The following is a 121,896-nucleotide window of genomic DNA, read 5'->3' on the forward strand; positions in this document are numbered from 1 at the left end:
CTCACTCTGACAGAACAGTGGGGCAGGCAGAGGGGTGATGCCTGCCTGATGCCACCTTAAAGAAGCCCTGCAGCTCCTAACAGAAAGGCAGCCCCTGCCGCCCGGGTTTGACTCATCTAAGAGCAAAAAGCAGCTGCTCTGGGCAGGTTTTAGTTGGGGGGAGGGGGGTCCCCACAGACCCAGGTCAGCCTTGTAGGGAGGGGGCTCCTGCCAGAGACCCCAACATCACCATCACCTCCCACCTCTGGGGACGCCCCCTCTGCCCCCTGCGAGAGAGGCTGAATCCCCAGGGCACTTCTCTGTACCTATTAGGGCACTGACTGCTTTCTGAGTTTTGCTGCAGGCCCTGCGGTCCTGTCTCTTCCTTGTGGAACCGAGGGCGGGGCCCTTATGCCTCCTGTGTCCTCTCAGCAGCTCCCACGGGGCCCCGCCTGGCGAGTGTGCGCCACGGACAGCCGTGAAGATGAAGGTGGGTTCAGGTGAGGAAGGGGATGAGCGCAGAGGAAGGTCGGAATTACCCGCTTATCCCATCGCCCCCTGCCCTGCCCGCCCACCGCCCACCCCAGGCCCCCGACATGGCCCCCCGGGGTGCCAGGCACATTTCAGGCCTGCCCCCCTCTCCCCAGGCCCCCAGGTCCCCAGGTCAGCCGGGTGTGAGCCCGAGCGCCGCCTCCCCGCCCCGGCAGGAAGCGCTGCCGCGGCTTCACCGCATCTGCTCCACTGCCATAATTGAGCCCCGCTCTCTGGAGTGATTTGGGTGTCGAAAATACGCCGAGGCTGTAAAGGAAGGCGGTAGGAAGCTCTGTCTCCTGTTTTCCTGCTCAACCAGAGGGAGACGAAATGTACTACCACGGGCTCCCCAGTCTGCAAAACCGCGTCTGATTTCAGAGGAGATTTGCAACAGGCATTAGCGCGGGCCAGTGCTGGGGGGCCGGGCTCCAGGCGCTCCCTCCCGCCCGGCCTCCTCCTCCGCAGCTGGAGCTTAACCGGCGGGGGACCTGAGGACCAGGTGCCTGACAAGCCCTGGTGTTCAATAGTAGCTGCTCCGGCTCCTCCCCAGGAGAATCTGGGGGGAATTTTCCACTGCCCAGTTCAATGGAGCTCTCACTTGCCCTGACTGGTCACAGTGAGGAGAGCAGGAAGGTGGGGAGCCCGCACGGAACCCCCCCCCCCCCATCCTACAGCATCCGTGCGCGTCCCGAGTAGGTTTTGTTTGTTTTCCCTGGGCCCCAGCCCCCCCTCACTATCCCCTGGTCCTGGAATGCCGGGGTGTGTGAAGGTGCTGTCGGTGGGAACAAGGCACCCTTTTGGGTAAGAACGAGAGGATCAAGGCCCGGGTTTCAGGGAGCAGGGACAAAAGCCAGTGCGTCGCCTCCCTCGCTAAGACACCCGGCGTGGGTGGATGCTCCCTCCCTCTCTCCCTCCCAGCCTCCCTGCCTCCCTGCCTCTGCTCCTCCCCCTCCCCGGAACCGCTCCCACCCCCAGCCCTGAGCCGCTGATGCCCTCTGGGTTCTGTTTTCATTCCAGGCTGTGGATCCGGTCGTGGGAAGCAGGTAGGAAACCATGATTCTGGAGGTTAAATGAAGAATTATATTTAGTGCTCACAGAAAGCCAAATATTGGGTTAGCAGCCAGAAATGGAGAGGGAAAAAACCCAAAGCAAACAGCAGAGGAAAGAAATTCCTACCAAACAAGGTCCCTATTCATTCTTCCAATCCCAGGTGCAGGGGCCTGCAGGGGTGAGACCCGCTGAATGTAAGCAGCCCATCCTGTGTTTGTGGCTACGGACAAACGCGTGGACCCCAGACTTTGATGAGCCCCCAGACTCTGATCCCTTACTGCCTGTCCCCATGGGACGCAGGGACTCTCAGCCCTGCCCACAAAGGTTGTCCATATCTCCACTGGCAGATATGGGTACCCCCATATCTTGGGTACCCCCAAGCTCACTGTGTTGGCCCCAGAGCCCTTTGGGAGCCGGGGGTGGGGTGAGGAGGGGGAGAGCAAAGTGAAATGTCCCTGGTTTGACCTCGAATGAGTGACTTAACCTCCCTGAGCCTCACGTATGGAATGCGGGGTTGGATTATGATTTCACAGCTCCTAACATTCTATTATTCTGTTTCTGCCTAAAATAAATAATAAGAGTAAGAGCGTGAACAAGACCGTGACAGCAGTACCTATCTGCTTCCATCAGAGCTTAGGGTGAGGCCCAGACATAACGTGCTGTGTTTCAGCCTATATTCCCCACACTCGCTGGGGAACCTAACCCTAACCCCGGGCTTCGACCCTCCGCAGAGTGAACTTCTGGGATCTGAGCTGACTCCGCTGGACTCCAGTGATGTTTCTGGAACCTGCTCTGACTGCTGTGAAGTCAGATAACAGCCTGGGCCGGGGGAGGACTGGAGCCTCAGGAAGAGGTTGAGAGTAGGTGGGAGAGAGAAGAGACAGAAGGAGGAGCCATCGCAGACCCCTCCCAGTCCCCTCCCCCCCCAAACCAGCATCGTCTGTGGGATCACGGAGAAGGCAGTTTATCCTCCTAACTCCAAGGCTCATTTGTATCCAGCCTCTGGATTTTCTAATTATCTTCCCCTCCTATGGATTTCTCCCACGGGGGAGACCTACGGTAGGAGGCTGGATCCCAGGTAATGAAGGACCTTTAAAAGCAAAGTTGCTAGTCAGGGGGCAAAGGACTGAATTCTGACCAACCAGGAAGGAAAGACTGCTCCTAGGTCTATCTGTTTGTCTCTATGTGTCTCTATTTATTTCGCAAATGCTTGACTCTCTCTGCCTCCCATACCTTAGTTTTCTCTAAGGGGCCCAAGCTTCTGGCAGAATCCAGGCAGCAGCACAACCTGTGGGCAGGAAACGCCAGCCTGAGAACTAGCATTTCCTGTACACTGATGAACGCTCACTCCAAAGAGCTCAGCCTGAGGGCATACCTGTCTACTAGCTCATCCCCCACCCATCCCCGTCTTCCCAGGTTCCAGCCCTCATCAGCAGGGACTCAGAAACAGGTGTCTGTCTGGTGAGTCAGGACCAGAACCTCGGGAGAGGACACACAGAGCCACCCACTGACAAAATGGTGAAATAAAATGAATTCCCACAAACCTGCCACTTCTTTTGCATGCCTTAAGCTCAGCAAATTACACCACCTTCCACCAGTCTCCCAGAAACTAAAAATCATCCTTGCCATCCATCCAATCCGCCACCTCCTACTTATCTCCCAAATTTATCTCTGCAATCTCACCAGCCCCACTACAATGGTATTGGGAGGATAAAGGGACAAAAGATTATCTGCATGTGGTGAGAAGGAAGGGAGAGAGCCCTAAAGCCTTATTGTCCGTGGAGGGAAGTCTATCAATAATACCTAGAGCTGAAAAATAAAGAGACAGGAATAGAAGCATATTATTTAGCGATATAGAGGTAAACGCCAAAAAAATCAGAAGAGTTGAAAAACGTTGCCTCTGGAGAAGGGGAAAGGAGAGGCAGGGAGTAGGGGTCCACTGGTTTTCATAACAAGACTTACAGAACTACTTAACTTTTTCATTTATATGTATGTATGATTTCAAGCAAAGATGAAACAACAACAACAAAAAAGATAAGAGCAGAAATTACCGAAACAAAAACCCAAAGAAACAACAGAAAGGATCAATGTAAAATGCTGGTCCTTGAAAGAAAATTATAAACCAGACAAATCTCTAGCACACCTGACCATTAAAAAAGAAAGAAAGAAAGATCCACTAAAAAACAAAATTAGGAATAAAAAAAGTACAGTCTCCACCTACACAGAAGATTTTCAAATACCGTGAATGACTTTGTGTATTTGAAAACTCAGAGGAAATGGATAATTTTCTAGAAATAAATAAATTACCAAAGTTGGTGCAAAAATAACTAGAAAGCCTAAATAAACTATTAAAAATTTTAAATTGATAATCAGAGGTCTCTCACCCTAAAAGATATCTGGCTCAGATGGTTTTAGAAACTCATTTTCTTAAACTTTAAGGCACAAGAAAATTCTTAAACAAATGTCATCCTCCCAAATCCTCGTTCTGATAAAATTTTTGCAGGACACAGGATCACCCACCTATAGGCTATGTTTCCCAGCCTCCCTTGCAACTAGGCGTGGCCATATGACTAAATTCCCACCTTTAATTATGAGCAGAAGTGGTTGGCTACTTCTCCACCACTTGCTGTATTAGTTCCCTAGGGCTGCTGTGACAAAGTACCACAAACTGGATGACTTAAGCAACAGAAATGTATTCTCTCACAGTAGAAGGAAGCTAGAAGTCCGAGATCAAGGAGTCATTGCAGTTGGTTCCTTCTGAGGGTTATGAGGGAAAATCTGTTCCAACCCTCTCTCCTAACTTCTGATAGTTTACTGGAAATCTGTGGTATTCCTTGGCCAATCTCTGTCTTCATGTTCGCGTGGCATTCTCCCTGTATCCCTTCATCTCAGCTGCAACCCCTTTATTAGTTTGCTCAATTATATCTGCAATGACACTGGTTCCAAATAAGGTCACATTCTGAAGTACTGAGGGTTAGAACTTCAACATATGAATTTCAGGAACACAATACTTGCTTAAAAGGTAATCGCTTGTCCTCCACTTTCTTATTTTCCCCTTCCCATCAGCTGGAACACAGACACAGAACTGAGCCACCTTTGACCACGTAGATGGAGACAGATACCTTAGGAGATGACAGAAACATAAAATGGAAAACCCCTGGGTCGCCACATGACTACACAGAGGAGATCTGCCCGACCAGCCTGGACCATTCATTTCCAGACTGTGAGTGAGAAAGAGACTTCCATCTTATTTAAGCACCTGTACTTGTGTGGCTTTTTTGTCATAGGCGCTTAGCTTTTACCCCAACAAATACAGCTACTCAACTTACTTTATAAGAATCTTAACTTTAATACCAAAACCCAATAAGCACAGAATAAACAGAAAAAATTTAGAAGCATATCATTTATAATCATAGATGCAGATAAAGAAATGCTAACAAATTAAATTCTAGGAAATATATATTAAAAATAAAGCATGACCTAGTTGTGTTTGTCTCAGTAATTCAAAAATGGAATGGTTCAACAGAAAATCTATTAAAGTTTGCTAATTTAACAGATTAAAAGAGAAAAAACCCACTTAATTAGCACAATAGATTCCAAAAAAATATTTACTGAAGTTCAATACTCATACAATTGGGTACACAAACAAAGAGTGCATAGTTAATAATGGGAAGGATTTCTTGTTAAATTTGTTTGGTAATAGCACTACAGTTATTTTTCTTTTTTAAAGAATTCTTATCTTTTAGGGATAGACACTAAAATGTTTACAGATAACATGGTGTAATGTCTGACATTTGTTTCAAATGACACAGAATGGGGAGAAGTTAGCAGAGTATGGATTAAACAAGATTGACCATGCGCCCGCAGTTATTGAGGCTGTGTAATGCGTAGACAGAGGTTTATTATACTAGTCTGTGTGTTTTTATATGTTTAATTTTCCTATAACGAAGAGTTAAGAACATTCAAACTCATTCATGACTTTAAAAGAAAGTAGGAACAGAAGTCAATGTCCTTAACCTGACAAAAGTCATCTATCAAACTTAGAGGAAAAATCACTTTTGTAGGGAAACTTAAAAGCATTGCCATTAAGTTCAAGAACTAGACAAAGCTGCCTGTTGTTGCTGCTTCTACCCAACTACTAGAGGTCCTAGCCTATGCAAGAAAAGAAAGAAGAGAAAGAAGATATATAAGTATTGGGGGTTGGGGGAAGAGACAAAACTATCCCTATGTACAGATAATATGATAGTATATAGAAAATCCAAAAAAACCTGACAAACTATTAAAACTAATAGTAGAGCTCAGCAAGGAAATCTAATTTTTTAAAAGCATGATATTCACAGTAACAACAAAAATGATCCAGTATCCAGGAATGTTTCTAATAAAAGATTTGTTTTCTGAAGAAAATTATAAAACATTATTAAAAACCTAAGAGGAGACTTGAATAAATGGATAGGTATATCATGTTTATGGAGAGGAGGACTCACTCTTGTAAAGATATCAATTATCCCAAACAATGTATTAATTCAATGCAATGCCAATCAAAATCCCAACCAGATTTTTCTTGTAACTTGACAATCTTATCCTAAAATCCATGTGAAAGATCAAGTGTCAAGAAAAGCTAAACAATTTTGAAAAGCAAGGTGAGAGAACATCTTCTAAATCCGTGATAGTTATTTCAATAAGATAACTGAGTAGGAATAGACAATCAGACCAATGAAATAGAATAAAGAGCTCAGAAACCCACATATCTTTGGAAATTTGATATAAGACAGAGGAGATATCCCTAAACATCAGTAGGGAAAGAATGAATTATTTGGTAAATGGTAATAGGGCACTGGTTATTCACCTGGAAAAAAAATTAGATGTCTACTTCACACCATATAGAACACATAAATTCCAGGCGTTCAAAAGACATAAATATAAAAAAGAAAAATTTTTAATTTTCGGAAGAAAATGTAAGAGGAAACAAGAAAACACAGTAGGATACCTTTATGACCTCAGTATTGAAAAGGAGTACTTAAATAGAAAATAAAAGCCTGACCCATAAAGGAAATGATTGATAAATCTGACTATAATAAGATGTAAAGCTTCATTAAAGAAGAGAAAACCTCTAAAAATTTAAAGACCAGAACTAGGAAAAGATATGTGCAGCACACACAATAAGAGTTTAGGGAATTCCCTGGTGGTCCAGTGGTTAGGACTCGCATTTTCACTGCTGAGAGCACGTGTTCAATCCCTGGCAGGGAACTGAGATCCCACAAGCTGCATAGCGTGGCCAAAAAAAAAAGAAAGAAAGAAAGAAAAAGAAAGAGTTTAATAAACTAACACAACATTGTACATTAACTATACTTCAATTTAAAAAAAAATAGTTTAATATCAGTATTTTATCCATACTTTATAAGGACCTCTTAAAGATCAGTTTAAGAGAGGTTCCATTTCCAGTGGATGGAGTAAGCATGCCCTGCCTGCCTCCGCCATTGAATGCAACCACAAATCCCACACAGATTGTGTGGGGCAGTTAGCTCTCCAAGGACACTGAAAAGTAAGTGATAATAGGCTGATGGGAGAAGGATGCCAGAATTCAAAGTTCTACCCAGTCAGTGGTGAGGGTACCTACTTTTCCCCTTTGATATCACCTGACCTGAAGGAAACCCGAAACCCAGAAGTACATACCAGATGAGGACAGAAAGAGCTCCCAGGGAAACCTTTTCCTGGTCTGTAGAAGGGGAAAAGGGTCAGAAAGGGTTCAGTATTTTTGTTGTTGCTGTTCTCTTTTTTAGCTCTCTCCCACTCCAATCGCCAGGTATTACCAAAGTGATGGCATGATACTGGCAAGTGCCAAAGCCCTGAGGGACACATAGGAGCGGTGGTCTCCAGATTGGGGGGCAAATTTCCTGTTTGTTACTCTCTGATTTGAATGACTGAAGATTTCTCATCAGATACCATAGAGGCCAGAAGCAGGAGAAACAACATTTTTCAAGTGCTAAAAGGAAAAAAAATGAACCAAGAATTCTATATCCAATTCAACACAATGCTTATCAAAGTTTCAGCTGTATTTTTTGTCAAATAGACAAGCTGACCCTAAAATTCATACAGAATTACAAGGGACCTTTAATAGCCAAATCAATTTTGAAAAAGAGGAATAGGGACTTTCCTTGTGGTCTAATGGCAAAGAATCTGCCTTACAATGCAGGGGACGCAGGTTGGATCCCTGGTCAGGGAACTAAGATCCCACGTGCCACGGGGCAACTAAGCCTGCGTGCCACAACTACTGAGCTTGGGCACCTCAGCTAGAGCCCACATGCCACAAACTACAGAACCCACGCACTCTGGAACCCACACGCTACAACTACAGAGCCCATGTTCCCTGGAGCCTGTGCACCACAACTAGAGAAGAGAAAACCCACATGCCACAACTAGAGAGAAGCCCACACACCACAACAAAGAACCTGCCCGCTGCAACAAAAGATCCCATGTGCCGCAACTGGGGCCCAACACAGCCAAAACTAAATTAAATAAATAAATAAATAAATAATAAATCTTAAAAAAAAAAAAGAAAAAGAGGAATGAAGTTGGAGGACTCATACTTCCCACTTTCAAAACTTACTACAAAGCTACAGTAATCAAAAAAGTGTAGTACTCAACAGACGAATGGAAAAAGATGTGATACACACACACATACACACACACACACACACACACACACACAATGGAATATTACTCAGCCATAAAAAAGAATGAAATAATACCATTTGCAGCAACATGGATGGACCTAGATATAATCATACTAAGTGAAGTAAGTCAGAAAGAGGAAGACAAATAGCATATGATATCACTTATATGTGGAATCAAAAAAAATGATACAAATGAACTTATTTACAAAACAGGAATAAACTCACAGACATAGAAAACAAACTTATTGAAGGGAAGGGGGGGGTGTAAATTAGGAATTTGGAATTAACAGATACATAATACTATATATAAAATAGGTAAACAGCAAGGACCTACTATATAGCACAGGGAGCTATATTCAGTATCTTGTAACAACCTATAATGGAAAAGAATCTGAAAATATATATACTCTTTATTATATATATTCTACATAATATATATTATATATTATATATACGTATACATATATATAACTGAATCACTTTGCGGTACACCTGAAACACTGTAAATCAATTATATTTCCATAAAAAAAAAGAACAGTGTAGTACTGGCATAAGGATAAACATACAGATCAAGGGAATAGAACTGAGAGTCCAGAAATAAACCCATTTATCTATAGTCAATTGATTGTTGACAAGGGTGTCAAGACTGTTGCATGGAGGAAAGAATAGTCTTCAACAAATAGTACTGGAACAACTAGATAACCAAAAATACAAAAGACTGAAATTGGGATCTTACCTCACATTATATACAAAAAATAACTCAAAATAGATCAAAGACCCAACTACAAGAGTTAAAACAATAAATCTCTCAGAATAAAATATAGATGTAGCTCTCTGTGATCTTAAATTTGGTAATAAAGTCTTAGATATGACACAAAAGGCATAAGCAACAAAATAAGAAATAGATAAATTGGACTTAATCAAAATTTTAAACTTCTTTAAATCAAAAGACACTATCAAGGAAATGAAAAGACAATCTACAGAATAGGAGAAAATATTTATATATCATATATCTAGTATCTATGATATACAAAGAACTCTTACAACTCAACAACAAAAAGACAAATAAACCAATTCAAAAATGGACAAAAGACTTGGACAGATATTTATTTAAAGAAGATATACAAATGGCCAATAAGCACATGAAAAGATACTCAACATCATTAGTTATTAGGAAAATACAAATTAAAAAACAGTGAGATACCACTTCACATCCATTGGGTTGGCTATAATAAAATAAAATAAACAGGAAATAACAAGTGTTAGTAAGGATGTGGAAAAATTGGAGCCCTCATACTTTGCTGGTGGGAATATATAATGGTGCAGCCACTGTGGAAAACATTTTGGCAGCTTCTCAAAAAGTTAAACATAGAATTATTTTATGACCTAGCAATTCTATTCCTAGATCTATATCCAAGAGAATTGAAAACAGGTGTTCACACAAAAACTTGTACACAGATGTTCATAGCAGCATTATTCATAATAGCTGAGAAGTGAAAACAACCCAAATGTCTGTCGACTGATGAATGGAAAAACAAAATGTGAAATATCCATACAATGGAACATTATCTAATCATGGGAAAGAATGAAATATTGATACAAGCTACAACGTGGATAAACCTTGAAAACATTGTGCCAAGTGAAAGAAGCCAAACATAAAAGTCACATATTGTATGACTCCATTTATATGAAATGTCCAGAATAGGTAAATCCATTAAGACAGAAAGTAGATTAGTGGGAACAGGGAGAGGGAGAAATAGGGAGAAACTGCTTAAGGAGTGGAATTTCTTTTTTGGGGTAATGAAGATGTTTTGGAGGTAGATACTGGTGATGGTTGAGCAACATTACGAATGTACTAAAAGCCACTAAATTGTGCAGTTTAAAATGGTTTAAATGGTAGATTATCTATCACATGAATTTTACCTCAGTTTTTTAAAAAGCATTCTAAATCCAGTGAAAATATTCTTCAAGAATGAGAGTGAAATAAAGAATAAATAAAAGAAAACTAAGAATAAATAAAAGAAAACTAAGATAATTTGTCATCAGCAGACTTGTTCTAAAATAAATACTAAAGGGATTTCCTTGGCAGTCCAGTGGTTAAAACGCCACACTTCCAGTGCAGGGTGCGCAGGTTCGATTCCCGGTCGGGGAACTAAGATCCCAGATGCCACACAACCAAAAATAAATAAAAATAAAATAAAGGCTAAAGAAAATTCTTCAAGCTAGGAGGAAAATGATACCTAAAAGAAACTTAGGGCATCAGGAATGAAGAAAGAGAAAAATGGTAAATAGAATAGAGTATTTGTCTCCTCTTAAGTTCTTTAAAATATGTATGACACTTGAAAGCAAAAATTATAACATGGTTCAGTGAATTTCTGGTGTACATAGATGTGATACACATGACAACTATAAGATGAAGGGAGAGGGTAAAGGAACCTATAGGGTGGTAAGATTTCTACATGTTACATGATGCGGTAAAATATTAAATATATATTATAATCCCTGGAGAAACCACTGAAAACAATTATTTAAAACTATGCAAAGAGACATAGTTAAAAGCTCAACAGATAAACTGGAATACAAAATACTAAAAATGTTGACCTAGTTTTAAACATATCAATACACATATGAAATAAAAGTTGTCTAAAAAGACAGGGATTGTCAGATTCAATTTAAAATGAAACAAACAACAAGATCCAACTATTTGCTGTCTACAATTTTGTGGTATATGTACGTTAAAAGTAAAACAATGGAAAAAGAAATACCGTGCAAACACTAATCAAAAGAAAGGTGAAGTGGCTGTATTAATGTTAGACGAAAGAGACTGCATAGCAAGGATAATTTCCAAGAATAAAGAGGAGCAATATACAATAATTAAAGAATCAATTCACCAAGAAGATGTAACAATTTTAAATGTGTATGCACTTAGCAAAAGAGCTTCAAAATACATGCAGCAAATGCTGATAGAATTGAGAGAATTAGACAAATCCACAATTATAGTTGGAGACTTCAACACTCCTCTCTCAGTAATTGATAAACAAGCCAACAGAAAATCAGCAAATATATAGAAGAACTGAACTATTCCATCTAGCAACTGATCCAATTGATATTTACAGAACACTCCACCCAACAAGAAGAGAATACATTCTTCTCAAATGCACATATATATTTGACTATGATAGATCATATCTAGAGTCATAAAACAATACATATAATAGACTTGAAATCATACAAAGTATGTTCTCTGACCATAATGGAATTAAACTAGTAATCAATAACAGAAAGATAACTGGAAAAACTCCAAACACTTGGAAATTAAACAACATAATAATCCATGGGTCAAAGAGGAAGTCTTGAGGGAAATTAAAAAATACTTTGACCTGAATGAAAACACTACATATCAGAATTTGTGGGATGCAGCTAAAGCCATGCTTAGAGGGAAATGTATACTGTTAAATGCTTCTATTAATAATTGAAATGAAGGAAGATCTCAAGGCAATATTCTAAACTCCCACATTAAGAAAGTAGAAAAAGAAGAGCAAAGTAAACCCAAAACAATTAGAATGAAGGAAAGAATAAAGACAAAAAAGAAACCAATGAAATTAAAAGCAAAAACAATAGAGAACATCAAGGATGAAACTCAAAGCTGATTCTTTGAAAATTGCAATAAAAGTGGATAAATCTCTAGCTAGAGTAACAAAAAAGGGGGTGGAGCAGAAGAGAAGACACAAATTACAGTCCTCCATTGTTATCTGGGAGGGATTTGTTTCAAGACTCACCTCAGATACCAAAGTCTATGGATGCTCAAGTCCCTTATATAAAATGGCAAAGTACAGTAAGCTCTCTGAATCCATGGGTTCCACATCCGCCAATAGGGAGGGCGGACCATACCAACTTCTGGAGTAAAAGAAAGGATCCCCCTATAGACCCCACAGAAATTAAAAGAATAATAAGAGAATACTAGGAACAATTCTACACGAATAAATTTGACAATTTAGATAGAATGAACCAATTCCTTGAAAGCCACAAATTAACAAAGTTTACCTAAGAAGAGATAGATGACCCAAATAGTCCTGTATCTATTAAAGACACTGAATTTATAGTTTAAAGTATTCTCATAGTTTCTTTTAATTTCATTGGTTTCTTTTTTTTAACATGTGTTAAAACTTAGAACTGCAAAACCCCCTCCTCGAAAAATTCAATTTTACTCTGATTTTTAAAATCAATTAAGAAAAAAGCCAAATGAATAAATATCAAAGTGGACGTAAGTAAGTAGGAAATTCACACAAGAAACAAAGAAAAACTATAAAGATGTTCAACTTCCCTAGTAATCAGAGAATGCAATTAAAATGACAGTAAGAAGTCATTTGGTACCCAGAGTTTGATCACAGCAAGTACTGGGAAGATGCAGAACCACAGGGCTGTCACTTACTTCTGGTAGGAATACAGCTGGCCAATCCCTTTGGAGAGGAATTTCACAAGATAAAGCTAAAAACGGTCCTGGCTTTCCCCGCAGCAATGCCCCTTCTAAAATTATCAATGGAGTGCAGAAAAGAACATGCCAAGAAAATGCATTGCAGCATTGTCTGTAAAAATATTTTATGCAAAATATTTCTTAAGCCAGAGATTTATACATGGCGCATTATTCATATGATGTAATACTATACGATATTTTAAATGCTATTTGATAATATGCTGTTTTAAATAAATGACCTGAGAACTATGGAATCAACATAGATAAAAATCTCAAAGATAGACTGTGGAATGCAAAAGCAAGCTGTAAAATGACACTATGTATGTAAAGTTTGAAAACATGCAAAACAATATTATATATGGGTACATGCAAATGCTTTAATAGTATAAAAATATGCCTTGGAAATGTAAACACAAATTCAGGGCAGGTATTACCTCAGGGGATAGAGAGGAATGTGTCCAGTGTAGAATACACAAGGGGACTTCAACTGCACCTATAATTGCTTTTCTTTCTTTTTTTCTTTCTTTCTTTCTTTTTTTTTTTTGACTGCGCCTCATGGCCTGCGAGATCCCAGTTCCCCAACCAGGGATTGAACCCAGGCCCTCGGCAGTGAAAGCATGGAGTCCCAACCACTGGGCCGCCAGGGAATTCCCTCTTTTCTTTTCTTTTTTTAAGAAATACTACGCAAGCAAGGCAAAATACTGGAATTCAATGGAGATGGATGATGGGATTCATGGGATTTCATTGCGTTATTCTTTGTATTTTTCTAGATATTTGAAGTATTTCCTAATGGAAATGATAATCACCACTGCACACAGCAATGCATCCTAGCGGCTAGACTCCTTAGCCATGAGCGCTGCGGCTCGGCTGCCCAGGCTCCGATGCCACCTGTACTTCTCTCTGGTTGCGGGACTTAAGAAAATTACTTAACTTCTCTGGGCCTCAGTCTCCTTAACTATAAAATAAGGATAATATTAGGACGTTCCTTACAGTATTTTTGTGAGGGTTACATGAGATAAAATGTAAGATGTTTAGCATAATGTCAGGCACATAGCAAATATAATTTGTGTTAGTTTTTTTAATTATATTTTTTCCTCAACCTTTGAAACTCAACTATCAACTCTGTGCCACCATCCCCAACACTGCCTTCATGTCAAATCCATCTATCAACCCTGGACTAAGGAGAACTGGGCACTCCATTCTGACTGTTCACCTTGCTCACCTGTGTAGCTTAGCTATTTGTTTTGCCTGTCTTCCTGACCTTTGTATCCCAAATGTCTGGCAATGGTAGGAATACGAGAATCATTACGGATGCCTAAAAGAACGAAACAAACAAATGAACGTGAATATCCCTCCTGTCTCCAAATAAACCCACTAGTGTTTTCTCTCCCTACCCCCTCCTCTTCCCAAGGGCCCTGGACCTTTACAGACCAGCTCAAATCCCTCTAATCACAGAAGAAGTACTTAAGGGTCAGTACTCCGAACACACACTCTTCTTGATCGTAAAAGAAACCCATGTGTAGAAGACAAGCTTAAAACAGAAAAAGAGTCTCTAATGGTAGAATTTCAGACCCTAAAGGGCACACACCACACACACACACACACACACACACACACACACACACACACACACACACACACACACACACCATCTATCTCTGCTCAGAGAGGAACTATCTCAAGCAGTAAGAAATATTGAAAGATAATGTGGGAACAGAACTCTCAGAAAAAAAAAAGTTGTGAATGTTATCTTGAAAAGTTGCGGTGAGTCACACTTAAAAAAACACACACACAAATCATATTCTTTGTGAATAAAAGAATGTTTTTCATTTACAGGCGAAGAGGGCTAGTTAAGTCTTCTTGTGAATTCTTTATTAAAGACTGAAGTAAGGAATTCTTTTGTTAAGTAAATATTCAGGCCCTTCCTTGCCAAAGAGCTTTTGAAATCCTTGCTGTAATTATGCTGATGTTTTCTGTGTTTATATGTTAAATGCCTAGAGCTTAATTGTTAATGGGTAAATAAGAGAAACCGCACAGTCCCTGCCAAAAGAGGCCGGATCGCTGGGGCCGGGAAGACAATGGCTCGGCAGGACTCCCCAGAGGGGCTGGAGGGCAGTTAGGACAGAGCGGTGGCCCCGGCTCTGCTCTCTGTGGATGCGGCTCACTCGGGCCAGGGAAGACACAGACCTGCAGGGAGAACAAAGGCAATGGTCAGGTCGTGGACCTGGGCCTGAACTCTAGACCGAGTTTCCTTTCTCCTCACCGCCCCCAGGTCAAGAATTCCTGCTGCCCCAAGAAACCAGCCGGAGAATTATGATGCTGTCCGAATAACCAGAAACCAGGCGGAGAGCTTGGTCACAGGCTCTTATCCCAGGGTAGGTGTCCTGGGCTGGAGACCCACACCCCGCACTCACCAGCCACGCTCGCTCTTTCATCCCTTTACAGGGTCCTCATCGGCATGATGGGGATGAGGGTACCCTTTCATAAGGGTTTTATGAAAATTAAATAAATGAATATTGTAGAAACATGCTTAGAACCGTGTCTGGCACAAAGAAAGTGCTATTTAAGTTAAAGACTTAACTGAGAGTTCAAAAAACGTTGTGTTCAGTTTCCAGGTATTGAATTCATCTGGAACAGAGGTGCAAGTAACACCCTATGCGTGGATCTTGTGGATCGTTTGCGGTGTTACAGGGAATTGCCGTACATATTTGGTTGGTCCTCCCACACATCAATGCATGTTTAATTATAGTGTAGTCTTTCTTGTCTCTGTCAACATCCTCTGGAAGATTACACACAGAAGATGGGAATTAGTGAGGAAACTTCTGTGTACCCCTACTGAAAGCCAAACAGGGCCTGTGGTAATCAACCCTGTCTTCTCTTTCTCTTAAACTCCTCCCCTTTAGGGGTTGGGGTCCTGGCAGAAGCGGGCTGGGACCTGCGGAGCCTGCTAAGATATCTCCAAGATAATCTGAGCTATTCCATGCAAAATAACCTTAAATCCAAAGTTAGAAGATCCGTTGGAAGGAAGGAGTTAACTGGAAATCTCTCTAAGAATGTTTGCTGAGAAGCCTTCCAGTAGTGTTGGAGTGGGGAGGAGAGCAGGGGACTCAGGGGGTGCAGGCTTGGTGCAGAGACTCAGTCGGCCAAGGCAAGGTAGTCCCCTCTGGGATGCAGACCTTCAGATGGGTTGAATGTGGTCAGAGATAAGGTTCTCACACAAGTAGCAGGGGGGAAAAGAAAGCTCTCAAGGCTTATTAGGCTCTTAAAATTTCAGAGTTGAAAAGGGGCATTTCAGCCCTCAGCTATCAGCAGCTAGCCAAGAGCTGAGTTGCCATGTTTCTGGGCACGAAGAGCTCCTTGGTTCTCAGCGTCACTGGACCAGCGCCTGCTTGGGCGTGAACTCCTTCGGAACACAGTCCCCGCCCGTCTGTCCTCTCTCCTGGAGAGAGGAATTCAGCAAAGCACTGTCACATAATCTCCTTGGCTCCGCACAACCACGTCTTTGGGGTAGACAGAGAGGTGCTATTAAGGCATTTGACAGCCGAGGAAGCAGATGCTCACGGTGGCTAATGACATGCCCAGGACCACGTGGTTACTTCACCAGACTTGGGTACACCCCCCTCTCGGTTTTGTTTTGTTTTTTTTAATAGTCATCTTTTTTATTTATTTATTTATTTATTTATTTATTTTTATTTTTATTTTTGGCTGTGTTGGGTCTTCGTTTCTGTGCGAGGGCTTTCTCTAGTTGCGGCAAGCGGGGGCCATTCTTCATCGCGGTGCGCGGGCCTCTTCACTATCGCGGCCTCTCTTGTTGCGGAGCACAGGCTCCAGACGCGCAGGCTCAGTAGTTGTGGCTCACGGGCCTTGTTGCTTCGCGGCAGGTGGGATCTTCCCAGACCAGGGTTCGAACCCGTGTTCCCTGCATTAGCAGGCAGATTCTCAACCACTGCGCCACCAGGGAAGCCCCCCCCCCCTCGGTTTTTGAGAGATTCCCAAGGGAAGGAGGAAAAGCCAGGGTTCTACTCCTCGTGCAGGCACCAGGACCTGTTCCCCATCTTCCGATTAGAACCACGGCCAGTGGCCACATCAGGTGAAGGCCGGTCAGCAAGGACCGCACACAGACCTCGGTGCTCACGAGCCCCTCCTTCCTCGGCACCTTCAGAAGCAGCTGGTCCTGCTCGATGCCCAGAGGTGGGCTCTCCAGAAGCCCCTCCACTTCCTTCTGCCTGGGATACTGGGAAGAGGGGGGTTTTCAGAGATGCTGGAGACCACACTCCACAGGTGCCCACACTTCCATCATGTGACAGCTCAATTCCCCTCACTCTGTGAAGGGGGCACAGATATTGGAGACCCTCCTGCCAAGACCCTGGGAGGAAACCAGGAAGAGATGCCTGGCCAGGGAAGGGGTGAGCCCCGTGGGGAAAGGGCTGCTCACAGCTGAGGAGGTTATTCAAAGAGACTTGGACTTGGAAAGGGCCCTGGAGATGGTGGGGTCCAGTCCCGGAAACTGGCTGAGGAGCACTGGAACAAGAGACCGACACCAGCCAAGTAGAGGAGGACGGGAAGGAGAGGGTTGAACAGAGATCAGAAAGACAAAGAACAGGCAGTTTGGAAGAGCCAAGAGCATAAATCGTAAATCGCTTGCAGACGCCGGTGCAACACACAACCGAGGCTCCCGCGGGGGTGCCCGTCGCTGTGGGCTCAGGCACGTCTACTCAGCACAGTGGGTGTGAGCCTGTGCATGTGAGCAAAACCCCCGATGAGTCATCCAGTGCATGTAATGGTCCTGTCAGTCCGTGAATCATGGAGTGTGTGTCAGAGCTGGGGTGTGTGTGTGTTTCAGTGCACAAGGCAGTGATGCCCAGAGTGATGCCGGGAGGAGGATGAAAGCCAGCCCTCCCGGGGTGAACTGTGTTTAAAGGGCACCACGCTTCGTTCACACCGTGCATCACGCGCCACATTTCTGAACCTGGTCCAGAGAAAGCCATCTGTCCTCCCTTCCTGATGAAACCCCCCCCCCCCCCCATGGAGCAGCAGTGTGAAATTCTTCAGGCTTGTGGGGTTGTTTTCAGAGTCAGAGAGGGCCAGGATCTTAGAATCCTAAATTTCAACCCCTGCGTTTTAAAGAGAGAGGAACGGCAGCAGGGAAAGCCAGCCCCACGGTCCCAGAGTCACAGGGAGAGCTTATAGCAAAGCCAGATGCAGACCCAGGTATCCTGGCCACCCCCATCCTGCTGTCCTTGTTCCACCTGCACGTCCGTTTCCCTTTTTGCTCAAGGATGTGATGAGATCACTCCTTTTTACTAAAATGCACCGGACCGGACCCACCCATGAAGTGAAACACTGTTGTTGCATCTTAGAGGCTGGAGTCCATGAATAACCTCACAGGCAAAGCTGGGGCGTCTCTGGCCAGGTGGCTTAGACTGAGCGTCATTTCACCTCTTCTCCCAGAGCCTCGCTCTCACCCCACCCAGGTCAGGAGGAGCCCGAGGGAGACCGCTCTTGGGTCTGTGTCCATAACTGGCAGGGCCCTCTGGCAGACGATACCGTGATTCAGAAGTTGCTTATGAGCCATCTATGAATGTCTCACTCAGGACGCCTGGCTCTTTCTCCTTTCACCTTCCTGGGGGCTGTTTCACTGCTCAATTGCTCCAGAAAAAAATGAAAAAATAAATACAGCAGAGGATTTACTTTAGCAGTTCTGAGGAAGGGTGTGCTAGGTAAAGAGCCTGAACCTATTAACTAATAAGATGGGGTTTAGGATAATCTATGAGTTTCAATTATCCATTCCATTCATTCTTCTCCGATGGCTTAGAGTTGACCCGAACTTCAAAGGGAGCACTGCAGCCCCTGGATTTATTGTTCTTATTTCATATTAATTAAGTACTTACTATACACCCAGCATGGCTGAGACCATTCAGTGGGCCCAGACTCTGCCCTGCATCCCTGGAGAGCAGAGACTGATTATCTCATCTCTCTGGACTTCAAAGCCCTTTACCTCCAATAGCCATCTTGTCACTGAATGTGGAGGTGGCTGGGATGCCGAGGGTGCAACAGGACGGAGTGAATAAAAGGAGCAGAGACGTCACGGCTCCGGGTCAGGTGTGGAGTGATGCTGATCTCACGTCTGAACCCAGGTTCTGCAGTCACAGGAAGGCGTGCCCTGCAGTCCTCAGGGCTCTGCTAAATGTACACATTGGGAAAGGAAGTTAGGAAGCCTTCTTGTGTGCTGGACCAACTAAGGGACCAAGTAAACATTGATATAGTTAAGTGTCCTTCATACACGGCACGTGGGCCAAAGGAGAATAACCAAATGCTTCCTTGAATATAAATCAGTGTATTTACAAAGGTATTTATTTCAGCAGTGTATGTAATAGCAAAAAGCTGTAAACAACCCCCAAAAATCCATTAATAGGAGATTAGTAAAATAAATCATGGTACATCCATTCAATGAAAAACAATGCAGCTGCAAAGAAGAATGAGTTACATCTACATACATTAACTGGAAAAGAGATCTATGATTATTAAGTTTTGAGAAAGCAAGTTATAGAAGATGATGTTATCTGTATTAAAAAAATTTAAAGGGTAGCCTATAAATAGATACATATGTTTATATATATTTGTACATGTTTAAAAATGTGGGGGAAATGTGGAACCTAAGTATATGGAAAAAATGTGGAAGGATACACATGAATCTGGTTACATTGTTTACTTCAGAGGGTGGAGTTGGAATGGACAAGAAAATCTATTTTTCTATACGCTGTACTGCTTGACTTTAAGTATGAATTATTTTTATAACTTCAATAAAGAACAAAATGTATTGTGAAAATAAAGAGAATAAAAATAGGTTTGTCAATGCTTCCCAGACACCCTCAACACTGGAGCTTGCCCCCATGTGAAATGCCTCGCCTGTTATGACATTTGGAGAGCTGGCAGCCATCGCTTGAGAAAACATGGCACATTTGGCCTCTGCGGCAGCGTCATGGAACAAACAGAGACGTCGGCTGTCAGCTCCAAAGAAAAATACTGATTTGCATAAACTTATGTGACCTAAACTTATTCAGTGACTTTGAGATATCTCACTCTAATAAGATAAAATTAATTAAAAGGAGCACAAGTTTCTAGCAACTGTACTCCACCTCCTCCATTATTGATCCAGGGCATTGGAAATCGGAATACATCACAGATTCTTAAATCCCAGCATGAGTCAGGGGGAGGGAAAGGGCAGGGAAAGAGGGTTTGCTGTATGTGCCGGGCCCTGGGATAGGTACCGTGCCTACACTATCCCATTGGATCCTTGTGATGATACAGCAAGGTAGGAGGAAAGGATGTGAACGTACACACACACACACACACACACACACACACACACACACACTGGAGCATGCACTAGAAACTACAGAACAAGACAGAAAGGGAGAGCCCAAGACCCAGGGAAGAAACACACCCATGGCCTGAGAGTGGGCACCAGGCAGGCTACTCATCAGGCCAGGAGAGTAGTGATTCTGGGGTCCCTCGGACACCTTGGCCAGGAGCCTGGCTATTTTGACACCGCCTGGGTCTACTTTATTCCCGCTGAGGGTCTGAAGCTCTGGGGACTGGGGCCGAAGCACGAGAGGAAGCTGTTGCAGCCAGGACTGAAATCTAACTCAAACCAGCTTTGGCAAAACATTGAGTTATTTGGCTCTCGGAACTAAAAATGTCCATGAGTAGACGGCTCACTGGAATTAGGACTCAACTAATGTCAGTCAGGGTTCATTCTGTTTCTGTATTTCTCAGCTCTGGTTTCCTCCGTGTTGTCTTCATTTTTCAGCCACGCTCTTTTGATGTGGCAGCCAAGATGGTCCCAGAAATTCCATGTTACTTGGTTCCTTTCAACTACCCATTCCCATGAAAAGCAAGCATTTTTTTCCCCAATAGTTTCAGCACGAGTGCCAGGGATGGCTCTCAGGGGACCAGCTGGGGTCATGTGCCCATTTCTTAATTAATTACCATGGCGACCTGATTGGTTTTTCCCAGCCTTTTCCAGATCACATGGATTAGGAATGAGGGATTGGTCTCTCTCTCCAAAATTGGAGGGATAGTACCAAAGGAAGAAGGGAAGGATGCTGGGCAAGCTGACCACAGATGTTCATCACAACGTCACAGAGAAACCTACCTACAAGGAAATTGTAAACTGAGAAACTGGTGGGTGTGGGTTATTTATACCTGTCATCTCTTGGCAACCATAAGACCCTTGGAAATTGGTCAACACAATGATATAAGCTCTGAATACACTACTGACCCCGGTCTCGCATTGCTTGCCCTCTACTCTTGGAGACCCAGTCCCTACCCCTCCCTACTTTGAATCTGGGAGGATGAGGGTGGACACAGAGGCATGGGCTGCAAGGGGCATGTGTGTCGTGGCATTGGGGGGGAGGGGCAGGCAGGAAGTATGAGCAAGTGAGGGGGGGGAAACATGCGTGTTCTCACTGGAGGCTGCCGCGTGCTGGGGTTCAGGAAAGCTCTCTGCTGGGCGCGGCCAGGGTAGGGCTGCCTTGCACACTTGTTCAAGCTGTGCCACAAAATACTAAATACAACCAAATTTTACTTGAGGAAGGAGCCTCCTCACCTGCACAGAGATGCCATATGGGCAAGAGAAGCCCTGCTGGTAAGTGACAGAGAGAGAACATCAGCTGTGTGACTTTGGGGATAAAAATATGATCATGGACGTTACGGCGCTTTTTGAAAAGTCATAAACACAAGGTATCATTCTAAATCACTCTCCAGTTCTCCAGCCAGCGGAGTGCTAGAGGTTATCTAATTTGTTCCCAGGCTCTAGTCATATGAGAGCACAGACTGTGGGAGAGATTGATGCCTGCGGTTCCCTTGAAAACACCACACCCACGGCAATCTCTCGCTTTTCCATTTCTATTACATATAGGACTGTATCAGGTATCTATGCCCACAACTTTTTTATTTTTGGCCACGCCACTCAGCTTGCAGGATCTTAGTTCCCCAACCAAGGACTGAACCCCGGGCCCTCGGCAGTGAAAGCACAGACTCCTAACCACTGGACCTCCAGGGAATTCTGTATCAGATATTTAGAAGTTAGTGTGCTTTACAATGTTAATAACCTTTCTTTGAGTGGATGCAGTCTATGTGTTGTTGGAGGGGGAGGTTGTCTATGTAGGGGCAGGAAATGTATGTGTCCATCCTCAGTCGGATTTTAAACTCCTAGAGAATGGCTTTGTCCTTCGTTGTATGTCCCATGTCAATTATTTTTTTCCCTTGGTCACTGTGTTAAGAGTTAAACAAATGAAAACACTTCTGATGGAGATGAAATTAAATAACTTATAAATGATGCCTAGACAGTACTTGGTCTATGAAAGATGCTTATATATATTTCTTTCCCCTCACTCCTCTTCTGATGCAGAAAGAATAAGAACATTCATTTAACCATATTAATTTGAGGCCACTTGTTAATTGTCAGGCACTGTGCTGGGCACTGGAGACACAATGATACATAAGAAATAATCTCTCAAGTTCTGTGGTCCATCTGGCCAGAAGAATACCCTTGATTGTAATCTTTCACATGTTATATGGGCTTGTAAACAAGGCGCTCTTGGATGGAGGACAGTGGAAGGATAGTTTGACGCTTTTAATGATTTTCTGGGGTTGGAAGGGCAGTAGGAGATGCCAGCTTGGAAGGTGATGTTTGAATAGGGTCTTGAAGGATGAACAGGAGTTCACGAGGCCAAAAAGCAGCAAGAGTGTTACAAGCAGAGGAAACAGAATAATAATAAAAGTTAGCTTGAAAATAACCTCCTTCTTGAACAGAACTATGATCTGTTGCAACTGCCAGGGAAAGGACCCCAAATCAAAAGCTGTTGATTGGAAGAAAGAAAAGGGCTTCAGAGCTGGGCTCCATCAATCATCTCAAACTTAGGGCTCTTCAGGGCCTGGCACTTGCCTTTACATACTTTCAGTTTAAAGATGTTTGGAGCTTTTTAAATTATGCATGCTATTATTTTCCATTATCTAGAAAGGAACTGTTTTTAAAGCTGAAGACCAAAAGTTGAAACCCCCAGGAATTTATTTTGAACTTGGGAATTTCCCAGAGGCCTGGAATTTGGTGTCTGGGTTCCAGCTTTGGGCCTAATTGTTGGGTTCCCTTCCCAGACTCTGCCTCTGTGTGTGTCTACTGCGTCCCCCGCCCCCATCTGTACCATCTGTTCAGCAGGGCACAGCTTTCCAAAGCCCTGGGTCAGCCCTCTCCTGGTAACTCTACCTGGGGAGAAAAGCAGTCCTGATGATCCACCAGATGAAAGATAAAGCCCGAAGTGTTTACAGTATCAGCTATCGCTCCCTGGAGAGAAGGACTGTATCTTTCTCTATGGCTGCAGAACCCAACTGTAGCTTTTCTGAATGACTGGCCCTGTTGGCACCTCCAGGCCCAGGATCCCAGCTGCTGCCCTAGCCCAGCCCAGGGAGGGAGGGAGGCAGGCCGCTGACAGGACGCCCCTCATGAGAACAAAGCTATCAGCCCCATCTTCGCAGGGTACCAGCCTCACCCTCACACCTGCCAGGCGGGGCCTCCTCTTTCTTGGTAAACTTCTTTGTCCCTTAGTTCAGTGATGGGCACGTGGGGGACTCAGTTAGGGCTTGTGGTTTATTAGCAGCTGGTTTTGCGACAAGACCTTAAGATCTGGAATCAGGAGACCTGGGCTGATACTCTTCTTCCACCTGTGACCAAGTGCCTGTCTGAGCCTCGGTTTCCTCATCTTTCAAACAGTGATGATAATTACGCCTCTCAAAGCTGTTCACTCATTTACAAGGGCAACATGGAGTAGAAGAAGCAGAGTGGGGTGGAGGCCAGGGCTCAGCTCCTGCATTGGTACAGTGCCGGGTTCACATACAGTCTGTTATTCCCTAGTTATGTGACCCTCAGTGTTCCTCATCTGTGAAATGGGATCATAATCGCTCCTCTTTCACGGGGTCTTTAGGAGGATTAAATGAGATATACTCATAAAGAGCTGAGTACAGTGTCTGGCACATAATGAAGTTTATCCAGGATCTACTCTGTTCTCAGTGCTGTGGAAGGTGCTCGGGTTCCAGAGGTCAAAGGCACAGAGCTCACAGTGGGGTAACTGTGAAGAGACTCAAATATCAGTAAAATAATAAATGCAAATGCAAATCACGTCTTAGCCCTCCTCACACACCTCACTTCAAAAATCTCACCCAGTGTGTGTGTGTGTGTGTGTGTCCTCACCACATGGCATGGCCCCTGCCTACCTCTCCAGTGTGTGTGTGTGTGTGTGTGTGTGTGTGTGTGTGTGTGTGTGCCCTCACCGCATGGCATGGCCCGTGCCTACCTCTACAGTGCCTTGTTCTTTGTCCTCCAGCCACACTGGACTCCTTTCTAGCCCTTGAACCCACCAAGCTCTTTCCTGCCTCAAGGCCTCCGCTGGGGTCCCTTCTGCCTTGAACAGTGGTTCCAGCACTGGAAGGGTCTCAGCATCTTCCACGAACTTGCTGGAAATGAAAATTCCCCAGCCCTGCCCCAGCCCTCCTGAATCAGAAACCCCTCCCCCCCACCCCAGGCAGGCTCAGCACCCTGTGCATTCCAATGCGCTAACATTTAAGAACATCTGGCCCTTACCCTCTTCCCTCTGCTCTGGGAGGGATTCCCCCTTATCTTCTCAGAAGAGCCCCTGCGGCCAAAAGAGGTCTGTGAGGTGGTCTGTGCTTTCGCTGTTGACCTGTCATTTAGTCTGGAAGAAATAAGAAGTCTCTTTAAGAAGCCAGTTTGGAGCCCACAGGACCAGCTCTGGATGGATGAAGTCAGCAAAGCCGCGGCCAGCACGGGGACACACGCAGACCTCCTGGCCACACGGCCGTTTCACAAAGAGAAAATGGGAGGCGCAGGGGCCTGGAGCAGGTGAACAGGCTTAAGTGGAGAGAAACTAAGTCACTTGGGGATATTTAGCACCTAATGGAAAAGCAGAAATGTTGAGGACGTAATTAACACCTATATTCTAATCTCACTAGTAGCTAAGTAGGACTTAGCCCTAAGCTTGAAAATAACAGAATAGCCCCAGGAAGACAAAAGCAAATCTAGAAAGATGTTGCTAAAAGTTAAGTTAGTGATACCTAGGAAGCTGGTTTCTTTTTTCCTTTGAACATATCGGCTCTCTGTAGTTTAGCAAAAACTCAAAGTTCCCCGAGTTAGAGCTGTTGTCTAAATATTTGTCACTGCAGGAATGAGTATACTCCTGGCATCGCTTGGGTCTGCATTACTCAGGCAGCCCTGCTACCCACACACTCACCTGACAAATAGCAGCTTCCTCACAGTCAAAACAGAGACCCTGGAAACGACCAGAAGGTGCCATTTTCGCACCGAGAGGCAACAAGGTCCTGGAGAGGGAGCAGCGCGGACCTGCGGGCACGGAGGAGGCCCGGAGGCTGACGTGCACAGCAGGCCTCCTCGTCCCGCGTGCTTCTGCAGAAATAATGCAATTGTGAGGGGCTAGGGAAGCCACAAATAGAATAAAGGAAGGAAGGGAAAAATCGATAGCTGCGGAGAGGAGGAAGGGAGGCAGACGTGCTGCCTGAGCCTTGCTGTCAAGAACAGGAAAGAGGCAGCAGCGCTGGTCGGCATCCCTCACCCACAATTCAGGCCTGGGCGTGGGCCGGGCTCCCAGATCACTTCCTGGGCAACCTCCACCCAGCCTCTCCCCGGCAGACACTAGTGTCCATCTCCCGCACGTGGGAATGGAGAGGCAGAAAGACTACATAACTTGCTCCTATTCCCAACATAAATAAAAGCACTGAGACTTGAACCCAGGGCCCCCCATCCGTCAGCCGGAACTCTTCCTCAGCCACCACAGCTGCCTGGTCCATGAGAGCACAGCTGTCTGGTCCAGGAGGGCACTCACACAATAGGAGCCCTAGCGAGTTTGGCAGGAGGGAGGACCACTTTAACTGTGTGTATGGAGTTGGCTTCCCAAGGCTGATTCACCCGGGAAACAGCCTCTGGGGAAACTTGATCCCTACCCCCCGCCCCAGCGCAACACAAACTGATGTGTATCTCTCTGAAAGCAGGCGGAGTGAGACCAGCAAGTGGCCTTCACAGGACCTCAGAAGACGCACACCTTGCTCCTTGGGATTTGCTCCTTCTTCCCCCTTCCTGGAGGGCCTGCAAAAGACAGGGGGACTCAGAGAAGCAGGACGCGGCAGGCGTGGGGCTCCCGGGGAGCAGGGGGGGAAGCGGGGTCTCCCCTTCGTTGATCCACACCCCGTGCCTCTGGGACCCAGCATCCGCCCTCTCCCTCCTCTCGTCGTTCTGCAGTGTTTTAGTTGGAAAGTAAGACCCAACTCGCTAAATCAAAGTGGTTTCCCCAGCAACACTGGGAGAAGCCCGTTTACTTACAACAGGTAAATAATGCATGAGCTCAGGCTGAGAAATACGGCAACCAAGTTCATGTTACTAACGGGTTCACTGAACCTGGAGGCTCGGCTCCTGAGCCCAAGTCCCAGGGGATAAGGTTGCAATCTCCCGCCTGCCCCGCCTCTCCTAAGGAATCCTTTCTGTATTCAGGTTGCGTGTGTGTGTGTGTGTGTGTGTGTGTGTGTTTCTCCTTTTTTTTCCTGCCCATTTCCTACTCTCTAAATCAAACTGCCTCTGCCTGCAAGAGCAAGGGCCTAGGCACCCATCCTCCGTGTGGCTTCTCCCCTCTTTAAAGACAGGGTGCTGAGAAAGGCTCTCTTTTGCAAAGTCGGGCAAAGCAGCACGGACCAGCACCAGGCTCCCTGGTCTGCCAGGAGATGGTTTGTTTCCAAATCCAGTCGGTATACCTGACAGGTCTGTCAGGTTCCCCGTGCGCCCTGGCACAGATGCACTCCGCTAAAAAGAGATGCAAACCGAACCAAATTGTGAAAGAACAACTCTTGATAAAGATCGTGTGCTTCTCCCTCCCCCTGAGAATAACTGATACTGAATCTACACCTCTCTACCCTCCAGGAAAGATGTTGGGCTTTCTCTGAGTGGCCCTCTGGAAGCAGTAAGTTTTGTTTTTAATTTTATAAAGATGAAATGATAGTAGACTAGAGAAAACGCTTTTCCAAATTACACAGCGCCTTCCCAGTTTGACATCGCCCTGCACCCCCATGCCAAAAAAATCACTCATTTAGACGATTGAAAATTCAGTACAAGGAGAAATTTTTAAATGCCAATCATAATAAACTGGCAGGTTTTATGGCGGGAGGAGGTGAAGATTTAGTTCCTGCCCAAAAAGACTGGCAAGCTTTGGGGTTCCCTTCTGAGGGTAGTTAGCCCTCCAAATCCCGTAAGATGAAGCATTTACAGACGTGTATAGCACTGACTTGTCTTGTCCGCCTGCTGTCCACCTGTGCCAGCAGATGTGGAGAGAGTAGTCGGGTCTCTGTTTACCTTGGTTCACTGTCTTGTACACAGCAGATACCATCTAGGTGAATAAGAGAAGCTGATGAAAGCATCTCACTCCATTGAAAACAAAAAAAAATTAAGAACTTGCCTCAACACAAGCAATGAGATTTAGGCAACTATGGCCACTTGTTGCGTCTGTTCAAACAGATTTGTGGTATTATAAAGTGGCCTGACTCAGAGATGGTATGGAACGTCAAGGTGTTAATGAATAACTCTCTGTGGAAATGCTCCTATCGGAAATCCCCCAGTTTCTCAGGTGGAAAGGAAGTAATTCACACTGACAATAGATACCACTCCATGACTGCAAAACGAGGCACATCTTCAGGGAGTATCATAGCAACCGAGTTGGTCTGTGAAAATTATGGCAGTTTTGCATTAAAGGCTGAAAAGTGAACAGGCAAATCTGTTAGAAAAACTACTCTTCAAAGTGGAAATTCTGACATGTGCTGCAATATGGATGAAATTCGAAGACATTACACTAAGTGAAACAAGCCAGCTACAAAAAGACAAATACTGTAAGATTCCCCTTAAGGGGGGTGCTTAGCGTAGTCAAGTTCATAGAGACAGAAAGGAGAATTGTGGTTGCCAGGGGCTGCGGGCAGAGAGGAATGGGCAGTTATTGTTTAATGGATTTAGAGGTTCAGTTTTACAAGATGAAATGGGTTCTGGAGATGGATGGTGGTGACGGTTGTATGACATTACAAATGTATTGGATACTACTGAACTGTACGCTTAAAAATGGCTCAGGTGGTAAATTTTACATTATGTGTATTTTACCGCCATAAAAAGACGGGGAAGAAAAAGACCCAGGAACGCATGTAAACAGGACGACTGAAAAATCTTCAGGTAGCTACTGAAGCAGTTTAGACAAAACCATCCAGATAAAGCAATGTCTGCCTTGTGACCAAAATAAAGTGAGGTGTTTGGTCTGGACTGAAAATTTTGTTTAGTTGATCCCAGATCATGCACTCACCACTAAACGTTATGACAGGCACCTAAGAAATGAAAACGTACTCAGGAACAACCAACCGAGGAAATGATGGAAGGCATCATTGGAGGGCATGCACCCTGTCGGTCGCAGATCACGCAGCAGGTATTTAACAATTACCCAGCAGTAGGCAGCCCGCAAGTGTGGACTGCCCCATGGATGGTGCAACACGATAGCAAATACCGAAGAATGCTTTGGAGAATCACCACCACAAAATGTACTGGGATTGAGCTGTAAGAGCACATCAACAAATCTTGTCCTGCGGAGCAAACAGTCTGTCTGTTGGAGAAAATGAATAATTACTGTAGAAGCTATTGAAAGAAGCACAAAAGTCTTAGGAGAAACATCACAAAACCTACTGAGAAAAATAAAACAATGAATGTCCCTGGCAGAACAGCTCTAGAGGAACAATGGAACCTGAGAAACTCGTGGAGGAAAACCTGCTACCCCTTTGGAAACCAGAGAGGTATCTAGACACTCACTGCCCATCTCACAGGCATCAGGATCTCACCCGCTTTGGCATCAGTTCAAAAGGCAGTACATCGAAACGATTACATATCAGTGTGACATTCTTGTCCCAACTACAGATTATGTTCACATTCTTGGCTAACACAGCAGGGACTGTTATAATAAGTTACATAAACCCACTAAGGTTATACCTTAATGCTTTGCAGTATAGGTAGTACTTCCAAAGCATGATAGGACCTCTTATCAAATGTGTACTTTTGTTTCTATTCTCCCATTTTTACTACCCCAAGAACATCGTGAGACTGGTTGAAGCAGCATTTTACAGGACAAAAAACTAAATCCAGGCTGGGCCTTCCCAGGCCTGTCTTTGTGGCCTGACCCATCACTGTAGCTACACTTGGACATTCATCCCTCGTGGACACGTCCCTACAGGTCAGGATGTATCATCCAAATGCTACCCTGTAACACTTTACATGCTTTCCCTGGGTTACCCCAATAACCGAGAGGGAAAAATAGAAGTGTTAGGGCCCCAAGCTGATGGACAATTGGCAAACCTTGGCCTCACTTAGCGCCATGTAAGCTAAGAGATCTCTACGGGTCTGAGAGAGGGCAGGCAGCCCTCCCACCCCATAGGCTGCCCTGCCACATCACCAGGACGCACATCCCTCCAGGACGACCTTGCCCTGGGCTCTGACTCACCTAATGACAGCCCTGTGCCTCTCCATGAACTACAGGGAGTAATTTAGGAGTTTGGGCCTGTAGAGTGCCAATCAACCCGGCCAGGGAGGGAAGGCCCCGCAGAATCGCTGAGGCCTCGGGTCAGGGCAGCAGTGGCTGCCGAGTAGAAGAGGAAAGGGCAGTGGCCAGCCGGGCAGAGGGCCAAACAACAATCGGGCAGTGCTCACAGAGGGCTCTGTCCTATGACACAGAGACTCCCACCCACAAGCACATCCCTGGCACAGTTAAGAACTCGGGGTAGACCTCTCTGCAGGGCAATGGGTGTGGCCTGCATCCTAAGCCTCCGATGGGTTTTGAGGGGCTCTGGGGAGTCCCCAGTTACTGTCGGAAGGAATTATCCACAGCCACAAAGACTGGGCCTCCCTCTACTGGACCAGACTTCACCCCACACACCTGCAAGCCTGGCTTCCCTCCCCCAGTTTTTCCAGAATTCTTTACTGCTCTTAAAATACCAAGAGCTCCAGTTTAACTGCCCTGACCACTGCCCTCCACCCCCTTGCTCCTCTCCCCTCGCTGCCCCTAGAGCCCCCCACCCTTGTAGGAGGGACTCTGCTCCTCTTCAAGCTTCCTTTACCTCTTTGGAAACTGGGGCACACATTATTTTCCTCCAAATCCTTGACCTACAGCAGGGCGGTGAAGGGAAATTACAGCATCATTGGGAAGGGGGGCTCTCCTTTGATCCTGCTTGTGAAGGGCATGTGGAGGCGCAGGACATCAGAAGAGCTGCCCAGAGCCAGGCCCGGGGACAGCACCAAGGGACAGCCCGCGGGAGAGCACGGCCCCTCCCACGCGGGCAGGTCCCACTGTCGGGCGGTGCACCCCGACTCCCAACCTCTGCTCTGGGACAGGCACCCTCTGCTCTGGGTTCCTTCTGAAGGAAGACTCCGCGGCACTGCTGGGCCTCTGAGACTTCAGCGGCCTAATGGGATGCAAATGGGAATTTGCTCCCTTAAAGATGTATTATGCATGGACTTTCTATTAGATTTCACATGGAAACTCATCATCCATCACCGCAGCAGGGCCTGCACAAAATCGGGCCTGTGTCAGCAGTTTCTTGTCAGCTGGGATCTGATGCCAAATTCATCTCCCTCACAGGGGGGTCTGGGGGACACCAAAGGTTTGGAACGCGGCCGGGGTGGATCGCGAAACCACTTCCGGGCGTCCTCCGAGGCGGTCTGGTCTTGGCTGGGAGGGGGCGGGGCCAAGATGGGAAGGCGGGGCCTCACCCGCCGCAGCAGGGGCTGGAGTGGCTTGACTAAAGATGCCGCGGCGCCCAGTGGACCCCGATGATGAGAGAGAGAAGCCTGGGCTGGGAGGCGAAGAGGGAGTGAAGGCTTTGTCCGAGGGCCCAGACTTCAGTCTTTTACCCAAGGGGGGAAAAAAATTCCTGAGTCATCTAATAGGATTAGTCTGGAAGACTTTTCCTCCCTTGGGTCACACACACGCCATATCCCTGTACCCCTGAACACACTCACAGCCGCCACACATGCACACATCCAACCCACCCATACCCTCACGTTCACACATACAACATTCACACACATGCTCACACTGTCACTCACACACGTGCGATATACACACATGCTCACACGCACAGCACCCCCGCTCATACATGCACATGCTCACACACACCCATATGCCCCCCGACTTACACCCATGCAAACACATGCAACACTGCAACACACACACCCGTACCCTCGCACCCACACTCACACATGCACACATGCTTATATGTGCACACTCACAATCACATCCATAAAACACACACCCTCGTATCCCACCCCCAACATGCAACACATACACCCACACCCTCACACACCCTCATTCACAGGTAGTCACACCCCGGCCACCACACACACACACACACACACAGACTCACATCCAGTATTACCTCTGAGGCCACAGAAGGCAGAGGGAGCTTCTCTTCATTCATGAAAGGCTGCGGAGGCAACCTTCCAGAGTCGCTAGGATACAGACTCTGTGGGTGTTATCCAAGCAATGGTAGCTGAGTTCCAGGCTCTGGGGAGCAGTGATTGGGGAAGTGGGAGCCATGTTCCCTTCCACTGCGTCTTCCCACCGACAGAAAGGCAGGTGGGCAATGAGGCACAAGGACCCCAACAGGAAGAATCAACTGGGCGCTGGAGGTATGATAAATTGCCGGGTGGGAAAGAGAGGTTTCAGCCCTTGAAGACTCTGAAACAATAAACTCATCGGGGACTTCCCTGGTGGCACAGTGGTTAAGAATCCGCCTGCCAATGCAGGGGACACGGGTTCGAGCCCTGGTCCGGGAAGATCCCACATGCCGCGGAGCAACTGAGCCCGTGCACCACAGCTACTGAGCCTGTGCTCTAGAGATCTCGAGCCACAACTCCGGACCCCACGTGCCACAACTCCTGAAGTCTACGTGCCTAGAGCCCGTGCTACGCAACGAGAAGCCACTGCAATGAGAAGCCTGTGCACCGCAACAAAGAGTAGCCCCCACTCGCTGCAACTAGAGAAAACCCGTGCACAACAACGAAGACCCAATGCAATTAAAAATAAATAAATAAATAAATAAATAAAAATTTAAAGATAGATAAATAAATAAACACATCAGCCACTGTTGACAGAGCATCTCCTCTGTGCCAGGGTTGAGCTGGGGGCCTTGAGACCCAGAGCCTGCTTGTCAGGAGACATCAAGCCAATTCACAAAAGATAGGCCACAGTCCAGGGCCGTACATGGGTGGTATGCCAAACAAGGGCTTTCAAACCGGAAGTGCTCGTCGGGACAGTCAGAGAGGCAAAGTCACCGTGGGCTGGAGCGATCAGGGAAGGAGGAGAGGGGAGAGCACGGCAGGTGGAGAGACAGGTGTGGGCTAACTCTTAAAGGCAGGACTATGGGAGGCATGGGGAGAGAAGCCAGCCCTGAAGAATTGGGTGATAAGGGCCTGGTCCCTAGGTTGCACTGAGGTTAGGAGCCTGGCTTTAAACTCACCTCTGCCTCATCCGAGGAAGGGGAAAGCCCTCTGTTTGTCCTTTAGCCATGCTTTTGGGCTCACCTCCTCCAGGAAGCCACCCAAGATCTCTCCCTCCTCAGAACCCAGCATATTTGTCGCTTCTTAGACTTTAATTTCTTGTGGTCCCAGATTTAGACCAATTCAGCACATAGTGAGTTTTCATGATCAGTCCCTGAAGTAAAGAGTAGAATTCCTGTCTACCAGGGACAGTCATATAAACTAAGAGCTACACTAGCAATGCCGTTTCCTTACACAGAGTAGTATAAGGGCTCAGAAGAGGAAGAGTAGATATCCAGATAGGACAATTAGAAAAGGCTCCATAGAGGCAATGGCGCTCAAGGACAGGCTAAATGTGCTTTGTCACTGTTCATCAGCTTACATCTGGTCCCCACTCTAAATTTTGTCCACTACGTCATGTACCAATCCATTCCCTATCATGCCTAGCACAAAACAAGGTATCAGTAAGTTCTTAATAAATTTATTATCTTGTTCATTCATTCAACATCTCCTTACTTCCTTTCTTGCTCACTGGTGGAGCTTCTAGAATGCTTCTTCAGGACTTCCCTGGTGGTCCAGTGGTTAAGACTCTGCGCTTCCACTTCAGGGGCACGGGTTCGATCCCTGGTCGGGGACCTAAGATCCCGCATGCCACGTGGCGCAGCCAAATAAATAAATAAGTGACTAAATAAAAATAGAATGCTTCTTCACCCTCCAAAACATGGGAGTCCACATCCAGCCTGCTCCCAGGTATGAGAGGGTGGCATGTCTAGGGAGGATGGAGCGCTCCCTGGGCAGTCTTGTGGCTGCCGCCTTTTCTCTGTAGGTCAGAGTATAGTCAGGGAGTACAACTGAGAATCTTAGAACCAGGACCTCAGAGATGTTCTGTATCTTCCTTCTACAGCCAGGGACTAGAGATAGTAAGTGGGTATGCAAAGTCCCAAAGGTGGTTTGATGAGATCAGAGGAAATCATACGTTACCAACTGTGCTTTGAGTTAACTTGACAGTGGAGAATCCTAACAAATACTACCTCAGACGGGTGGCTTCCTGGAGGAGGTGAGCCTTTTCAGCAGTGATAAGTCATGTTGATAGTATCCACTCTCAATGTGATGGACTGAAAATGGCACTTTACTTCTGTGCTCTTCCTCCCCAGTCTAATCATGAGAAAAACATCAGACAAATCCCAGTTGAGGAACCTTCAACACCATACCTGACCAATCTTCCTCCAGCAGCTAAGGTCATCCAAGACAAGGAAAGTCTGAGAAACTGTCACAGCCAAGCAAGCACGGGCTATGGAGACATGACAAAGATAATGTGGGATCCTGGATGAGAACAGAAAAAGGACTTTAAGGAAATCTGTATAAAATTGGGACTTTAGTTAATAATAATAACAACAATGTATCAACATTCGTTCATTACTTTTAACAAATGTACCATACTAATGTGAGATGTTAGTAATAGTGGAAACTAGGTCCTGGTGTATGGGAACCCTCTGTACTATCTTTGCTTTTTTCTGTAAATCTAAAACTGTTCTAGGGAATTCCCTGGCGGTCCAGTGGTTAGGACCCTGTGCCTTCACTGCTGAGGGCCCGGGTTCAATTCCTGGTCAGGGAACTAAGATCACGCAAGCCTCATGGCGCGGCCAAAACAAAAACAAAAAACTGTTCTAAAAGAAAATTTTAATTAAAAAAAAATGTTGCTTTGCAATTGTAAAAGCACGCTGCCCATCCTAGTTCTAACTAGTGTTAATAACAGACTCTCAGTCCAGTGCTTGCCCTGTCCTACCACATGGTTGTTGGAGATGTTAATGTCTCTTTAAGCTCCTCTTGCTTGTGACAGTTTCTCAGACTTTCCTTGTCTTGGATGACCTCGGTGGTCTTGAGAAGGACTGCTTGGGTATTTTGTAGAATGTCTCACAATCAGGATTTGATTGATGTTTTTTTTCTCAACTTGATTGCAAGTTCCTTAGAACCACAGCGGGGCCACCTCTTTCCCCTGGGCAGGTTAGAGAGAGAGGCACCTGCACTCCCCTCCATTATGAAGCCTGTGTGCAGCGCAGGTGAGGAGCCAGGGCAGGCAGGTAAAGCCATACCGCGGGGGATCACCTGGGCCATTCAGAAACCAGCCCTAGCATCCTTGCTCTAGAAGCACTGGGCCTGATGTATCGCTCAGCTTCGCCTCACGTGGGAGGTTCAGCCTCCATCAAGGATAGGTCCAAGAGAGAGTCTTTGCTTGGGACTGGATATTGCAGAGGACTAGCTCTGCTGGTGTCTCTCCGAGGGACAGGCTTCTTCTCCACAGCCAGCTTCAGTGTGTCCACTGGGACGGTGGGACTGAGGATACTGGGGCCTATGAGTGGTTGCCCTGGCAACCCATCCTTCCAGGTGTGGGAGAGAGAGGGAGCTGCCTGTGTGAGTTCCAAAAAGGACAGGATGCTAGCTGAGCTGCCCCTAAGGGTGTTGTCATCTTTACCTCCCCTGGGTCCCTTCATTATACAGTTTCTTAGCCTCAGTCCTCAGTTCCAGCCACTCCTCCTAGGATGCAGCCCTGATGAGGGGGAGGCAGCCACCGGGCCCTGAACTGTGTGGGTTTGACCGAGCTGGCAGGCAAACTCAGCGAGCTAAATCCAGTGGACCATTCGAGATGTCTAGACAGGAAGCCAGGCTGGGAGAAAAGCAATTCCACTCCCTCAGGGTAGAGCCCGGAGGCTGCCACTGCTTCAGGAGCCCAGAGGATACGTCCCCAGGGGCCTGAGTGCCAGCTCAGGGCACATCCTTATGAAAGTAAAAGGTGTGCCTTGCCCCGGAGCAAGTGCAGCAGGGGGTACCAGGTGTAGCAGGTGTCCCTCAGGGGGTGGTGCTCAGGTGACAGTGGCCCACCCTGACCTTGAGGTTGAGGTGGGGCGGGTGGACCTGGCATCAGGGTTCCAGGCTCTCATCCCAGAGCCAGCACTGGGCATGCTCTGAACATCACTTGACATCCAAGCGGGGGTCGGGGCGGGGACGGGGTGGGGGAGTGGAGAGCCAGCCAGGGTCCAGCACTGGGACCTTGAACAACTTAGCCCATCTCTCAGTTTCCCTGTTTGTAAAATGGGGCTAATCATATACCTGCCGTGCCTGCCTCATGGGTCATTAGGAGGAGCAGATGACATGCTATAGGGAAAAGACTTGTGTCAAGTGCTTGGCAGGCATGACTATCACAAATGATGTTTATACTGTAAGCTTCAAGGCTGTTGAGATGCTCAGTTCCATTGAACTGGTAGACTTGGGTTCTTTGGCTGGCAATCGCTGACTTGCTTAGATTTTTACAGGTCATTTAGTCCAACACACCCATCTCGTCCTTGACAAAAGCTAGATGTGGTCCTGTTACCTTCCAAGGTCCCAAACAAGTTAGTATCTGAGCGGGGCCTGCAGCCCAGGGCTCCCGATTCCCACTCAGGGCTGGAGCCTTGTGCCACCCTGCCTCTCTGCCAGGGCTGAGTCCTCTGGCGTATCCACATCCCAGCTCCGCCACCGAGATCTGGTCCCCACCACCTTCATTTGCATTTTAGCACACACCCACTCTCAACAGCTTATCCTAGAACCAAACACCCCTGCCAGATTCTGGGATCTTTAAGGAAATACAAAAGGGTGAAAGACACAACAGAAAGAAGATAAGCAAGTGTTCCTTTGGAGCTCGGCCAGTGTGGATCGGCAGGTTGCCTGAAACTCCCGCCCTCAATCTGTTCACCAAACTGTTTCTCTCCCCATTCAAGCTGCTCCTGAAAGCCTCTCTGGGAAGTCTTCCCAGATCAACTAGGTACTGGCAGCTTCCATGGGTTGGCCCTGTCTGAACCTAGCACTTCCCTGGGTGTCGCTCACCCACCGTCCACCTCAGCAGACACTTGGCCTTGCCCTCCGTGCCCAGCTGCTGCGCCAAGCTCCCGCCTCCTCTCCTGGCTTCTGTGCAAGAACGCTTCCCCGGTCTCTGCCTTAATCCCAGCTGTGCGCTTGACATACATTTGATGTCGATGCGTTATGGTCTCTTGATGTATTCGCCCCCTGCTTTTATTTGGTCAGGAGCCTGCCCTCTCCTTATTTCTTCACATCTGTGCTGTTGGTCTGAGACACTTCGAACTCAGGGGGTCTCATTATCAAGAATGGAGAATTGCTCTCCTCTGCTCTTTGGTTGAGTCAATCAGGAGGTGACAGGACTCCATTCCCCGTGCTGTAAACAGGTCCCAATTCCATGTCTCATCAGCCTCGGCTACAAAGCTGAATTCCCGCTATGCAGTCTCTTTACTGTTGTGTGACGATTCTGTCTTTGATTTAAAATCCAAACTACCGGACAGACAGACAAGTCCGTCTTTTTCTTCCCCAGACTTTCTCCTTACTCTGACCTTTTACTACCGGTTGATAGTGTTGTTTAAAAGGAAACTGCAGACGTGCTACCAATGTATAAAAAGGAGGGAGAGGGAAGGTATTGTAGAATACAAACATACACGCGTGCACACACACATGTGTGCATGTATGTTTTGCTGTCAAATATAACTTATCTCTGAACGATGTAAGTATCAACTGTCTCTGTAAGTATACATGATCTCTGAATGATGCACAACCATCTGAAAATATCAGTTGCCATCAAAGAAAGATTCTCATTACATACTTTTTTCCCTACCTTTTGAACTTGAAAATTTTTAATAATGAATTATTTCATATGTACAAAAACATAGGAGATGAATGTATATATTGAGATAGGATAATAAACAATTCTGCCCTGTGGATCCACCACCCATTGTAAGAAATGGAGCATTGCAATGGAGCTGAGACTTCCTGCATCACGTCCCTGGTTCCACAGAGGTCACTGCTATCCTGTTATCCTCAATCTCACCTGCCTTTAGAGTTTTGTCATGAACGTATATATCCCTGAGTAATATAGTCTTTCACTTGACTTGTTTGGAACTTTACAAAGATGGTGTCAAACTGTATGTATTTTTCTATGACGAGCTAATTTCTCTCACCATAGTTCTAAGATTCATCCATGTTGATGCTTGACTCATGTGTGTTCATTGTTAATTAATGTTCCATTGAGTGAATATACCCACTTTATTCATCCATTTTCCTAGTGTTAGACATTGGATTATTTCCCATTTTTGCTGCTATGGGCTTTCTATGCCTATCTTTTGGGGCACACATGCAATAGGGATCTAGGGTTTGATCCTGGCCGTGGTGCTGCTGGGCCAGTGGGTAGATATACCTTCAACTCGCTGACTATTTGCCAAATGGTTTCCAAGATAGTTGTACCGTTCACATTCCCACCCACAGCATGAAGGGTATTTGTTCCTCTGCCTTCTCACCAACACTTGATACTAACAGACTTTACATCTAGTGGGTGTAAAATGGTGTGATAATATGAGCTTAATTTACATTGCTCTGGTTACTGGTGACATTGAGAGCATCTTGTATGTTTATTTCCATTCATGTTTCCTCTTCCGTGACTTTCTGAATTTTGAACCATGTGAACATAGTACCTATTCAAAAACATAAATGTATTAAAATGGGCTTGTAATATCTCATTTCTCATATGCAAAGGGCTCCACCACTCTCCCCCCAAAGCACACAAATACTATCTCTGAAAAGTGTCACCATAAATAAAACTGCTAACAATACATTGGTGAGTGTTATGGGCTAAATTGGATGCCCCCCCACCCCCCGCCAAATTCATATATTGAAGTGCTAACTCCTAATAACTCAGAATGTAACAGTATTTGGAGATAAGGTCTTTAAAGAGGTAATTAGGTTAAAATGAAGTCTATACGGTGGGCCTTAATCCAATATGACTGATGTCCTTACAAGTAAGGGAAATTAGGACACAAACAGCACAGACCAAGGAAGACCATGTGAGGACACAGTTGGAAGACGGCAGTCTGCAAGCCAAGGAGAGAGGCCTCGGGAAAACAAAACCTGCCAGCAGCTTGATCTTGGACTTCCAGCCTCCAGAACTGTGAGAAAATAGTACATTTCTGTTGTTCAATCCAGACGGTCTGTGGTACCTCGTCCTGGCAGCCCAAGCAGGCTGATACAGCGAGCACATTACAGTTCACACGATGCTTTCTCATCCTCATTCATCTACTCACTTGTCATCAAATATTAATGGAGCACAGCCTGGGTTGAAGGGTACATTTCATTGTTAAATCCTCCCTGCAGTCATTCAAGTCAGGAAGAGCGATCCCTGAATTTAAAATGAGGGAACTGAGGCTCACCGTATTTGGGTGAGTGCAGAGGGGGAAAACCAGACTGGCAAAGGAATGGAGGGCAGCTTGTCAGGGGCCAGAGAAAACTCAGGCAGATGCGATCATCAACTTTAAATACAAGACGACTGTCACATGGGAGAGGGAGTCTATTTTTCTTTATGGCCCTAAGGGATAGAAGTATGATGAATAGGAAGAAACATCAGAAAGACAAATTTCACCTAAACAGAAAGAAAAACACTGTCACAGTCAGAATTGTCTAAAGATTCAGCAAGATGTTTTAAATGTAGTGGGTTGTTCCTATAGAAGCAGGACAACCCACTTTATGAGGGATGGTGTGTGTGTGTATGTGTGTTTGTGCGTGTGTGTGTGTGGAGAATAAGGGTCAAGCTTCAGGTATGTGGTTGGAGGACATGACCTTGAAGGTCCCTCTCCATCCAGAGAGTCACTGAGGTCTCTGAGACCAGGTGCTGGACCAAGAAGAGAGCCTGTTTTCTGGATTCTGATTCTCTATTCTTCCCACCAAGCCAAGCTGCCTCTCAACAGATTAGTGGCTGGACAAATGCGTTCTAATGATGACAGCATTCACTGAGCAGCCTGGGGACAGGACACAGCAACAGGGAGTACACAGCTTTTGAAATGAGAGAATTATTTACTCGCTTTCCCCTTCTCAGAAGTCTTGATTACAGCCAGGTAAGTAGCAGGAAGCAGGAGGGAACAAGCAATTTTGAGAACCTACTTAAGAGCTAGGGTTTTCATACACCTTGATTGTTATTTCATCTTTACATTAGCTCCAGCTGTAATATCATTCTTTATCTCCACTTTACAGATGTGGAAGCTGAGTCTCCAAAGAGGCTAGGCAACTGTCCAAGCTTACAAAGCTAAATCACAGCAATGACCTTGACCAAATTCCCTACCTCAGTCTTGGAGCCAAAGCCTGCCAGGTTCCAAAATCCATCACATCTTGTTACCTAATGGATATTGGAATGTAAAAAATGTGGGTTTTCTTTCTCTAAATCCAGACTAGTGTCCTTGAGTACTAAACCCAGGATAAACACGTTGTCTTGAATAGGACTTATACACCAGAAGGAGGGGGCGGGGACTTCCCTCCTATTCTCTGATTGGACAATTGACACCTTCTCAGCCTCAGGTAAAGGACCTGCTCCTCCGTAACCAAGTTCTCTCCTAACATATTTAACATTCCCTCTGCAGTGAGCGTTCTCTCCTCCTTCCCTCTCTGAACGCTTTTATTCCAGGAGGCGGTAAGGCCCACATCTAGCACAGTCTCTCCGCAGAGAAGGGCTGGACCACTGGCCATGGCACAAAGGCCTGAATGGGCCCCATTTCAAGCTGAATGATTTATTCAGTCTTCATTGATCTGCAAACTGGGCTGAGAGCCCTTTAAGCTGGCAGGGAAAGAGGCCTCTGCATGGGGAGCACTCTTCTTTTTTACTTTTTTTTTTTTTTTAACCCCAAGGCAAAATGCAACTTCTGTTTTCATCTGAGCCCCACCCTCCTTGGTTAGAGCAAACAAACAGCAAGCTGGCTATGGTCCCCGCCCCCCGCCAGGCCAGACAGTAACAATGCAAGGGAGAGGAACGGGATCGTTGTTTTTGCCTGGGAGCTGGAGGGCTGGATGAACCCACTCCCCAGTTCAGCCGTCTGCCAGGGAGAGGAAGCTCAGAAGTTTCCAGAACAGGAAGGAGCCTTCCCTGCTCTCTACCAGCGTTTGTCTGATTTCCGGGACTTCACATGCCTTCCTCCATGTCTAGAAGTGTCAGAACCTAGGTCCTTCCCAATGCAGCCTCGTCCTGGGGCTGAAGGATGGAGCCTCTTTAAGCTCCAGGGTCTGCTAGGATGAGGGTTTCCTCTCTCACCTCCAGCTTTGCTTTAAGAATCCTTCCCTCCACCATCCTCTCCCCTCCTACCCCTCCTCCCAGCTCCAGTCTGCCACATTATTCAATCTATCTGACCTTTCTGGAACTCAGAACAGAGGGCGTTGCATTGTTATAGATAATAGACCCAAAAGGGTGGAGAGTCACAGAACAAAGAGAAGAAATGGTTTTTTCCCTCAGGAAGTTTAACTTAGGTAGGTCAGGTGAGCACAAAGGTAAGCCAGGTACATACAGAATTTATGAGCAAGTGAGTGGCACAGCTCACCCCTCCTGCAGGTCAGACCTAGGAGTGCTGCGAGGTGGGAGTTTCATTTCTGCCTTTTAGGGACTTTGTGGAGGAGGCCAGCTCTCAGCTGTCGTGCAGGGGAGGGCTGGGCTGCTGTCTGCTTTATAAGGGGAGACGAGGTACTTCACGCGATGGAGCAAATGCAGAGTCGGTGGCAGTTGGTTAGAAAAGAGAGAATGATGCTCTAATACTAAAACCAGCGAAACAGGGAGGTCACCACACTTTCAGAGACCACGCAGTGTTTGTCACACACTCCAAGGCTCAGTCACACAAAATCCCCAGAATGGGGAACGTGAAGAAAATAGGCATGGCATGGGGACTTCCCTGGTGGTCCAGCGGTTAGGGGTCTCCACTTCCACCGCAGGAGGCATGGGTTCAATCCCTAGTGGGGGAACTAAGATCCCACATGCTTCGGGGCCAGAAAAGAAAATAGGCACATCGTAGCATGGCAGAGGGTGCCTATCTGCCATGTGACCTTGGACAGGTCCCTTGAGTTTGTTGGGCCTCAGTTTCCCCACCTCCATGAGCAATGGGTTGAATTTGATCAATGATTCCCAAATTTTGGTCCAGTCCAATTGACTAAAAGTTTACAAAAACTTTTTACATTGCCAGATAAGGATATTTTTAAAATATCGCCATCTCCTCTCACTATCAGTTAAAAACGAAAGCGCATTTCAGTACTAAAAAAAGAGAAGAGACACAATCTTAGACTATGAAGGAGATTTCTATAAAGAAATATGAAAAAATGCAGTATGTGATCTTACTTTTCTCATTTCAGTGCAGACTCTTGAAAGCTTCATCACAGAAGGAAATCAATTCAAGAAATGGGAAACTTCCTAGCATCCTAGCTTCTAAGATTCCATGATTTGAAGCCCAACTGGGCAAGTCACCCAACCTCCCTCCGACCCACGCTTGGCGCTTTACAAAGCCTGAAGCACAGTGATGGGAGTGGATGGTGACCATTAACTCCCTGTGCAGGTGACCCCTGATACCTGGAATGCAAGGAACATTTCCCTTCTTGAGCCATCATTTTCCTCCTGTCTCCTGAGATGCAAAGGAAGCTTCCTCTGGAAGGTTCTGTCATCGGGACAGGGGCTGGTGGGTGCTGCCAGCAGAAAGCTGAGATATGCCTCTTTCCTTCATCCACTGGAGGCAGTAAGTCACTGGGTGGGGGGGGGGGGTGCGGAGCTGCCTGTTGCTCGTCTTGGACGCCCTTGAAGCGCTTGTTTGTAAAGTCTTTCCACGAATAGATACTGGAGTTAATGTCTGTACGCTGAGGTCCAGAGATGCTGGAGCCCACACAGGGGAAACTGGTTGTATGTGCACAGTGTGAACAGAACCCACTGCAAGGAGGCTACGGGCTCTGGAATTTAGGACCAGATCAGCCAGGGGAAGGGAGGTGCTCTCCTTGGAAGGGGTGTCTTGGTAACAGAAAGAACTTGGGGAGCAGGTCCCCACATGGCCCCAGGAGCCTGGGCCCGGCCGGAGGACAGCCGCCTGGGGCCGCACAAAGCGCAGTGGGATTGTCGGCTGGAACTGCTGCCTGGAGACCATGCAGCTCATGTGACAGCCCCTGAGTCCCTTCTGGAACCCTCCCACAATAGCCCAGCTCCCTGTCTGCTCCTGGCAGTGACAGTGGCTGTGTGGCACCCCCCCTCCTGCGTTTCTCTCCCCTCTTTCCCTTTCTGGTCCTCTTTGTCTTCGAGCTGCTTTAACCCTCCTGGTCCCTTTTGACCTCTTCCTTCTCCTCCACACACTCTGCTTCTGTTCTGTCCTCCTCTTAAGACACAAAATCACCCCTCCCGAGGCCATGGGACCCCACCACTCCTAGATCTCACAGCTGGACGGCTGCTCCTCCACGCACAGACCATCTCTCCCCTCCCTGCCACTCCCACCCCAAGGAGGCTGCTTTTATCTAGCTTTCTCGGCTGCAGGGAGTATGGGGGAGTCAGAAACGTTTAGCGATTGAAAATAAAAAGCACGCGTAATGTAAGTTAATTGTAAGCGCTGCCATTCCCTCTCCAAGTTAAAGATCCCCCCAGGCACGAGCCAAACAGCTTCTTTTTCTCTGCCGGAAAGGTCTGATCCAGAAGGTGTCTTCCTGCTCTCACATTCTCCATCTGCAGGGAAAGGGGCCACGTGCAGCCGGGCAGCCCAACCCTGGGCACGAGGTCCCATTAGGGCATCTCCTGGGTGCCTTCCCTACAGCCTGGCTGCGGGGCTTGGGGCTGCCTATGGGTCAGTAAGAAGCTCCACCACTGGGGAGGCTGAGGCCCTGCCACTGCCGGCTTTTCTTGACCATTCACGCCTCCCCCTGCACTCCCGTAGGAAACAGAGCCGTGGAAAAAACAGCCTTGATGAATGGGGATTACCAGGCTCTGTGTTTTACAAGACGCGGGCAGGAAATGCTGAGGGTCCTCCTTAGTTTCCTAGTGGATTGATTCCCTAGGGAAGGATAATGCGATGGAAGAGGGATTGAAAGCGGCCTTCTGAAAGAGGAAGGTCAGCAGGTTCTGTCCAGGAGGAGAGAAGCGAGGCAGAGGGCAGAAGCCAGGGCCAGGAACATCATGGACATTCCATAAATCTTCAGTCTTACATCATTCATTTGAAACCTGGCTGTGAGGTGCCGAGAGGAAGAGAATCTGAGGCCAGGGAGAGACTGCCAAGGAGGTTATTGAGAAAAAGGAATTTGAGAATCACCAAGCTGTTTCATTCTCCTTGATTGCTCACCTTTTGTTTTTCTTTGCTTCAATCACTTCTTCTTTGATATGCATCTTTATGAGACCTGGGCACTGTTGGGTACATTTCAGGATCAAATGCTGAGTGGGGATGGGGCCAGATGAAGCCCACTGATGGTGGTGAGAAGAAGGAAGGCAAAGGACGCAGGAAGCCCCTGCCTCTGTAGACCCGGATAAATCTGGGTGAAAGCTTTAGCATCGCTCAGTGGAGTGGCCAGCCTGATTCCCACACCCTCACTCCCCCACCCCCATGAATGGATTTTAAGCTAGAGTCTCATTCAGGCCCTCTTGCCCTTTGGTGCTCCTGGTACACTGTACAGTAGCTCAGGTAAAGGCAGGCCACGTTTAATGAGCACCTACTATATGTCAGGCACCGTGTGGAGGGCTTTAGATGGATTGTTTTGGGGTTTTCTGTTTGTTTTGTTTTTTTTACATCCTCACTACCCTATATATCCATTTTACAGTTTAGGAAATTGAGGCCCAGAGAAGCTGCTAAACTTGCCAAGGTGACAAAAAAAAAAATTCATATGCCAGACCCACCAACGCTTACCTAGCCCCAGGTGAATATGGGAAAATCACAGAAGTAAAAGGCTAGGAGGTCTCTGGTTATCCTGTATTTTTGATTAAGGCTAGAGAAAGTCTCATTTAGATCCTCCAACAGGCTTTAGAGTTTCAATAAAAGGCCACCTGAAGCAGAAACAGGAAATGGAGGGCAGGAACGGGGCCTGACCGCTCACCAGTCCCAGGACAAAGCACCTTCATCCTGGGCAGGGGCGACACGACCTGCCGTCTGGGTCAAGCCGGGTGTGCGTTCCCTGTCCCCATGTGTTCCCAGCAATTCTCTACCTGTCATCAATACTCTGTTTTTTTTGCTGCCACCAACACATGATAATCTGATCTGGAAGGGAAAAAAGGGAGTGGAGTATCTGCAGAAACAAACATCATCAAATGTCCTGGCTCCCTTCCCGGCACTTCAATAAAAATGCAGGAAGGAAGAAATCACAGAGCTGAACCCCAGCGGCCAGTCTGCCTGAGTCTCCATTAAGTCATTAAGAGAGGACTTTGCAGTGTCAGAACCGATTGCCAGGGTGCTGCCAGGGCCGTCCTGGTGGAGCAACAGGCTTAGTAACAGGGACACACAGTCTGAGTTGGGTGCTAGTCTTTCTTCAAGGAAGGATGGTTCCCTTCCTTCACCCACACATTCAACTTTTTGTCCTAACTTTCTCCCCGATTGTTTCATGATGTTTACTGCATTTAAGACCTGGGTCTGGAATCATACTATTAAGCACAGCTCTCCTTTAGGCAACTAGTGGCCCGAATTATATATAGACCTGCTTCTGGGATCTTTCTTTCTTTTTTTCTTTTGGCCGTGCCGTACAGCTTACGGGATCTTAGTTCCCCAACCAGGGATTGAACCCACGCCCTTGGTAATGAAAGCACCAAGTCCTAACCAGTGGACCACCAGGGAACTCCCTGGGGTCTTTTATAGAGGCAAGAAAATACCACAGCCAAAGAAGAGTTTCTGGTGAGGGTAAGCCGGCAGCCAGGTAAAAGACCAAACCATTTCTCTAATCAGAATGCCGCCCCTTGCCCCTCTTCTCCAAACTTTGAAAGACAGAAGGAGATGGAATTATAAGCGGGAGGGGCTGGGGGTATGGAAAAAGATTAAAATGAAAAATAAACTTGAAACATACCTAGCAGAAAGCACATTTGATTTGAAAGATTCTTTCCATCTCAATTCCCTGTGGACCTATTCATAACAGAGATATGGTTACTTAAAATACAGTTTCTGCGCTGGCTGGTTGAGTCTCCTTAAAAATGCCTTCCATATTTTCCCAAGCCCCTGCTTCAGCTTTAACGTGTAATTCCTGAACAACAGCTCCTATGGGACCAGGTGAACTTGAGCAGAGTGACTCTGAAACCTAGCGACACCCCTAAGTGACACTGAGACTTGGGCCCACTGGTGCCAGATTTTAGCTCTTTTTTTCCCCACCACCCCACTCCCTACCCCGGACACACACACACACACACACACACACACACACTCACAAGATCCCAAAAGGCAGAACCGTTTCAGAAAAAAATGGCACTGGTATTGATTCAAGCAGATTAATAACAAGTTGTCTTTAAAATGCACACTCAAACTGTGACAATTCTGTTTGCTGTGGTTTACGCTTTTTTTTTTTTTTTTTAATAATTGAGTTTTCAAAGAAAGAGCGATTTTAAAGTCCCTTCTGCAGACACTGCTAAATCAAGAGCAGCTTCTTTTCCCGAGGTAAAACGGCTGGCAGTCAAGGCTCTGGAGTCAGACTGTCTGGATTTGTAGCCTGGCTTCCTTATCTCACCACTTGTGGGTCCAGTTAGCCTCCCCAAGCCTCAGTTTTCTCATCTGTGAAATGGGAGTCATACCTCTCTCATTGTTGTGCGGTTTAAATGAGATGACCTCCCTTAGCAAATGTAAAAGCACGTAGCAAGGTGCCTGCATGGCTACTGGGGATGCCAAACAAAACATTTTTCTTAAAGGCTTAAGCAGAGAGATCACACCTAACACTGTTATTTGCATTTTCTATCCACTTCTTAGAAAATAAGCTCACACGCTTAGAAACCTATCAGAGTCAAACAAGTGGCTTTAGGAATACGACAGTGAATTATTAGCCTCTGCCTAGCCTTGGTGAGAAACTTCCTGGAAGATTGAACACCCATCTGGATTGCTTCCTAGTTAGGTCTCAGAAATCCACCCCAGCTCACTCAGCTTACACCCCCCTTCGGCTGCTGACCAAAGCCACGCGTGGGGTGCAGGGCACCGCGGGAAAGGGCCCAGCTTCTGACTCAGGCAGGCTTCCCGAGGGCCCTGCACCGGCTGGCATGGAGGAGAGCAGGTTTCAGGAAAGACTCATAATCAGAGGGGTCTGCAGCCCTTCCTGAATCCATTTGCATTGTCCAAACCTCTGCAATTTTGGAAATCAGCTTTCATGTTGTCCCTCTGTCTCTTCAGATGAGGGGCCATTTTGCAGGGGGTCTTGGGTTGTGGGTCACTGTGGGTGAGGGATTAGGTGCATCTGTGAAGGCCTGAGCATGGCCACTTAAATGCTGTCCCAGTGGACTTGCCTGGGCAGGACATGTCTTCACGATCACTCTCCTTGCCTAAAGAGGAAATCGTAGCACTCGGTGTACGTTTGCTTTTTCCACATATGCTATAATTTTATTATTATTATCATTTTGCTGATCATAAAAGTAGTACCCGGTCAGGGGCGGAAGAAGGTGCCACTTCCTCTGGGCAGAGGTAAGGGCAGCAGCACACAGAATTTCAGCCCCTGAAACATACACCCAGGATGCAACCTGCTCAACCGTACAGGCCACCCTGTAAACACACGCCTTCCCAGAACCTCAAACGAGGCAAACGTGTGTAAAAAAAAGTGTAAGCCTCCTATAATCATATCCCGAAAGAAACCACTATTAACGGTTTAGCTAATAAACCTTTGTTTTGTTTTAAACAGAAGAATGACATTCAACTAGAGGGAAATATATAGGCACACGATGAAATTTTTAAATAGTACCAAACAAGGTAGTTTGAAAGTCCCCTTCCCACCTCTGCCCCCCTAGACATTCAATTCACCTGTTGCATGTGTGTGTGAGTTTCCTTCCAGGTAATCTACATATAGATCAATATATACGTATGTAGGTATCTGTATGTGTAAGGGTGTGTGTGCCCCTGGTTTTTTTTTCTTTAACACAAGTGATCTGTTGTACATACAGTACAAAGCTTCTTGCTCTTTCCCTTCCATATAGATACATCTTATTCCTTTTAACAGATGCACAATTTTGCATTTACAGACTTACCATGATTTATTTCACCAAGTCCCCTGTGAACCAGTCAGTACATTGTTTTCAGTGTTTTGCAACCGCAATGCTGCAATGATTATCATGTATATCATATACACATATCTATATATACATTATACGCACAGTCTTTCTACACATATGCAAGGACATCTGTATATTAAATTCCTAGAAGAATTGTTGGGTCAAAGAGTATGTGAAGTATATGCCTTTTAAATGTTGATAAATATTATGACATGGTCCACAGGGAATCTATCCAATCAGCACTCCCCCCAATAAGGGTTTGAGGTGCCTGTTTTCCCACACCCTCACCGACACCTTTATCTTCCCGTCTTTTAAAATGCATGTCTATCTTTCCTAACCTAACACTGTCTATTTTTAAATTCTCTTCCTCTCTGACCCCACCCATCCCGATATCACCAAAAGTTCTTAACAACCCAGGAGAGGTCATCTGCAACTTTGTTAGCATATCCTTGGATGGAATCCACTTCAAAGTTGAATCCTCAAGTATCCCAGTCTAACCCTGCAACTTTGATCTTTGTCCCTGGGCAGGGCAGAAGCCTCAGGAACCGGGTTCTCTACTCCTGGGGAGTCCTCAGAAATGCAAATGTACGCTGTTCCGCTGCCTCTCTGTCACCTCTCCAGTCCCCAGCACGGTGGTTTGGATGGGCAACTTTGACTGGGAGAGGGTTTGTAGGTTGGGGTCAGAAAGAGGGGAGAGTTTAGGGAGCTCTGAAGAAAAGCAGAGGACAAAAGGCCAGCTGGTTTGCCGTGAGCATCCCAAAGGGGGTCTGAAACCTAGACCAGCAACCACAGCTGTTAGGATCATGGAGGTTTTATAAGACTTGTTAGCTTCTCCATATGTGTTCTTGTGATTTTCTTCTTGTTTCACAGTTAAATCTGTAACAAAAGGGGATGCTTATCTTGATGGGGTCAACAAGGAAGGGGGAGATAAGTGGGAAAAATATATCCTTTACTGCAGATCTTGGGAGACAGAGAATCTGAGGGTGGTGGTGATTGGATGGTAACACCACAAAGATACCCGGAGAAAAAAGGCTCCGAAAGAGGTGTTCCTGGGCTAAAATATAAGAACAAGGTTACCATATATTGAGCACTTGCTCTGCGCCAGGCATGGAGTTCACCTCTCCAGAGCAAGATAATACAGAAGATAATCAACACCCTTGCACCAACGCTCCAGTCTTGCCTTCCTCAATCACCCTGCCTGAGCTTGTGGGTTTCACATGCTGTCAGCCTTCAAGGTTCAGGCATCACTTCCCCTGAGCCGTCTCTTTTCCTGATGTCTCCTCCCAAAATACCCTGCAGATGCTCCTGGTCTCCCCGGCCAGACTGTCAGCTCCCAGAGGCTGCACCTTCATCTCGTTCATCTTCGGATCCACCGTGCCCGGCACAGTACCTGGCACATGACACGTGTCCCACACACCGCCAACCCCTGCCCCAGTGTTCGGTGAATGAATGTGGCACTCGGGCCAGAGAAGCTGAGCTGCCACGGCTGAGAGCTCCCTTTCCCACTCCCAGTTGGTCGGAGAGAGTGAAATGTTATTTACAGAAACACCAAGCCAAACAAGACCCTCCCTTCCCTGATATGCCGAAGCTGTGCTGAGAACAGCCAGGGGTCACCAAATGGCAGCCAGATGGTAACTGGCTGCCTCTCCCTAACTCCAGGGGCCTGGGGCAAAAGGCTGGGCTGCCCACCTGCTCCCAGGGACCTGGGAGCCTCCACTGTGGAGGGAGAAACCCAGACAGTTCCCTCCTCCAGAGTGTGCCCCCCTGCAGCCAGCCCTCAGAGCTGAGCCTCTGCCGGTCCCCCACCAGTCTGCGGGACTCGCAAGGCCAGCTGGAGCTGCTCTCCGGCCCACCCTGCCCCAGTGGGTGCAGAGGTTGCTAGCCTCCCCCAACTTCTTCCATAACAGAGAGGTGTTAACTCCGCAGGACCAAGCCAGGGTAGTAGGGCGTGCTCATCCCTGGTGGGAAGACCTGAGCCCTAAAATAACTAAACTCTGATGGAGCAGGGGAGCCCTGGGGAGGGGAAGGGCTGCCTCCTCCGTGGAAGACGTCTGAGGACACTGGAGGAAAAGGGAAGGGATTTTCTGCAGTGTTTCCAAACAAAGACACCCGATCGGGCTTTGGGGAGAGCTCTGCTCCCCTCGGTTTCATTCAGCACCGCTCTCCCTCCTCCCACAGATGCAAGAGGCAACAGGCCCCCAGCTGGTTATCAGGTCCTCGAGCCGTGAGGGCCTCTGTACCCCCCTCAGGCATCTCGCTAGCAGGGCAAGGAGCCTACAAATCCTCCCTGACCCTCCCAGCTCTTTGTTATCTCGGAGGGAAGATTACATTTCTGTGTGGGGAGGCAAGGTGCCAGGCGTCCTCAGAGCAGGACAGAGGCAGCAAGGCGACTGCCTGACCCCCTCTGCCTGGAGCGGCTCGGAGCTGCCCTGGGGAGGCTCTCCCTCCAACGGCCCGGGGCCCATCCTGAAGTGGAGGGTCTGCATTTCAGGAAGAGGAAGGGGAGCTGGGCTGGGAGGAGAGAAGACTCGAGCTCTCAGTTATTCAGGATCCCCGTCTGTGGTCTGTGGACGGGCCGTTCGTTCATTCCCTGGGTTTCTCACCTTCCCCATTGCGCTGTCTTTGGCGGTTTCCCTGAGAACAGGGGGTGGGAGAGCTATCAAGTTGACCACTTGCTTTCATTTTGGTTCCTTGCTACATCTACAGAGAAATTTGTTCAGCACCAGGTCGATGCCATTCAACACCAACAGACAGGCATCAAAACCATTTTCTTTCTGTTCAAACCAAGGACACGTTCTTCAGCCTCATCTTTGGGGTTCAAGATACCCCTAAAGTGCTTCTAAATCAGAAGGCAAAAGGGCTGGATTTAAAAAACCCTGTTTCAGAAGAATCAGAGAGAGGAAGTGTGAACTAGTCTCTTTCAGTAACAAAGTGGGAAAGCAGTAGCTGGATGTTAAATGCTGGATCGTCCTTCGCTTGTCTTCCCAATCATATTCCCTCAGACTGTATTTCCTCATCTAGTCACCCAGGTTTATAATCAAGTCCATCAACAATATAACGAAACAGCTCCAGAGGGGAGTCCTGAGCTAGGTCAAAGACATAGATAGGATCCGGGCCCTAGTACAGTTTAGCAGCTGGTTAGAGAGAAAGAGTACAAAAGACAACTAACAGGGCTTCCCTGGTGGCGCAGTGGTTGAGAATCCGCCTGCCAATGCAGCGGACAGGGATTCGAGCCCTGGTCTGGGAAGATCCCGCATGCCGCGGAGCAACTAGGCCCGTGAGCCACAACTGCTGAGCCTGCGCGTCTGGAGCCTGTGCTCCGCAACAAGAGAGGCCGCGACAGTGAGAGGCCCGCGCACCGCGATGAAGAGTGGCCCCCGCTCGCCGCAGCTAGAGAAAGTCCTCGCACAGAAACGAAGACCCAACACAGGCAAAAATAAATAAATAAATAAATAATAAAAATAAAGGAATTCCTTTAAAAAAAAAAAAAAAAGACAACTAACAAAGTAAGGTTAAATATCAAATCAATGGGATATACCAGAAGGTCAGTAGAGGTTCCAGTAGAGGACTGACAGAGCTGGGATTGGCTGGGAAGGCCCCTCCAAGGGGGAGGGGTGTGAGTTTGGCCTTCTTACAGGCCTGGAATGAGCATGATTTAAAATGAAGGAGGGGGACTTCCCTGGCAGCACAGTGGCTAAGAATCCAACTGCCAATGCAGGGGACACGGGTTCAAGCCCTGGTCCGGGAAGATCCCACATGCCACAGAGCAACTAAGCCCGTGCACCACAACTACTGAACCCACGCGCCACAACTACTGAAGCCCGCGCACCTAGAGCCCGTGCTCCACAACAAGAGAAGCCACCGCAATGAGAAGCCCGCGCACTGCAATGAAGAGTAGCCCCCGCTCGCCACAACTAGAGAAAGCCCGTGCGCAGCAGCGAAGACCGAACACAGGCATAAATAAATAAATTTATAAAAAATCATAAATAAAATAAAATGAAGGAGGCCTAATGGATGGGCAGCTTATATGGGAGGATAAGTAGAGCCTGATCAGGAGCAGAAGGGTTGAAGGGCGGAGAGATAGGCTTATAGGGGGAATAACCCTATAAACAATGACTGAAGTCCATGTACTCCACAAATATGTGAGTTCCTGCTTTTTATTTAGTTTAATTTTCCTTCACTTGCATAAATATTTATTTATTTACTCTTCAGTCAGTCCATAAACATTTATTGAGCTCCTACTATGTGAATGACACTATAGTGATCACTATTCTTTCTCCTGCTAGTCCAATAAAAAAAAATAACTTGGGGCTTCCCTGGTGGCTCAGTGATTGAGAGTCTGCCTGCCAATGCAGGGAACAAGGGTTTGAGCCCTGGTCTGGGAAGATCCCACGTGCCGCGGAGCAACTGGGCCCGTGAGCCACGATTACTGAGCCTGCGCGTCTGGAGCCTGTGCTCCGCAACAAGAGAGGCTGCGATAGTGGGAGCCCCGCGCATGGCGATGAAGAGTGGCCCCCGCTTGCCACAACTAGAGAAAGCCCTCGCACAGAAACGAAGACCCAACACAGCCATAAATAAATTAATTAATTAATTTAAAACAAAAAACGTAAGGTTTCTTTAAAAAAAAAACAAAAAACAACAACTTGAAGGGAATTCCCTGGCGGTCCAGTGGTTAGGACTTTCACTGCTAGGGTCAGGTTCAATCCCTGGTTGGGAAACTAAGATCCCACAAGCCGTGCTGCATGGCCAAAAAAAAAAAAGAAGAAGAAGAAGAAGAAAAAGAAAGAAAGAAGGAAAGAAAAAAAAAGAAATTACTTGGAGACCCTTTCCTTAAATGGTAGGGGTGGGAGTGGAGGGGGGTTATCTTATTCAGTTTTTGAGCTTCCAGAATCTTGTGGGTTAGGTGAGAATGAGGGAACAGACCCTACCATTAACTTACATAGTAACTTTATTTACATCAAAACTAGCACTTTGAATGCACTGACATCCATTATTTCATTTGATTCTGGTGACAACCTTGTGAGGCAGTACCAACCAATTGGGGGAAAATATATAAATAGGCCTTGATTTCTTTCAGATGCATGACCTGCCCAAAATCAAACAGTTCATAAGTAGTGAGCCATAATGGAGGTGTCTTTCATACCAAGGATGACATACTTCTCACCCTGCCGGTGGTCCCCTACTGACACAGTGGGAGCGGTAGAAAAAAAAAAAACTCTTTGCTCCTTCTTGGGACAGCCTGATTCCTCGAGTCTGAGCAGGTCCAAGAGTTTGTATTTTTTAGAAGTTCCTCGGAGGACAGATGTCCATCTGGATTAGGGAACCACTAGATTATACCACTCTGAGGAAGGACCCAGGGGAAAGGGCATTTTAGTCACTTTTCCTCAGGTTCCATAGAGTACTGGAGTGTGCGCTGGGTGGGCTCTGATTAATTTCCAAACCAACAACACCCCCCCGACTCCTCTCACTCACTCTTTGCTTCCGAAACGTTCTCCGCAGGCTGAAGACTTCTGGAGGCCAAGAACGGTGCTGTAGAATTGACAAAACCCAGCTCCCTGGACCACAAAACCTAGGCTATGTGGCTGGGGAAAGTGAAGAGTCTGAGGAGGGAGCAGACCTTCTCATGAATAAAAGCAGCTTGGATTTACTGAGTAACTATGTGCCAGGCTCTCATTTAATCCTCAACTCTATACGGAAAGTACTCTTATCCCCCTTTTACAGATGAGAAAACTGAGATGTAGAGCGAGAACATCGTTTCCCCAAGGCACACAGTCCGACTCCAAAGCCCGTGCTACCATGTGCAATCTCAGGGATACTGCGTCTCCGCACCTCATCCCCACAACTGCTCATTCGGCCACCGCCCGAAATTTGGGCGCGCTCCTGGCGGTGCTCAGATGGAGGGGTACGCGCGCCAAAGGAGGCCAGACCGCAGGAAAGGAGCAGCGGAGCGCGGGGCGGCTCAGCTCGCTCCCCCTTCTCGGGGGCCGCGGCTCGGAAACTACAAGGCCCAGCAGGCAGCTGCAGGGGGAGGAGGAGGAGGTGGGACCAGCGCGGGGTGGGAGTGAGAGAGCGAGTCCTCGCGCCCCGCCGGCGCACAGCGCTCGGAGCGCTCCTGCGGGCACTGGTGCGGCGGCTTCGGCGGCGGCGAGCGGGAGCCCGAACTCTGGTCCAGCCGCAGCGCGCGGAGGAGCCCGGGCTGTGCCCGGAGCTGGGCGGCGACGTCCGGACAGGACCGAGACTCCGCTTAGCGCATTGCGGCGACCTCGCCTTCCCCGGCCGCCAGTGCGCGCCTCAGCTGGAAGAGCGGCGGAGCCCGAGGACTTTTCTCTGGTCCGAGGGGCGCCCCGCGGGGCGCAGGGGACCAGTGCGGCAGTCGGGCACGCCGCGGCGCCGGGGCCCCCGCAGGGCTATGGAGCCCGGGCTGCCAGAAGCGTGAGGGCCGCCGCCCGGTGCTGGAGAGGGGGGCCACGGGGTCTGGAGATCCCGGGCGGCGGACCGGAGCCCTCCCCCCGCCCCGCCTCCGGGGCACCAGCTTCGGCTCCATTGTTCCCGCCCGGGCCGGAGGCGCCGAGCTCCGAGCGCCACTGGGAGTCGAGCGCCGGCCGTGGGGCTCTCGCGGCCCCGCCAGGACCCGAGCGGAGCCCGGGGGCGGCGGGCCGGAGCCGGGGACGCGGGCGCCCGCCCGCCCGCACAAGCCACGGCGGACCCTCCAGAGGCGGAACCGCAGCGCCGAGTGAGGTAAGAGCCGCGGCGCCCCCGGATCCGGGGCGGGCTCCGCGTCCTGAGCGGCCCCCGGCGCTGGAGCCTCCCGGCTGCGCGCTCTCCCCGGCCGCAACCCAGTCGGGTCCGGCGCCTCCCTCCACTCGTTACCCGCCCCCCTCCACCCCCGGCTCCTTCCCCAGCGCTCGGCGCCCCCCTTTTGTCTCCCCTCCCTTCCCTCCACTCGCGTCGCCTCCTGCGCCCCCTCCCCGAGCCGGTCCCGCCGATCCGCCAGCCGCCCAACTTTTCCGCCAACTCGCGCTGGGGAGGTGGCGAGGCGGCGGCGGCTCGGCGGTGAGTCCGGGGAGGGACAGGGCCGGGGCCGAGGCGGCGGCGGCCCTCGGTTTCCTGGGACTGGGGAGGCGGGCGGGAGTGGGCAGCGAGGTGGTGTGTGTGTGTGTGTGTGTGTGTGTGTGCGCGCGCGCGCGCTGCATTCCACTCCATCTCCTTTTAGTCCACCCGTGGGGACTCACCCCAATCCAGCAGGTAGCTTTGGGTGGCGCGCTAAAAATCCAGGGTCTTTCTAAGTCCTTTTCCACCTCCGGGAAGGTCTGGGGTCGCGGTTGCGGGTGGGTGAGCGGCTGGGGGCCTGAAGGGGGAAGGAAGTGGAGGGATAGGTTAGATTCTCTTCGAATAGGTTTTAAGGGGGTGTCGTCACCAAATGGCTGAATCTGCTTTAGCGGAGAGCGAGAAAGGAATTCCCTTTTCCAGAGGCGCTTATCTTCGACTTAGTCCATCTCTGAAAGGATCGGAAGTTTGGGGAAGGGGAGGGCGCCCAGCGGGTGATGTTAAGCCCCATTATGGGGTCGGGGGGGAGGGGAATGTTCAGTTCCAATCTGGTTCGAGGAGGTGGGGGAAGGGATGAGGGTTTTGTCCCGTGCGGTTCACTCGGCTGCGAGGCAGGTTGCTTCTCGGGCCCAGAACCCTCTGCCCCCGCTCCGCTTTCCCGTTATGTTTGGGGTTAGGAGAAGAGGGCCTAGAACGCTCATTTGCAGAGGAATTTATTGACTTTGTAGTTGGAGTTCATTTAACTCATAGCCTATGAAGGCAGCCAGACGCCTTCGGGCGGGGGGCGGGGTGGGGAGGGCGATGGGGAGCCGTGAAGCCTGCTTCTCCTTTCTGGGCCCAGAAGCTTTAGCCCTTTTCAAAGTTTCTGCGGTGTCTTTCTCCCCCACCACTCCCCCCCGCCCCCATTTTCCAGATGTAGCCGCCGCATCTGGTTCCGTTTCACCCCACACGGGTACACCGCAGTCACAAGGACATCCCTCTTCCTCCCTCCCCCCTCCCCCAGATTAAAACTGGGATTCTTCAACTTGGCCTTACCACCTCGCTCTTTAAGATTTCTTAAGACTTGGGGACGAGGCGTTGGGATTTGAGGAGAAGAGAAGTTACCCTGGATGCCAAGTTATTTAGGATCTGATATGGAGGTGGTGCTTTCTGGCTCGTGCGGAAAAGAAGCATCGTAGGAGAGGGGGCCAAGTTTTTCGGGGGTGGCCCATCTCATCTGCTAGAGGTGGTCAGAGGTAGTCTGACCCAGAACTGGCCCTGACGGAAGTTTCTGGAACCAAAGCATTGCAGTCTCCTCCCTTCAGTTACAGCTGGAGGAGCGGGAGCGTCTGACCCTGTCCGGAGCCCGCCGCCGGGTCTCGGGCCGCCCGGCGGTGGCGTCACGCGTCCCTTTTCCACCCTCCCTGGAGCGAGCCCGGGGCGCAGCGGCCCGGGCGTGGGAGGGAGGCCCCGGGCTGTCGCTCCCTGGGTGTTTTTAAGGAGTTCTTTGGGCGGCAGCTCCCGGAGACTAAAGTGGGGCGTTTTACCAAGTCAGTACCGGCTGCAGGTTTGAAAGGGATTGGATTGTGGAGGGTTTTTTCTGGTTCTAACCTCTGAGGTAGGAAAGCACTTTCTGGTTCCAAAGTTGCAGGAGGGTGGGGAGAGTTGGTCTCTCACCCTCTCCTTTCCAGCCTCTTTCAAATTGAAAACACTTCTCTGGTTTCCTCCTTTGGGCAGTAGTTTGGAGGCTGTAATGAAATCGCACTTTCTCTAGACATGGTAATTAAGGTGACTGTTTCCTCTGCAGATGTGCCCTGCCCTTTGCACCTCCGGCCCAGAGCTTTTTTTGGAATACCATCTAAATTGTAGAACCTTAGCCTTGAGACTGTTGAGCAGAAAGTGGCCATTTTCCCCTGTTGGCCCCGGCTCCTGGTTTCCTCTCTGAGGCTTGTTTAAGAGCTAAGTAGCAGGGCCCCGTGGGACATGCCTCTGTCTGGCTGATTACCCCCAAGCCTGGGTCATAGCGCTTCCTTCGAGTGAGTGACCGAGCAAGAGCCCTTGCAGAGGACCCAGCGACCTTACCGACCATCAGTCCCGATAGCCTACCTCCCTAATGACTTGTTTACATATTTCCCCCCAGTTGGTTGGGAGAAGCTCCAGGGCTACTGCTGACCCCCGGAGGAGCGCAGGGTGTCTGGGGACAGGGAGGCTGCTGGGGGCTTGGCTCCAGCTGGGATGGCTGTGTACTGCATCGGTGACGAGCTCCTTGAAACGTCTGTTGCACTTACTGTTAGTCATAGCTGAGTGTCAGCTTTTTAATGAGGGCCATCCGGGTGGAAAGTCACTTGGATAGTGTGCTCTCACTGTCTGCTTTGACCAAGCCCGTAGAAATGCGCATTTTGGAGGCATTTTCACAAATGGGATTTGGGCCAGAGTGGGCACCTCTTCCTTTGACTCCAGAGTAGACAGTCTTGGGTGCTTCTTTTCCTTGGCTCCTGGCCATGGAGGATGTGAGAAAGTTCCGTTAGGCACCCTTAGAAGAGCAAGTGAAGCAGAAGCACGGGAAGACATGGAGAAGGAGCGTGGTGGATGCTATGACCCCACCCCCCTTGAGGGAGAGGGTCACAGCATCTCCAGGCATCCCTAAGCCTGGCCCAGCTCTGTTCCTGGTGGACTCTGGAGGCTAGGAGAACTGAGTTGAGCATCGAGTAGGTAGACTCCAGCCATGGAGACCAAGAAAAGTCCATGAGATTTTGCTTTGTTTGCTTTTGGGTGTTGACCTGGAACAAGACTCCTAAAACAGGAGATTTGCTCCTGTGAGCCTGGGCTTTTAGCAGCCTCTGAATGCTTCCTTCGGGCCTCCATTTTTTTTTTTTTTTTTTAAATTTTATTTATTTATTTATTTATGGCTGTGTTCGGTCTTCGTTTCTGTGCGAGGGCTTTCTCCAGTTGTGGCAAGTGGGGGCCACTCTTCATCGCGGTGCGCGGGCCTCTCACTATCGCGGCCTCTCTTGTTGCGGAGCACAGGCTCCAGACGCGCAGGCTCAGTAATTGTGGCTCACGGGCCCAGCTGCTCCGCGGCATGTGGGATCTTCCCAGACCAGGGCTCGAACCCGTGTCCCCTGCATTGGCAGGTGGCTTCTTAACCACTGCGCCACCAGGGAAGCCCGGGCCTCCATTTTTCAATCTGTCTCATCAAAATGGCTGTTAGTTAAGAGCTTCCTAGGAAAGTTTGAGCCTGTTGCTGCCGAAGGAAAAGAAGGTAGAGAGAAGGGATCCAAACATCTTGCTCTGAAAGGGCCTCACATCACTTGAGAGGAGCTGAATTTCCTCTTGGGAAATATGTCTTGCATTTGTCATCCCGAGAGCTTTGTGCAAGGTCTCAGTGAACCCGGGGCTGGTGGGAGTCCAGATGCAGAACTTCAGAGAAGATTCTGGGGTTTCCTGAGAGGATTAAAAACCAGACGTGGGCTAGGAGAGTTGCTTATCTCCCTAAGGTTGCATCTCCCTTAGAAATTCTCTCCTCATCGCCATTCCACTTGCAATTAAAAAAGCCATGTTTGGGCTCCAAGTAAATAGCCCTCACCTGGGTGAACACCTCCAAGCATGTGATGGTCCACAAGCCCATCTTGTCTTCAGTAGCAAGGCTGCCTAGATTACCGTGGAGCAGTTAGGGTTTCTCTGATTACTACTCACTTTCTACATACCGCACTCCCAAGGACATTTGGGCACTCCTTTTGACAGAGACTAAAAACTTTTAAATTAGCATTTCTCTTGGAGCGGTACAATTTCGTAAGCTGAGCTGCATGTCTTTTCTCAGATGTTTATTAAGAACTTGTCCTGCCACTCTCACCAATGAGGAGGGATGCTCACTGTTGCTCAGTTTTGGGGAAAGCCACCATTTGTGTTAAGAAGTCTTACTCCCATCTAAAGGGATTAAAGTTTTGGCGTCACTTCCTCAAGTCTGAGGAATCAAGATGTTTAGAAAATGTCCGGGTTGGTATGCTTTGGAATCGAGTTTGGCTGGCTAACAAGGAGTGCTGGATGATTTCCTCTGGCATTGTCAACCTCTCCTCTGCAAGCGTGGCTCTGTCAGTTTCTTTTCTACCGGCCTCTCTTTGTTTCATTCATTTACGCATCCAGTTCCCAATTGTACCAGCATCTGCTGTGTAGGTGTTATGTGCTAAGGTCACTGACAAAGGTTGATTGGGTATAGACCCTGCTCTTAAGGAGCTTGAGACCCTATGGTGTTTTTGGAAATTCAGAGGATCCTCCCAAGGCCCAAGAAAGACTTGTAGAAGAGGACGTGGCTTTTTGAGGTGGGGCTTGGCGAATGAGAGAGCCCGCTGAAGACAGAGGAAGGGCAAAGAAGGAAGGCTTGGCAGGGCACGGAGGTTGCCCAGAGCTGTCCTGTCCCCTACAATGTAACACAGGCCACATGGAATCTCAGATTTTTCCAGTAGCCACGTTTGAAATTAAGAAAAAGGGAACAGGTGAAATTCATTTAACTTAATTCGTTTGTTTCAGTTTTTATAATTATTTGATGTAGCCCAATATATGTGGAATATTATCTTTTGAACATGTAATCAGTTTGAAAAAATCATTGAAAGGCTCCACATTCTTGTATGTATTTTTCATTTCTAGCACATCCTGCCTCGCACTGGCCACATTTCAAGTGCCCCATAGCCACGAGGGGCCACCGAATGGGACAGCTAGGTCTAGAGTGTGGGGTTTGTAAAGATGGATGGTGAGAAATGCCTTTGCAAAGGCAGGAAGTTCATGTCCTCCGGTTGCCAATTACCAAAGTCTCCTGAGATTGCTATCAAGAAGTGACTCAAAGCACAATGTTTATATGTAATTCCTTACATTTGATTAGGGCTTTCGAGAGGAGAGAGCAGATACTTTCACCCATGCCCCCCATTTGAAGCTCGTAACCTCCTGTGGTGTAGGCAAGGCAACTATTTTAGCTCCCTCTGATGACAACTGGGATAAGTGAGATGGCGTGTGTCCCCCCAACTCTTCTCATTCCCCAGTGAGGACCTCTGCACCCAGAGCAGGAGCTGGGCTGCCGGTCCCAGGAGACGTGACTGATGGGGAGAGGCTGAGGGGCCGGCTGCTGTGTGCACCTGCAGGGCTACAGGTCACATCTGTCAAGCAGTGGAGGAAGGAGACTGTTCCTAAGAGACTTAAAGAATTCATTAATGAGTAGAATGGGAAGAAGGTGAGGTGAAGGGGGAGGTAGCAGTCCCTAGGGTCCCAGGTAGTCTGGGGACTAGTTCGTGTCACTGTGTTTTCCACAATAATTTGTGTGCCCGCTTACCCCTTCTCATTCCAGGAGTGGGTGCCTGGGGGCCGGGGGGCTGGGTTTTCTGAACATCCTTTGTTTTACAGATGTGGGACTCAAGGCCCAGGGTGGGAGGAGAGGAAGAGACTTTTGCAGGGAAGCTGCCAGATTATTTTGAAGTGCATTGATCACTGAGCTGAAAGAGGGCAGTCAGCAGCCAGACCACTCCTGCGAGGAGGTAGACAGGCTTTTCAGGGGACAGAGCGGCCGAGTGGTGGTGGGAGCTACCCGCCTGCTACCTTTGAAAACAAGCTTCATCATCTCGAGATGATACCACCCTTTCCTGTTGGATACTAAAAATTCATTCATGACTCTGGCCATTACTATGGGATTTACTTAGGTCCTTAGTCAGGTGTACCTTTCTCGGTGACTGGCCTGCATCCATTTGCTGTATCTTTGGGATGTAATGAGATGTGGAATGCGGTTTGGGGATGTCCTCTGGCAAGCATCACTTCTATCCCTGGCCGGGAATCACGCCCCATCCTGTGTCCTAGATGGCATATCCATGAGCTGCTTCCAAGGGTCTTTCTCTAGAGCAAAGGAATTGAGAATCAAAGGCTCTCCCATTGCCAGAGTCACCCTGGATCTGTCCTTATTTACAGGGCTTCTGTGTGACACAGGGATGCCCTCTGGAGAAAATGAGCTTGCGTCCGGTAGAACCAGGTTTGATCACCCCCTTATTGCTTCCTCCCACCCTGGTCTCTGGCATCTGAAAACCCAGGTGATGTAGACCCGGTGCCGTTGCCATCTCACTGCACGTCTTTGGGCAAAGCACTTAACCTCTTTGCGTCTCAGTTTCTCCGTTGCTTAAAGGGCAGTAATAATTCCCACCCCTCCCCTTAAGTTCACAGTGGGGAAGAAATGAAGTTTTATAGTTTAAAATCTTACCTAGTCCATGCTTGGCACGTAGTGAGTATTCAGTAAATAACTTGTTCGAATCTGCCTTGTCTAGTCCCTTTCCTAAATTTAGAAAAATAGAAGTGTTTACTTCTCCTTTGATTTGAAATCATTAAAAAATTTCAGGAAAGCCTTGGGAGGGAGCTAGCAGCGGCAGTGCATGCGTCTTCCCGCTGGCAGGCGCTTGTGAACGAGGCCAAGAATCTGGGGGGTTTTCTGCCAGCCGCGCCTGACTCACTCACAAGGGGCCCTGTCTGGCTCAGGGGGAGGCCCGCCTGAAGCACCACATTAGGGCATGTTCCGGGGAAGTGGATTCTCTGAATAACTTGGATGGTTCCCTGGAGTATTTAGGGCAAAAGCCACCTGGAAGACAGAGAGGGTCACCCCCTCGTAGCCCAAACGGTGCCCAGAAAGTCTTATCACTTGGTAAATGTTTAGCGGAAAAGACCATTATCCTGAAGACCTTGGAGGGTTGTTTTAAATTTTACCCATTCGGACCTGAGAAGGATAAAGGCCCGCAGTCTGTGCCTTTCACCGGGGCTGGCATGAGCCATCTTTGAGTCAGGCCTTGCAAGAACCCTTATTCTTCAGCACGACCTTTCCCCTCTTCTGGATCCATTTCTGTTGGACTTCTGCCGTCACCTCTCAGCCTCGGGGAGAACTGAATCCAGCTCACGGCTCCCTGCTCGGAGGCCCTTTTTAAGTAGCTGGTGAGAGTTGTGTTCTCTCCATGAGGGAAGCTCGTAGAACCAGAGGGCCCTGTGATGCATCCAGTTTTAGAGACAAAAAGAAAGAACTTTGGAGATGGCGTATTTCAGCTTCCTCATCACGTAGGTCCAGAGACGGTCAGCATCTCACCTGGCTCCCATTTCCCAGTTCTGGGCTTCTTCCATAATTCCTCATCTCTCTTTATCCCTCCCCGAAGGGTTGGTGTGCCCTAGAGGGAGTGAAGTCTTAAACTGGGAGAGGTCACATCCGCACACCCAGGTCACCTGTGGGAGACGTTCCTGAGGCCGTTCGCTTTCCCAGCACAAATGATCTTGGGGCTCATGCCTCGGGGAACTTTCTGATGATTTTCCCAACATGGGAAACAGTCCACACTCAATAAATAGTTGTAGGACTGAATTGAACCACTCCTTGGTCTAATTAAGGCGTATAACCTTGAATTCGCTGTTGGGACAGGACCACGGTTCCTTTCTTTGTGTCTGAAGGAGTAAGTTATTGCTTCAGGCACTCTTCTGGGCAGGGTGGCCGTGTGACATGCCTTCCCTCTTTTTCTCCTTGCCCCTCCTCCCCCATGCAGACCCTCCTAACTTTGGGGTTTTTTTTTTTCTCTCCCCAGAGTCAGCTTGCACGGGAGGGTCAAGCCCACGGCAGAGTCTCCATGGAGGTGCGGAACCTTGTCACTAACTTCTAACTGCGGAACTGGGATGTGGAGCTGGAAGTGTCTCCTGTTCTGGGCTGTGCTGGTCACAGCCGCGCTCTGCACTGCCAGGCCAGCGCCAACCTTGCCGGAACAAGGTAAGGCGTGGGCTGAAGGGCAGCCTGGGCTCCCGGCCCTCAGCAACAAGGTGGGGCTGGGACAGACGTGATGTGGTCAACTGCGGAGGCTCCATCCCAGGTGGAGCTGAGGGCTCCTGGACTGTAGGAGAGGCTCCCAAGGTACCTGGGCTGGTGGGGGCCTGGCTGCAGACACAGCCAACTTCATCAGAGGTTGGGTCGTGAAGGCTGGTGACATCCATCTGCCAGAGGTGACGTGCTCGGGGCGGGGGGGCGGTTTATGCTTTTCTCCTCCTGAAAAAAGAACTTCTGATTGGGACCCAAGAGCCAGCTCCCTAACCTAGATGATGTATATAAAATGGGGTTGGGCGGTGCAGTGGGGTGCGAGTGACCTGTGAATTTGGGTTTAGAACTTGGATCGGGCTCCAGGGGATGTGGAGGGTTGTGGGAGCTTCATAAAGACCTCCGGCTTCTAGAAAATTGTTCCAAAGACATATCTTCTATGAGGGTCGGCCATCATGGCCACGTGCCTGCCATTTTGTCTTTCTTGACCATTTCTCACAGGCCCTGTTTGGAGGCCTGGTAAGAGGTTTGCTTTGGATATACTGCTGGAGGGATTTCAAAGAGATTGAGAACCAGGGAGCATTACGGGGCGTAGGCGCTGGTAGAGACCTGTAGTTTATTGGGAATTCGGAGGGCTTATTAGTAACAGGAAAGACTTGCTCCCACTGCTGATGGGATTTTTCCAGACTTGTGAAAATACTTCATGGAAATTACAGGTACAGCACACCTGACAGCTTTCGAAGCTCTTTGAGACCTAATATTTGGGCATTTCTGCTGCCAAAGGGTAGTGTGGCTTGTGACCCAGTGGCTGATGACAGAAGCAGAGGAGGTTGGCAGGTGGTGGGTAAAGGGCTCAGGTGTGCACACAACATGGTGGCTGCGTTTAAAGGGCCACCAGTCTCGCTGCCAGGACTTGTGTGAGTGACGAATGAGGAGTGAGGATATTTGTCCTCTTGTAGGGTGATGGAGAAGGAGGGGGGACGGGTGGGGGGCGCTTTCTAGAAGATGCACTGGCTGGGGCAGGCAGATTCGTGTTGTATTCAGTGACAGAACTGAAGGCAAGGCCTGACCTGGAACACGCTGGAGACCCCGAGTGGGAGGGACCGTCTCTGCCCACAGGGAGTTCACCATCAGGTAGAGGGTGACAAGCACAGAGGCAGCTAAACTCAAGGTGGACCGTGTTTAAACCACGCAGTGGAGTTATAACACAATGCAGTGGGACTGCTGGGGGAGAGGGACAGCCAACGTCATCTGAGATGGTCCAGAGGGCTGGGCAGGGGATTGGGAGGGAAATGAAGGGTGTTCCAGGTGGAGCAGCATGAGTGAGGGTGCTGGGGCAGGATGTATAAGGTGTACAGAGGACAACTTACCTGGTGTGTAGGTAGTCAGGGGACGTAATGCCTGGAAAAATTGGATTGAGTTAGCATATGGAAGGCTGTAATGCCCTGCTGAGGAAACTGTACCTAAATGGGTAGATACTGGGAGTCTGCAAAAGTTTTCAGCAGGAAAGTGACACAATCCAGCTTTCAGATTTTCAGGCAGCTGAGTTTGGATGGATGGGAGGAAGAAGTCAGACGGACTTAGGTTTAAATTGTGCTCCGCAGGACTTCCCTGGTGACACAGTGGTTAAGAATCCGCCTGCCAATGCAGGGGACACGGGTTCGAGCCCTGGTCTGGGAAGATCTCACATTGCCACAGAGCAACTAAGCCTGTGCGCCACAGCTACTGAGCTTGCGCTCCAGAGCCCGTGAGCCACAACTACTGAGCCCCCATGCCGCAACTACTGAAGCCCACGCACCTAGAGCCTGTGCTCTGAAACAAGAGAAGCCACCGCAATGAGAAGCCCACGCGCTGCAACGAAGACCCAATGCAGCCATAAATAAATGAATGAATGAAAAAATAAATAAATAAAATTTATTTTTTAAAAATTCTAAAAAAAAATCGTGCTCCACCACTTAATAGCTGCATTACTTGGTTTGACCAATTACTCAAACACACGAAGTCTTAGTTTGCTTATCTTTAAAATGGAGCAGTAATACAGGTTTAAGTGAGATAATCCAGATAAAGCACTGACAGGCAAAGCGTTAGGAGTTATTACCGCTGCTACCACTGTTGCCAGAAAGATGAGTTACTTAATCAGTTGTTCTGAATGTCTAGCTAGAGAAAGGCAATGAACTAGAGTGGAGGATTTTAAAGGAAGGAAAAATAGCAGAGACACTATAGAAATAGAATCTACGGGTTTACGATTTCCCTGCTGGCACAGTGGTTAAGAATCCACCTGCCAATGCAGGGGACACGGGTTCGAGCCCTGGTCGATCCCACATGCCCTGAAGCAACTAAGCCCGTGCGCCACAACTACTGAGCCCACGCACCACAACTACTGAGCCTGCACCCTAGAGCCCGCGAGCCACAGCTACTGAGCCCGTGTGCCACGACTACTGAAGCCCGTGCGCCTAGACCCCGTGCTCCGCCACAAGAGAAGCCACCGCAATAAAAGCCCGTGCACCACAACGAAGAGTAGCCCCCCTCTCTGCAACTAGAGAAAGCCCATGCGCAGCAATGAAGACCCAATGCAGCCAAAAAAATTAATTAAATTAAAAAAAAAAAATCTACGGGTTTAAGTAGGTTGGATGTCAACTCCGGGTGACTAGAGACACAGACAAGATGCGAGTAGAGGGAGTGAGTCAGAGTGGGAGGTTTGTGAGGAGTAGAGATTTGGGTCAGCCACAGCAGAGGTGGCAATGAGGAGGGGTGGATAAGGTTTGAGAATATGCATTTATGGTGGACCCTAAAGTATTTTTTTTAACTTTCTCTAACAAACCGTTTTGCAGCCCAGGGATGGAGGGTGGAGAAAGTGAATAGTATGCGTCTCGGACCTGGGTACTTGTAAGCAGGAAGGGAGTATCCAAGGGTCGAAGCATAAGGAATAGGGGTTGAGGGGATGATGGTGGTCCTGAAGCTTCTGGTTGTGCATCCAGACTGGGAAAGGAAGCCGGGGCAGTGATGGAGGGTGGAGTCAAGGGGCTGAAAGTCTTGAAAATGACAAAGTCCTGCTCCGCAAACAGGAAGGAGGGGGTAGAAGAGGTGGAGAGGGCTATTAGGAGGCGATGTGGCAGTGAAGAGTGAAGTTACACTGCCATTTTTAAAAAATCAATTGAGGTATCATTTGCATTCTATAAAATGCACTGATTTTAAGCATACAGTTTGATGTGTTTTGATAAATGTAGCATTGTCCCATGTAACTATCAATCAAGATATGAAACATTTTCATCACCCCCCAAACTTGCCTCCTGCCCCTCTGTAGTCAGCCCCCTTTGCAGCACCGGACCCAGGCAACCACGGATCTACTTTCTGTCACTGTAGGTTAGTTTTGCCTATTCTAGAATTTCACATAATGGAATTAGATGGGGAATGTGTATCCATTCACTTGATGGTGGCCATTTGGGTTGCTAACACTTTGGGCTATTATTACTAAAACTCTTGTGAACGTTCGTGTACAAGTCTGTGGGCATACGTTTTCCCTGGACTGCCTTGGTTTTGATTTTGGCTCCATTTCTTACCGACTGTTGGCTGTTGGGAAAGTTCCTCTCTGACACTCTATAATCTATATTGGTAATGAACATCTGCTTCTAAGGTCATTGTGAATATCAGATGCAAATGCCTGCAAAGCTCCAAGAACCGTGCCTGGACATAGTCAATGAGCCATAAATGGTAGATGTGGGTACCTTTTCCTGGGACCCCACAGGAGACACCGCGTGGTAAAGGGCTTGTTTCATGGATGGACTTGGAGTGCCTTAGGACGCAGAAGTGGAAACCCACGAGACTTGGATGGACATCAGGACCCAGGTCCCCATTTGGTTGAGTCAGTCCCTCTCGTGGTTCAGCCCCTTCTCCTAGATCATCCCTTCTGAGCTTTGTGATAGCAGAACATGGGCCCCACCGTCTTCAGAGACCTGAAGTCCTAAGGGAAAAATCTATCTCCACGCTTTGTAAACTATAAGGTATCTCACAAATGTAAAGTATTGCCGTAGTCTTGGCCCTGCTGATTATTCAATAACAATGCTGCTCTTGTCCTCAGAAAAGACTAGACTCTGTATATAAAAGGTTTGCCCAAAAGTTTAAAGCAAATTACCCCAAACCCTGCTCCCACTGACTGAGAGCTTTTGCCCTTTAGAAAGGCTTTGCTGTGTGTGTGTGTGTGTGTGTGTGTGTGTGTGTGTGTGTGTGTGTGTGTGTGTGTGTGTGTGTGTGTGTGTGTGTGTCGGGAGCCCCTCCCCCAGTCTGCAAATGCTCCTCAGGGAGTGGGGAGGGCCTGGAGTTTCTGGCTGTCCTTGGAAAGTTGATTTAATAAGGGTTCCAGGAAAACCAGCCTCCCTCCTTCCTCCCTCTCCTTTCCCTTCTCTCGTTTGGGATCTTAAAGAGGCTGAGCTTGTTTCAGACCAGGCTTTGCGGGGAGGGGGGCGGGGGAGACTGAAGCGGGGTCATGGGCCGGGGAGTAGGATGCCCCTTGAAAAAGATAAGCACTAGCCTGAAAGACGCTTTGAGCTTGAAGAGGCTTGTTTTTGTGTATTTTTCTCTCTTTTAGAATAAGACTTGGAGAAAAGCAAGTGGGTGAATCCAAAACTGCTTACAAGGCCGCTTCTCGTAATTGGGAGTGGGGATCCTGCCCCCTTTTCAGCAGTAACCTGGGCTAAAGCCCCCAGACCCCACATGGTGGAGGGCACGGTATGAGCCCTGCCGTCTCAGAATACTTGCCTACATGCTCAGAAACCTGCAACTAATAAACGATTTAATGGCCGGGGTTTTACAGCTCCTCCCACCTACCCAGATTTGAAGGAGTCTGGTGGCCGCTTGAAGAGGGAGAGGTTACACTTAATGGAAAAGCCGCACGATTCCATTTCTGGCTGCAAGCCCCCTGGATGCCAGGCACCACAAAGCAAGGCTTTGTCTTTGTGTTCTGCAGAAACCTGGGCCCGTGGCGGGGAGCTGCAAGTGGTGCCAGAGACATCACCCCAGCTTGAAGTCCGGCCCTGGGCCCTGGCCGCCACTGGCAACCCCCCAGGGGCTCCCGCAGCTGTCTTTGGCCCGAAGGGGTATGCATTTCAGCCTGGCTGCAGGGGGAGCCCCAAACAAATACCAGAGGGCATCCCACTACCAGCCTCGTACAGGCCGAGGTCCTACTGGCTGCAGCCAGTGGGCGTGGCCGGAGGACCTGCGGCCTGGGGGCCAATGTCCTGTGGACCAGTGTCGAGTGGCTGCCCTGCCGGGGGGGAAACGTGCAGGAGCGCTCTTCCACCCCACCCCGTCCGCAACATAATTTTTTCTTGTGAAAAGAACCTGTTTACTTCTAATTCATACTGGACGTTGAAGAGGAGTTTCTTCACCCTGGGCCAGAAGGCCGGTGGAATTCCATAGGGCAGAGAGCGATGTGGGGAGACCCACTGGAGAGCAAGGCTGTGGGAATCTGCGCGGCACGGAGCTACCAGGTTTCCCCAGGGGACTCTACTCTGTCCCTCACCCCCTCTCCAGAGAGAGGTAGCTCGGTGCCTTCAGAAGGGTATGTTTGCAAGTGTTCCTGGAGCTGAGCTTTGCAGAGGGTGGGTGTAGGGAGGGAATGTGAGGGAGGAGCGCGAGGGCTCATGTGTCCACTTGACCACGCCGGGCAGAGCCACCCCAGGGCCGTGTTCTTGGCTCTGGCTGCTGCATTGCTGCACCATTAGCTTCACTGATTTTCCACTCTGGTTTTGCCGGCCAGCTCCCCGAAGTCAGGGAGGAGGAATTTCTCAGGGAAGAACAAATGGCTGTCCAGAGCCCTGGCCAGGGAGGGGGAAGGGAGGGAGCCCAAACAGAGAAGCAGGCCGGGCTGCTGCCCCCGGGTTTCTGTGACGACCTGGGTGGGCAGGAACTGGAGAGAGAGGGTCAGGGATGCCTCTGGGGCCTGTAGCCCCTGCCCGGAGGTGGGTCAGCAGGGCCCGGCCGGGATGCTTGCTCCCGGTCAGGCCGAAACAGTGCGTGATGGCTTGTGTCTGGGGCGGTGAGGGATGGTCTTGGGAGAAGTGAGTTCTGGGGAGTCATTATCCGGGAGGGAGAGGTCCGGGGTCAGAGATCCTGACCGGCAGCTGTGCCCTGTTTTTACAGGGCCTCGATCCTCGGGGGCCGCTGGGGGCTCCAGCTCCCCCTGTAGACGCCACCTTTGCCTCTTCCCTCCCCAAAGCCTGGCAGCGAGACAACTGTTTCCCTGCTGACCGGGAAAGTCCAGCTGCTCTGGCACTGCTGGTCTCCCAAATTCAGCTGCCCAGGCCACCCTGCTCATTCTGGAGAGGAGGCTTATCCACAGACTTACGGCCAGCATTCCCTTCTCTCGGCCCACCCTGTTCCCCACCTCCGCCCCCCCCCCCCCAAGTGATTCAGCAGCAAGTTAACTGCTCTACCTGGGCTCTTAAGGCCTGGAATAAATCCCAAACCGCTTCCTCTTAGGAGAAGCCTTCTAGGCCAGGGGTCCCCAACCCCCGGGCCACGGACTGGTACCGGTCTGTGGCCTGTTAGGAACTGGGCCGCACAGCAGGAGGTGAGCAGGGGGTGAGTGAGCAAAGCTCCATCTGTATTTACAGCCGCTCCCCATCACTCGCGTTACCGCCTGAGCTCCGCCTCCTGTCAGTATTATGGTGAGTTGTATAATTACTTCATTATATATTACAATGTAATAATAATAGAAATCAAGTGCACAATAAATGTAATGCGCTTGAATCAGCCCGAAACCATCCCCTCCCCCACCCCGGTCCATGGAGAAAGTGTCTTCCAAGAAGCCAGTCCCTGGTGCCAAAAAGGTCAGGGACCGCTGTTCTAGACTGTGGGCTGCTCCTGAACTTGGGGGCTTGCTCTGACTTACAGCCGCTGACGGCCAAGTCGGGGGGACATTTGCCTGATGGGCTGGTTGTGGCTTGTACCCTGAGTCCCCCCTCTCCTGTTCTTGGTTCGCACCGACCCTCCCCTGCCCCCTTGCCAAACGAGGTGCCCACTGCCTTCATTTAAAGGCTCTCTCCTTGCAAACGGGAAACCTCAGGAGAGGGGTTTGTCCAGTCAGTTCCAAGCACGAGGACTGTTGGCTCGGATGGAGCTTGAAACTCAATGCTCCTTCCTGAGCCCACATGTTGTATCGTGGCCAAGGCTCCTGGGATGGGTTGTGTAAAAGAAGGTGAATGTTGTTGTGAATGTGGCTGTGTTTCCCAGGCCCTGGATGTGTAGGTGCGTCAAGCCTCAAGTGGGTGAGAGGGTCAAGGAGTTCGGCGAAGAGTGAACATTAGTGGTCATGAGCTTGGGCAGGGAAAGAGGTTAAAAACCATCAATGCTGGAGAGTCACATATTTGATCAACGAAGAAAGTTGAACTTAGAGCTTAGCCCCTCCTCTGTTTTCTCCACGGACGAAAACTAGCCCCTGGCTGATGGTCCCTTCACCATTTGTTTACTGATTTAGTTTTCTTCCTTCCTTCCTTCCTTGCTCTCGCCCTCCCTCCCTCCCTCCCTTCCTTCCTTTCCTCCCTGTCTCCCATTCATCCATCCATCCATCTGGCCAAATAAGATTTCCTTTTCCCTTGTTTAATACAACATACACATTCATACATAACAACTGTTTATCCTGGTCCCTTAGCTGGAAATGTCCATCCCTGTCCTTTCCTGCTTTCACTGTTTGTAATTTCTACTCTTAGCTTAAGGAGTAGCTTAAGGGCCACCTCCCTCTTGAAGCCCTCCTCTGTCTCCAAATTAATCACTCCTTTCCCCCCCACCCCCTTCCTGTGTAACTTTCAATCTGGCACTTACTTCCCTCGGCCTTACGTTATGGAGTTTTTAACATATGGCTGTTTTCTCCACTAGAGCAAAGTTGTATGCAGTCAGAAAGAATGTTTTTATTGCTCTTTTAAAACATGGATATTTTGATATGTAATCTGGGTTCATTGTGGAAAATTTAGAAATTATAGACTTGTAAAGAGAAAAAGAAAATCTCTTATATGCCCATCATCCAAAAATAATCTCTGTTATTGGTGAATCTATTTATATAGATTTTTTTCCTGCATTTATACAAACATAACTTTTCAAAAATGGAATGTATATGTTATATACTGGTTTGTAACGTAAGCAGGTACTTCTTGCCATGCAGAGATGTTTCCATCATGCTTCAGTAACTATGTAGTAGTATGGGTGTGCAAAATTTGTTTATTTACCCAGTCCTTTACTGTTGGGCACTTAAGTTATTTTCAATAGTTTGCATTTAAGTGAACATACTTTTACAAATAAAATTTGCCCATGTATCCAAGGATACTTACATTCTAAAAGTTGTGATTACATAGTACCAAATAGCCCCAGAAAGGCAATACCAGTAAAGGTCCTTAAAAATAATAATTAATAAATACTATTTATTACATTTTCACATTCCACATCCTTTACATATTTTTACCTCTACATTGATTCCCATGGCCATAGGTTTTATTTCCAAAATCAGATGAGGAAACTGAGGTTCAGGGAGTTAAGTAATTTGTCTAAAAGGTCGTCTAGTTGATAGGTGGTGAAAGTGGGATTCAGGTTCAGGTAGGTCTGACTCCAATATTTTTCTTTCCAGTGTACTATACTATGTCCCTCTATCAAACTGGGTTTCTTCCCAAAATACAAGCAGACCAACATTTGGATTTAAACATTGCTGGGTCAGTCCCTTTTATCTCACAGGAATTAGGCTTCACCTCCCTTTCTGGGGTGGTATGTACATGTGTGTGATTGGGGTAAAGGCAGCTGGAGACACTTGCTTGTGCATTTCTTGTGTGACATTCTTCTGCTCTTGACTGTGAGGTTATGCATCGGTCATAGGTCTATGAGCTGCCCTAATGAAAGTGGTTCCCTAGCTTAGAATAATCAATGGAACGAAAGCTCCATTGAGGCTGCCTTTTCCACGGTAGCTGAGACCTCCTACTTGGAGAAGGTCTGGGATCTGAGGCCTCTAAAGCATCAGATGCCACACCTGAGTTTTCCTTGTAGGTCACACTTATTCTAGAATATAGTGGTATCGCCCGGACACAATAAACCACCTGGAATGTTTCTAAAATGGTCCAACAATGTCTCATGGATGGAAATAAACATGTTAGAAGGTTCAGCAAAACTGAAGCATTAGCATTGTTTTGAGGCTACCAGTAAATATATATTTAAAGCATGAAGAAATGCAAAAAAAACCCCACAAGGGTCCTGAAATTTTGTTTTTCTTAGTGTTTACATCTAACAAATTAATGTTTTACACAAAAATATATATAATACAATGTAGTTGGGCTAGTCACAAAATAATTACAGGATTTTCAAAATTAATTAATTTGTGGTATACTGTCTGAGGTGTGCCCCGGGAATAGAACACAGACTTATTGCAAGTTTTTTGGTAAATATTTTCTTCCAGTTCTGTCAGTAACTATCTGTGTGCCCTTTAGGGGAAAACACAAAAATTCTCGGAGGCCCCTCTTGACTGGGAGGCCCAGGACAAATGGCAACCCTACCCCAGCCTCGCCATGGGTCAGGCCCAGCCCCGGCCAGTGTCGCTCTTACTACACATAGGCAAATACAATAAGTGACTCATTTAAAAAGTGTCATCCAGTGGCAACCTCAAATAAGGACATAAAACTCAGGTTATGAGGACATCTGAAACCACAGGAGAGGGCCTCTTCCCTGAAGTGAAGGGACAGATTGACTGGCGTTTGCGGGCTGTGATGTGTGTGCACATATGTATCACGAAGGCAGAGGTGTCGTTCTGTCCTTTGTTTACTCCAGCACCTTAGAATAGTGTCTGATACACGTTAGGCACTCCATGAATACTTTTTGAAGAAATGAATGCATGCCTGAACGCACAGCGAGGTAACCACCCATTTTCTTTTTCAAAAAAAGATATCTACAACTAGTAAGGGACCTACTGTATAGCGCAGGGAACTCTACTCAGTACTCTGTAATGGCCTATCTGGGAAAAGAATCTTAAAAAGAGTGGCTATACGTATATGTTTAACAGATTCACGTTGCTGTACAGCAGAAACTAGCACAGCACTGTCAAGCAACTATACTCCAAAAACAATTTTTTTTAATAATAAAGGAACTAGGGAAAAAAAGATACCTACAATTTCTAGCTTTAAAAAAGGGGAAGATAGGAATGAAATCCTTTTCAATAGGAAGGTAAGGAAAATAGGTGAGAAATAATTATTGCTACCCCACAGTGAGCCCTTTATATCACTTACTGCAGTGGTTCTCAGGTTTTCCCGGCAGGCACATCACTCGGTGGGCTTCTTAAAACCCCTTGCCGGGACTTCCCTGGTGGCGCGGTGGTTAAGAATCCCCCTGCCAGTGCAGGGGACATGGGTTCAAGCCCTGGTCTGGGAAGATCCCACATGCCGCAGAGCAGCTAAGCCCGTGCGCCACAACTACTGAGCCTGCACTCTAGAGCCCGTGAGCCACAACTACTGAGCCTGTGCTCTAGAGCCTGCGAGCCACAACTACTGAGCCCACGCGCCACAACTGCTGAGCCTGCGTGCCTAGAGCACGTGCCCAGCAACAAGAAAAGCCACAGCAGTGAGAAGTCCGCACTCCCCAATGAAGAACAGCCCCCGCTCGCCGCAACTAAAGAAATCCCACGCACAGCAACAAAGACCCAACGCAGCCAAAAATTAATTAATTAATTAATTTTAGAAAACAACAAAAAAACAAAAAACCTTTGCCACAGTCCACCCCCAGAGCTCTGGATTCTGCAGCGGGGCCTGAGCTGGGTGGTTCTAACAAGTTCCCAGAGGATGTTGATGCTGCCATCCGGGGACCACACTTTGAGAATCTGATATCAATTAATTGTCTATAAGGTAGGTGCTGTGTGTCCATTTCACGGTTTAGGAAACTGACTCAGAGAGGTCAAATGAACACTTGCCAGGTTAAACAGCTAAAATAAATGGAGTAGCTAGAGTTCGACTCAGGTCTCTTTAATATCCGTGCCTACGGCTCTAACCCCTGTACTGGGAGAGGTGGGAGGCCGGGAAGTAGAAGAGGGCTGAGTCCGATTGCCGGGGCCTATTGAAGGAAGGAAGGACCGGGAGTAGAAAGTTGTCTAAGAGCTTGTCTGGAAGGAAGGAGACCCTCTTCCTGGAACGCCCTTCTTCCGTGTTGCTTGGAGCTTTAAGTCAGTTATCACCACCTTTGGAATGTGGATCAGCTCTCCCATCGTTGGAAGGGGCCTTTTGCATTCGGAAATCTCTGCCCCTTTATTATCCAACTTCAGGGTTTACTTTGGGAATTAAGGTTTATTTTCCTTCGGTTTTAGGAGTTAGTTTTTAAACCTTAGAAGAGTCAGGTTCTTTGACTAACGTACTGAATGAAGTTCTCCCTTCGGCATCTAAAACTTTCATCCGTGTTATTTGCACCCTCAAGACTATATTAATGCCTGAAGGGTACGCTTGGAAGAATTTATTTCATAACATGTGTCCTTTCCCCACTACCCTCAGACTCTCAGTCCATTTTTAAAATTTATTTGCCTAGCGAGTTCTCATGGAATCTCTCATGAGCATCAAAAAAGGACAGTGAAATAAATCCTTCTAGAATACCTGGGCTCACAGCTTTCTGCCAGTCACAGCCTCTGAGCTACTCCATACCCTCGGCTCTGAGGCTTCTTCTGGAACATCTCAGGCCAGAGGGAAAAGATGAAGGGAGACATGTGTTGAAGGTGCTGGTGGCCGCAGCTCTGTGGCCAAAACAGAATCCCCTCTTCTTTTTTTTTTTTAATATTGACTATATTCTCCGTGCTGTACATTACATCCTTGTGTCTTATTTATTTGTTTATTTATTTATTTTTATATATTTATTTATTTAATTTATTTATTTTTGGCTGTGTTGGGTCTTCGTTGATGCACATGGGCTTTTCTCCAGTTGCAGCAAGTGGGGCCCACTCTTCGTTGTGGCGCGCGGGCCTCTCATTGCAGTGGCCTCTCTTTGTTGCGGAGCACGGGCTCCAGGCGCGCGGGCTTCAGTAGTTGTGGCACACGGGCTCAGCAGCTGTGGCTCGCGGGCTCTAGAGCGCAGGCTCAGTAGTTGTGGCGCATGGGCTTAGTTGCTCCACGGCACGTGGCATCCTCCCGGACCAGGGCCCGAACCCGTGTCCCCTGCGCTGGCAGGCGGACTCCCAACCACTGCGCCACCAGGGAAGTCCCATGTGTCTTATTTTTTTTTTTTCGGCCTTACCACGCGGCATGTGGGATCTTAGTTCCCCGACCAGGGATCGATCCCACACCCCCTGCAGTGGGAGCACGCGTCTTAACCACTGGACCGCCAGGGGAGTCCCCTCCCCTCTTCTTAAGGAAAATTAACTTGCAGTCTCCTGCCCTCCCTCATGGCAGAGGGAGGCCTGTGCCGGTGGAGGCCGGAGGGGATGTAGTGAGTGGTACTCAACTCCCGAGGCCCAGCTGAAACTTAGAATGTTGGTTAGAGCTGTTGGAGTTGCCTAGAGCTTGTCCAGTCAGCCTTCCCATCTCACAGTTGAGGACACGGAGGCCGAGAGGGGAGGTGCTGTGGCCCGGGTCACACAGGAGTGGCAGGGCCGGTCATCCCAGTGACTTGCGCTCAGATACTCCTGCTGCTGCTCCCAGCCAGTTACAACCACCTGGGGCTCAAGCAGAGTTTGGTACTGTGTGGTTTTCACAAGGATTTCAAACGAGGCTCTCATCCCTTAGGACACCCGGAATGTGGACATTGCCTGGAGTAGGGATCCTCCCGCAGGAGGCTCATTGTTCGAGGTCACCCAGCTTGTCCGAGCACAGGACTCCCCAGTGCAGACACTGGCCCTCCAAGCAGCCTTTGGTCCTGGTTCTCCTACCTGCGCTCTGCCTGAGTGCCATCCCATCTCAGGGAGAAATATCCCCAAACCACACTCTTTTAGTTTCTGAAAACAGTACTAAATGCTCTACTTTCACGGTGTGTGTGAAGGAAGAGAGAGAGAAGAATGAATACGTCATATGTCAGTGGGTCCTCTGGGCCATCACTTTCCTGCCAGTCTGTGGAACAGACCATTAGCCCCAGATTTTTAGGTTCCATGGGCCAGTCAAATATCCCCCCCGATATTTTGGGTTGACAATTTATTTTGCCACGTAAGAACATCTTTTAAAAACCAACACTGTCCGCTACCGGTACTTTTTTTTATTGTGGTAAAATATACATACTATAAAACTCAACCATTTTTAAGCGTTCAGGTCCTTGGCATTAAGTACATTCGCCTTGTGCAGCCATCACCACTGTCCATCTCCAGAACGTGTCACCTTCCTGACTGAAACGCTACCTGTTAAACATGTAACTCCCCAGTCTTCTCTCCTCCAGCCCCTGGCAACCACCTTTTACACCACTTCCTTTTAAAAGGATGTCTATTGGGACTTCCCTGGCGGTCCAGTGGTTAGGACTCTGCGCTTTCACCGCCGAGAGCCCGGGTTCGATCCCTGGTCGGGGAACTGAGATCCCGCCATGCAGCTGGCGTGGCCAAAAAAATAAATAAAAAGATGTCTATCACCTTTATTCTCGTAATGTAAAACTAAGGGATGTTTCTTTAACGTTGAAAAAAATAGGTCACTTTACGAAGAGTCCCTTCCTTTCTCCACTGCAGTGGGCGGTGATCATCCTTGCACTGGGCCCGGTGACCCAGACCCACCATTGCAGCCACGGGGACCAGCCAGGGAGGGAAGGTGGCACAGAGCCGGAGGCGTACTGATAGCCCTGGTGCGTGTGCTCTCAAGCACCCATTGAGGTTTGGGGAGGGGGGCAAAAGGCAAATTCTGAAACAGCTGTGGCCTCGACTAATTCATCAGCAAGCTTAGGGAGCGGCAGCGTTTTCCTACCCAGCTACCGGTGCTTCCTTCCCCAAACCAGCTCTGAGGAGCATGGGGGAGGGGAGGCCGTCCCGAGGCCCTGGGAGGGGGCGGGGTGGGGGGAGAGCCATACATTCTTTTCTTCAAGGAACCTGACCGGACTCTAAGGTCAGCGCCCGGCGGATTGGGAGCTGCAGGGCTACCTCTTGGCTGTCCTCCTTCCCCCACTCTTAATGATCTTTCCATTACAGAACCCAGACCAGGAAGTGCCTGACAGGTCACAGCTGCAGACACATGGCTGGGAGGCCTGGGCTCTGGGCCAGTGGTGGGAGGGTCTGAGTTCCCCTTCGAGCAGCGGGACCCCTACACACACACACACACACACACACACACACACACACACACACACACACACACACACACACACACACACACACACACACACACACACACACACACACACACACACACACACACACACACACACACACACACACACACACACACACACACACACACACACACACACACACACACACACACACACACACACACACACACACACCCCACTTCAACTAGTTGTCCAGCTTTTCCCTGACAGCTCAGGGGAAGGTGTTCTTACTTCTGTGTTGTCACAGTTGGTGGCCGGTGGCACTTTTGCTTTGAGCTTAGGACGTGATTGTAATAAAGGCAGGAGAAGCCCCCCAGCTGAGAATCCAGATCCCCTGTGCTTACAGCCCACACAAGTGTCCTTACTGGGCTTGCGGTTCTTTGGGGGAAGTTTTCCATAAATGAACAAGGCTCTCCAGCTTCTTTTCCCAAAATAGGACCCCCCCGAACGTGGCTCTAGAAGCTTCCCGGGCGCCCAGGGCAGTTGTAAGGCACAGTCTTAATGCTGCCCAAACGATCACTCTGATTCTATCAAAATACCCGGTTCAGAACATTTTGCTGGGAAGGTCTAGAGGCAGGAGCATGGGCTCTGCAAACACACAGACCTGGGTGGGTAGAGCCCCCTTCATTTTCTCCTCTTCACCGAGGCCAGCTCCTTCCACATACAAGTTTGCTCAGGAAATGTTAATTTACCCTAAACTGTGTCCGAGGGGGGCAGTTGTCACACAGGAATTTCTGTCTCCATCGCCAGCTGTGTTGTTGGCTTTCTTCCCTGAATCTGCCAAGGCTGATTCCTCTGGTGCCAAATGTGAGCCGGTGACACAAACTTCTAGGAACCGGCAGCTGAGGACCTCCCTTCCCGGTAGCTGCAAGGCACCTACCTTTGCTCTTTACGCTTCTTCCTGCACGTCTTAGGTGAACTTGCCCCTTCCCAGAGCAGCTCTCTCTTCCAGGTAAGGTAGAGCAGCCAAGGGTACCGGGAATCCTTTTGGGAAATGGGTGGAGGACGCATTTTTCTTCTCAGCTCTGCCCAGAGTGCGTCTGTAAACATTGGGGAGAGAGGAAGAGGGGAGATTTCTTTTAAAAACAACTCCTGGGTGCATTCCTTTGTTAATCACGTAATTACAGCCCTCTCCCCAGCCTGAAAGTGTTCTCCTCCTCATGGTGGGAGGTATTGGGGAGGGGGGGTTGTTACCCACTCCCCAGGAGGGAAGAAAGTACAGGTACCAAGGAGGCATCAGCTGGAACCCAGCACTGGGGCTTGAACCCCAGACTCCACTTTGATGCTGGGTTACCCGTCGCTACATCTTTGGGAAGGTTTGCACAGAATGCTGGGCCTCCCCTGCCCAACCACTTCCTGCGGAGCTGGTTTTGGGGGGTCTTGGAGTGGGTGCAGGGCCCTGGCTGTGGCTTTGGCCAGCACAGGCGGCTCTGCGCTAAATTACAGTGACGAGATGGGACAACACAAAAGCCCCGAAATCTTTTTTTAATAAAAACAAAACACACCTCCCAGCCCCAAGCCCCTGGGCTGCTGAATGGCGATGGCTTCCTGTCAGGATTAGCTGGGCTGCCTGGGCATGTGTGCACTGCCTTTCTCCTCAGGAAATACCTTTAGTAAGCCCTGGTGGGGTCCCCATGGCAACGCGAGAGGGGACCTGCTGACTGAGGCCATTCAGCTCCCATTGTTGCCGGGCCCCTTTGTCGGGAGCTGTATTGCAGCCTCTCTGGCAAACACAGCAGTTTGCACCGTTTTGTCAGGCTGAACGTGGAGTCTTTACATTTTAATGGGCTCTTCTGGCAGTGGCCCATTTGCATGCAAAATGCTCCGTCTTACTTCTGTCCCTTTTTCTATTAAAAAAAAAACAAAAAAAACAAAAAAAAAACAAACCCTACACTCCAAATCTCCCTGGGTCAGGGGCCCGGTGAACACGGCTGGATCTGGGTGTCAGGCCCCACTAATTGATTTGGTGTCCCCGGCTCCCCTCCCACCCATACCTGTGCGCCCCATTTCTGCAGCTCTCCCTGCATGTCGGGATACCTCGCGTCCAGGGAATCTCACATCTGGAGGGCTTCCTCCATGGACCCTCCCACCGTTGCAGGATGACCGTTGTTCCCCGGGATTTCGGTGAGAACCCCCTCTGACCTGGCCTTGCCAGACTAAAGTAAGTTTTCAGTTCCATTTCAAAGCCAAAGTAACGTAATAAAAACCTCGGCAGAGGGCTCCCGGAGCCCCACTGGGCTGTTCTGTGTTTCTTTTAAGTTGCTTTCAAAGCCACCCCGAGTTCCTCCCCCACCCACAATTGCCCCCTCATTTATCTCTGGGGAGTTTGTGCCAAGACTGTAAACATTCCTGGACCACCAGTTCCCCACGTTACCGAAGAGGATGGCCCTTCTCTCCTAACTTTCTCAACCCAGAGACGCAAAAGCAAAAGGATTTCATAGGGATGACAGCAGCGGAGACCCCCTGCCCGAGACAACACGCCTGGATTTGTGGAGGGCTGGTTATTCAAGCCCTACGCCCTTCCCCTTCGGAGTGCGGCATAGGGATGACACCACACCTGATCCCAGAGGGTAGATAAGACATATACTTACGGACCAGCCCTCAGCCGAGCAGCTTGAATGAGTGCACGATAAAGCCATGAATTTTTAAAAAAATTTTTATTGGAGTATAGTTTATTTACAATGTTATGTTAGTTTGAGGTATACAGCAAAGTGAATCAGTTATACATATATCCATTCTTCTTTAGATTCTTTTCCCCATATAGGCCGTTACAGAGTATTGAGTAGAGTTCCCTGTGCTATAACGTAGGTCCTTATTAGTTATCTCTTTTATATATAGAAATGTGTATATGTCAATCCCAATCTCCCAATTTATCCCTCCCCCTTCCCCTTGCCCCGTGGTAACCATAAGCTTATTTTCTATGTCACATTACAAATGAGAGGAGGAACAGAGCCGCGGAAGTCTCCGGAGAATGAGTTTTCATGTCTGGGGAAATGGTGGAGAGATAGGAAGAAAAGGTGTTTTAGGAGAAAGCAAAATAAAGGGCAGTGAGGGTATTGGCTGCAGAGGTGGAACCAGGAGAGCTGAGTGGGAGGAGGTAGCTGAGAGGCCCCCAGGTCCTGGAGGAGGGGGTCGCAAACTGCGCTCTCGGGGGGCCTGAGGGGATGGGATACAGAGGGCCAGGAGTGGGACACTCAGTATGTGTAATCAGGAGAGCTGGCCCAAGGGAAGGGGTGGCCAGCCTCTTTGCCTAACGTTCTCGAGCATCTCAGTGGATCAGGCAGGGGTCATCGGAGGGCATCAGCTCAGCTGTAAGCTGCACTCGAGAGTGAGGGGTTGGGACCAGAGAAGGTGGCAGGGATTGAGCCAGGGACCCAGGCAGGAGGGAGGGGTCGTGCCGTGTACCTGTGGCCAAGGCAGAGCTGTAGGTACCTCCCGATGCCCCGTGTGCTGGATGAAAGGCCCAGGACCCAGCAGACCCAGCACCTAGAACCAGTGCTGAGCCCTGTTTTGTGACTTTGGGAGAAGTCTCTCTGCCTCCATTGTCTTGTGTCTAAATGGAATAAATGCAAATGAACGTGGATAAACGCGCCTTGTAAAGTATCAGGTGCCATACCAAAATAGGGCATGACTGTTGGTCCTGGTCTGCCGCTGTCCCAGTGCCACCGCACCCACCCCACAATTTCCTCATCCACCACGTGTGCAGTCACACCTCCTCAACTCTGAGTAGCTCAGCATGGCTGGGAAAGTACATTTGTAAGTAAGAAAACAGAGTTATAAAGCAGTAGTTGTGGGGCAGATGAAAAGGGAAGGATGAGGCCAAAGCAACCAACTGCAGAATCCCCTGTGAGAAGGTAGGAGACATGGGTGCCATCAGACAGGACCCTGGGGCCAACCAGAAAGCGTCTCCATTGTCTTCTGGAAGTCAAGGATTGCAAAGACAGTGAAAATAAGGGCTGCCTTTCAAAGCGGTACCCCTGGGCTCCAGATGTGTGGGGATTGCGGAGAGCCAGGCCACCTGGGTGCGAATCCCTGCTCAGCCACCTAACTGACTAGGTGGGCCGTCTTAGACACATCCTGAGACTCCAGGTGCCTCAGGGTCCCCTCTGTAAAATGAGGATGATGGTACCCACGCCACAGGGTTGTGGAGCAGCTGTCAGCTTCTGCGCCCTCGGGGTAGAGATAAGAGTGGTTATCAACCTCATAGGGTTGCTGTGAGGATTCAGTGATAGTGTGTGTTAAAAGTGTTCACAGGATGTGGGATGTATATAGTAAGCATACTGCCCGTATTGGTATCACTGTTTTCAGAGTTGTTTAAGGATCCCAAGATAATATGTGGGGAGGCGCGTGGTCAATCGCAAAGCGCTATAGAAGTATGTTGTTATTCCTTCCTGGGTTCATGCAAAGTTGTGAGGCTCGGGGATGGATGTCTTCCAGACCGAACTGGTTCTTATGGGACCAGGGCTGGTGAAATGGTATTTCAGTAATACATTTTCAGCTATATTCGTCCTTGTGGCATGAAAGGCCTGCATTCACAGTCTCTGCAGAGAAATGTGTTCCCTGGAACTTCTTGAGTGGTTCTGTTCTATCCCCCACCTTATAAGTTGAAATCATTTTGGGAGCTGTTTTCTACTATGTTTTCTTTTGTTCCAAGCAGGCCATGCAGTCTGGCCTCATCTCCCATCCCCTTCATCATCTCCCATCCCCTTCATCATCTCCCATCCCCTTCATCATCTCCCATCCCCTTCATCCCGAGGCACAGCCCTGCTCATAAGCACCTCATCCTTAGTTTCGCTCCCTTTCCCTACCGTCATGTTCTCCTGTGCTGTGAGCATCGCCGGGTACCCTGACCACCAATACCTGAGTTCTGAAACCTCAGAGCCTGTGCTGGATCACCTGTCCTGGGCTCTCAGATTCTTCTCCCGTTGCCTCGTGTGGTATGATCAGGTATCGCATAAATCTTCTCACCCTGGTTAGCGCAAGGCTAACCAGCCCTTCTGCTCCTTAGTTTAATCCTTTACATCTCTTCGCACAGTAACAAGGGCTCACAGAGACACCTAATGATAGCCATTCTGGAGAAAGCCCCTGTCTTCTTGGATTTTTGGAAACTGGGGTTTCATCTTCTAATGACAACGTTTGTATGGATTTGAGCCTCCTCAAGGCCATTCCCTACCCTGCACGGTGCCCATGGCTGGCAGAAGACTCAGAGTTTAGAATCAAGAACTTGGATCTGATCTGATGAACCCGGGGCAGAACTGCCTGCTAGGTGACAATGGCAGATTTCTGCCAGTCCTGCCATAAGCCAAATGCTACGTCCTGTTGGCTTGTTGGGAATTACAAAGCCCTGGTATTTTGGAGGAAAGTAGGAAGGGAGAGGGACACAGTAGGACCCCGTTAACGTTAATCATGTTCCTAGACTTGAGAGCGCCGCCCCTCACCTCTAGCTGCTTCCTTGAGGATTACTAAAAAGTATGGGTCCCCTATCTGCTCCTAATTCCCCCTGGGGGTTGGAGGGGCTCCATTAGAGAAGCAGGATGGGGTTGAATCCCTTCCCCTCCCACGAAAGGGGGTACCAGGTCCAGCCTGCACAGCCTTCCACAATCCACCTGCCAGCTGCACCGTCCCAGGGGCTGCCAGGACCACAGTGCTCCTCAGCCCCAGATTCAGGCAGCTGTGCAGGAGCCTTTGTTCTCTCCTTGTCTTCTGGAGAGATGGCCAAGTTGTTGATGGCCTTAACCCTCTAAGGGTGTGCAAGTCAAGTCCAACCCTAACCCTAAGCCTAACCACCTAGCTCCCGGTGGTGATCGTCGTGACTTTGACGTGGGCGTGGAAGCACGATGCACCGTTTTCCCACAGTGCACTCCAAGCGCGTTGCACCCAGAGCCTGGTCACCACGGAATCCAGATACCAAATGTCCTCCAGCCTCTGTTCCCCATCTCTCAGGAAGCACGGGACACATAAAGCGAGTGTGTGGGTTTGCCGTCTCCCTCAGCATCCCCATTCCAATTCATCACGTGCTCCAAGAGCTGGAATGTCTTTTCAAGTTGCTGAGCAATAAACTGCTCTCTCTTCTTCATCATTCATGGCCAGCCCAATAAAGCTGTCAGTTGGCTCCTTTCTTGACTGCTAACAACATGTAGAGCCCTGGCCCATGGGTCTCGGCCAGAGAAAAGCCAGCTCAGTGGAGATGGAGCCACAGACACAAGGGCCTTTCCAATGAGGGCGTAAATGGGGGACCCTGGAAAGACCAAAAGAGAATGGAGAGTAGTGACTTGATTGTTACAGGCGGCCAGTGAGCAGTGATGTCCTGCATCAGCAGGACAGTTACAGAGGACTCTCCGAGGTCAGGGCTGCTACTCCAGGTGGTGACGTAGAGGGGCAGGGCCCAGTAAACCAGCAAGCAGTCCATTACCGTTCCATCACCTCCTAAAAGAAAGCGGCGTTTACCTGCTTTGTAAATGGAGACTTTGACACACGTCCGAGAGCACTATTAGCCATGAAAAAAATCACCCAAGAGCCGTCAGCTGGTTTTCGGTTCTTCCAAAAATTAGTCTGTGCCAGATGCGAACTTCAGTTCGAGGCCTACTGAGTATTTTCTGAGTTTCTGACATTGTTAGGCACTGTGGGAAAACTATGAGAGGCAATTCTGCTCTGAGTTGCTGGCTATTTCTTAGGCAAGACATGGACACTTTTGACGGTTAGGAAACAGTGCACCCAAATTTCCATCAACCAATGAATGGATTAATAAAATGTGGTATATCCACTCAATGGAATATTATTTGGCCATTAAAAGGAATGAAGTACTGAGACATGATACAACATGAAAGACCATGAAAACATGCTAAAAGAAAGAAGGAGGACACAAAAGACTGTATATTGTACAAATCTGTTGATATGAACTATCCAGTATAGGCAAATCTATACAGACAAAGCAGATCAGTGGTTGCCTAGACTGGGGGAGGGGGAGGGGACAGTGAGTGACTTCTAATGGGTACAGGGTTCCTTTTGGGGGTGATGCAAATGTTCTACAGTCAGATGGTGGTGATTGCTGCATAATTCGGTGAATATACTAAAAAGCATTGAATGATACACTCTAAATGGGTGAATTTATGTGAATAAATAATAATTTATGGTATGTGAATTATTATCTCAATAAAGTTGTTTGAAAAAGCAACAGTGCAACATGGTATGGAATTGAGTGTGCATCTGTGTGGCTCAGACGGTTACTGTTGTACAGAAAATGAGGGTAGAGACACTTGTGCCAGCAGAAGGCTTCCTGGGCGTCTTGGGTGGTGCACTTTGAGTAGGTGGGTAGGAGGGCTCTAGAGAGAAGCCTGACAGTCTGGAGCAGAAGTAAGGCAGTTCGTGCAGGAAACATTCAGACTTGGAGCAAAAGGTGGGGACGAGAAGGTCGCATGTGGAGGTGGGAACAGACTGTGAGGAGCGTTGAATGCCAAGCATGGGCTTAGAACACATCCTCTACGCAGCATAGGATATTGATCAGGAGAATGAAGGACTAGCTCCCCAGGGCCTGGAACATCAGGGGGAGCTTTACCTCCAGCGGCAGGGACAAGAAACCTGGCTCTTGAGGCTTTAATAGATCACGTACGAGAGTTTTTGTTCGCACGTCCTGGTTGGAATGAGCGGGAAGTTTTGGATCCAAGCTAGAATCAGCCAGAGCTTGGTCCCAGCAGGACCAGTCTCCCTTTGCTGCTTTCTCCTGGGGAAACGCCCGTGTGCTCCTTGCTACCTTTTTGTTTCTGGGACCTGTCAAAATAGGCTGTGATGCCAGAGGCTAAGAATTTGAGTTTACCGGAGTTTACTGTTTGACCAACGGCTGGTACAGATCACGAGCTGCAAAATATTTAATCAGTGAGGTCATTGCAGGGAAATGAGATTTGATCCATAAGAGTGTCTTCTGTTTTCCTTAAGGGTCAAGTCTGAACGGCTTTTTTTCTACCTTCTTTTGGCAAAACCACAAGCCATTAAAAATGGAAAGAATAACTTTTTTTTCAAGACCCACAAAAGCTTATATTTAATGAGTTGTGTGGTCTGCTCACTTTTGTGGTGTTCTTCTTGACCTGACTCACAGAAATAAATGAGTGCGGGTCTAGTGGTTTCCAAACCCTTTTAAAGCAGCACTCCCTTTTTGATGACTCCATATTTACCCGATATTTAAGACAGAGCCCTTGGGTCAAAGGGTGCCAGGGCCTGCAGCCTTGGCCTCTGAGCCTTATCCAAGGCCCCTCTGAGCAAAACTACTGTTAGTCCTTGGCTCCCAGGACACTCATTTCTTCATTGATGACGTTTCTAGAAGAAACCTGTTTGGGACTTCAGAAAGAGTTTTTTAAAATGAGGTGGTGAAGGAGAAGAGGGAGTTTGGAAAGGAAGATGATGAGGAGACAGTGCATCATTGTTACATTATTCAGCGTGCATTTATTGGCAGCTGTCATGTGCCAGGGCCCTACTGGGTGCCGGGATTTGAAGGTAAATGTGACACGTCCCCACACTCACAACCCAGTCGAGAAAGGGGACTTTCCTTCAGTGTGACAAGTGAGAGGGGAGAGCACCTGACCCAGAGTGGAGTCAGAAAGGGCTTTGAGGGACTTCCCTGGTGGTCCAGTGGTTAAGACTTCTGAGCTTCCAATGCAGGGGGGTTGCGGGTTCAATCCCTGGTCGGGGAACTAAGATCCCACGTGGCAGCGTGGCCAAAACAAAAAAACAAACAAACAAAAAAGAGAGGAAGGGTTTGAGGCAGTTTCCAGCAAGGCTGAGAACCGGAGGGTGTGTGGACAGAGCCAGGCTGAGATGCAAGGCCCGGCAGGGCGGTAGGGCCAGGTGCCTTTCAGAGCCTCGCGCATCAGGGACCTGCAGGGCAGGGGGCCCCCTGGCGAGCCTCTGATGATGAACCCATGGTGAGAAAGAAAGAAGGTTCCAAAAGGCAGCAGAAACTAGTCAGGTGGTAGATGGGAGCCGCAGCAGGTGTGTTCTTCTGGTGGGCGACGGACAGCGGGCAGAAGATGCCGAGAGCAGGCTTGCACGTCCCGAGAGGAACTAGGAGCTGCGTTTCCCCTTGTTAGTGCAGAGGGGTCCGCCTGGGATGGTGGCCTCTTTCTGTGTCCGGCCTCAGGCCTTCTTATTAGCGTGAGTGCAGTGTTGCTGGTGGAGAGGGATGGGTGTGCGGATCCCCAGACTCCGGGGAAGGAGAGGTGAGGGGGAGTAGATGTGTGTGCCCGTGTGTGGGGGGAGGGCAGGGGAGAGGAAGGTGGGGGGCTGGAGAGGGGGAGCCCTGCAGTGGGATGAGGATAAAGGAGCTTTGTGTGCACTGGCTTTTGCTGCCAGAGCAAGTGTGGGTTTTGTGGCAGCTGCAGGCCTCCGTTCCTAATATAGTCAAAAGGTCCGAATCCTCTGGCCCAACACCTGTTAGCTAGAGGCTCCCCTGAGCTGACCTTCCCTTGGGCTGTCTCTCCCACATATGCACCCTGTGCATCAGACCCATTGCGGGGCTCAGACCCCTGAGTGCCAAATCACTTGAATCCAGATACCCCCCATGACAAATTGCCCCCCACGTGGATGGGGGCTGCTGGGTTTGTGGCAGGGGGGCTTGTTCAACGGTTCCGAGGGAAAGGGGTAAGGCTGCCCCAGCCAGAAGCAAATGGGGTGTTCCCCTGGGAAGCGGCCACTCTTGGCAAAGAGCTGAGTGTGTGGGGAGGGGACACTCTGGACACACAGGGGTCCTGGGAAGGGCCGGCTGCCCCCCTAGGATGGAGAGAAACGAACCTTGAACCGCTTAATGCTGCTGCAGCTGCTTCCTAACTTTGCCTCTTTCTTCCTTTGCCCTCTGGAGGAGTGGGGTGGAGAAGAAGCGATGGGGGTGCCCAGGTAGCCAGCCGCCTCCCAACTGACCCATCTTCCCGTTCCCACCTCCCCAGCTCCGTAGCCCCTGGGATGCTGCAGCTCAGTGCGGCTGGCATAATGCCCTTTGTCTTTCCCCCCTCCTCCCCGCCCCTCGCTTCCTCTTCCTGGCCCCTGTGGCGGCAGCAGCCCAGCCCTGGGGAGCCCCCGTGGAAGTGGAGTCCCTCCTGGTCCACCCCGGTGACCTGCTGCAGCTCCGCTGTCGGCTGCGGGACGATGTACAGAGCATCAACTGGCTGCGGGACGGGGTGCAGCTGGTGGAAAGCAACCGCACCCGCATCACGGGGGAGGAGGTGGAGGTGCGGGGTTCCGTGCCCGCCGACTCCGGCCTCTACGCCTGTGTGACCAGCAGCCCCTCGGGCAGCGATACCACCTACTTCTCCGTCAACGTCTCAGGTTGGTAGCAAAGGCCGCCCTCCCCCTCCCTCAGACCCCCTGCCCTCCAACCCTGTCTGCTGGTTTTCGGGGGGAGGCAGGCCCTCTGCCCGGCTGTGATCTGCCCCTACTCTGCTGCTGCAGAAGCTGCTGCCCACTAACATCGCTCCCTGCCCGCCGCGTGGCTTAGCTCTCAGGGGTGACCCGTGGTGCCGGCCTCAGGCCAGAGAGCCGGGGCTTCCGGGACCTACCTCGGAGGTGATTGCTGACACATCGGGGGCAGTGAGACACTGTGATTTCTCCACCACAGCTTGCCCAGTCCTCCGGGTGCTGCGAGGGCCGAGGCGGCTTCCACCCTCTCACTCCCTGGCCATTTGGACTTGGTACTTGGCTTAGTAATTAGCACCCCCGAATACGTGGTGAGGTCCCCGGGTGATGGGGGATGATCCAGGTGCACCGCCGTATCCACGGCTTGACGGAAAACATCTGTCCTCCAGCTTCCAGAGCTGTTAGGGCAGCCAGGGAACCCTAGGGCTCTGTGACTTTGGGGATCTGTCACTTGTAGGACGCGACTTGTACAAAACCTTAGGATTAAATAAGGTAGAGCTGAAATTGTCTTTCTGCCGTTGGTGCGTCCCCGGGTGCGGGCCTGGCATCTCCTCCCCCCGGGCATCATCTAGAACCTGCCCCTAACTGAGGGACTTGCCTCCTTTTTTTCCCTCCAGACCCCCAAAAGCACTAGAAAGGACTGGAAAAAGATCTGGCATGAACCCTGATTGGTGACCACATGCTAAAAGGGGTGGATACTTGTTGGGGACAGGTGTTGGCAGCTGCGGACTGTGTTGTGGGCTCCCTGTCTGCTCTGGTTAAGAAGGGCAGCTCCCAGGCCTCAGCAGACGCGTGCTAGGAAAAGTCCACCTCCACGTCGTTCAGCCCATGGCTTCGGAAATGGCTTCTGGCCGCAGTGCCTAGATCTGGGTTTCCAAAGGAGGACACAGGTGTTCCCTGGCTGCTAGTTCTGAGACCCAGCGCATCCAGGCCATGCTGAGTTGAGTGAGCCTCTGAATGCAGGGTGGAGTTAAAGAGAACCCACCTGCCCGCCACGGAACTGCCCAGTGTAAAGGCTTCTTCTGGGCAGAGGAGGGCAGGGCGTTGGGGTCGGTGGAGGAGGGCGACACGCATAGAGCATGCAGTTCTTAAATAAACCGTGTCTGTCCCTCGGAGGGACAGGCACTAAGGGAGGAGTGGGACCGGGGGACAGTATGGGGAGGGGTAGCTGCGGTCATCTATAACTGGACTGGCCTTTGTGTTCCTGGGGTGGCTGTTGATGGGATGGGAAGCTCGCCAGCCCCTGTTCCCTTGGAGGGACGTCAGTAGCCCCTTCTCCTTCCCGTAGATGCTCTCCCCTCCTCGGAGGACGATGATGATGATGATGACTCCTCTTCAGAGGAGAAAGAGACAGATAACACCAAACCAAACCGTATGCGTGAGACACTGTTTCCTACCTTACCGCCCTTTGGGCCCGGGTGTTGGGTTTGAACGGGAAGGGGGAGGCTCGGGTGATTGTCTGGAGAAGGGGAGGAGGGGGCGTGTGGGGTCACAGTGCTTGGCCCTGGGATCCCTCGGGGGTCCGGATCAGTGCAGGCGTCATCCACAGGTGGTGGGCGGGTGGGCGGAGGCCCTCGCTCCTGAGCCTGACCAGGCCCCGCCCGTCTCTCTCGGCTCTCCCCGGGCAGCCGTGGCTCCGTATTGGACGTCGCCAGAAAAGATGGAAAAGAAACTGCACGCGGTGCCAGCTGCCAAGACAGTGAAGTTCAAATGCCCTTCCAGTGGGACCCCTAACCCCACGCTGCGCTGGCTGAAAAATGGCAAAGAATTCAAGCCTGACCACAGGATCGGAGGCTACAAGGTACCTGTGTTTATATGAAAGTTAGAGTCAGGGGAGCAGGAGCCGCTGCTTAGAAAAATCCCTATTTATATGCCTTTAATTATGTTAAATAACGCTTTCTATCTATAAAATTAAAAATTTTTCAAATACAAAAAAGTGCATATAAAGTTAAATCTTTTCCGTCTTTTTTTCTGCGTATACGGTTTTGACTTGGATGATCACGTTGTCTGTATAATTTCTTGTCAGTTGTTAACATTATAACATGAGTCTTTTGCCATGTGTTTGAAAGATAATTTTTCATGGCCTTATAATATCCCGGTATTAAAATATCGCATAATTTAATGAACTATTTTGCAATGCTAGTTATTTTCCAGTTTTTCACTGTTATAAATAACGTTGCGGTGAATATCTTTGTACTTAAGTCTATGTCAGCATTTTAAAATATTCTTCTTTAGGACAGATTGAGGGAAGTTACTAGATCAAAGTGTAAGCATTTTTTAAGCCCTTGATGCATGTTACCCAATTACCTTTTTTTCCCTGATAATTAGGTAATTTTATCCATTCATTCATGTATTCATTCATGAACATTTCGTGAACACATGTCTTTCCAGAAAATGTACTAGGCAATAGAGTTCAAAGTACAACGGGAAGACATAAAATTTTACTGCGATATTTGCTCTAATGCAGGATGATGCAATCAGTTGGGGTGCGATTTTATTTTTTATTTTATTGTGGTAACAGTCACTTTCTTAAAGAGAAAATGAATTTTCCTTCGCATAGCAGAGTATGAGAATGACAAGCTCACTCTACCTTTGCCAACAAATTTGATAGATGAGAGTATTGCATTGTTCTCTGTGGGCTCTTTTGCTTAGTAACGAACTTAGAATTTTCATGTGTTCATAAGCGATTTCCATTTCCTGTTGTGGGAATTGTTTATTCATGTCCTTTGCCCGTTTACAATTCCAGGAAGAACATCTTCATCTAATCCCTCCTTTAAAGTCTCTGATCATCCTTATTGTTCCTGTTTCTCTCCCATTTCACTTAGCTGCTCTTTTCTCATTATTCTGGTGTAAGAAAAGCAAAGGAGATCAGAAAAAATATGGAAACTGTTAAATTAATTCACCCAACACTTGCTGTATGCAAGGCTCTGTGCTCTGAGTCTCATGAGGCAGTATCCTGCCCATACAGAATTCTGTCTAATAAGGCGGCAGATGTCCGTGGGCACTGCACCTGCGAGGTACAGAGGGACGGAGAGAACAGGTTAGACCGGAGATGGGGCTGGAGGAGTTGGACTTTGAAATGAGATGTCAAGGGCGCACAGGGCTGGACTCTTAGCGGGGAGCTGTCCTGGCCCAAGAACAGGGTGGACGGAGGTGCAGGGTTGGGGAAGTTCCCAGTGTATTTGGGAGGGTGCAGAAGGCACATCTGTCCAGATCACGATGGCCTTGGCCTTTGTGGGGAGACTTTCTGAGTCCTCACACACCTTCTGATGCCTTCTTGCAGAGTATAAATGGGCTGGGGTCACTGTGCAGCCGGGCTGTGTCCTCCGTGCTCTGATTGGAGGGTAAGCACCTCGGGGCACCAGCACCGCCTCTTCCTCCAGACCCGCAGTAGAACCCTTTGGCATGTTTCCGCTCAGGTCCGTTACGCCACCTGGAGCATCATAATGGACTCCGTGGTGCCTTCTGATAAGGGCAACTACACCTGCGTCGTGGAGAACGAGTACGGCAGCATCAACCACACCTACCAGCTCGATGTTGTGGGTAAGAAGGCGACAGGAGTAGGAGCTTAGAGGAAAGAGCAGGGACGCTGAGAAAACAGCCTGGAGCCAGGTTTACTTAGGGATGGAGTCGGGATGGTGTGGCATTTATTAGCTCTGTCACCTGCCTCTTTCCTTACCTGTAAATGGAGGTGGGAGGATCAGCCATACCACAGACTCATTGTAAAGTGACAGGTGCCGTTGATAGTCTCCCCTGCAGGAGGTGACTGGAGTAGTGGTGGTAAATTTAGCTTAATAGTAGCTATCACTCCCTGGATGCCGGCGGTCTGCTGGGTGCAGTAACCACACCACGGGCAATTCTCCTGGCACCCCTGCAAGAGAGGCGCTGTTGTTCCCACTGTACGGAAAGCAGACTGAGAGGCTCAGAGAGGACAGGCCCCTGGTGAATGCAGACTCCGGGCATTGCCTGAGACACTAGGAAGAATGTCACGCCTCTGGGTGCTGTGACTGCAGCCTCTTCCTTCTAGAGGTTCTGAGTCTCATTCTCTAGCAACCTTAAGGTAAAGAGTTTCACAGCCAGCATTCTGCTTCGGCTTTGAGGCTACGGTCTTGTAAAAAGAAGCTTCCGGTCCAGGAGGTCTGGGGTAGGGTCTGAGGTTCGATGTTTCTCACAAGCTGGTGATGCTGGTGCCGCTGCCCTTGGACCACACTTTGAACAGCAAGCGTCTCAGTGACTGTGATTTTAGCTAAGGACGGGTAGGCTGGGCTGAGGTCCGGGAGTGCTTCAGTTTGGTGGCCTTTGGGATGCCCTCTGTCAGCATCTCAGCCAGGAGCAGCCGTGGCAGAGCCTGACGAGCCTCTCCCCTCCCTTCCTCCGCAGAGCGGTCCCCTCACCGGCCCATCCTGCAGGCAGGGTTGCCAGCCAACAAGACAGTGGCCCTGGGCAGCAACGTGGAGTTCATGTGTAAGGTGTACAGCGACCCGCAGCCCCATATCCAGTGGCTAAAGCACATCGAGGTGAATGGGAGTAAGATTGGTCCGGACAACCTGCCTTATGTCCAGATCTTGAAGGTAATCCCTGGCCCCAGTCTCCGTGGGCTGGGCTCTGAGAAGGAGGCCTGTGTCTCCTGGGGCCCAGGTTGCTGTGGTCAGGCTCGGTGCCCGCGATGGGGCCCCATCCCTTCTCTTTGGATACAGGCTTCATCTTAAATGGGGACCCAGCCACATTCCGCAGGACCAGTGGCAGGTCACGGGTGGAAGCGTGAGGGGCACAGAGGGCTGGGGGTGGGCATTGCTGGTTTCTAAAGAGCATCGACAGTGACTGTGCCCAAGCTTTTGGGTCAGCTACTCCAGGAAGGCATTGGCATTCCTGCTTTTCCATTGCCCATGACCACAGCCTCTCTAGCCAGCATCTCCCAGTCTCTGCCCTGGTTCCCAAGTCACGTTCTTTCTGGCACGTGGGCTGAATGACAGGCACGGCTTAGGTAGGGTTGGAAGAGCAAAGGCTACAGGTCAGTCCTCAGCGGTTTCAGGAGTAATTGGCATTTTCTTCCTTTTTCCTCCCACTCCCAGACTTTGATTGTCCCTGAATGCTCCATTAATCCAGGGAAGCTAATTGCCTAATTCTCCAGTGGATCTTGCAACAGGAAGTCACCAGAAGCTGGGAAAGTGGTTTCCCTCCTGGTCCCAGCATTAGACCTCATCCTCGCTGGCTTGGCCGTCCCAAAGATTTACCGGCCACCCCGCTCTTCACCTCGGTGCTGAAACTGCCATGTAGGGAGCGGGGCCGTGGCCGTGGCCTTGGCCTTGGCCGCCCTCTCCGTTCACAGTCCCTTCCCTCGTCCTGGAGGAGGGGGTTTAACACAAACAGAACGTTTGCTTGGGGGCAGTGATTTTTTTCTTTAGTTTATTTTTCGGTCAACTGCTCTGGACTTTCAAAGTCCACTTGTTTTGTCCTAACAAGGGAAAGATGGCGAGTCTCACTTCAGCCTCCCTTTGCCTTAGCTCCTGGGCCTGCATGGGAGCAAAATACAGCCACATCTCAGTGCTGGCCCAACTGACGGCGTGTCGTTGGTCTGTTCCAGCATTCGGGGATAAATAGCTCGGATGCGGAGGTGCTGACCCTGTTCAATGTGACAGAGGCGCAGAGCGGGGAGTATGTGTGTAAGGTTTCCAATTATATTGGTGAAGCTAGCCAGTCTGCGTGGCTCACAGTCACCAGACCTGTGGCAAAAGGTAACGGGGAGCTGGAGGGACCCCTGCGCTGGGAGTTCGATTGAGGCCCCGAGCTGCTGGGGCAGGTGGGGAGGCCAGCGCCCCACTCCCCCTGTTACCCTGCTGTGTTTCTAGTGCCCGGAGCCATGGAAAAATACCCGGCCTTGGGAGGCTGGTTTGGTTTGGTTCTGTGTTGGTGTCGCCCCCTCTGTGCCTTGTGTGTGTTCCTTGGCTGTGCGTGGGGTGCGTCCCGGCTGGTCATGCAGACGGAGGGTCTGAGTGATGGAGAGAAGAGAGGACCAGCGTCCGCGGGCGTGTGTGTGCGTGTGTGGCTGCCGCCCTCCCCATCCCTCCTGTGTGTGCCCTCTGGAAACCAAACAGCCCCCCACGCTCCGGGCCCCATTTCTCCATGCGCTCGCCGCCGCATGCCGGGCCGGGCCGGGGCTGCCAGCATCTGGTGACGGGTGTAACCAGCCATTCGTGTCGTCTCAGGTCTGCCGAGTTCCTCCTCAGGGTCCCACTCTCTTCTTCTAACAGGTCTCGCGCTGCCTGGTGGTTTTTGTTTGTTCCTTGTTGCAAAGGAGACGCTGGGGAGCATTTCTTCCTCTGTTTTTTTTTGGTTTTTTTTTTTTCCCTTTTCCTTTTCCTCCCTCCCTCCCTCTGCGCCTCTGAGAGGTCTCGGGTCCCGGGCTTGTCCATGTTGCTTCCGTTGTCTCTTCTAGACGGCCGGAGTTAATACCACCGACAAAGAGATGGAGGTGCTGCACTTAAGGAATGTCTCCTTTGAGGACGCGGGGGAGTATACATGCTTGGCGGGTAACTCTATCGGACTCTCCCATCACTCTGCATGGTTGACCGTTCTGGAAGGTATACACTGTACTTCTCCTCTCGATGTCCTGCCCTCGCCATGGGCACGGGGGGAGCATGCATCGCGGGGCTGGGGGAGACACAGAGCCGGGCTCCGAGGGCCAGCAGGTGGCTCCAGCGATTTGTCCGGCTCTGCAGGTCGAATCCTCTCGGTTGCTAAAGAGCATCGACAGTGACTGTGCCCAACACAGGTGCTTTCCTCGTGATGCAGGAACGCGGAGGTGTCCCACCTGTGTGCCTGCCTCTGGCTCTCCCCTGGGCCAGTGTGATGCATGCGTGGGATCTGGATTTAACCTGCGGCTGGGCTCTCCTCCAGGGCAGGCTCCTTCCCTCCTTGGGTCCGGCGGCCTTCCTTAACGTGTCTGATCCTTTATCGCCAGCACCCCCCCAAAGGTCTCAGAAAGGCCCGCTCCTCCTGTAACTGAACGTAGGCACCTGGAACGAGGGGCTTGCTCTTGGCGAGGATCACGCTCTCCTTCCTCCCATGGTGCCACCTGAGAGTGAGCGAGGTTCCACCCAGACAGTGGACTGCAGCCGCATGGAGCAAGTCCTTTCCCAGGCAGCGCCGGGGGCCTGAGGGTGCCCATTTATCCTCCTTGGCTCCCGACGTCTCCCCTCTCCAGAGGGGAGGTGTGTGCACTGGTCCGGGAAGGCAGGAGCCTGCCGCCTGCTCGGGGTGGTGGGCTGGTGCCTCTGCAGGGCTGCACGTGGGCTGTGCGCTGTGCTGCTCTGGTTCCTGCAGACTGTGTCCTCTTCTCTTCTCTCTCCCTCTCTCCTCCTCTGATAACACCCCCGCTGGAGGGAGAGAAGCATTCTGTTTTTCTCCTCGTCACTGTCTTCGTCCCGTGTGTGCTCCCAGTTGGTTGTCTCTGTTTCTCGACGCTGGGGAACAAGAAAAACAGAACCGCTTCTCCTTGTTATCAGCACTGCCATCCCCTCGTCAGGCCTCGGGAGGTTCCCTTTGGGCTCATTTGGGGTCACGCCTGGGGCCTCCCGGGGGAGGTCCTCGGGGTGCTGGCCCCTGTGGCTGGCGGGGGTCTTTAAAAGGGGAGGAGTGGGAGGAGAGCCGTGGGGGGAGAGGGACCCTCCCCTCGTGGGGAATGTGTGTTCTGTGGAGCGGTGCTGGTTGGAACCCTCCCAGCCTCCGCGTGGGAGGGAAAGGGGGCTTAAACTGCACGGGCTTCTGTGGGGATGGGAAGGGCGAGATTCTAAATGGAGAAGAGAATAAAACAACCCCCCTCCATGTCCTTCTTCAGCTTTAGGAGTTAGACCTGTGAGTAGAAGTCTTAAGAGAAGTTTACATTTTCCATCTTTAGCAGTCCAGACATATTCGGAAATTAAGTTAGTTTTGCCTGTGGTTTGGCGAGGTGTGGATATTTACACGTCTGACCTGACACAGATGACGTAGGTGAAGCTGAGAAACGAAGTCAGGATACACACTGGTTTTCTTCTTTCCTCCCCTCCCCTTCCTTGTCCTCATGCTATGAGTGCCACCAGATGCCAGGCGCTGTGGCCTACAGACACGGATGAGGTGCCATCTGGGCCCTCAAGACACTTGTGAGCTGTCAGTGATGACAGATCGATGGACAGTTCAGCTGTCCCCTGTGATAGGGGGACACAGTGCTCAGGTACTGCGGAGAAGGGCCGAGTTTTCATGGGGACACTGAGGAAGGCATCTAGCACAAGTGAGTTCTCAGCCATCTCTTGCAGGGCACCAGGTACCCTTCCAGCCCAGCCGTCCTGCTGAGCAAGGAGGGCTCCTGAGTTCATGAGGATGGGCTTCGCGTAGCAAGATATAGTCCATCCCTCTTGGGATACGAGTCAGGATCAGGAAGCCTCAGAGATCACAGAACGTCTGACGTGTGCTCAGTGCCAGAACCCCAATCCTAGCTGGGACCTGGCTTGGTTCTTCTCTGCCCTGGAGATTCCCAGAGGAAAGGAGATGGGTGTTGAGTTTCTTATGGAGCTGGGACCCTAGTGGACGGGCCCCGCCCCGAGCCCGCTAACACCCTGTTCGCACTGACCCAGCCCTGGAAGAGAGACCGGCGGTGATGACCTCGCCCCTGTACCTGGAGATCATCATCTATTGCACGGGGGCCTTCCTCATCTCCTGCATGGTGGGGTCTGTCATCATCTATAAGATGAAGAGCGGCACCAAGAAGAGTGACTTCCACAGCCAGATGGCTGTGCACAAGCTGGCCAAGAGCATCCCTCTGCGCAGACAGGTAACAGAAAGTAGATGGGGGGTTTGCACGCTCTGCCTCCTCCTGTGCGTCATCCCTGTGCCTCGGGGCCTTCCCCGGGACCCTCTAATGCCCTGTCCTCGCCATGGTGCCCAGCCGACTGCTTCGGACTTTGGTTTCTGGCTTCTGGGCCAGGGCAGGGGAATGTCCTGTCCTAAGTGCTCTGCGTCAGGCTCCAAGCTGTTCTGGTCCATGAGCCCATCTTACCCCAGCCACAGTGACCTGCTCACCCGGCATGTGGATTGGAAGACGGTTCTAGCTGGGCTGAGTGCACAGCTGGTACTGCGAGTTTGAACTGCCCCCCAGGGCCCATTAGAGGTGCAAAGGTGGGGAGTCCCCTGGCGGTCCAGTGGTTAGAACTCCACGCTTTCACTGCCAAGGGCTCGGGTTCGATCCCGGGTCGGGGAACCAAGATCCCACAAGCCACGAGGCGCGGCCAAAAAAATTAAAATGTAAGGAGAATAGAGGTGCAAAGGTACAGAGTGGGGGAGAGGACCTGAGTTGGGTCCCAAGATGCCCTCCCTCTCCTGTGCACCCCTCATCCCAGAAATGGAATGGAGGGTGAAGGTGTGTGAAAGGAGGCCACTTTCGCTAAGAGCCGGGCTAATTCTGGAAGGAGCTTTGGGAGTCAGGAATCCGTAATCCGGGGCAGGGTTTTCACAAAGAACAGGGACAAGAATAGAGTTGCTACTGCCATGGTAAGATACACAATGTCAGTCTGGAACGCTCATGTGAAAGGTGAGTAAACCGAAGCCCAGAAAGGCTAGTGGGGAAAATAAGTCAGTTTTAGAACCTAGGTCTTCTGACCCCCGGTGGCCTTTCTGCCACTCTGTGCTGGGGAAGGAGCATCAGATGACCGGTACCTACCTCTGCCGTTGGCGAAAAGCCCTAACTGGGGATGATAGGAATCCCCGTCCCCGCTGGAAGGGTGACCCCACGCTTCCCCGTAGGTGTCGGCCGACTCCAGCGCATCCATGAACTCTGGGGTCCTGCTGGTTCGGCCCTCGCGTCTCTCCTCCAGCGGGACCCCCATGCTGGCTGGGGTCTCTGAATACGAGCTTCCCGAAGACCCTCGCTGGGAGCTGCCTCGGGACAGGTAACCCTCTCCACTTTCTGGGGAACCCCCGCTTGTTATCCTAACGCTGGCAGTTGTGTGTGCTCCGACCTTCGAGGGAGTGACGGTGCACCAGGTGCATCAGAAATGATGATTTCTACGTTCTGCTCTCGGTTGGGGGAACTACGTGGAGGCGGGGAGGAATGGGGTGTCCCGTCAGGTTTGAACTTTACCACCCCCAGCTTATACCACCACCCTTTGTTTCCCCAAAAGACTGGTTTTAGGCAAACCCCTGGGAGAGGGCTGCTTTGGGCAGGTGGTGTTGGCGGAGGCCATTGGGCTGGACAAGGACAAACCCAACCGGGTGACCAAAGTGGCTGTGAAGATGCTGAAGTGTAAGTGATGCTTGTGTCCCCGCAAAAACGATCCCTTCCCTTTCCAAGCAAACTGTGGGCCTCGGGCCATTGCCCACACCTGCTACATGGCCTGCTTAGGGATGTCCGGGAGTGGGGGGCATTCTGCACCCCAAGATCACTATGATCTCACTTTGTTCCTTGGCATCCACCTGGGTTGTCATCAGGTGTTTATTCTAGATCCCATTGCCAGCTGATTTTCCTGACGTAGCCTCTGCCCTACTCATTGCCACTTATGGCAACACCGGCTCTCGTAAGAGGGATGGGAGGATAAATTTGGATGTGAAAAAGGGAGGAGAGAAGCAAGTCCCAGAGAAAAGGGACCCCTGGGTGCTCACTTCATCCCTCTCCCTTAGTTTTTCTCCTGTCGGCCTCCCTTCCAAAGCAAACGAGTCTCACTTCCCTTCTCTGGCTTGTCCGTAAAGCGGATGCAACAGAGAAAGACCTGTCGGACCTGATCTCCGAAATGGAGATGATGAAGATGATCGGGAAGCACAAGAATATCATCAACCTGCTGGGGGCCTGCACGCAGGACGGTAGGCGCCGAGCCTGCAGGCTTCCCACCCGTGTCGGGAAGGGGCTCGGGCGGGAACCCCGGGCTTCCTGCTGCCTGTCAGGGAGCAGATAAGTAGCTGGGTTGTCAGCGACCCGGCATCTCTCAGCCACGCTTCGGGAGGTGGGCTGGGAGGAGAGTTTGGTTTAACAGTAGTTGGAATGTGTTTCTCAGGGTCTGGGCTGGTGCCCGTTGGGGTTCATACAGGTACCAGGATTCACACACAGTGTGTGGGCGGGAACAGGTGAGCTACTGGGGTCTGGGTTAGGGCTCTTGCCCCCAGCTTTGCTTGGGAACTTCCTGGAGTGTGCAGGGAAGAATGATTTGGCTGGGTTTCGCTGGGGAGTTGGACTGAATTTGCGGGGTTCCCTGAAAGGGGAGGTTAGGCTCACAGTTCCCGCAGTGCCGTTGGGGGCGGAGTTCCTGGGGTGAAACTAGGCCCGTGTGTGCCTGCGTGGCGGCCCTGATGGCCTCTCGGCCCTCGTGTCCCCAGGCCCCCTGTATGTCATCGTGGAGTACGCCTCCAAGGGCAACCTCCGAGAGTACCTGCAGGCCCGGAGGCCGCCAGGGCTGGAGTACTGCTACAACCCCAGCCGTCATCCCGAGGAGCAGCTGTCCTCCAAGGACCTGGTATCTTGCGCCTATCAGGTGGCCCGAGGCATGGAGTATCTCGCCTCCAAGAAGGTGTGGCTCCTGAAGGCTCCTGGCTGGAGTGGGGGACGTGCGGGCCGCTCTCGGGGGACATCAGAGTCAGGAGAGCCAGTGCGGCCTTGTGGCCTTGGGGTCAGGGTGGATTAGGGTCCAGTCCCCGCACTGGCACTCTCTGTGCAGCCTCAGGCAGCCGCCTCCTTACGTTTCCTCAAATGTGAAGTCAGGATGATACTGCCTGCGTTGTAGAACGGCTACGGGGGTGAAAATGAGGTCCTGCGAGAGACTTAAGTACAGCTTTCGGTGCTCAGTAAATGCTGCTTTGTTTGAGCCCAGCCTGGTGTGCATGTGCTTCGCCCAGGGAGATGGGGCGTGAGAGCTCGTACACACTGGACAGAAGCGAAAGGTTCCGCTTGCTGGGTGCAAATCCAAAGCTAAGAGCTGGGAGGGGCAGGAAAAGGGGTCGATATGGAGGGTTTGCCGGAGTGATCGAGGGGCCCGGAGCTGGGGGTGTTTGGACGGCTGGCTCTGACGCGCAGGCGAGGGCCATTGTAGCAGGCAACTGGACCGTGCGGGGAGGTCGAGTGGTGAGGTGTGGGCGAAGGCCTGCGAGGGGAGCTGGCCCACGGGCGGCTGCAGACCCTCCTCTGCGCCCCGCCCTCCTTGCTCCCATCCCTCTTCCCTTCCTGGCTCCGCAGTGCATACACCGAGACCTGGCCGCCAGGAACGTGCTGGTGACGGAGGACAACGTGATGAAGATCGCGGACTTTGGCCTCGCTCGTGACATCCACCACATCGACTACTATAAGAAGACGACCAACGTAAGTGCTGGCGCCGCCCTCGGTGCCCGTCCTCTGCCCGGGGCTCCGCTCCGCTGTGGTGGGGTGAGCCAAGTCCAGTCCTGCATGTGCCCCCCGCCTGCCCCGGGCCACCGCCAGTGTCCCCGTGCTGCTTGCAGGGCCGACTGCCTGTCAAGTGGATGGCACCCGAGGCCTTGTTTGACCGGATCTACACCCACCAGAGCGACGTGTGAGTCTGAAATAAGCAGTTGCCAGGGATGCCAGGAGAGAGTTTCCTGGGCGGTAGGGTCTGGCATTCCATCTCTGAGAGAAAAAAACATTGTATGTGCCCCTTCACTCCGTCCCCGGAGGCCATGGTCCCCTGGGGTCCCCTGGGGTTAAGGACTTGTGTTGGGGGCCGGGGGCGGGTTCAGGGTGTGTGCCTGCCGTGCTGGGGAGGGAGAGCGGCAAGGACTGCAGGGTGGCCTAGCTCTGTGCCTGGAACGCTCCTCCACAGGTGGTCTTTTGGGGTGCTTCTGTGGGAAATCTTCACTCTGGGCGGCTCCCCGTACCCTGGCGTCCCCGTGGAGGAGCTTTTCAAGCTGCTGAAGGAGGGTCATCGTATGGACAAGCCCAGTAACTGCACCAATGAGCTGTAAGCGGGAGAAGATGCCTGGGGTCCAGGCCTGGGCCCGGGGGGAGGGATGGGCTGGGCAGGTAGAGGGGAGAAGGGGTGCTTGGCCAGACGCCACAGCCCTCTCCGGTCACTCCGCCCATGGTCCCTCTGCCCTGAGCCTTGTTATCAGTTCTGGTCCTCCCTCCCCCGCCCTCACCGGCCTGCCTCAGGTACATGATGATGCGAGACTGCTGGCACGCGGTACCCTCTCAAAGACCTACCTTCAAGCAGCTGGTGGAAGACCTGGACCGCATCGTGGCCTTGACCTCCAACCAGGTGAGGCTGCCCTTCCCAGACCTTCAGGCCCCGCCGGCCGGGTTCTCTCTGAATTCCTCCTGCCACTGCCGCAGGGGGGAGAGTGCGGGTCCAGCGTCCTTCTGTCCCCTCCCACAGGAGTACCTGGACCTATCAATGCCCCTGGACCAGTATTCCCCCAGCTTCCCCGACACCCGCAGCTCTACCTGCTCCTCTGGGGAGGATTCCGTCTTCTCTCACGAGCCCTTGCCCGAGGAGCCCTGTCTGCCCCGACACCCGGCCCAGCTGGCCAATGGCGGACTCAAACGGCGCTGACTAGCACCCCGCACCCCTCCCCGGACTCCATACTCAGCTACGGCCCCGGCCCCACTCCCGCTGGACTCACCGCCTCCTTCCTGCCCTTCCTGCTGGCAGGAGCCAGCTGTCTCCCTGAGGCCGTCGCCCCCGAGCTCCCCTCTCCTCCTCCTCCTCCTCCTCCTCCTCCTCCTCCCAGCCTGCCACTGAGACAGAGGAGCAGGGAGGCGGGGACTTGCTGATGGCCACTTGGTTCCGTCCCACATGTTGGACCGAGACCCCTCCCAGCCGCCTGGCCCTGCCTGGAGGGTCAGGCAGTGGGGGCACGAGCAGCACGCGAGGCAGAGCCGGCCGAGCTTCTCTGTGTTGGTTTTGTCTGCTCCACGCAGCCTGTGTTCCCGCGGCAGGTGCCTGGTCCTTGGGCTACAGCAGGAGTGAGGGGGGGTGGTCAGCACTCGGGCCTCCTTGGAAGGCGACCTCTGCTCCAGATGGATGGTGCCAGTGGCTTATTAATTCCAATACTAATTTGCTTTGCTGACCAAATACCTGGTACCAGAGGATGGGGACGCCAAGGCTGGGAGCAGTGTCGTGGCCCTGGGGCCCAGCCCCAAAGCAGGGGCTTTGTACATAGCTATGAAGAAAACACAAAGTGTATAAATCTGAGTATATATTTACATGTCTTTTTAAAAGGGTCGTTACCAGAGATTTACCCATTGGGTAAGATGCTCCTGGTGGCTGGGGGGCATCAGTTGCTCTATGTTAAAAACAAAGAAAAAAGAAAAAAAAAAAAGGAAAATGTTTTTAAAAAGGTCATATATTTTTTGCTACTTTTGCTGTTTTATTTTTTTAAATTATGTTCTAAACCTATTTTCAGTTTAGGTCCCTCAATAAAAATTGCTGCTGCTTCATTTTTATACGGGCTGTGTGACACGGGAGAGAACGTCAGCTGCAGAGGAGCAAGGCTGACGGGCTCTGGGGCTGTCTGTGGTCCCCACTCCCAGCCGGCTCTTCCCCTCAGGTGCTGCACTGAGGCCTCCGGACAAGCCTCCTAGCTCTGCAATGCTTTTGGAAAGGCAGGGAAAGAAGACGGCTGCGTGATGGGCAGGGAGCAGAGAAGCTGGGCCTGGGGCCAGGCCCTGCGGCCCTCTCCATCACGGACCGTTTCCTCGGGGGAGAGGGTGAGGCCAGGTGGGGGTCTGAGGGTCAGACAGGGAGCTGGGGGCCGACCTCAGAAGAGCCAGCAAGTAGGCTAAGCATGATTCGACGAGGGCCTGCAGGCACTCAGACCCAGATGCGGGCTGCCCCTCTGTGTGGGTGTGGTTTTGCCCGTGCTTCTGTGTGAGGGAGGACTCGTCCCCTGAGACGAGCTTTACCTTCAGGCCCCTTGCTTCATATTTCTTGTCTCCCAAGCTATTCAGTGTCCGTGATTCCCCCTCCCCCCTGCCCACTCCACGCTTCCTGAATTCGTGTGATCAGACTGCGTGTGTTGGGACAATCGCACATCTTGGCTTCCTATGGTTCTTCCTATACAAACTCCACCCCAGCCCCCAGGAAAGGGAGAACATTGTCTGAATGTTTGTGCTTTGGCTGCTTGGAAGTTTTCTTCCTCCACCACCTGCTGGTTAGTACCGCCCTCACCAAGTAGGTCCTGGCTCCTTGGCACCTCCGTGCTCAGCCTGCTGGTACTCGGCTTCTACCCCCAAATCTTGCTCTTTGCTGGATTCCTTCTGAGTGCAAAAGGAAGTCCAGCACGCTTTCATTCCTGTCGGGAGAATGGGCTTGCTCCTGAAGTTTCCTTTCTGAGCTATTTCTTGGCAGCTGCAGTGCTAGCCACTGTTGTAAAGTTCTCTCTTCTCCTGGGTCTCCTCTGTGAATGAATATGCAACTGTCAACATACCGTGATTTGTGTTTATGTTTAAAGAAGGCATATGTTGGCAGAGCCAGGAAATGAATTTTAGCACTTAAAACCATTTGCCTGACACCTTCTAGTGGGACCTTTCCTTGTAAACCAGTGATGATTTCTGCCCACGGCTGTGTGGATGGATGAACGATCTTTTACAAAGGGCTTTCTGTACCTTCGGGAGAGGTGCTGGGAGATAGAAGGCACTGTTGTTGTAACAGTGATGTCCTCACTGTTACTACTGAAATCCCCCGTGGATTTCCCGAGAGACTGAGCTGACTATCAATAAAAGATAGTGAAATTGACCTGAGAGAAAATGAAATGGCCATTTTACTTAGATGACCAGATTGGGTCTCCCGAGGAAAGGAATCCAGCTTATCTAATGAAGATGTCGTGCTGTCAAGGACTGAGTGTCTGGTTTCCTGAGGGTTAAAAGATTAGGGCCTGGGATCACCACAGCATCGATCGATACTGCCTTCCCACCCTTTCTAATTGCCACAGGCTGGGGCGCATCCGTCCCAGGCACCGCTAATGTACCGTATTGATCTCAGGTAAGTAAGATCGAACCTCAGCTGGAAAGAATGTCTCAATGACAGTGGAGTCGCTGTGTTGATCAGCCGCCAGTGGGGGGAGCCAGCAAGCCAGAATCAAAGGTTAAGTAACGTGCCAATCGGCTTTCACGTTCCGTTAGTCTGACTTTACCTACAGCTGTACACTGGTGGTGACCGGGAAATCTTTAGTCTAGGTTTTAACGTTATAGAGCATTTATTCGATATCACCAGTGTGACCTGTGATGATCGAAATACAGGATTAGACGTGGCACAGTGCAGGTCCACACATGTCAGATGCCACCAACACCTTTCTTTTGGAGCAGAATTCTCAGTGTGTGAGACCAGGGCCAAGTCTGACATCACCACTGGGGTTGGGCTTTAGAAAATGCCTAAAGTTATACTCAGATTATTAGCAGCCGGTACAGCCGCGGTATCTGCATCTGTGGGGAAGAGTAGAGAGCGGGGGAAGGAGACAGGCTTCCATTCCCTCAGCTGCTGAGAGCCAGATTGGCAGGAAACCTGGTGTTCAGAAACACTCCGCTGGGGCAAGTTCTCTCTAGGTTGGCACTTAACAGTATTTACGGCCATTTACACGGTAGTGCCTCCCAGATGTCTGTGTTGGTGCATGGAACTGATACAGTTGCTGCACGCACCAATTAGAGGTTTAAGTGTCTCTCGTTCCTCCAGGAGGCCTAGGGTCTGTTAATTATGGTGTCTTGAGCTGATCGTGTACATCTCTTCCCAACTCTGCGTTGTTCGGTGACCTCCTGTTGGTAGCTTGAAAATCAGCCTTGTGGGAGTACTTACATCACCGGAATCTGCGAAGGCTACAAATCAGGGCTCCCCCTGCAACCACGGCCCCTGCCAGAGCTGGGTGTTAATCATTTACCAGAACACCGCTAGCTCGGTTTCAGCAGGGGGCTGCATCTAACGATCATGGGACCCGCCAGCCAAGTGCTCTCAGTGATGAAACAAAGCAACAACCTTGACCTCTCTGAGGACTATCAGAAGAAGGGGAGGAGAGGTGTATCAAGTGTCTTAGATGCCGATTTATGAAGCAAAAATGGGTGAAGTCCAACTGAGGTCCAAAGTGACCAGGGGCCCCTTGAGCTAACCAGTCCCACTCTGCTCATGGGGAAAGCCAGGAAGGGGTGTAGAGCAGCCCAACAGCACCCGTGAGGCATCCAGCTGAAACAGGGTTGAGCAAGTGCACTAGCTCATCCCTTTCTCACGTGTAACACTTGAAATGTGAACTAACTAAACAACCATCACTTGAAAAATGGGAAAACTTATTGTGAATCACCTTGCGAGGCCAATGCTGAGATCCCTGGAAGGCCACACGGTCGGCATTCGTCATAGTCGAGCGTGCCTCGGCAGGGCAGGACATGGTGAGGCGGAGAGAAGGTTTAGGAAGCGTTCTAAAGTGCATTCTCTTGCTGCGAAATGCTGATGACATTCCTCATTTAGATGATCCCAGGTGGGGAGATTTTAGTTTTCCTTGGTTCCATTGACTCCCATCTAACTGCTTTCAATTTCACAGCAAGTAAAGGAATCCAATTTCATCACCCACAGCTGAAATACCTCTCCCCTTCTAAGCACTCCCCAAGGGAAGAAGGCTGGTGGTCAGCTGCAGGGCGATCTATTTATTATGTTAAGTTTTTTCAGTATGGACAACACTGAAGACACCCAACGTAAATATCTGAACATAATACTTGTTACTGGGTAGCGTAGGGATTATATCAGACTCTAACAACCCCTGTGACTAACAGATAGTCTTGTTTGTGAAAGACAAACAGACCAGAAAAACACACACCCAGCACAAATGGTTAAGTCTTAAACCCTTAATTATGTTTCCTAGCAAATGGAGGCTAATGGAAGCCATATGTGCTGGAAGAGTGGCAGCCTCCCAGATCCCTGCAGCCGCTGCAGGCCCGAGAGGGGCTGTCTCAGAACAGCCAAGAAGCAGCCAAGTCTTTCTGATTGCCAGTCTGTTGAACTCCCCATTTGCTTCTCCAAGAAGCCTTTTCTTCTTTATATCCAGGAAGACCTAACTGGGGAGTTATATCCATTCTGTCTCAGAAGGTACTTTGTTTCCAGGGCTCTGTTCCTACTGATGGGTCAGTCTGAAAAAGTTGGTCAGGCACTCTCAGCCATCACTGGCTTCGGAGGTTCCCAAGTTCTTACCCGGGTTACCAAGCCAGAGGAGACAAGAGGTATCTAAGGCACCAAGCTGATTCCATTATGCGAAACATTTCCTCCCTTAAAGGACACGAAGCTGTTCGAAAACAACATGGCGGGTGGGCCTCACACAAGGTCCAGTGGGATGACCTAATGCTACAGGGGAAATGGACTTTGCAATGATAGTTTTCCAAATGGTCTGAACTTGGTCTTGCTGCTGACATCATCTGAATGGTTACAAGGCCACCAAAGACTGCCCCAAGGACTAATGTCTGATCTTATATCTGAAACCAGACATAGGTAGTCTTGGCTGGGATGTCCTTTACGGATGCCACGGCTGAGGGCAGGAAGCCAGAGAGAGGGCGCTCCCTCCCCCATGAGTCCTTATGCTCCATTCGAACTAGCCTTGCTGCTCTGGGTTATCTTGTGATTCTGCCTGGAGTGTCGGCGTACAAAACATAAGGATTTTAGGGACTGGTCACAGTGAGAAAGATGACATGCAAACAAGGCCTAAACATCTGGGAGTTCATTGGTTCTCTCTTTGGTCCTCAGGAGTCAGCAGAGCCACTCCACAGCTCAACTCTCCCGTGACCCCTACTGTTTACTGCGGCAGGCTTCCTGCTCTCGTCCCCAAATGGGAAAAGTGGATAGATAAGTAATTTCTTATTTACATGCACTTCTCCTAAGATTTAAATTGCTTTCCTGCTAGTATTTCCTGACATCTGAAGCCTGTGTGAAATACATAACATATGGGAACTATTTCCATCTGGCGCAACAGAAAATAATCTGCCTATATTGTAATTAGCTTCTAGACTTAACATGTTTAGGTCTGATCCACGATTGCATTTGTTGATTTTTTTTTCTTTCTTTCACTTTTGGGTCATGGAGTTTTAAAAAAATACAGTGGTTATAAAGATGACTAAAGTTCAGCCTACAGCTTCCTGTTTGGAAGACACTGAGACAGGGTGCGGTGTTTTGCAACAGTTACAATTCTAGATTCTCACTGCCCTTAAAAGTAACTAGAGGGAAAGGGTTTTCTTTTTTTAGAAACTTACAGCTTCTTTAGCAGCAGTGATGGATCCTTTAGGTAATGAAATAGGCTTTGATGATGTAGCTGGCGGCAGCTGTATCAGTTCTTCATCCTTAAACATCAGAGCTGAGAGTTGGGTTACTGACTTACAGCAAAAGGTATATTGGATCTACAGTCACCCTGCCATGACCACCAGGAGCTTGAAACAGCTACTTCACATCTGGCACTGGACTCAACAGGCAAAATCTGGAACCTAAATACATATAGCCAGATGTTGAACTTTCTTAGAAACAGATCAAGCAGTACCAAAAAAAAATCCATATTAAAGAACACCACTGTATTGAAATTCAGTTTCATTCAGGCGGTGAAAAATAAGAGAAATTAACTTCTTGTTATTTGTCACTTAAAGCAAATGAAAAGTAATTGTCTAACCTTAGTTCCCTTCACTTGAAGTGCTAAACCCACCATGTTCTCTTTAGATTCAGAGGAAGTGGGTGATCCCACGGGAAAATCCACCTTGGGAGCCTAGGGAGAGAAATGTTTTATATAAGCTAAGCCTTCTGTTCTTCCTGAAACTCAGAAGCACTTCTACCGTAGTCAGTACTTTCCAGCACAGTTTGCTTTCCACTAAATCCCTGACTTCCTTTATGAGTAACATATGAAGTACATGTCCCTGAAATAGCAACTTAGTATTATTTATCTTTTGAGTTTTGGGCACCCTAGATACAAAAGTTGCACTCTAATTAGATTCTGATACTTAAAATCCTGTTATTAACAAGCTACTGATTTGCCAATTCTGATCTGTTCTCACTCTCAAAAAAAAAAAAAAAAGTTGCCATTTCTCATTTACCCATCAGTTTCTAATAGCATTGATATAACTTAGTCAAAAGTGACATCTTTATCATTTTTGGTGTCTAATAATAAGTGATAAACTTGTCTGACTTATTCAAATGGTAGGTGCTGGCTAATAGATGCCCCTGCAACACCAGGAAAATGGAGGGAGGGAGTGGTATTCTAGAAGAGCTAGCTAATCTGTCTTCAACAATTACATTAATTAGATTTGAAAAGTAAATATATCACTGCTCTTTGGAAATAAGTAATTTCTTAAGGTACTTTGGAGGGAAAAGGGCTATGTATATCCAAAACTATAGTATATTCAGTTTGATGTCTCTCAATTCTCCACTGAACCTAGTATGCTACTTGTTTTCATTTTGTATATATGGAGAATAGAAGTTTAAAAGCATGGATTTAAAAAAACAACAACAATAAAATGCCTAGGAGCCTGTCCTTAATTCTTAGGTCTTTATTAACCATTCCAGAAAGCAACATGTGGATCAAGAGTTTATGCTCCTCTAGAATAATTCTGAAACTCAAATTTAGCTCTAAGACATTTTGCTACTCCAAAATTTCTTTGCTACTGAAGGGCAGTCTAAAAATGACAAATAGCTGGTCTGTCTCAGAGAAAATGTAAGAACCCAGCAGCCTATTAGAACATGGTTTATGTTCCAGAATTGCTCCTAGTCTCCCCTAGAATCCTTCTGGACAAAGCCCAAATCCAGATTAGTCTCTGGAAGTATGGAAAGGGAAAGTAAGATGGTATTTCCTGAAGTACATTATTATTATTTATTTTTTATTTTTTTGGCTGTCCTCCACAAGCTTTATTGAAGATTAGGATCCTTACGTGTTAGTTTTATTCTTCAAGTATCACTTGAGCACATCCAAAGCATACTGAAATATGATTAGGCCCTACCTCTTCCAAGACCCTCATCTCACTTCCCTTTCAGAAGTCACATTTATGAATCAGGTCCAAAACTACTGAAGTACATTTTTCATGCTAGACGTTGTATCATTTTTGTTGGCTTGCCCAAAGAGTCAATAGCATAACTAAGGTTTAAAATGATTGGTCCTCACTCCAGAGTACTTACCTCAATCTGTTCAGTCACATGTGCAGCGTCTTCTATCATTGATGTATGTTCTGAGTCAGACATGAAGCCACAAAGTAGGGAAGTGAGAGGCCCTTTCTGATGGACCCAGAGCAAGATGGGCCAGTCCTGGGTTCTTCAGTAAAACACCAGGAGAAAAAAAGACTGCTGAGTTAAAGGCAATTAAAAAATGATTAAGGAAAAGAGTTGAAGGAAGACAAAAAAATTGTTTATATTCTAGATTGGCCATTCACTGCTTAAGAAGTAATAGAAATCTGGGGACTTCCCTGGTGGTCCAGTGGTTAAGACTCCCCCTTCCAGTGAAGGGGGCTGCGGGTTCAATCCCTGGTCAGGGAGCTGAGATCCCACATGTCTCACAGCCAAAAAAACAAAACATAAAACAGAAACAATATTGTAACAAATTTAATAAAGACTTTCAAAATGGTCCACATCAAAAAAAACCCTTAAAACAATCAATAGGAATCTGGACAAATGAAATAGACATGAAAGAACAGGAACCATTCAGTCTCAAGAGAGAAAGAATGGTGGAAAAAAAAAAAAACCCACTAAAAAAGACTAGATACTTAAGGAGAAAGAATAAACCGGACTCCTAATAAGACTCCTAAATCAAATAAGACTCCTAAAGATAGTAACAGCTACATAGCTAGAGGTGGTTTGAGTGATTTTCATTTTTTAAAGGAATTTTAAAAAGATTTTTAAAGCCACTTGGGCCAAATTCCAAGATATGCCAAAAGAAATGCCTACTCTGACTGTAAGGGGAAATGGAGGTTTGCGGAGAGGCCCCAGTCATGGGGTCCGGATTCCCCACCCACCCAGGACTTACCTCCCCACTGAGTGGTATCTCAATTGGCTTTGGCTTCACGTCTATCAGGTAGAAGGTTCCGGACAGAAGCAAAAGAGAAGGAGGGACATTCTCCTTCAGGTGGAGGTCCTGCCACTGGAGAATGGGGGGAGGATGAAACATGACAATCACAGGACGTGAGAGCTGGACCCACCGTCATCTACTCTTCCCTGGTTTTACAGCCCCCCAGGCGCACACTGAGTACTAAGGGCAGAACAAGAACAGGGACACGTCTCCTGGCTTCTGCACCAGTGCTTGGGCCCTGCAGCCCCTCACTCTCAGAGTCTGAGAGGGAGGTTCAGTTAAACTCTCAAACCAGTTGTGGATCAAAGTAGCTAAGTATCTTCTCTTCAGTATGAAGTAGATAATGTGAAAGAATACATCAGCCTCATTCATAACCAAAGAAATTAACATTAGAATGAGACGTAAGTTTTCAAGTACCAAATGGCCAAACTTTAAATGTGTATATAGATAGATATAATACATGCACAAGAGACAAAATTCAAAAGGTAAATAAAATCTAATCAATAAAAATAAGCCTGCCTTCTACCCTATTCTCTAGCTACCCTATTTCCCTCCCTGGAAGCAACCACTGATACCAGTTCCTGATACAATATTCCAGAGATATTCTGTGCATATAAAATAGATATTTATATGTTTATCTTTACACCAAGGGTGACATATACACACTGTTTTGTCCTTTGCTTTCTTAAGTATCTTGGAAATTGATTCATACCAGATGATGTAGAGCTGCCGCCTTTTTAAACGTCTGTAAAGGAGTCCATTGTACAGAAATGCCATAATTTGATTATTCTACGGTTTTCCATCTTTTGCTATCATAAATGGTGCTACAGTGGATAACCTTGTAGATATATCATTTTGCACATGTGCAAGAATATAGGATAAATTCCTAGAAGTGAAATTTCTAGGGCAAAGTAAATGCATTTTTAAAATTTGAAAGCTATTGCCAAACCTCCATGGAGGATTTTACCAGCAATGCATGAGTGCCTCTCTCCTCACATCCTCTCCAACACAGGTGTGTCACCAGACTCTGACCTTTCCCAATGTAACAGGTGAATGTGGAATCTCACAGTTTTTTTTATGTTTGTTTGTTTGTTTTTGGCTGCACCGTGTGGCTTGTGGGATCTTAGTTCCCCGACTAGGGATTAAACCCTGGCCCTCAGCAGTGAAAGTGTGGAGTGCTAACCACTGGACCACCAGGGAATTCCCAAATTGCACAGTTTTAATTTATCTTTTTCTGAAGTTAAGATGTTTCCTAGGTTTACCATTTTTAGCTTTTCCTTTCTGTGAAATGTCAGCCGTATCCTAGCATAGGATTTTTGGAATAACAATACAGAGTGCTGAATATTGTATGGTTGGATTAGTATTCTCACCCCCTTGAAGTGTATTGTAAAATGATACATCCTTTCAAGAAAGCAATTTGACAGTATGAAGTCACTTAATACTCTATGTTCAGGAAATAGATGATGTTTAAGTACCTCTTGACAACATGCTCACCTTCCAACCGGAGCAGGTCTGACATGGAAGAGGAAATAGCTACCTGACGGGGTTCAAAGTCACAACAGTGGCGCCTATTCCAGATAAATTGTGTACACTCCATAGCACTTTATACAGTTACAGGAATGAGGATTGTAATAGGAGTTATTCCTTTGTTGTAAAGCATTGACACTCAGTTAAAATCTGTTATTTGAGGGGAAATCTGTTACAAAGCTAACACTTGACCCTGGTTTGGGGCACACACTGGGAAAGCAACCCCAGCTGAGCCACCGGCAAGGTGGCTCCAGATGGATTCACACGGATGACAGGCCTTCTATCAGAGCTTTTGCCCAGGCCCTTACAATACCCAGAGGAGGTACAATTCGAAGGTGGTCCCAAGATTTCCAGTCCCTCGTGTACCCACACCTTCTCCCAGTTATTCAATTAAACGCTAATCTAGGTGCTGCCATGAAGGGATTTTGCAGATATAATTCAAGTCCCAAATCAGTTGACCTTAAAACAGGAAGATTATCCAGGTAGGTCTTACCTAATCACGTGAGACCTTAAATCTGCTGCTAGACGTCATGTGAGAAGTTCACGCAGGTGGAGGGGCCTCCGGGGCTGAGAGTAGCCTGGGGTTGGGAGCCAGTGAGGAAACAGGGACCTCACTCCACAGCTGCAGGGAACTAAATTCAGCCAACAAACTGAATGAGCTTGGAAGTGTGGAGTCTCCCACACAGCCTCCGGAACGGAAAACAGCCTGCACTTCTGACCAGCAGAACCGTGAGCCTATAATGGGTGCTGCTTTGAGCCCCTACATTGTGGTGGTTGGTTAGCAGCAACAGAGAACTCTTTAATAGAGTACCTACCGCATCTCTGTCAAAAATAAATCCAGGGCTTCCCTGGTGGCACAGTGGTTAAGAACCCACCTGCCAATGCAGGGGACACGGGTTCAAGCGCTGGTCCGGGAAGATCCCACATGCCGCGGAGCAACTAAGCCCGTGCGCCACAACTGCTGAGCCTGTGCTCTAGAGCCTGTGAGCCACAACTACTGAGCCCGCCTGCCACAACTACTGAAGCCCGTGCGCCTAGAGCCCGTGCTCCGCCACAAGAGAAGCCACCGCAATGAGAAGCCCATGCACTGCAACGAAGACCCAACGCAGTCAAAAATTAATTAATTAATTAATTAAAAAAATAAATTAATTAATCCAGCTTCTTCAGCCGCCAACGGATCAACTAAACAAGGCAAATTAGGTAAGATGGCAAAGCAGAAATCACAAAACGAGGCCTGGCAGATGGCAGGGGAGAGAGTTCCGGGGAAGAGGGTCCAGTAAAGCTGCAACTTGCCTCCGTGAGCGGCTGCTTCAGCTGCTCCGCAGTGAGACCCAGTGAGCGCATCCCCTGGGACCTCCGGCCGCTTGCAGCTCTGACACGCTCAGAGCACTCACCCATTCCTTGGCAGTCACCTGAAACAAATGTAAGGAACGGTATTGGATCCTTCGGTTCCAATTTTACCTAATGCTAACAAATCGGGGGAAACGCAGAATCTGCCGCTTTCCCACTTTGTCCCCCGCGCTGACTGCTGCAAAGGCCAGGCACTTAATAAAGCAAGGTGACCTTGAGGTGCAGCGGTTGACATGAAGGGAATCCCGCCAACAGGTATTAATAATATCAGAGAAGTTGACAGAACGCCTCAACTGCCTGTCCCCAAGGGAATTCTTTCCCCTCTTGCGTTGCCTTTCGCCTGGTTGTGACAGCTCTACTCCACTTCCCTTTCGCGGCAGCTTTAAGACTCATAGAAAAATATTCCACTTGAAAAGCTTTCAATGTACCATTTGTTGCACGTCTGGTGGTGGTCCTCCCCTACCCCAGGAACGGCCCCAACTCCCTGGTCTGCAAAACTCCCTCAGTAAACAACTTAACACAGTTTCTGCTTGGTATGACCCCAAACTGTGGTACTTCTGGGACCAGTATTGTTTTTTTCCAAAGTTCTAAAAGCAACCACTAAACATCTAAATGGGGCCGATGGGATCCTGCCTTCTCAGTTCTGGGAATCCTGCTCCCTCAGGCAGAATGCTTTTAAAGCAGCTGATTCAGATTCAAGAAACATTCTTCCCACTTTTTAAGGACTCTAATTAGTAGTTATAGGCCAAATGGTGCCCTTTTCTTCCAGAAGATGTCGAGGTCCTGCCTTCCCTCCCTGCATTATCCTTTGCCACCCCTTCTTACCAGGCCGGCTCACCCAGCTCCGTGGGGAGAAGCAGAGGGGAGGTACAGGGGGTCAAGCACTGTCCTTGGCAGTGGAATCTACTGTTCTCTGGGATCTACTGGGTTGCTGTGCCTTCCCAGCAGACCCTCGCTGCTTTAGATTAGTCCCAGCTAAGACATCCGAACTACTAACTGCTTACAAGGGCCTTCTAAAGAATACGACAGACAACTCCTAAAGTGAGTAATCAAGGTCCAGGTTGTCAGTGGTTGTTTAAATCAGTGGTCCCCAACCTCTTTGGCACCAGGGACCGGTTTCGTGGAAGACAACTTGTCCACGGAGGCGGGGGTGGCCGGGTGAGGAGGGGATGATTCAGATGATAATGAGAGAGATGGGGGGTGCAGCAGATGAAGCTTTGCTCTCTCACCCGCCGCTCACCTCCTGCTGTGCGGCCTGGTTCCTAACAGGCCACAGGCCAGTACTGGTCCGTGGCCCAGGGGTTGGGGACCCTGGTTTAAACCACTCATTCTGCCAGAACCAGCCCCTGAGCAGACCTAACAGAAGACACTGCACTTTGTCACAAAGCCACCCTAAGACAGTCCCCAAGGCCTGGCTAGTTCCCTACAGCTGTAGTTCAGCTCTGACTTCATCATCTGCTTTTATAGACTTCAGCTTCATAAGGAGCTGGAAGCGGAGCAGATTGTTGGTTCCGAAGGACTGCAGTTCCAGCAGTTTGCAGAGGGCCACCAGCTGAGATCGATCGAGGTGCTCCAGGGTCAGCTCATCCTCAAAGAGTTTGGAAAAGCGAACTATCTCCTTTGTGCTGGGCTTGTGGCCTGTCTGGACCTAGCTGGTGGGACGAAGGGGCTGATTAAAACGTGCTTCCTACTTAACTGAATCTTCCCTGTAGACTATTTGAAAGACGCCAAAGCATTTATGGATTGTGTCTTCTGTCTGGAAGTGGATGTGGGCCCTGTGTTACAAAGGGGAGTTAAAAAAAAAAAAATCTGTGGGAAGTCAGCCTAAATCAACTGAAAAATTAGGAGCAGTTCAGAAGTTTGAGTCTCATTCTCCTGTTCTTTCCAAGAAGTTATCAACATCTTCAACACACTGATGGCTTTAAGATAGGTTTTTCTGCAGACTCCCATAAATGTTTGCAATATTGTATCTCTGTAACTTAGATATTTGCAAATTCAGAGATTATAAACAAGTTGGAAGCTCCATGATGATATGTTGCCTGGTTTTATATAAAAGACGGACACCTGTTTGATGTAGGCTGAGAACTGGGTGGAGGCATCCCCCAGCTGCGCCCCGTTCCTCCTTGCCGTTTCTGCAATCGTTTCTTGAAGGAATTTTGCTAGTTCCAACTTTGCAGCCATTTTCTTTTTCTGTTTTTCTTCCTTCATAATAGAAGAGGAAAAAGTTAATCAAAGTTAATTCTTCGTGATTACAACTTGGTAGATAAAGATGAGAGAAAAATAACTGTGGCTTTGTTGTCGGTCATCCCTATTTCACGTATGAATATTATTTTCAGACCTAACTGAAGGCGCTTTGTGATAACCAGAGCAAATTAAAAAGTAGCCTTGATTTGCAGCTTGTCTCCTTAATCTTACCTTTTATTTTTCATTGATACAATGATCATAAATATTTGATAGATCCAAAATGTCCCCTCAATGGAAGCTTTTGTCACTGTTTAGAATAGATACATACTGTCTCTTAACCTGGTGCAAGCCATCTAGGCCGTTGGTCAAGTCAACCCCTAGTGTGAGTGGCCCCAGATTTTGCTTGGGCCACAAACTAAAGAAAACTAGGAAATTAACTCTATGCTAAAGTAGCTTACAGGTTAAGAAGAAAACAGAAAGAATCAATTATATGACAATGAGTTAAGTGCTATAACAGATATGAACAAAGCACTATATAAAAGAGAATTAAATGTATACTCTTAAGACACTATGTTGACCAGTATTTCTAAATCCTCATTCATTATCACAGATGCAGTGTGGTAGTATTTTCAAAATAACCATGATCAGGGTGGGTAGAGAGGAACAGGAATATATATGTGTGTGTGTGTGTGTGTGTGTGTATAGTACATATATACACACACACACACATATATATTATGTATGTGTGTATATATATATATATATATATATATATATATATATATATATATATATACACACACATTTCCGCCTTAAGTTGCCCAAGAGATTCTAATGACCAGCCAATCACAGCAGTCATTGATTTTCTTAGAAAGATCTTAAAAGAATCAGCCCCCCAAAATTACACAATGGCAATACCATCATTAAAACCCATTTAGCCATCCATTTCATTCATCTGTATCCATCCATCCATTTATTTATTGAGCATCCACTGTGTGCTAGGTGCTGGGATAAAATGAGCAAAAACAAATAAGAATTCCTTCCCTCATGGAACTTCTAGTCTAATGGGAGAGACAACCATTATTGACTAATGATAATCCAGTAATTCCACAAATTAATGTAAAGGCATACCAGATAAGTACCATGAAAGAGAAGCACATGATCCTGTGACCTGGTGTGAGTAGAAAGCTAGCACACTCACGCTCACTCTCGTGTGCTCCCCCTCTGTTCATGGAACAAAGCAAAGAAGACAGTATTTTCTAAAACTGTGGCCATGATGTGTATGTATGTATGTCTGGGGAATGAGTAGTGCTGAGGAAAGAGGAATATTTAGATAAATCACTTCCTCATTCCCCCCATCTTCCTGCATTCACTAATGCCTTCCTTGGAATCCTATGGTATTAATTCTAGATCCTGTTTACTTTAAATGTAAGTAAACTAAACCACTGCCAGGCAGTTAAATATTGCAGTTTGATTCTACCCCTTAAATCTGTCTCAAATCTATCTTCTTTTTTTTTTAAGAAATTTTATTTTATTTATTATTATTATATTTTTAAAATTTATTTATTTACTTTGGCTGTGCCTGGTCTTCGTTGCGGCACTCGGGATCTTCGTTGCAGCATGCATGTGGGACCTAGTTCCCTGACCAGGGATAGAACCCAGGCCCCCTGCATTGGGAGCGTGGAGTCTTACCCACTAGACCACCAGGGAAGTCCCTCAAATCTATCTTCAAGTTTTTACTCCTGATGCAACTTTCATAATTCCGGCTTTTTCATCTCTCTCTTGTGCTGCTGCAATAACATTCCGGCTGATTTTCCTCACTTGGCTCTGCCCTCTTTAATCCTTCCTGCCAGCAACTTGTTTTTCTAAAATACAGCTCTAATCATTGTTGATTAGATTATTTAGATTGATCTAAAATAGAGATTACTGTTTTTCTCACCCTCTGCTTACATACACCTTCCATTACTCACCACTGTCAAAGTCTAAATTCCTTAGGGTGGTAGATGCTTTCCAACCTGACCCCAACACATCACATTTGTCTCATTTTCTCCCATCCATCCCCTTGTAGTCCCTGCTCCAACCACAAAGAATCAGTCAGTGGTCTCTGATTGGCATACTCTTTTACACTGTTAAGCCATCTTAAGTGCTATTCCTTCTATCCAGAGTGCCTTTCAAACAGTGTGGTAAAATTCTACTACTCTTAAAGTCTCAGGTCCACGGTCACCTTTTCCGTGAAACATTTCCTGGTCTGCTTTAAAAGTTGCCCTCTTTGTCCTCTGCTAGTGTTGTGTCCACGCCTTCATCCATCTGTCTGGGAGAGTGGCACAGATGGAGAGGATGCAGGGGCTGCCTCGGTTGTCCAGCCCTTCACCTTCACAGTGACCATCAAAGGAGGACACCCTCTTCCCAGGGACTACTCACAAGCACTAAATGGTGGTCTGTTTGGCTGAATAAATCATGCCTACTGTTCAACTAGTCACTGCAGTAACAGGTGATTTTTGTTTTCTTTATTTTTTAATGGTAAAAAGTTAAAATTGAGTGGAGAAGGGATAGTTTTTATCAGCAAATGATGCTAGAAAAACTGGATATCCACAGGCCAAAAAAAAAAAAAAATCTTGACACTCATGTTACACCTGTCACAAAAATTAACTCAAAATGTAAAACTCAAAACAATAAAACTCCTAGAAGAAAACACAGGAGAAAAATATAGGTGACCTTGGGTTTGGCAGTGAGTTTTTAGATACAACACCAAAAGCATGATCCAAGAAAGAAAAAAATTGATAAGTTGTACTTCATTAAAATTAAAAAGATTTGCTCTGAAAAAGACACAGTTATGACTGGGAGAAAATATGTGCAAAACACATAGCTGATAAAGAACTTGTACCCAAAATATACTAAGAACCCTTAAAACTCAACAAAAAGAAAACACCCCAATTAAAAAGCGGGCAAAAGATTTGAACAGACACCTCCCCAAAGAAGATACACAGATGGCAAATAAGCATGTGAAAAGATGCTCAATGTCATGCGTTATTAGAGAATTGCAAATTAAAATAACAATGAGATACCACTACACACCAATTAGAATAACTAATAGTCAAAGCACCGACAGGACTAAATGCTGAGGAAGCCACAGGAACTTTCATTGCTTGCTGGTGGGAATGCAAAACGGTACAGCTACTTTAGAAGACAGCTTGTCTATTTCTCTTGAAACTAAACATAGCCTTACCATACAATCCAACAATTGCTCTCCTAGGTATTTACCCAGATGAATTGAAAGCCTGTGTCCACACAAAAACCTGCACATGGGGCTTCCCTGGTGGCGCAGTGGTTAAGAATCCACCTGCCAATGCAGGGGACATGGGTTTGAGCCCTGGCCCGGGAAGATCCCACATGCCACGGAGCAACTAAGCCCGTGCGCCATAGCTACTGAGCCTGCACTCTAGAGCCCGCGAGCCACAACTACTGAGCCCACGTGCCGCAACTACCGAAGACTGCGTGCCTAGAGCCCGGGCTCCGCAACAAGAGAAGCCACTGCAATGAGAAGCCCGCGCACCGCAATGAAGAGTAGCCCCCACTCGCCACAGCTAGAGAAAGCCGGCGCGCAGCAACGAAGACCCAACACAGCCAAAAGTAAATAAATAAAATAAATAAATCTATTAAAAAAAAAACCTGCACATGAGTATTTACAACAGCTTTACTGATAATTGCCAAAAACTGGAAGCAACTAAGATGTCTTTCAAATAGATTAATGGATAAATGGTGGTACATCCGTATGATGGAATATTATGCAGTGTTAGAAAGAAATGAGCCAGGAAAAGACATGGAGGAACCTTAAATGCATCTTCTAAGTGAAAGAAGGCAGTCTGAGAAAGTTACACACTGTATGATTCCAACTACATGACATTTTGGAAAAAGCAGAACTATAGAGAGAGTAAAAAGATCAGTGATTGCCCCGGGTTAGGAGGAGAGGGAAGAGGGACCAAAAGGTGGAGCACAGGGGATTTTTAGGGCAGGGAAACTGTTCTGTATGATACCGTGATAGCGGATACATGACATTACCTTTTTTTTCAAAACCCATCGAACTATACGACACAAAGAGTGGACCCTAATGTAAAGTATGAGATTTAATTAATACTGATGTATAGATATTGGTCCTTCGATTGTACCAAGTGTACCACACGAATGCAAGATGCTAATAATGGAGGAAATAACAGGGGGGAGGGAGGTATCTGGGGACCCTCTGTACTTTCTGCTCAATTTTTCTGTAAACCTAAAAACTGCTCTAAAAACCAAAATCTATTAATTTTTTAAAAAGTTTAAAATCCTACATACCTTTTTGGATTCACTTTCAAAAGTTGATGGCAACATCTCTGGGAAGAGTTTCAGAAACGCTGGCAATAAGAATTCCATGAAGGAGACAGTGATGAACACCATAAATGGAAGCAGGCGGAATAAATCAGCACACGTTCTCAACAGCTAAAGAATCAAATGCATATGCAAATAGTCATTATTTTAGGACACGCCAAAAACAAAAACAAAAGCCTGCCTTGGTTCTTAAAGTGTTAAAAAACCCAAGACAGATTTTCTGCAGCTGTTTATAAAATGGAAAGGCCAGATTTTCCTCTGTACCATAGCTCTGAAGTAATATTTATGGGATATCTTCAGTGAAATCTATGACAATCAAAACATGTTATTGGTGTCTCTGAGCTTTCATCTAAGTTAGGGGTCTGTACTTTAATAACATGGTATCTGTTAAAATTGCTTTTTCAAATGCGTATACTTAATATATTAACAGCAGTTTCTACTCCAGATGCACAGATCAAACTTGAAGGCTCTCAACTCCTTGGAGAAATTAGAAAACACAATTATAACCATTCCATGGACAAATATACACAAATTTTAAGGACCCTGCCTAAAGTTGTACAGCAAGTCAGTTGCAGACAAGTAAGAAATTCTGGTTCTCACCGTGAGTTACTATTCCTACTCTGGGATTTTAAGATGAACTTGAAGTGGAACTTAAAAGTTGGTTCCAAATAGTTCATTTTAACTTTCCATTTTCTTTCGCAAATATGACTCTTGCCCTACCCTTCGTCTCTCTCGTCTGGTCAGCACCTGTCCATGCAACAGCCTCCAAACCATTCTGGCAGCAACTTTGGTGTCAATCCAAAGCAAATAGAATCCATTGTGATAATATTTAAGTTCATCCATAATTATTTGCCTATAAGATCGCTTTTCTTCCTTAATCTTCGCTCCAGTTTCTTCTGTTGGCTGAGGGCTTGGCACCTGTGGCTTCTTTGCGGTTTGCTCCAGCTGAGGTTTACCCGGGACCTCCTGCAGCCAGCAAGCAGATGTGTGCAGCTTTTGTATTACTCTAGTCCTTAAGTGAAGTACTTTATTGCCTGTCTGAGTAGGATAGGAGTACTTCTTGCTGCCATAGTTCTTCATATATGTTTTATTTAAATGGGAATCTGGTAAGTGAAGAAATGCAAATGATGGGGAGTAAGAAGAGCTGGTGGGATGGACACAATGGCTAGGGAATCTGGAATAAAGAGCAACATCCTCTGAGTTGAGCACATACTATTACAAGAAAAAAAATTAAAGAAATAGATATTTTATCTGGTAAAAATAGAACAATCGTTTTTAAGCCTGCATTTTAAAAGTAGATTATGTTCGTGAATGAATGAAATGTAACTGTTTAGCCCAGTTGAAGGATAGTATGCTTTATGGGTGAATGATATACTCTAAGAGAAATATTAATAAGTTAATTCCTAAGGATAATTGCCGTATTACAAGTTAGAAACTCTGTGACTATTGATTTAAAAAGCAAACATTCTTTACCCCGGGTTATGTTTGAAAGTTTTGTCTCTATTATCATAAAACAGGTGGAACACTTGTGTCTTTAGCTACTCTACTGATGATAGGAATATTGTTTGAACGAGACATTTCATGGTCCCTGTGGGGATAAACCAATCACACAATACTGCTTTGTCTATGCAGTGCCCAGGGACTCCTTCAAATGAGAGGGACTTACTACTGAAATGCCCTTCACCTAAGATTCCTAAAGAATGTTAGGAATAAGAGTTAGAATTGGGCTCCCCATACAGATGGACTGGTTTGCAGGGCAGAAATAGAGACACAGATGTAGAGAACAAACGTATGGACACCAAGGGGGGAAAGTGGCAGGGGGCAGGTGGTGGTGGGATGAATTGGGAGATTGGGATTGACATATATACACTAATATGTATAAAACAGATAACTAATAAGAACCTGCTGTATAAAAAAATAAATAAAATTAAAAAAAAAACAGGAATTGGGCTCCCCAGCCAGGGATCTCTACATTCTAGTTTTGTGACAACTCACAATCTTCAGCTAAACTGACACATCAGATTGTTTGAAAGTAAAAATAAGACCCATCTAGGCAAAGACAACTTCTGGCAAAGAGACTTCTTTTGGCAAAGAGATGGCTTTTTCCATTCTTTCAGACTATTTTTGAAGCATGCCAAGTATAGCACTTTTTGAATGGCCAAAAGGGAAAATGTACAACATATCTGGCACACAGTAAGTTCTCAGTGAATATTCTCTGGAACAAATAAGTGATAACAGACCTTACTGGGGCAGGTATATATGCCCTAGGATTGGCTTGTTTACCAGCAGTTTTACTCCTTTTTACATCTAAGGGCCTCATTACAGAGGTGTCACTCTAAAGCCATTACATCTTGTATCTTACCTGTTCCCACACTTCTACAAAATTACTCAGCCTGAGTTCTAAAGCATATAGAAAATCTAGGGTAAGTTTAAATATATTAAAATGTCAGCTTTCTAAAAACCAACACAATTAAAACCAACAAAGCTTTAATTGTGTACTAAGCCTATCCTTTTACATGTATCTTTTCCAACTAGAAGAATAAAGTTTATATAAATATTGGGGGGTGGAATTCCAAGGCTTACCTTGCTCGGGCAATAGCTAAGACTGTTTTATAACTGTAGAAGGCCATATTTGTGTTTGTCTCAACAAGTCAACATAGGGACCTAGACAGAAGGAGGAGGTAAACAATTCAGTACTTTAGAGACACATCAGGGCTTCCCAGGTGGTGCAGTGGTTAAGAATCCTCCTGCCAATGCAGGGGACATGGGTTCGAGCCCTGGTCCGGGAAGATCCCACATGCCGCGGAACAACTAAGCCCGTGCACCACAACTACTGAGCCTGCGTGCCACAACTACTGAAGCCCGCGGGCCTAGAGCCCATGCTCCACAACGAGAAGCCACTGCAATGAGAAGCCCGCACACTGCAACAAAGAATAGCCCTGGCTCGCGGCAACCATAGAAAGCCACCAGGCAGCAAGGAAGACCCAATGCAGCCAAAGGAAAAGAAAAAAATCAATTATACAGATATCAGGATTTAAGTGTTTTTAACTATTGCAAGGGTAGAAAATTTGCATATTCTATTCAAGGTGTACAATTTCCTTCAAGTGCATTTCCAACAATCACGAATAATATTTTCTTAGCCCTGGATTTGAGAATGGTTATTTGAGATCCCAACAAATAGAAATGATCTCGAATACGATGATGTTCATGATGGTGATATGGTCTTCAAAGACATTTTGATTTCTGGTCAACAGTACTGAGTAATTTACTTGAACGGTTGCCAAGTAGTTAAGAAATCAAGACAAACTTATTTGTAGCCTAAAATTACAGGTAGACAGTAAATATTCTGGATTTGTTTTCAATTAGCTTTTTTCCATACTTGGAAAAGCTGCTGCCAACATTTAAAGATTGAAAGTACTCACTCAGCAATGAAAATATGCATGGCACCTACTAATAATTAAAGTGGAGGTAAACGGGTTTCCTATGCTAGTGATTCTCCAAAGAGCCCAAACTGAGCTTTAAACCTTTAAATAAGCTTTACCAAAATTTGTCTGCATCCTACGGCGCTCTTCAGCCAACGGCAGCAAGAGCCTTAGTATCTCGCAGTGTCAACTCTGCTTTCCTGAAGCTGGGAAAGGAGTAGCAATCCCTCCGGTACGGAAACCTCAACCACAGACCTGACATTTTGAG

The 121,896-nt window shown here is 48.6% G+C and overlaps 2 protein-coding genes across 10 annotated transcripts; one reads left to right on the forward strand and one right to left on the reverse strand.

The window, feature by feature from the left end:
* Nucleotides 1-53,791: 53,791 nt before the first annotated feature.
* FGFR1 (fibroblast growth factor receptor 1) lies at nt 53,792-101,126 on the forward strand. Of its 9 annotated transcripts, none has more exons than XM_068532183.1 (18): nt 53,792-54,092; nt 61,964-62,142; nt 86,464-86,730; nt 88,106-88,195; nt 88,446-88,618; nt 90,237-90,360; nt 91,198-91,388; nt 93,254-93,398; nt 95,427-95,629; nt 96,592-96,737; nt 96,969-97,090; nt 97,534-97,644; nt 98,155-98,345; nt 99,008-99,130; nt 99,268-99,338; nt 99,606-99,743; nt 99,935-100,040; nt 100,158-101,126. In XM_068532183.1, exons 2-18 carry the CDS (start codon nt 62,052-62,054, stop codon nt 100,332-100,334), a joined length of 2,469 nt encoding a protein of 822 aa, XP_068388284.1. In that variant the 5' UTR covers nt 53,792-54,092; nt 61,964-62,051; the 3' UTR covers nt 100,335-101,126. The 9 variants fall into 9 exon arrangements, with proteins under 9 accessions (XP_068388284.1, XP_068388285.1, XP_068388289.1 ...); XM_068532184.1 differs by having other exon boundaries at nt 88,106-88,189; XM_068532188.1 differs by lacking the exon at nt 53,792-54,092 and adding an exon at nt 54,388-54,407.
* Nucleotides 100,401-120,836, reverse strand: LETM2 (leucine zipper and EF-hand containing transmembrane protein 2). The gene is given in 14 exon segments (XM_068531997.1): nt 100,401-100,736; nt 100,860-100,944; nt 101,952-102,040; nt 102,343-102,492; nt 105,998-106,084; nt 106,405-106,497; nt 108,739-108,852; nt 111,601-111,665; nt 111,668-111,719; nt 113,105-113,305; nt 113,722-113,859; nt 118,174-118,317; nt 118,927-119,380; nt 120,790-120,836. Coding segments are annotated over 14 exon segments (2,055 nt in total).
* Between the last annotated feature and the right edge of the window lie 1,060 nt (nt 120,837-121,896).

The sequence above is a fragment of the Eschrichtius robustus genome, chromosome 21, assembly GCF_028021215.1.
Source record: "Eschrichtius robustus isolate mEscRob2 chromosome 21, mEscRob2.pri, whole genome shotgun sequence".
Taxonomy (NCBI): domain Eukaryota; kingdom Metazoa; phylum Chordata; class Mammalia; order Artiodactyla; family Eschrichtiidae; genus Eschrichtius; species Eschrichtius robustus.

Bases quoted from the DNA above. Each gene is read 5' to 3' on its own strand.
- FGFR1 (XM_068532183.1), top strand. From the start codon at position 62,052: ATGTGGAGCTGGAAGTGTCTCCTGTTCTGGGCTGTGCTGGTCACAGCC. The intron at 97,091-97,533 runs GTAAGTGATGCT...TTGTCCGTAAAG, and splicing joins GGCTGTGAAGATGCTGAAGT to CGGATGCAACAGAGAAAGAC. The intron at 99,131-99,267 runs GTAAGTGCTGGC...TGCTGCTTGCAG, and splicing joins ACTATAAGAAGACGACCAAC to GGCCGACTGCCTGTCAAGTG.